The 134,188-nt window shown below is 41.5% G+C and overlaps 6 protein-coding genes across 16 annotated transcripts; 5 read left to right on the top strand and 1 right to left on the bottom strand.

The window, feature by feature from the left end:
- Positions 1–25,877: 25,877 nt before the first annotated feature.
- Positions 25,878–38,134, bottom strand: LOC124032140 (tyrosine-protein phosphatase non-receptor type 1-like). The gene is made up of 9 exons (XM_046344278.1): positions 37,879–38,134; positions 36,843–36,933; positions 33,866–33,966; positions 31,928–32,026; positions 31,571–31,708; positions 29,115–29,324; positions 28,766–28,927; positions 28,292–28,452; positions 25,878–28,191 (listed from the first exon to the last, which is right to left on the bottom strand). The coding sequence occupies exons 1-9, from the start codon at positions 37,933–37,935 to the stop codon at positions 27,870–27,872; spliced, it is 1,341 nt and encodes a 446-aa protein (XP_046200234.1). The 5' UTR covers positions 37,936–38,134; the 3' UTR covers positions 25,878–27,869.
- A 4,597-nt stretch (positions 38,135–42,731) lies between these two features.
- Positions 42,732–54,803, top strand: LOC124032137 (kelch-like protein 12). Of its 3 annotated transcripts, none has more exons than XM_046344274.1 (13): positions 42,732–43,211; positions 43,783–44,020; positions 44,546–44,563; positions 44,759–44,912; positions 45,252–45,469; positions 48,376–48,525; positions 50,864–50,978; positions 51,105–51,211; positions 51,287–51,482; positions 51,654–51,812; positions 52,675–52,773; positions 53,078–53,264; positions 53,730–54,803. In XM_046344274.1, exons 2-13 carry the CDS (start codon positions 43,838–43,840, stop codon positions 53,854–53,856), a joined length of 1,713 nt encoding a protein of 570 aa, XP_046200230.1. In that variant the 5' UTR covers positions 42,732–43,211; positions 43,783–43,837; the 3' UTR covers positions 53,857–54,803. The 3 variants fall into 3 exon arrangements, with proteins under 3 accessions (XP_046200230.1, XP_046200232.1, XP_046200231.1); XM_046344276.1 differs by lacking the exon at positions 53,730–54,803 and adding an exon at positions 53,373–53,716; XM_046344275.1 differs by lacking the exon at positions 44,546–44,563.
- Positions 54,804–56,323: 1,520 nt separating this feature from the next.
- On the top strand, positions 56,324–61,642 carry LOC124032139 (tubulin alpha-8 chain-like). The gene is made up of 5 exons (XM_046344277.1): positions 56,324–56,506; positions 58,005–58,230; positions 60,006–60,154; positions 60,302–60,982; positions 61,095–61,642. Exons 1-5 carry the CDS (start codon positions 56,504–56,506, stop codon positions 61,392–61,394), a joined length of 1,359 nt encoding a protein of 452 aa, XP_046200233.1. The 5' UTR covers positions 56,324–56,503; the 3' UTR covers positions 61,395–61,642.
- Positions 61,643–65,830: 4,188 nt separating this feature from the next.
- On the top strand, positions 65,831–100,309 carry LOC124032135 (lysine-specific demethylase 5B-B-like). Of its 5 annotated transcripts, none has more exons than XM_046344270.1 (28): positions 65,831–66,145; positions 68,286–68,363; positions 68,770–68,892; positions 69,019–69,189; positions 69,489–69,545; positions 69,858–69,998; positions 70,279–70,375; positions 70,641–70,762; positions 71,062–71,220; positions 71,408–71,527; positions 71,882–72,040; positions 72,224–72,405; positions 72,613–72,775; positions 72,884–73,003; positions 73,143–73,337; positions 75,151–75,332; positions 89,366–89,490; positions 89,678–89,828; positions 90,027–90,141; positions 90,298–90,653; positions 94,424–94,562; positions 94,681–94,860; positions 94,982–95,140; positions 95,323–95,772; positions 95,891–95,975; positions 96,187–96,392; positions 98,519–98,773; positions 99,041–100,309. In XM_046344270.1, exons 1-28 carry the CDS (start codon positions 65,993–65,995, stop codon positions 99,167–99,169), a joined length of 4,572 nt encoding a protein of 1,523 aa, XP_046200226.1. In that variant the 5' UTR covers positions 65,831–65,992; the 3' UTR covers positions 99,170–100,309. The 5 variants fall into 5 exon arrangements, with proteins under 5 accessions (XP_046200226.1, XP_046200224.1, XP_046200223.1 ...); XM_046344268.1 differs by having other exon boundaries at positions 69,858–70,058; positions 70,641–70,753; XM_046344267.1 differs by having other exon boundaries at positions 69,858–70,058.
- A 127-nt stretch (positions 100,310–100,436) lies between these two features.
- On the top strand, positions 100,437–108,482 carry LOC124032136 (leiomodin-1). 2 transcript variants are annotated; one of them, XM_046344273.1, is made up of 6 exons: positions 100,437–101,142; positions 103,579–105,480; positions 105,721–107,821; positions 107,919–108,022; positions 108,138–108,216; positions 108,362–108,481. In XM_046344273.1, the coding sequence occupies exons 1-3, from the start codon at positions 100,873–100,875 to the stop codon at positions 105,745–105,747; spliced, it is 2,199 nt and encodes a 732-aa protein (XP_046200229.1). In that variant the 5' UTR covers positions 100,437–100,872; the 3' UTR covers positions 105,748–107,821; positions 107,919–108,022; positions 108,138–108,216; positions 108,362–108,481. The 2 variants fall into 2 exon arrangements, with proteins under 2 accessions (XP_046200229.1, XP_046200228.1); XM_046344272.1 differs by having other exon boundaries at positions 105,721–108,022; positions 108,362–108,482.
- Positions 108,483–113,196: 4,714 nt separating this feature from the next.
- On the top strand, positions 113,197–130,999 carry LOC124032134 (ras-related protein Rap-1A-like). Of its 4 annotated transcripts, XM_046344266.1 has the most exons (10): positions 113,197–113,378; positions 119,025–119,183; positions 122,268–122,376; positions 124,039–124,127; positions 124,248–124,316; positions 124,401–124,457; positions 124,667–124,807; positions 128,843–128,986; positions 129,174–129,292; positions 130,275–130,412. In XM_046344266.1, exons 4-9 carry the CDS (start codon positions 124,071–124,073, stop codon positions 129,261–129,263), a joined length of 558 nt encoding a protein of 185 aa, XP_046200222.1. In that variant the 5' UTR covers positions 113,197–113,378; positions 119,025–119,183; positions 122,268–122,376; positions 124,039–124,070; the 3' UTR covers positions 129,264–129,292; positions 130,275–130,412. The 4 variants fall into 4 exon arrangements, with proteins under 4 accessions (XP_046200222.1, XP_046200219.1, XP_046200218.1 ...); XM_046344263.1 differs by lacking the exon at positions 129,174–129,292 and having other exon boundaries at positions 130,275–130,999; XM_046344262.1 differs by lacking the exons at positions 119,025–119,183; positions 129,174–129,292 and having other exon boundaries at positions 113,223–113,378; positions 130,275–130,999.
- The last annotated feature ends 3,189 nt before the right edge of the window (positions 131,000–134,188 follow it).

Below are 134,188 nucleotides of genomic sequence, written 5' to 3'. Positions count from 1 at the left end.
CTTACTGTGATTGTTTTCAATTAAAATGGTCAAAAAGAAACAAAAATAGCTTCATAGCAAATAGCAATTTCTCAAGCAATAAATTTGACTAGGACTGTCTGGGACTGGTCAGTGGGGAGGGTAAAAAATGGAAAACTAGCTGTTATTGGCAGAGGGTTTTGGAATTCTCTTCCTTATTATTATTATTCCTTATTATTATTACTTTGGCCTGCCTGGTGACATCACCAGGCAGGCCAAAACTCCTTCCCACCAAAACAGGCTGAAATTGCAGGCAGGCAGTCTTTTCAAACAACTCTTACACTAAAGGGGCAGTATCATCATTTTCACAGTATTATTTTAACCTCATAGTGTGGAAATATATATAAAACAGAGGAATATCATGTTTTTGACTACACTGGGCCTTTAAGGTAACATTTAGGCCTATCTCTTATTTTAGACCCATGAACAACTGATTTGGAATATGATGACTCATTTGCATCTAATGATAGTTATTAAAAATTCTAAGTTATGATATTGTGTGATTTGGAATATGATTTTAAATTTGATGATTGATTTGGAATGTGATGACACATTTTAATCTAATGATAGTTATTTAAAATACCAGAACCTAAAATACCAGTATTACTTCAGTGTGATTCAGTAAAACAATATTTCAACAGCAGTGTATTGGTGAAAGAAGACATACTAACTGAGCCTTTTTCACCCAACTAGCAAATGTCACCATTATCTTAAGCACACACCTCGGTCAATAGTCTGGTGGGTCCACTGACCCACAGAGGGGTTCAAGGCCTCACAGTCCAAGATTAATCAACAACTAACCTTTTACCCAAACACACCACCACCGTCCTGCAAATAGTTTTTTTAAAATGTGTATAACCTGCCAGCCTCAAATATCAAATGGTATACTTTAATATGTAGCCTATGAAATGTGCCAAAGAGAAGAGTGATTTTGGATGTGGAACAGATTCTCTTTGATAATCTATCATCCACCAAAGGTCCAGTTTGTTCAGTAAGATTATATACAGTAGGTTTAGTTTTAGTTTAATCGAATAACTGGTCTAAGTGGAACTGGTCAAATACACTACCATTTCTACACATGAATGCAAGGCAGTGTAAATGACTGAAAATACTATCAAACTTGCCCATCAAGAGTTACCCTGGTAATGGGACAGGAGATGATCCCTAGAGAACTACAGAAAACCCGTGACAATGCAGGGCAGAGGTTTGTAAAGGAGGGTGTTTCGAGAGAGAGAGCAAATTGTGTGTGTGTGCTAGTGCTTTATGTATTTCTTGCTACTAAACCCAATTACTCCAAGTACATTTTAACAATGTCATCCTTTCTTGTATCACATAAAAGAGAAAATACAATGTTTTGAACATCGTGAATTTCACAACACAACTTCCCATAATGGAAACAGAGTATATTGCTCAACAACATCTTCCTGTTCCATCCGTGAATTCAAATGTCACACCAAATTAAAACAATGCTCGACGCACTTACAAGACAAATCTAGCAATAGGTTGAAATAGGGATAGTTCACCCAAATTATATTGTACATTCACTTAATTTTATTGTTTCCTAAAAAGTAGTGTATACTGTACTAACTTGGTTGTGTTTGTTAGGCTGCTGCATAGTATTAGTATCATTGAGTCCAAAATAACGAGAGCAGTGCTGGAACTCTGTTAGCATGCTCTGTATAACAGACCAAAATCACAACCAAGCCATTTCAAATCAAGCTCTGTAGCAGCATGATACACTTCCCATCATACACTGCGGTGGTGTTTTTGTTGTTATTGATGTTTCTTATTATTTTTTTACATTGTTGCTGGAAATGGTGAGAGTTTTACCCTCCGCTCTTTAGGCTCCACATTCAACAGCTCAGTAAAAACCTTAAACTTCAGCTGATCTTTTTCTTTAGGAACAATACTTTTTCAATTTCAGGCTAGAAAAGACCTTGCTGAAGCCACTTTTTTTTGCCTTTATTGGACTATGGTGATTTTCTGTACATGGGCTCCCGTGTGGCACAGCGGTCTAAGACACTACATCTCAGTGCTAGAGGCGTCACTACAGACACCCTGGTTTGATTCCAGCCTGTATCCCAACTGGTCGTGATTGGGATTCCTATAGGGTGGCGCACAATTGGCCCAACGTTGTCCGGGTTTGGCCGTTGTAGGCCATCATTGTAAATAACAATTTGTTCTTAACCTACTTGCCTAGTTAAATAAAGGTTACATTTCATTCCCCGGGGTCTTACCTGCACACTAGACCAGTTGTCCCCAAACTGTGACATAATGTGTCGGCAGGTAGGGCGCGGAGAGGTAGGAGAACTCAGTTGGGCTTTCAACTTATTCTTGAAAGTTTTAATAGTAGAATGCACAAGGTGCAATTTCGAAATTGGTAGTCCATCAGCAGTTTTCCTCTTGTTATGTCAGTCATTGCAGACCTTGGAGAGCTATTTATGTCCAGTTGATCAACTAGCCATGTCAGCTAACGTTTCTAAGCCCAATGATTTTGTTTTAATGTTTGAGTCAGTCAGATATCACATGCACACATAAGAAATGGCAAAATGTGTAGAATTGTAGGAAATGAGCTTCCAAACGTCAAAATGTTCTCTCCACTCGTGGCAAGATGTGTAGAATCGCAGGAAATAAGCTTTAAACCTGCAAAAAACATTATCCTCCAACAAGAGGAGTGTGAACAGTTTGTTTTTGACATGGACAGTGCTTGTGCCCTTAGAGGAAATAGTGAAAATGTTTGGGAAGCACTGCACTAGACACAATTTACCATGCTGCTCTAAGATTTGTAACCAACACAAGACGTCACTGTAACTTCTATCAGTTAGCCATCCTTAACTATAAGGCAGACTCTCTGGTACATGTCTAAAATTGTCAATGACTCTAACCACACAAGTCATAGACTGTTCTCTCTGAGCCCCTTATGTTAATTCTTATTTACTATAATGTTTTGCACTGACTCTTTTGCACAGGCTCGATGTACACTCACTGGACTTTAACCACACACTCACACATACTACACTGGCACTCCAACACACACACACACACACACACACACACACACACACACACACACACACACACACACACACACACACACACACACACACACACACACACACACACACACACACACACACACACACACACACACACACACACACACACACACACACACACACACACACACACACACACACACACACACACATAGTGGTCAAGCTTTATACTTGGTGTGACCTTGTAGTTCCGCCCCTTGCAGCTCCTGGAGCCTCCCCTGGTCCATCCTAGTGTCTGGCTCTGACAGAGGAGAGGGAATTTCCCACACAGGATCACATTTTGTTCTCGAAAGCAGAGCCCAGCCCCCTTTATCCCATTTTACCGTCAATGAGCAGTAGCTGTCCGTAAACTCCACATTGCATCATACCTCCTGCAGGCCAATAGCCCTCCTAAAAACTCCTCTGGTAGAGCAATATAAATAATGCACTCCCATGTTTTGCTTGAGTTTAAACATGACATATGTCCACTGTGTTCAAAATGGTAAGATATCTCCTCAGATCTATGAATCACCTGTGCTGTTCATTTTGAGGGAGATCTACAGGTGTAGGATCTTAATTTTATCACTCTTTTGTAACTTAAAATTTCCCTGTGCAGTAGGAAATGCAGATGAGCTTGCTGATTTACATAAATTCACTAAAACCCTGCACTAACACACAGTTATTTTAACATTACGATACTTTTCATGTAGCCTTCATGTAGCCTTTTGTCCAGCTAATAATCTAACCACCGATCAAGCAACATTATGAATTAAACATTAAAATCCTGTTATTTTGCTACTGGACAAATGAAGATCTACACCTGTAATTTGAGAAATTATTGTCATTATTGTACTTTCTATTTGTGGTCAACATGAGACATCCCTCAAAATACTCTTCCCTGAAGACACTTGAAACAGTGATATTTGAACATATATGTGATTTCTTGTACACTGTAGCATTTCAACATAATATCAATATAGAACAAAGTCGTTTGGGGAGGAAATTGAACATTGACCAGGATATTTACCAAGCTCACATCGCTTGAATCATTTCAAAATTGTGTGTACCCGTGTGTACTTTTTGGGTCAGGGAAATTAAATTGCTCTGTCAACACAGTTGCATTATACAAATGTAATAACACATTTATATACATTTGGTGTTACTGTTCTTTAAATACATGCGTCCAGTATGTACAATAGAGTATGTGTTAAAAGGGTCGGGTCTTATTTAGCAGTTTTATCACTCCTAATCTATTAGTTAGTGGTACTTGCAATGATGTATATAAACCCTGGATTGCTGATGCTATGTATTGGCCAATTAGAGACTTTGAGGTCAACGGTCAGTCATATTGACTCTCCCCAGAAGAAAAAGTCCTCCATAGGAATTAATGTAATTCTACAGTAAGTATTTTTATTGTTGTAGTGGGGACAATAACATAGAACTTTAAAAAGAAATGTATACTTTAAGGAAAATGTTTTAATAAATGTTTTTATTTTTATGTTTAGCTCACATAATGTAATTTAAATGTCACGTCATGGCCATAGAGAGGTGTTTATTCTCTATTTTGGTTAGGTCAGGGTGTGACTAGGGTAGGGATTTTAGTTTCCTTATTTCTATGTTAGTGTGGTTCCCAATCAGAGGCAGCTGTCTATCGTTGTCTCTGATTGGGGATCATATATAAATTGTCATTTTCTGTTTGGGTTCGTTTTCACCTTTTGTCATTTTGTTTGAGTGTATTTAGAACATTAAATCATGAACACTTTCCATGCTGCGCTTTGGTCTCATTCCGACGACAGCCGTTGCAGAACATCCCACCACCACAGGACCAAGCAGCGTGGCCAAGAGGAGCAGGGATCCTGGGCCCGGGAGAAAAGGGAGGGGAGGACATCCTGGACCTGGGAGGAGGTAATGGCAGGGGACAAGACCCTGCCATGGAAGCAGGCGGAGGTAGCGAGAGAGGAACAGCGATGCTACGAGGAGTTGAGACAACAACGGAAGCCCGAGGGGCAGCTCCCAAAAAATGTTTGGGGGAGGGCACATGGGGATATTGGCAGAGTCAGGGTTTAGACCTCAGGCACATTGTTATGCGGTGATGCGCACAGTGTCTCCAGTGCGCATTCACAGCCCGGTGCGCTCTGTTCCAGCTTCTCGCAGTTGCCTTGCTAGAGTGGGCATTCAGCCAGGACCGATTGTGCCGGCTCAGCGCGCCAGCTCTACGCATGGTATCGCCAGTTCACCAGCACAACCTAGTGCGACCTGTTCCAGCTCCCCACACTTGCCGGGCTACAGGGGGTATTCAGCCAGGACGAGTTGTGCCAGCTCTACGCTCCAGACCTCCAGTGCGCATCCACGGCCCAGTATATCCTGCGCTGGCTCTACGCACTATGCCTCCAGTTTGCCTTCATAACCCAGTGCGTCCTGTGCCAGCTCTCCACACTCACCGAGCTAAAGTGGGTATCCAGCCAGGACGCGTTGTGGCAGCTCCACGTACCAGGCTTCCAGTACGTCTCCTCAGAGACCTGAGACCTGTTCCGGCTCCACGTACGAAGCCTCCAGTGATGATCCATGGCCCGAAGCCTCCAGTGATGATCCATGGCCCGACGCCTTCAGCGACGGTCCCCGGTCCGGAGCCTCCGGCAATGATCGGTGGTCTGGTTCCTCCGGCGATGATCTGCGACCCGGTTCCTCCAGTGAAGGTTCATGCACCAGGGCCGCCACCAAAGTGGAGGGATCTGCGGGCGGAGGGGGGGGGTCTGTCCGGCACTGGAGCCGTCTGTCACGCCTTGGTCATTGTATTTTGTGTTTTTTGTTATATGTTTGGGTAGGCCAGGGTGTGACATGGTCCTTCTGTAGCTCAGTTGGTAGAGCATGGCGCTTGTAACGCCAGGGTAGTGGGTTCGATCCCCGGGACCACCCATACGTAGAATGTATGCACACATGACTGTAAGTCGCTTTGGATAAAAGCGTCTGCTAAATGGCATATATTATTATTATTATTACATGGGTTTTTATGTTGTGTTTCGTATTGGGGTTTGTATTATTTGGGATCGCGGCTGATTAGGGGTGTGGTATAGGCTTGGCTGCCTGAGGCGATTCTCAATTAGAGTCAGGTGCTTATCGTTGTCTCTGAGTCAGGAGTCAGACCTGAGCCTACTCTCCCTGTTAATTATGAGGAGCAGCAATATAAGGACTTCTGGTCTTGGGAGATGATATTAGACGGAAAAGGACCCTGGGCGCAGCCGGGAGAATATCGCCGTCCCAAGGAAGAAATAGATGCGGCTAAAGCGGAGAGGCACTGGTATGAGGAGGCAGCACGGCGACGCGGTTGGAAGCCGGAAAAGCAGCCCAAAAAAATTATTGGGGGGGGGGGCTAGAAGGGAGAATAGTTATGCCAGGTAGGAGACCTGCGCAAACTCCCTGTGCTCACTGTTGGGCTAGAGAGACCGGGCAGGCACCGTGTTATGCTATGGAGCGCACAGTGTTTCCAGTGCGGGTGCAGAGCCAGGTGCGGCACATACCAACCCTTCCTATTGGCCGGGCTAGAGTGGGCATCGAGCCAGGTAAGCTTGGGCAGGCTCGGTGCTCAAGAGCTCCAGTGCGCCTGCACGGTCCGGTCTATCCAGAGCCACCTCTACACACCAGTCCTCCGGTAGCAGCTCCCCGCACCAGGCTTCCTGTGCGTGTCCTCGATCCAGTCCCACCAGTTCCAGCACCACGCACCAGGCCTCCAGTATGCCTCGCCTGTTCAGCGCAGCCAGCACTTTTCTCCTCTCCTGCGCTGTCGGAGTCTCCCGCCTGTTTAGCACAGCCAGAGCCTTTCTCCTCTCCTGCGCTGCCGGAGTCTCCAGTCTGCCCAGCGCCGTCAGTGCTCCCAGTCGGCCCAGCGCGGCCAGTGCTCCCAGTCTGCCCAGCGCGGCCAGTGCTCCCAGTCTGCCCAGCGCCGCCAGTGCTCCCAGTCTGCCCAGCGCCTCCAGTGGGTGGATTATCCCAGGACGCGAAGGGGAGGAAATAGGACATTTATGGAGTGGGGTCCACGTCCCGAGCCAGAACCGCCACCATGGACAGACGCCCACCCGGACCCTCCCATGCTCTTGAGGTGCATCCGGGAGTCCGCACCTTAGGGGGGGGACAAACGGAACGTGAAACCTATTTACAGCCTATCTGGTGAAACAACACAGAGACAGGAACAATCACCCACGAAATACAAAGCGAAACTCAGGCTACCTAAATACGGTTCCCAATCAGAGACAACGAGAATCACCTGACTCTGATTGAGAATCGCCTCAGGCAGCCAAGCCTATACAACACCCCTAATCAGCCGCGATCCCAAATACTACAAACCCCAATACGAAACACAACATATAAACCCATGTCACACCCTGGCCTAACCAAACATATAACAAAAACACAAAATACAATGACCAAGGCGTGACAGAACGGTTGTGCTCGTGGTTACTGAAGGGAACTACAACGAATGGATTCGGTTGAGTTAGTCATCCTGATGAGCCTTTCCCAGCTAGCTAATTTATGCTGGCTCTCTGTCTGGCAACAACAGCAGTCGTGTCTTTGGCTATGCTGGATTAAGTGATATGACATGCTATTCTATAAAATCATTTCTCCGTAATTAATATCACCTGATTGAGATAATCATGTAAATGTAATTCATTAGAGAGTCGGGCACCACAAAATAATATTTATAGAGCTTTTATCTTCCGAATAAACTCTTAAAGACCTAGTAATATTTTACATCAATAGCAGTCAATATTAATCATCATCGTAACTCAGTCTCATCTGAAAGTTGTAAATTCTTGGTTATCTGCACGACCCCTGGCTAACAATTTGAATCAGCAATACAAAATTGGGTTTATTTATTTATTAAATACCTAACTAATCACACATAATTACACATAATTAAATCATAACTTGATTACTAATTACATCATAAAGGAAAACGTCCCTAGCGGGCAGAACAGATATGACAGCTTGTTACACAAAAGAAAAGGGGCTGGGTTTGAGTGAAAGAGCGGGAAGACTGGGGAACAAAGGGAAGAAGCTGTGCTATCGTAAATACAGTATCTTATGCATTCTAAATTACCGGCCATTTGGAAAAGGAAAATGCAATAAATATTTACTCTGAGCTGCGCTTCGGTAGGTTGGTGGTAGATGGAAAGCCGTGTTGCCCAACTTAGTCCTTTGAAGAATGTCTCTGGTTGTCAATTGGATACGTTGTAGTAACGTCTTTGGGTGATAGACGGGATACTCTTGTCTGTTCCTTCCTAACCCTCGTTTGCATCTGCTGTTGCTAACTCAATGGCTAGGAGGTATCACTTCTGTAGTGAATAAGAGTTCAAAGTTCATACCATTTGCAACCAAAGCTCACGCTGATGTTGGCTTCGTTCTGTAGTTATTATCTGAACCATTCTGACATAGGACCGTCGTCCTCAAGTTCTCGGAACAGGAGTTTATATTGCAGTCAAGGGCTTAAATAGGAAGGGAGAGAATCTGTGTCTGCACCACATGCACATACTACTGGTGTCCCCCAGGGCTCGGTTTTAGGCCCTTTTCTCTTTTCTCTAAACACCAAGTCACTTTTCTCCATCACATCCAAACATGGTCTCTCCTATAATTGCTATGCGGATGACACTCATCTATCTTTATCATTCCGCTCTTCTGACACCCAGGTGGAAACATTTCTGTGTGCCTATCAGATATTTCAGGTTGGATGTCGGCCCACCATCTCAAGCTCTACCTTGACAAGAGGAAACTGCTTTTCCTCCCGGGGAAGGCCTGCTGGCTCCAAGACCTCGCCATCACGGTCGACAACTCCCCCTCCCAAAGTGCAAACATACCTTGGCGTGACCCTGGATAACACCCTGTCATTCTCTGCAAACATCAAAGCAGTGACTCACTCCTGCAGTTTCATGCTCTACAACGTCTGTAGAGTACGACCTTTCCTCACACAGGAAGCAGTGCAGGTCCTAATCCAGGCAATAGTCATATCCCGTCTAGATTACTGCAATTCTCTGTTGGCTAGCAGCTATTCCCTGCTTGTGCTATCAAACCGTTACAACTTATCCAGAATGCTGCAGCCCGTCTAGTGTTCAACCTTCCCAAGTTCTCCCATGTCACCCCACTCCTCTGTACACTCCACTGGATTCCAGTCGAAGCTCGCATCCACTACAAGACCATGGTGCTTGACTACGAAGCAGCAAGGGGAACTGCCCCTCGCTATCTTCAGACTATGCTCAAACCCTATATCCCAACCCGATGTTCTGCCACCTGTTCTGACCCCTACTGGAGGGCAGCTCCCGCTCAGCCCAGTCAAAGCTGTTCTCTGTCCTGGCACCTCAATGGTGGAATCAGCTTCCACCTGATGCTAGGACAACAGTGCATTTTCCCGAAAATGTCTGAAACCCTACGTCTTCAAAGAGTAACATAAATAAGATATCTTTCTTATCCAACCCCCAAAAAACTTGCACCTGACTTTTCCTACTAGCACTGACTTTGCTAACAAATTCTTTATTGAGGAAAAATGTACTTACTATGACTGTGATATGTGGTTGTCTCTCCTAGCTATTTTAAGATTAATGTACTAACTGTAAGTCTTCCGGGATAAGAGCGTCTGCTAAATGACTAAAATGTAAATGTAATTGTAGTTAACATGGCCAATTTGTAGGATAGCAGCCTACACAAGAAATAACTTGTAATACTGGTAGCAGTAACCATCTGGATGTTACCGTAACAGTGCTGTAAAGTACTTAAGTCGTTTTTTTGGAATTGTACTTTATTTTACTACTGATATTTTTTTTGAACTTTTACTCCTGTACATTCCTAAAGAAAATACGCACTTTTTACTCACATACATTTTCCCTGTCTGCAATAAGTGTATACAGTATACTTATAATGGTGTGTAAAGACTGTATGGGCAGTATATGAATAGAAAAGGTGTGTACAATCTTTCCATATCCCAGTCTGTTGTCAAGATGTCCACCATTGTTCTTGTACCCAATAAAGCTTTCTCTAGACTGTAGAGAAAAAAGAGGAAATTCAAGAAGGTGCTATGAAATTAATGTAAAAACATAATTTTCTTCGCCCTATGTCATTATAAATCACATATACTTTTTTTACATTGTCCATTGTGTATTTCCGTTTGCAGAATATTGAGGTCAAGCCTGGAATAAAATAAAAAGGGCTACCTATAATTAACTTGTACAAATATTTAGCTTCTATGTGGTAAATGGCACCTGTGTATATACAGTTGAAGTCGGAAGTTTACATACTGTACATCATAGCCAAATACATTTAAACTCAGTTTTTCATTTAACATGTAATCCTTTATTTTATTTAAGAATGTGAAATGTTAGGATAATAGTTGTTTGCGCTGTTCTGTAGTACACAGCAATGTACGAAATCTTCAGTTTCTTGGCAATTTCTCGCATGGAATAGCCTTCATTTCTCAGAACAAGTATAGACTGATGAGTTTCAGAAGAAAGTCTTCTGTTTCTGTCCGTTTTGAGCCTGTAATCGAACCAACAAATGCTAATGCTCCAGATACTCAACTAGTCTAAAGAAGGCCAGTTTTATTGCTTCTTTAATCAGAACAACAGTTTTCAGCTTTGCTAACATAATGGCAAAAGGGTTTTAAAATGATAAACTTGAATTAGCTAACATAACGTGCCATTGGAACACTGGAGTGATGGTTGCTGATAATGGGCCTCTGTACGCCTATGTACATAGATATTCCATAAAAAATCTGCCGTTTCCAGCTACAATAGTCATTTACAACATTAGCAATGTCTACTCTGTATTTCTGATCAATTTGATGTTATTTTAATAGCCACGACCCATCTTCAATGCTCTTCCTGAGGGAAGGAGGTTGTTGGCCAAGATCTCGCGATACATGGCCCCATCCATCCTCCCCTCAATACGGTGCAGTCGTCCTGTCCCCTTTGCAGAAAATCATCCCCAAAGAATGATGTTTCCACCTCCATGCTTCACGGTTGGGATGGCGTTCTTAGGGTTGTACTCATCCTTCTTCTTCCTCCAAACACGGCAAGTGGAGTTTAGGCCAAAAAGCTCTATTTTTGTCTCATCAGACCACATGACCTTCTCCCATTCTTCCTCTGGATCATCCAGATGGTCATTGGCAAACTTCAGACGGGCCTGGACATGCGCTGGCTTGAGCAGGGGGACCTTGCGTGCGCTGCAGGATATTAATCCATGATGGCGTAGTGTGTTACTAATGGATTTCTTTGAGACTGTGGTCCCAGCTCTCTTCAGGTCATTGACCAGGTCCTGCCATGTAGTTATGGGCTGACCCCTCACCTTCCTCATGATCATTGATGCCCCAAGAGGTGAGATCTTGCATGGAGCGCCAGACCGAGGGTGAATGACCGCCATCTTGACGGTCATCTTCTTCCATTTTTTAATAATTGCGCAGTTGTTGGCTTCTCACCAAGCTGCTTGCCTATTGTCCTGTAGCCCATCCCAGCCTTGTGCAGGTCTATAATTTTAACCCTGATGTCCTTACACAGCTCTCTGGGCTTGACCATTGTGGAGAGGTTGGAGTCTGTTTGATTGAGTGTGTGGACAGGTGTCTTTTGTACAGGTAACGAGTTCAAACAGGTGCAGTTAATACAGGAAATGAGTGGAGAACGGGAGGGCTTCTTAAAGAAGAACTAACAGGTCTGTAAGAGCCGGAATTCTTACTGGTTGGTAGGTGAACAAATACTTATGTCATGCAATAAAATGCAAATTAATTACTTAAAAATCATACAATGTGATTTTCTGGATTTTTGTTTTAGATTCCGTCTCTCACAATTGAAGTGTCCCTATGATAAAAATTACAGACCGCTACATGCTTTCTAAGTAGGAAAACCTGTATAATCGGCAGTGTATCAAATACTTGTTCTCCCCACTGTACACACGTAACATATAAAGATTTTAAAAATACATTAAAAAGAAACAGAAGGCATTTGAACCCAGTCTGACACAAAGAGAAGATTAATATGGGAGACAAGCCTATACACAATCACAGTTGAAATCGGAAGTTTACATCCACTTAGGTTGGCGTCATTAAAACTCATTTTTCAAACACCCCACAAATTTCTCGTTAAAAAAATGTAATTTTGGCAAGTCGGTTAGGACATCTACTTTGTGCATGACACAATACATTTTTCCAACAATTGTTTACAGACAGATTATTAAACTTATAATTCACTGTATGACAATTCCAGTGGGTCAGACGTTTACGTACACTAAGTTGACAATGCCTTTAAACAGCTTGGAAAATTCCAGAAAATTATGTCATGGCTTTAGAAGCTTCTGATAGGCTAATTGATATAATTTGAGTCAATCATTGGTTTATTTCCTTGTGGATGTATTTCAAGGCCCACCTTCAAACTCAGGTCCTCTTTGCTTGACATCATGGGAAAATCAAAAGAAATCAACCAAGACCTCAGGAAAATCAATAGCAGACCTCCACAAGTCTGGTTCATCCTTGGGAGAAATTCCCATACTCCTGAAGGTACCACGTTCATCTGTACAAACAATAGTACACAAGTATAAACACCATGGGACCACACAGCCGCCATACCACTCAGGAAGGAGACACGTTCTGTCTCCTAGAGATGAACGTACTTTGGTGCGAAAAATGCAAATCAATCCCAGAACAGCAGCAAAGGACCTTGTGAAGATGGAGGAAACAGGTACAAAAGTATCTATATCCACAGTAAAAGTAGTCCTATATCGACATAACCTGATAGGCCGCTCAGCAAGGAAGAAGCCACTGCTCCAAAACCGCTCCAAAACCATGAACATAGTTATGTTTGGAGGAAAAAAGGGGGGGATTGCAAGCCGAATAACACCATCCCAACCGTGAAGCACGGGGGTGGCAGCATCATGATGTGAGGGTGTTTCGCTGCAGGAGGGACTGGTGCACTTCATAAAAATAGATGGCATCATGAGGAAGCTAAATTATGTGGATATATTGAAGCAACATCTCAAGACAGTTTGGTTGCAAAGGGGTCTTCCAAATGGACAATGACCCCAAGCATACTTCAAAAGTTGTGGCAAAATGGCTTAAGGACAACAAAGTCAAGCTATTTGAGTGGCCATCACAAAGTCCTGACCTCAATCCTATAGAAAATGTGTGGGCAGAACTGAAAAAGTGTGTGCGTGCAAAGAGGCCTACAAACCTGACTCAGTTACACCAGCTCTGTCGGGAGGAATGGGCCAAAATTCACCCAACTTATTGTGGGAAGCTTGTGGAAGGCTACCCGAAACGTTTGACCCAAGTTTAACAATTTGAAGGCAATGCTACCAAATACTAATTGAGTGTATGTAAACTTCTGACCCACTGAGAATGTGATGGAAGAAATAGAAGCTGAAATAAATCATTCTTTCTACAATTATTCTGACATTTTAAATACTTAAAATAAAGTGGTGATCCTAACTGACAAAAGACAGGGAATTTTGACTAGGATTAAATGTCAGGAATTGTGAAAACCTGAGTTTAAATGTATTTGGCTAAGGTGTATGTAAACCTCTGACTTGAACTGTATGTATGTATGTGTAACGGTGTTCGTTTGTTGAAGGAGAGTCGGACCAAAATGCAGCGTGGTGGTTACTCATGATCTTTAATGAAGAAATAGACGATACATGAAATAACTAATATAAATACAAAAACAACAAACGGAACGTGAAAACCTATACAGCCTGTCTTGTGAACAACAACACAGAGACAGGAACAATCACCCACGAAATACACAGTGAAACCCTGGCTACCTAAATATGGTTCCCAATCAGAGACAACGAGAATCACCTGACTCTGATTGAGAACCGCCTCAGGCAGCCAAACCCATGCTACACCCCTACTCAGCCGCAATCCCAATGCCTACAAAACCCCAATACGAAACACAACATAATAAACCCATTTTCACACCCTGGCCTGACCAAATATATAACGAAAACACAAAATACTATGACCAAGGCGTGACAGTATGTATATTCTTTTACTGCTCTAGGAATATAATTATTGTTTGGATAACCTTATTTCCTATTATGTGTAGATTTTTACCTTAAATCTTTTTGACTCTTTATGCGATGCGCAATGCAGAGAACACTGGAAGAATAATTCTCATTTAATTACCACAGTGAATTATTGTGATGTTTGTTTATGTGCCAAGGGATGGGTTGCTAATTGGTGATTTGACACAATTTTAATGCATTCATTCATATAATGAATCATTAGATTGTTCTCTACAATATTAGAATCTTAATATACTTGTATTTGACAGTGTTGATAAAATAAGAATGTTAATTTGCTGTGACCATTGTACCTTTTTCCATATTTGACGTTGGGAGTTGGTATCATTTTGGGGTGTTTCCGTGGATTGGAACAATCACAATCAATGTGATACCCTAGTCATTTTCATCTCCAGATCCTTGGCTTTCATTGGCTATATTGCTGATCAATCTACATGAGAGGGGCTGTTAAAACATTGCAGAGGGAGGATATTGAACTTAGCTTTGTCAATAAATATATACTTAGTCCCTATTTTGTTTAGTTTTCATTTAGAAAAAGACTGTTTTCACTCACGAACCTGCAGCCACTAGCTTGTCAGTTGACGTTTGAAGTTATCACCATTCTGCCCCACAGAGTTCTATTGAGCAGTGACCACTTTTTGATCATGCCCATAATGACATTCCATTGACTTTAAACATGCTAAATTCTCAGAGTAAACCATTGGTAACTTTTGAAGCATATATGGTAGAGACATGGGGCTGAACTATTGTTTTTCTGACTCAATTCTCTACTGAATTTACATATTTGCAGAAACCATGAATATATTAATAATTTAATGGGTGAACAATTACTCTGATAAAAACTGAAAGATTCTGACCACTCCAAATCCCAACTCCCAACTTCAGTAGACAAGTTTTGATCCACGAGCATAAACTAGCTGGCTGTGAAAGGTTCATCAGGACAACTGACCGAACCAAATCCGTTCATCTCCTCTCGACTCTCAACTGCGCGACATACGTCATCAATTTGGGCTAGACTTGTCCGTATAGCGTCTCCCTAGTACATCACAGAGTTTCTTAACCCAGAGGCACAACATCGTAAAACTTCCGGGAACACTTAAGAAACAGACCAAACAGATCAGGCCAGAGTTTGGAGCTTGAGAAGTCTGTATCCACTGGCACCTATAGCTCTCTACTAGTGCCCATTATTTATGGTCCTCCTGGATCAGCCTTTAGTATTTTTCCTTCTCTGTGTGTGTGTGTTTTTGTGTGTGTGTGTGTGTGTGTGTGTGTGTGTGTGTGTGTGTGTGTGTGTGTGTGTGTGTGTGTGTGTGTGTGTGTGTGTGTGTGTGTGTGTGTGTGTGTGTGTGTGTGTGTGTGTGTGTGTGTGTGTGTGTGTGTGTGTGTGTGTGTGTGTGTGTGTGTGTGTGTGTGTGTGTGTGTGTGTGTGTGTGTGTGTGTGTGTGTGTGTGTGTGTTGGAGTGCCAGTGTAGTATGTGTGTGGTTAGAGTCCAGTGAGTGTACATCAAGGGTGTATGTAGAGTATGTCAATGTTTAACTACTAATTCAGGGGTGAAAGGTTCAAACATCTCTACACAGTGCAAAGTCATGCAGGATATTCAGTTAGATTGAGAGGCAGATTGTCACGGTATCAGATCATTTTTGATAACAAACTGTTGACAACTACAGACCAAATAACTCATTTGTATTTTACACATGCCAATCAGTTACAAACCTAGCTAGGCCTTAACCTAAATAAAAATGACAGTAATGTGAGAGACGTGATCCCTGGATATCCGGACCATGGGGCTTAGTAGGGGAATTCAGACCTGCTGAGATACCGTAAGAGGCCAGAGGATGATCTGGCTTGGAGTGAACCCAGATTTCAACATCTTTACTTCTCCTATTTTACTGTGGACGACTACAGAGGCACCACTGACGTGCAGTAGCAAGGATTTGTGGTCACTGCAGAGCAAATTTTAAGGGTGAAGTGTGAAGGTCTTGTGAAACAGTAGGCCATCCTGCTCTTGCACAAGGAAACACTGGTCGGTGACAAAGAAACCTAATGTAAGTGTCAATTAGTTGACTTATGATTAGTGTCCTACTGTAATTTGTATGTAGAGGTCAGAGATGCTTGGCAAGCCATGTCCCTATACCAACCAGAATACAATTTCAAGTACAATTAAATTAAATGTATCACTTTCTCAAACAGTGATGTTACACATACAGTATTACAGTTCATAGGTCTGTGTGCAAACAAATAGAAACAACTGAACAATGAGATTGGTGTTGCAAGTGAACCCGACATTGGCAATATGCAGGCAGGCAGGGGCAGAAAAAACTGCCACCACCTCACGTGATGGAAATTAACCACTATTGTGGCGTCAGACACACAATGAGCCCACATGCAACGAGATATGGCATCTTTTCCTTCCTGAACAGATAGAGAACACGTTAAAAAGACTGTGCCTCTTATCAGTACTTATATTGTTATAGGTGAATGAATGTGTGCCTTAAATATACAGACAATTATATTTGATCTGTGAATTGAGTTTCTATAACACAAATCACATTTTATCAGACAAAGAAAAGCTTAGGGTCTTGAACACCTGTCTGTAACTCATTAGTGAAAATATTGACCATATTTTTTTAACGTTAAATCCTTAATTATGTTGTTGAACTATAAAGTTTAAGCATTTATCAAGTCATTGCTCTGTTCCTCAATGTACTCCTTGAAAACTTCCTAGATTACCAGGTACTGAAAGGGAAGGTCCAGTTTCCTTTTGACAGGATCTTCAAGTTCTTTAAATCCAGTCTGAAATTGTTGATACCCTTTTGATCAAGATGAGCAATAATGACTGTATACAATAAATCATACACATACTGAGCTATATTGTATGTTCAAAATAATTGGGAAATGATATTTTTTATACTAGTACAATTAATACGATATTGTTTAGTAAATAATATTTTTGAGTCACTTTTATTGTAAATAAGAAAATATTTTGTTTCAATACACTTCTGCATTAATAATGTGGATGCTACCATGATTACAGATAATCCTGAATGAATCGTGAATAATGATGAGTGAGAAAGATCATACCCCTAAGACATGCTAACCTACCTTGTTATTTGTAATGGTGAGAGGTTAGCATGTCTTGGTGGTATGATCTTTGAACCTCTGTAAATTTCTCACTCATCAATATTCACGATTCATTTAGGATTATCTATAATCATGGTAGCATCCACATTAATGTAGAAGTGTTTAAAAACACATTATATTAATATTTATAATAAAAGTGTCTCCAAGATATCACAATACATTATTTACCATTAATTTCTATTGGGCACAAAATTTACATTTACATTTAAGTCATTTAGCAGACGCTCTTATCCAGAGCGACTTACAAATTGGTGCATTCACCTTATGACATCCAGTGGAACAGCCACTTTACAATAGTGCATCTAAAATCTTTTAAGGGGGGGGGGGGGGTGAGAAGGATTACTTTATCCTATCCTAGGTATTCCTTAAAGAGGTGGGGTTTCAGGTGTCTCCGGAAGGTGGTGATTGACTCCTCTGTCCTGGCGTCGTGAGGGAGTTTGTTCCACCATTGGGGGGGCCAGAGCAGCGAACAGTTTTGACTGGGCTGAGCGGGAACTGTACTTCCTCAGTGGTAGGGAGGCGAGCAGGCCAGAGGTGGATGAACGCAGTGCCCTTGTTTGGGTGTAGGGCCTGATCAGAGCCTGGAGGTACTGAGGTGCCGTTCCCCTCACAGCTCCGTAGGCAAGCACCAAAATAATCTGAAACACAACCAAAACGACCTACAAATGCATCCAACAAGTTTGACGTAGTCATTGCGAGCTAGGAATACGGCACCAAATACAAAACTTGAACGACTTTATATGTATGAATCTTTAGGGGTGTCAGTAATTTTGACCCCTATCTTTTTAAGAAAAAATGCATTTACTCGTAATACAAAATATCTTTCTCTGAGAAATTGTATTAGTATACAATAATATAATTTTGCCATTGTTTGAGCATAATATATAGCTTAGTATTTTAATTATTTATTTTATACACTCATTTTTGATTATCTTTATCAAGGGTGTCAATCATTTCAGGAACCCGCTGTATAACAGAAGCAAAATATCTAATAAATGTCTTATTGTCAGTCTTATCGTCACAGTCTTCTTGTCAGAGTCTTTTTGTCACTTTGCTTTGCATACAGGAAAAAAACAAGTGTTCAACATCAGGAGGTTTGTATTTTTAGCAATTGGCAATGATTAACAGGTTTCTAACTATTTTCCATCATTGTTGCCTACTGTTCCAGATGAGTTGTGGATAGTTACGCAATAAGAGCCTTTCATTGTCACCTACACAATGTCTGACGCTCATCCACGTACAGGTGAGCTGGCACAGACAGGCTACCCAACAGGAAATGGGGTGTGTTGACACATTGTTTGAATGGATGAACACTCCACCCACATCAACCAAAATGTGACAAACCTCACGTTTGCTTTAACCTTTCAAATGATTTCTATGATTAGGTGTAGCCACAACCATGTATTTACTTAAGTGATAATGCTAGAGGAGCCGGTGTTTAGAGAAGGTATTGGGACGGTGTTATTAGGCCCGAGACGAATTAGAGGGCCGGAAAACCGTGCCAATATATCCTCCAAACACCTGCTTCGAGGGCATTATCATTTTATACAAAATAATATTTTTTTCTTAACTGACTTGCCTATTTGAATAAAGGTGAAATTAATATGAAAATAAAATGTTAAATATTCAAATAATGATTGACATATTTTCAGTAAAAACACTAATTTGATGAATTTTTGATGAATTAATTCCACAAGATATAGTCCCGACACAAATCTAGGGTTGCTACCCAAGTCGACTGGTCGTTCGTTCTATTGGTTCGGTTGCTAGAGACGTGACCCAGTTGTTCAGTCTTTGTGTTCTGTATCTATAGACGCGACCCAGTCATTAATTCTAAATGTTCCATTGTCATACTGACCGGCAACATTCTTATCCCTTGCAGCCAGAATAACAGCAAAGTAGCTGCATTTGCGTTTATATAAGATGTTTTCTCTAGTGACATTTATTTGGATACATCTGTAAAAATGAGCTAATAGGCATAGAGAATGTGCTTACTCATCCGGACAATGTTGTTCAGAGGAGCTAGCCAACAACACAGCTAACACTATCACTTCAAACTGAAGCTGGAAAGACTGCAAACTAGCTGCACCTTTTTTCAATTGACATTTCTTTGTATATATCCATAAAAATGATGCTTCATGATATCTACTGGCTGAGAAACGCTGCCTGCCTGCCTGTCTGTCTCATCCCGACTCCCAACATGTTCACTACTATGGGACAGTTGGAGATCGAATTTGAATATTGAAACAATGTTGCAAATGTTGGAGAGACACAACAAGGTTAATACAAATCTCCACTGTTGAAAGCAAAATGTTAGTCTAAAAGAAATGTGAAATAATGTCTAGATGCTTTTTATAGTGGAGATCAAGTTTATAAAGTGCCTGGCTTGGCTGATGAGACAGTGGATTGCGCAGTCAGATGGAAGAGAGTAAATAAGCATTTTTAACATCATAGATTTAAGATTTAGCAGGTGGTAACTTGTGGAATAGACACCGGCTGGAATGCGGTTTTAACCAATCAGCATTAAGGATTAGACCCACCCATTGTATAATTAAGCAATAAGGCCCGAGGGGGTGTGGTATATGGCCAACATACCACGGCTAAGGGTTGTTCTTAAGCACAACGCAACGCGAAGTGCCTGGACACAGCCCTTAGCCGTGGTATATTGGCCATATATCACAAACCCCCGAGGTGTCTTATTGCTATTATAAACTGTTTACCAATGTAATTAGAGCAGTAAAAATAACTGTTTTGTCATACCCACGGTATATGATCTGATATTGCACAGCTGTCAGCCAATCAGCATTCAGGGCTAGAACAACCCAGTTTATACATTTCAACATTATATGGCAGCCATGTTAGCTCCCCATTAACATTACATGGGGATTTTTTTTTAAAATACTTTCAAACTGAATGTCTACAATTAGCATTATGATGCATTTACATGACACTACAACATTCTATGGCAGCCATATTAGCTCCCCATTAACATTATATGGGCAATATTTAAACTCCCGAGTGGCGCAGCGGTGTAAGGCACTACATCAATCAATCAATCAATCAAATGTATTTATAAAGCCTTTTTTTACATCAGCCGATGTCAAAGTGCTATACAGAAACCAAGCCTAAAAACTCAAACAGCAAGCAATGCATGCAGATGTAGAAGGACGGTGGATAGGCCGCTCAACCAGATCCGTGCTAGAGGCATCACTACAGACCCTGGTTCGATTCCAGGCTGTATCACAACCGGATGTGATTGGGAGTCCCGTAGGGCAGCGAAGAATTGGCCCAGTGTCATCCGGGTTATATTTTATTGATTTATCCGTTATTTTACCAGGTAAGTTGACTGAGAACACATTCTCTTTTGCAGCAACGACCTGGGGATTAATTACATGGGAAAGGAGGGGGATGAATGAGCCAATTGTAAACTGGGGTTTATTCAGTGACCGTGATGGTTTGAGGGCCAGATTGGGAATTTAGCCAGGACACCGGACTTAACACCCCTACTCTTACGATAAGTGCCATGGGATCTTTAATGACCTCCGAGAGTCAGGACATCCGTTTAACGTCCCATCCGAAAGACGGCACCCTACAAAGGGCAGTGTCCCTAATCACTGCCCTGGGGGCATTGGGATATTTTTTTAGACCAGAGGAAAGAGTGCCTCCTACTGTCGCTCCAACACCACTTCCAGCAGCATCAGGTCTCTCATCCAGGGACTGCCCAGGACCAACCCTGCTCATCTTCAGAAGCAAGCCAGAAGTGGTATGCAGGGTGGTATGCTGCTGGGTTAGGGTTTGGCTGGAGTAGGCAGTCATTGTAAATAAGAATCAGTTCTTAACTGACTTTAAAAAATATATATATCCGAAACATACAATATACTTGCAGTGAAGCCGCTCCACAACTACACCACACCAGTCATCCAACAGACTCCCATTCAGAGCGACACACAGAAGCATCCAGGGTTAACTGACTTGCATAGTTAAATAAAGTTGACATTAAATTAAACAATGCTATGTAACTGAATGTATAGAATTAGAACAATATTAAACATTCTCAAAGTTGGCTTAACTCTCTAAATAGACTGAGTTTAAAAAACATTAAGAACAGCTTCCTAATACTGAGTCCTCCTTTTGCCCTCAGAACAGCCTCAATTCGATGGGGCATGCACTCTACAAGGTGTTAAAAGCGTTCCACAGGGATGCTGGCCCATGTTAACATTTGTGTCAAGTTGGCTGGATGTCCTTTGGATGGTGGACCATTCTTGATACACAAAGGAATATGTTGAACGTGAAAAATCCAGCAGTGTTGCAGTTCTTGACACCAACCGGTGCGCCTATCACCTACTGTCTCAAGGCTCATGGAAAGAGCAGGTGTTCTTAATGTTTTTTACACACAGTGTATATGTCTCTGGGTGTAGCTAATGATGATATATGTAAAAATGTATCATAGCTAAAAAAAAAACAGTACATTTGTATCAGTAAATACAGTATGTCATGTATTGGGCAAATAACTGGGGATATCTTCAAAAAAACATTGCACAACCACTGACAAATTGACAATTTCTTCTGCCCCTACCAAAGTATGTACAACTTTGCATATAATGATTACATGTACCAATATGAAAAACAATACAGTAGTGTCTAATGTTGTGGTGGAGGATGCCCAGGGAAGTCAGCTCAGTGAGGTTTGTTTACATTATCACCCTGTTGTCAACGTCATCAGTTGTTGCCATGTTCGATGAGCGCTGGGCCACAGGAAGGAAGCGGGAGAGGCAGAGCGTGTTGGGGGAAACACAAGCTCCAACGACTCAGGAGGACGTGTGTTTATACGCAGAGCAAACTGCTGTGACCTACATGACTGAACTGAGCCTCTTTACACCAAGCCAGACCGCATGTGACATCTCAGCCTTAGCAGGACTGAGAGTGACGGTGTGTCCACGCCATCAACACCCAGGGACAGGAACTAGTACTAATGCTCATGGGTTAGTGTCATAACAACCGTCATCAAGGAGACCAAACTCAGAAATTATGTTGTGGTGGTCGGGATAGCAATAAGCCAATAACACTATTATAGTGAAACATCCACTTTCTGAAGATCAGTCACACTTCCACGTTTATTAATGAAAAATGACAAGGACATAATGTTCTCAGATGGATAGATAATGAAAGTGAACTGATAATTTATTCAGTGAAGAACATTTGATGGAGGTATTATGAGACATGCAGCTGCCTGACCTGCATGCATGACTACCAGATACTACTGTGTACGTACCTTGACTAGACAAATGTGTCTGTTCTGATGACTCAAGCTCTCACAAGTCATTAAACATTTCTCGGATGGATTTGGTTTCTGGAATTTTCAGAACCCCACTTGGCTTCGAGAAAGTAAGCCACAGTATAAGAAATATCCTCCTTTTTTAGTCTCTCAGGGCTGGCAGGCTATTGGGAAGTTCCAGGTTAATGACTAAACCCAGGACACACATTTGAAAAGCCTGTAGGGCAGGGTTGACTCCCTTTCCGATAAGTACTGATAATGGAGTCACAGGTTCAGCAGAAGAGGCTAAGCAAAGAACCAATAGCTAGGTTATCCCTTTCATCCCATTTTGTCACAGTAAGTATGTATTATGAAGATTATGCCTACATTGACAAATGAAGTGACCTAGTAAAAGGCAAATAAATACTAATCAACATTCAGCAACATTTGTTCACAGCAGACACAGACCATGAATATATGCAAAAACTATAAAACTGTATTCTGGGGCTTTATTTATGAACTATTAGGTGGTCAATCACAGGATCAGAACGATACACTATCGCATAAACTGTGCTTCTTTTATCATAATCATCATCATTCTGAACAGCATCATCAGTACCACCATAAACCCCACTCTCTGAGGGTGACTCAGGGGGGGGGTTGATATGCAAAAAAACAGGTCCAGTTCACATGCATGTAAACTTGTTTCAGAGTACAGTTTCTTCTAAATAGAGCAGCTATGCCTTTAAGACCACTTCCTGTCTCTGGCCACACCTTGGTAGTACTTTTCCCAATGCCGATCAGTGCAGCCTGTTCCATCCTGTTCCTTGACGTCAGCAGAGCCGTGTGGTTTGGGAGTGCTGCTATTACTCACTGCTTAGTTGTATTCCTGTGATATGGCATAAGGTAGTGGTACAGTGTGGCAATGTTACTGCTGTCATGATAATGCGTATAATGTTACTTTACATGCGTACGTAGTACCATTTGTTTTCTAAGTAAGGGTACTCTGGACCTAATACAATATTGAAGCAGGGATGACCATTATATTTATTTCTGTGAATACTTTAAAAGTATTCTCCTCAGGAGGCTGAAAATATTTGTCATGGGCCCTTAGATCCTCATTTTTGTTTTTACAGCTGCACCTTTGAGAGCATCTTGACTGGTTGCATCACCACTTGGTTTGGCAATTGCTTAGCATCCGACCGCAAGGCGCTACAGAGGGTAGTGTGTATGGCTCAGTACATCACTGGGGCCGAGCTCCCTGCCATTGAGGACCTCTATGCCAGGAGGTGTCAGAGGAAGGACCTAAACATGTTCTAAAACTCCAGCCACCCAAGTCATAGACTGTTTTCTCTGCTACCGCATGGCAAGCGGTACTGATGCACCAAGTCTGGAACCAACAGGACGCTAAACAGCTTCTACCCCGGAGCTATAAGACTGCTAAATAGTCAGTTAAATAGTTAACCAAATAGCTACCCAGAATATCTGCAGTGATTATTTTTTGCACAAACCTTTTTGTGAAATCACATACATAGCTGCTACTGTTTATCTATCCTGTTGCCTAGTCACTTTATTCCTAGTTATATGTACAGTACATATCTACCTCAATTACTTCGTACCCCAACACATCGACTCGGAACTGATACCCCATGTATATAGCCAAGTTATCGTTACTCACTGTGTAGTTATTATTACGTGCTATTACTTCTCTATTTTCTTTCTCTCTGCATTGTTGGGAAGGGCCCGCAAGTAAGCATTTCCCGGTTAGCCTGTTGTTTATGAAGCACGTGACAAATAACCTTTGATTTGAAAAGCCAATTTAATTAAATCTACTAATTGTAGATGTATCCTTGTACAAATAAAATTGCTTTGCCAATATGTACCCAATATGGAGAAAGGGAAAAATAAAATAAAAACTAATTGACACAATGTTATCTGTTCAGAGTTCAGCCTGAGAATAAGATTCTGAACATGAGTCAGATCCATAACAGTGGTTCAAAAAAGGATACATATATGGATACAGACAGATAATTATTGATGAGTAGGTACAGAAAACAGGAAAGTATGGGTTATACTGTACACTATGTGTCCAGGTATGTGAGTCATAAAGTTGTATGATGACACAAAGAAACCTCTTGACTTGTATGCTTATGTTGAAACCTGAGCTGTTTGTGTGTTCTGAAGAGCCCCCTTGTGGCAACTTAAAAACACTGGTCTTGCACAGTATGCAATACAGACACCGCCTACCAAGTTCATCACGGTGAAATAATAGAGATAAAATTAGAACATTTGTCAATGAAAATGGAATATATTTTGTCAGGTCAGCTTTACATGTCAATTGTCAAGTTCTTTAATTCTGCATTGCTAGAAAATGACCCACAAGTAAGCGTTTCACTTTTAAAGTCAATTTACGCTTGATCTGAAAATGTAATCAGAGGCTTGGTATCACGGATGTGACGCAATCGCGGAGTCTGCAGATGCCAACTCAAACCCCATACTGCATTGCCGTGCGCTTCTCAAATTTCGTAACAATGCCGAGATCCCCATATAGCTCCGCAATGACATGATTGGTTGACAGTAGGTGAGGGCGGGAGGTCATGTATAAAATACAAAAAAACTAAATTTCTTGACTGACTTCTGTGGAGGCCGCACCGGCACCTCAGTAAGTGATGTACGGCCACTGCAGACAGATTGACTATGTACCCTACTTTATATCTACATCAGTTCTTTACAAAGCATGAGACAAATACATGAGCAGTTTAAGTCAGAATTAGTTCACAAATGTCATGCAACAGGTCATAATAATAATAATAAGGTCATACCCTGGACACTTCATATGCTACGGATTCAGCTGCTTAATTAACGTCTAGGGTACAGGGGGGTATCGGGGCCTTCATGGGAGAAGCAGCAGCAGCAGCTTCTCCCATGAAGCAATCTGCTCCCTTTGTATGACTGGCATGGCTGAGCCTAGCTTCAACTACCATTTTGAGGTGGGACATTTGTCACGTTCAAAACAACTGGGAACTCGGGGAAAAAAATCATTTGTAACGGTCATCCAAACCTGAATTCCAGCTACGATTTAGTGACCTGAAGATCACTGACGTCATAATTTGACCTTTTTTTCCCGAGTTCAGTTGTCTTGAAACCAACTATTGTAATGCTCTTTTCATTAGTGACAAATGATCATTCAGTCTCATACAAAAGATTGATGTTGCGTTCAAGAAAACTGGAAACTCGGAAAAATATGAGGTCAAATCACGACGTCATGGATCTTCAGGTCAAAAACAAAATCTGACATGACTATTACCACAGCCTTTGTTTATAATTCTGTATGAAAATAAAATCTTAAAACATGACTCAGATCCAAAAAGCAGAACAAAAATCAGCAGATTTGTTTTTATTTAAAAAAAGGAATACAATGGATGTAAATAATAAAAAACAAAAAGGTTGGTGAGCATAAGTACAGAAAAACAGGAACATCTGGGCAAACACAAAGCTGCCCAGGTAGGTACTGTGAGTTCATCATTACTTGTAAATGCATTTTTTTAAAAGTCAGACTAAAATCTGATCTAAATAACTTTTTTAAAGTATCAAGAGAGCATGTCCATGGGTAGGACATCATACATTCCAGAGAAAAGGTACAGCCATTTGACTCAGGATATACATAGTTCTTTGAGTCACTAAGGTAAACTGAATGCTAGTAGCTGAACTAATCTCATGAAAAACGTGTTAATTCACAAGTGCAGGACATCTTTGTGGAAAAAAGTTAACTAAAACTGACAGCCCAGGCCATAACTGATCATCATTACAGTGTTTTAATCCCTGTGCTGGTGTTTGTAAATTGGTTTGAGATCGCAGGCTCCCTGTCCAGACAGGCAGAATGGGTTTTATGTTTCAGAGGCTGGGAAAATAAAGGCTGATGGTATTTGTATTGCTAACTAAGGGAGAGGAGGGTTAGCTGCTGCCTGTATCTCCATACAGTATACTGAGCTGGCATTTTAATGCAACCTCCTGTGTTCAGATGCAATGCTCACCTGATGCATTTCACCCATTTTGTTTCTTTAGTATGAAAAAGCCTCTGCATTGTTCATCCAAAGTGGGGACTGTTTGAAGTCACCATCCCTGAATAAAACTGTATATCTAATGGGTTAAACAAATGTTGCAAAATCATTGGAGACTCCTTTATAGCAGACTTTAGTCAAAATACATAAAAATATGACATTTGTACATTTTTTGAAAACGGGCTAAAATGTGAACGCAAAACCTCAAACTATGCAAAAAAAATAACTCAATACATGCGTGCAGCACTTCCATTCAAAGCACATCATCAACTAGACACTCCTGTTTAAATGTAAAGTTTGAAATTAATACGTGGTGGGGGTCAGGGTCAAGAACCAGGAAACAATCTAGAATATATTTAAAATATAACTTATTATTAGCTTGTGATGTTTCCCACTAAGACAGCAGATGGAATTCATGCATCAGTAGAAAGCCCAGATAACACTTAACACTTGCGCACACACACATACAGTGTGCCTCCTGTAGCTTTAGCCAAAAGACCCTAAACAGGGAAGTGGTAGGGAGCTCTCCTATGGCCTGTAAATAACCCACTGAATGCACCCCTCATCCAGTGGAAGGAGAGGAGTGCAGTGTCTCCCTCGAATGGTGGCCACCACTTAGCCTCAGCTTACTCCTGGGTATATTACTGCCCAATCATCTCAAGTTTGTCTTTTCTTTTCACTAACATCTCTGCAGCATTTCATTATGTTGGCACTGCAGGGTTGCCACAAACCAAGCACTGTAACTCCTCCAGAACAATTGTAAAGAACTGCAAAGGAAAGGACTATTTGGGAGAGAAAGGTGAATAGCCAACGGACATTTTTTTGCAAAGGCTGAAACAGAATAAGACATTTGCGTGTTATTTGGTAACTGAATAGAAGGTGCGTGTGTCCCGGTAGGGTAGACTACTAGTAGACTATTCAGCTCACAGAACACAGGAACAAACACCTGAATTTACTGACGGTTAGAAAGAAACATTTGTTTACTCATTTGTTTTGAAAATCAACACGTGTATTTGGGATGTGATACCTGAAAATTGAGACCCTGAGCGTCCAAACTGACAGTTCATATGAGAGCTATGGTGGGTGACGAGGAAAAAGAGGCAGTCCCTTCCCCCCCACACCCCTGCTCCGCATTTGTAAAGAAAACAAGTGAGTCTGAATCAAATCGATTCTCTGAAGTCCAAACAATCCACTTGCCCAGCCAGCAGAGTAAAACCATAGGCAGAGAGGGCCGGCTGGCCAGCCTAATTCACCCTGCAAAAAAAACAGACAAGAGAAAGGGAGGAGCAAGAGAGGGAGGAGGGTAGAGGAGATCAGTGGAAACAGGCCCGGTAACAGACATAAGCACCCAGGGCCAGGGCAGTGCAGAGGCAAACATTGGCCAGCAGGGGGTTCCAGGCCCCTAGAGCCTCAGGGCTATCGTCTCCTGCTGCCTGCTCAGCTGCCTGGTCCTGGTTCAGCCCCTGCTGTTTTTCTGGCTCATGCAGCCGGTGGGGTTTCGTAGGAGCTTTGGGAGCTGGTTCTTTGCTTCCCGCCTGGCCATCAGGTTGATCACTGGATACAGTGGAAGACTGCGACTGGGCGGTAGCACCTTCACCACTGCCCCTCCATCGCAGTTCAGTCTCTGGTGGGGCACTGCAATGGGAGAGATATTCCAGGGGTAGAAGGATGAAGAGTGACACTGAATATTGCATGTATAGACTGCTAAAAATCTAATTGAGCGGGTCTTATTTACCTGCGAGTGTGGGAATCATTCTGCGCAACAACAATCTCAGGAAAAAATGAGATGGGTTCAACCGTGCCGTTGACAGATAGACCTGAAGGACGGGGGCGGGGCAGGGGAGGTGTGAACTCTGGAGGAACATCCTCTTCGTTGGAGAGCTCTTTCCATGACTCCTTAAACATTTATGGATTGATGTGGGTATTATTTAAACATTAATAGGCTTTACAGAGAAGATATGACCTTTCTCCATACATGAGAGACATCTGTATCTAGTTCGAGCTTCCCAAATAAAAACACCCAATTGGCCTACTTCAAATGATTCATTAGAGGACAAGTATAAGAACTTTGTGGCTAACCAGTTCCTGAAAATATATACAAAAAGGCAAACACATTTTACAGACACCCGAGACCCAATTTGTATGTGCTTGCATGACCTACTATAGCACTTTGGTTCATGGCAGCAACTAAAAGATGGATTCAACTTACCTGCAATGATGCATCTCCCATGATGCACCTGGCACCTTCAATAACAGCGAGGTAGGAAAATCTGAGTTGGTCAGGTGTTTGAATCAGGCCCATCCTATATCGTCGCATCTCCAGCAGTACGTCACGAATGTGCACAGATGACGGGTCCTTGCGCATGGACATCTGCAAACAGATATTTCACAGCAAGTTTGATTGGGTAAACTGACAATTACTTGACATGAAGTCATGATTCTTCATAAAGCCATTGGAAAGGAGTGTCTGCACAACTCAATACCACATTTGCATAATTTCGGCTTGTGGGAGGAATAAAGTTTTACATTTCGAATGAGATTCCCAGTGCAGTACTGACCAGTAACAGGCAAGTGTCGACAAGACAGAAGGTTCCCGAGCGTCCGATGCCTGCGCTGCAGTGCACCACCACAGGCCCCTGGTCAGAGTTGAGGCACCCAGACTCCCGCACCTTGAACAGGAAGTTAAGGAAGGAGGCTGGAGATTCGGGCACACCAAAGTCAGGCCAGGTGGTGTAGTGAAAATGTAGGATCTCTCTAGTTTCCCGAGTCTGTAGAAGGGGGACAAATTAACCCACTAAGTATAAAATAGAGCAGAGATATCAATTACTGTATTGCCACCACCACCACTAGTATGAACATAAGAAAATCTTTATAGGAATCTCAGACAAGAGTCAAAGAATCATGTTATAAATTACTTTGGAACATGATAGTCCTGAGTTCAGTTGCTTGTAGAAGGATATCAAACACCCACCGAAGCTGCTTCAAAGCAGTGTGGAGGATTTCTAGGAATAGCCTGGATCTCTGCTGATAGTAATGATAATAAACAAGTACAGTCCTCTTACAATGAATGTGGGTATTTATACAACAGGTGGGTCTAATCCTGGATGCTTACTGGTTACCACCGGCAAAGCTTATGACATTGAAATGCCTATTCGCTGTTCAATCCACTGTCTCATCAACCCTGACAGGCAATTTATAAACTCGATCTACTGTAAAAAGCATCTAAAAATTAACTCCCATTTCTTTGTATATCCATAAAAATGCAGATTCACGCAATCTCAAACTGAAGCTGGAAAGACTGCAAACTAGCTGCATTTTGTTTGACTGGTTTTTCCATTGACATCCCGACACGTTCATTACTAAGGGACAGCTGGAGATTAAATTTCAATGTTTCAAATGTCAGAAACAGCCAAATTTATACAAATCTTTACTGTTGAAAACCAAATGCAAAGATTTGAAACCCAGCCTAAAACCCCAAACAGCAAGCAATGCAGGTGTAGAAGCACGGTGGCTAGGAACAACTCCCTAGAAAGGCCAAAACCTAGGAAGAAACCTAGAGAGGAACCAGGCTGAGGGGTGGCCAGTCCTCTTCTGGCTGTGCCGGGTGGAGATTATACAGAACATGGCCAAGAATAAGTACGCTGCTGCCGGCCAGCGGAACATTTAGAACGAACAAAAGATTAAACAGCTGCATCGCTCGCATCTCTGGCAACCTAAACGACTTGTTTCAGGACTGTATCTTGTGGAAGGATGAAATAGGATGAATAAATTCATCAAAAGCCTCCACTTCTGAGAAGGCTTTCCACTAGATGTTGGAACATTGCTGCAGGGACTTGCGTCCATTCAGCCACAAGAGCATTAATGAGGTGGGGCACTGATGTTGGGCGATTAAGCCTGGCTCACAGTTGGCATTCCAATTCATCCCAAAGGTGTTCGAGGGGGTTGAGGGCCGATCAACAAAACATTGCTGTATGGACCTCGCTTTGTGCATGTTCATGCTGAAACAGGAAAGGGCCTTCCCCCAAACTGTTGCCCCAAAGTTGGAAGCACAGAACCATCTAGAATGTCATTGTATGCTGTAGCTTTAAGATCTCCCTTCACTGGAACTAAGGGGCCTAGTTCAAACCATGTAAAAACAGCCCCAGACCATTATTCCTCTACCAAACTTCAGTTGGCACTGGGCAGGTAGCGTTCTCCTGGCATCCGCTAAACCCAGATTTGTCCAGCGGACTGCCAGATAGGGAGTTATTAATCACTACAGAGAATGTGTTTCCACTTCTCCAGAGTCCAATGGCAGCAAAATTTACGCCACTCCAGCTGACGCTTGGCATTGCGCATGGTTATCTTATGCTTGTGTGCGACTGCTCTGCCATGGAAATCAATTTCATGAAGCTCCAGACGAACAGTTCTTGCGCTGACGTTGCTTCTAGAGGCAGTTTGGAACTCGATAGTGAGCGTTTTAACTGAGGACAGACGATTTTACGGGCTTTAGCACTCGGCGGTCCCATTCTGTGAGCTTGTGTCCGACCACTTGTTGCTCCTAAACGTTTACACCTCAAAATAACAGCACTTACAGTTGACAGGGCAGCTCTAGCAGGGCAGAAATTTGACAAACTGACACACTATGACGGTACCATGTTGAAAGCCACAGCACTTCAGTAAAGCCACCCATACGTAGAATGTATGCACACATGACTGTAAGTCGCTTTGGATAAAAGCGTCTGCTAAATGGCATATATTATTATTATTATATTATTACTGCCAATGTTTATCTACGTAGATTGCATGGCTGTGTGCTAGATTTTAAACACCTGTCAGCAACGGGTGAGAATGAAATAGCTGAATCCACTAATTTGATAGTGTGTTCACATACTTCTGTATATATAGTGTAGATCAGTAAATCGGGCACTGTACCAGGAAGTGTACATTTTATGCCTTAGTACCTAATTTAAGATTATAATAGGATGGTAAGAGAAGACCAGAAGATTACACAATGAACGAAGAGGAATCTTACCGACAGATTTTCTAGCTCCAGCTGACGGACAGTGTAGTAGGATTTGATGTCTTCTGAAACAAGCGTTAGCTTGAAATGTGTGTCTTCAAAAACCGCCTCCCTCACCTCTCTAGGCGGCCAGTACTGGGCACACTTCACCTGAAAAATAGTCAGAAATGTCATAACTGCATACATTTTACTGGGATGTTTACATTGAATAAGTACAATATTGATATTTTGGGTGAACAAGCCCCCGTTATACCAAAAACAGAGCAGTACTTTGCAACTGGAGGTCCATAGTGGTTAAAGGGAGCTTGTATAATATTATATATATATATACAATTTTTTTTAAATAGTACTAATTATGGTAATACTCACAGATCCTTTCTCTATGACACGGTTCAGCATCACCACTCCCATGGTCCTCTGCTCCCACACCATCTCCCAGAAGTGACCACATGTGTTTGGAAGGGGCCCCTTTGGAGGAAGAGGTAATGTTTAGCATCTTATCCAATTTTTTTTTGAACATCTATCAGGCAGTTAAAAACACACCCACTGTAAATGCATGTGACAGGCAGGCTACACTAGTCCTAGGAACATGTCAGTTTAAAATAAAATTAAGTGTTAGAAACTTTTGATATACAGTGCAGTTGGAAAGTATTCAGACCCCTTGACTTGTTCCACATTTTGTTGAGTTACAGCCTCATTCTAAAATGTATATATTATTTATTCCCCTCAATCAACACACAATAACCCATAATGACAAAGCAAAAACTGTTTTTTATAAAATGTTAGCAAATTTATTAAAATCATTTAAATATATAAATATTCAGACTCTTTACTCAGTACTATGTTGAAGCACCTTTGGCAGCGACTACAGCCTCAAGTCTTCTTGGGTATGACGCTACAAGCTTGGCACACCTGTATTTGGGGAGTTTCTCCCATTCCTCCTTGCAGATCCACTCAAGCTCTGTCAGGTCAGCTGGGAACGCCGGAGCTCTTCAGAGTGAACATTGGGTTCTTGGTCACCTCCCTGACCAAGGCCCTTCTCCCACAATTGCTCAATTTGGCCAGGCTGCCAGCTCTAGGAAGAGTCTTGGTGGTTTCAAACTTCTTCCATTTAAGAATGATGGAGGCCACTGTGTTCTTGGGGACCTTCAATGATGCACATTTTTTGGTACCCTTCCCCAGATCTGTGCCTCGACACAATCTTGTCTCTGAGCTCTACAGAGAATTCCCTTCGACCCCATGGCTTGGTTTTTGCTCTGACATGCACTGTCAACTGTGGGACCTTATATAGACAGGTGTGTGGGTCTTCCCAATTCATGTCCAATCAATTGAATTTACCGCAGGTGGACTCCAATCAAGTTGTAGAAACGTTTCAAGGATGCTCAATGGAAATCGGATGCACCTGAGCTCAATTTCGAGTCTCATAGCAAAGGGTCTGAATACTTACGTAAATATGGCATCTGTTTATGTTTTATACATTTGCAAAAATGTCTAAAAACCTGTTTTCACTTTGTCATTATTGGGTATTGGGTGTAGACTGATGAGGGGAAAAAATATTTTAGCCATTATAGAATAGAGCTGTAACAAAACTTGGAAAAAGGTCAGGGTTCTGAAAACTTAAAATGAAACCTCAGTGAGTGTGCATTTTTAAACCGCTTTGAGCTAGGTGGGACGCTAGCGTACCACCTGGCCAACATCCGGTGAAATTGCAGAGCGCAAAATTCAAAATACAAAATTTGTAATATTAAACATTCATGAAAATACAAGTATCTTAGATCGTTTAAAAGCTTAACTTCTTGTTAATGCAGCCACTTCGTCAGATTAAAAAAAAAATCTTTATGGCGAATGCTCACCATGCATTTTCAAAGGTGTCACCTCCACACAAAAAAAAACCTTGACTGTTTATCCTTGGGTTTTCACCTGCTACATGAGTTCTGTTATACACAGACATTATTTTAACCGTTTTGGAAACTTTCGAGTGTTTTCTATCCAATACTACCAATTATATGCTTATCTTAGCTTCTGGGCCTGAGTAACAGGCAGTTTACTTCGGGCACCTCATTCATCCAAACTTCCAATTACTGTCCCCTATCCCTAAAAAGTTTTTAAAAAATAATCAATGTGATAATAATAATAAATGTAATAAAACATTTCCAGGATAGGATGATTTAAAACATTTTTATATTGGAGATGCCCTTGAGCAACTGAAATTCTGAACGTAGTAAAATTGCTGTAATTGCTTGACATCTAGACAATTTATTCCCAATACTCCCTTCTTAGCCAGAGTACAAAAACCAAAGTACAAACCTGAGTAAGAATGTAGCTTCTCCGTGCCTCTTCAACAGAAATTAGGCTTGCGTTAATGTAGTCGTTCGTACCCAGTTGCAGGCGGATTCTGCTGTGGTCAACTGCAGAGAATGAAAGAAGGCTGATGAAAAGAAAACACTTTCAACTTTGCAATATCCCAAGGGACTTAGGATTTCATCTCTAAACACAAGAACTTTGGTGCAGCTGTACAGTGCATCCAATAGGGTCAATCTGACAAACACAGCAGTGTTTATTTCTTCTCTTCTATTCTAATCCACTCAACTAAACAGGAAATACTATCTAGGCCATTTCTCCTCATCTAAATCAAGAGAGCTGGAATGGTACTAAAATAAATACTTCAAGTATTTTGAATGTCTGATGTTCACTTCACATCAAATCAGGAAACAAAAAATATTGACACTAGTTGACATGTGATCAATCTGTCCCATAGGGTTTAGGTGAACTTTTTGCATCTCTGTGTAAAGAGGAAACCACAACAGCTTTGCTGTGTCTAGTTAACATGACGGAAGACTAAAAAAAGACATGACAACTGTAAAAGCTTGAACTGTTTAACTACTTGTGAGGCATCGGACCTTGAAAGATCCATTCGTTTCCATACATGAGATGTTTTAGACTACAGCTTAACACTGGTTCAGTCACAGTATGTAGCACCCAAATACAAGAAAGGCTATCCTGCATAGAGCGTCAACTATAGCCAATGTTTGAGCCTGTTATTGTAAATTTATCATCTTATCTTATGCTTCTGTATACCTAGACCGAGGAATTGCAGCAGCTCAGTCTAACTAGAGCCCCTTTTGTAGGCCCACAGATTAATTTCCCTCCCCCCAAAAATTGGGGGAAATCAGTCGGGGTCTCAAATTATTGTTGTGAGTTAGAATAGTAGAAAAAAACTAAGGGATGTTTTGAAATTTGGTTGTGCATCAGAAGCTAGCATTATTTATATATTATTTTTATTGGTAAATTCGTCGAGCGGCCAGCTATCTAAACTTGTAGTAATCATGGCCGAATTACCAACCATGGGGTCCCTATAGATTTGTCACTCACAGACATCATATTCATACCTTTATTTTTCCCACATGTAGTTGTTACAAAGTGGGATTAAAACGTTTTTTTTGTGTGTCATCGATCCACACAAAATACTCTCTCAAAGTAGAAGAAAGATTCTAACATTTGTTTAAAATAAAACACTAGTATATTTTGATTACATAAGTTTTCACCCTGTGAGTCAACACACCTTTGGCAGCGATTACAGCTCAATCTTTCTGGGTAAGTCAGAGCTTTGCACACCTGGAGTGTACAATACTTTCTGAATTATTTAAAATTCTTCAGACTCTGCCAAGGTGGTTGTTGATTATTGCTAGACAGACATTTAAGTATTGTCATAGTTTTGACTTATATTGCCTTAAATCTAACTAGGCCACATTCAACATCATCTTGGTAAGCAACTAAGCAACTAATAGTGTACATCGAGTATACAATACATTAAGAACACCTGCTCGTTCCATGACAGACAGATCAAGTGAAAGCTATGATGTCATTTTTAAATACACTTCAAATCAGTGTGCATGATGGGGAGGATAAAGGTTAAAGGATTTTTAAGCCTTGAGACATGGATTATGGGGTATCAGAGGGTAAATGAGCAAGACAGAAAATGTAAGTACCTTCGAATGGGCTATGGTAGTAAGTGCCAGGCATACCAGTTTGTGTCAAGAACTGCACCCCTGTTTTGTATAACGCTCAACCATTTCCTGTGTGTATCAAAAATGGTCCACCAGGACATCCAGCCAACTTGCCAACTGTGGGAAGCTTTGAAGTCAACATCCCTGTGCTTGACACCTTGTAGAGTCCATGCCACGACAAATTAAGGCTGGAGTGGGGGTGCTACTTAATATTAGGAAGGTGTTCCTAATGTTTAGTATATTTGGCCTTGTTTTAGGTTATTGTCCTGCTAAAAAGGTGAATGTCTTTAAGTGGCTGTCAGAAAGCAGAACACCAGGTTTTTCTCTAGGATTTTGCCTCCCCAGTCCTTGCTGAAGACAAGCATACACAAATTGATGCAGCCACCCCCTTTCTTGAAGATATGAAGAGGTACTCAATGTTTTGTGTTAAGGATAAAGTAATTTTTTTCGCAGTATTACTTTAGTGCCTTATTGCAAACAGGATGCATGATTTTGAATATTTTTATTCTGTACCGTTTTCCTTTTCACTGTCAATGGGGTTAGTATTGTGGAGCAATTAATGTTGATCCATCCTCAGATTTCTCCTAGGACAGCCAATAAACTAAACTTTTTAAACTCACCATTGGCCTGGTAATGGAGTTAGGAAGGACGTCCATCTTTGTAGTGACTGGGTGTATTGATACATCATCCAAAGTGCAATTTATAACTTCACCATGCTCAAATGGATATTAAATTTCTTCTTTTTACCCATCTACCAAAAGACGTCCTTCTTTGCGAGGCATTGGAAAAGCTCCCTGGAATTTGTGGCTGAATCGGTTTTAGAAATTCACTGCTCAACTGAGGGACCTTACAGATAAGTATGTGTGGGATACAGAGATGAGGTAGCCATTCAAAAATCATGTTAAACACTTATTGCACACAGGGTGAGACCATGCAACTTATTAAGCACATTTGTACTCTACTTATTTAGGCTTGCCATAACAAAGGAATAAATACTTGTTGACATTTCAGCTACTCATTATGAACATAATTCCACTTTGCAATTGGGGTATTGTGTATGTAGGCCAGTGACAAAAAAAATGTATCAATTTAATTCAAGTAGTAAACCAAAAAGGGGTGTCAATACTTTCAGAAAGCATTTCTCTCCAGCCTATGGCAAAATGTATAGAATTGCAGGAAATAATCTGTAAAATTGCTAAATTGTCTCTTTTTGTGGACCTCACCACATCAAAGTTGCCCATCCCTGAACTAGATGGCATCAAAATCACAAAACTTACATGGGCTGACATCTCTGTAGCGATTCCGAGTTTTGTTTTCAGGTAATTTAGCAAGTTTGCAGGGCAGCTCACTTGATTGCTGACGGATTTCCTGTGAGCAAAACAATACATTTACTTACATTTCTTAACTTGAGTTTTATTTGTTTTGGGAGGCAAATGGTTGTTCCTATGGTTGTTTGCTCACTGGTATTCTCCCAATGGTGCTCAGTCTATTACAACCAGTTTCAACCCGAACAGAGTCTTAAGGAGAATGTACTATGGTGCAGACTTATGTTGTGCTTATCCATTGTTTCTGGAGGTGCACATACCATGTCCTAAAAGTAGAGTCTTTCTTTAAACACAGTAACAGGATACTTGGGGATATATACAGTAAATATGCAGTCAAGGATATTTTCCTGAACCACATTTGTCCGCAGTTTGACAAATTATGCTGACACTAAATAATTGTCCACCATCACCTCAAACGCAGATATGACACATCTGGTCACAGCCACCTTCAGGCCTTGTCTATAATCCAGAGTAGTCTAATAGTGTGTGTTAAATAGATCGTTAATCAAATGTGAATGCAATTGTGGTTTGCCCCTTTTTCTAGTAACATGCATGATTATGTCTGAATTGTGGCATGGAACAAGTAGGGTGGAATATGTCCGCATTTAGTTATCAATGACAGTGACAATGTGACAACACTAATCTGCTACAATGCATCTAACACGTGCAGGTGAACGTTACAAATGTAACAACCGTCGCTATAGCCTACTGATGTTACAAATGTATCATTCGAAACAGTGAGGTTTTCTAGAAGACTTCACACATCCGACAGCGCCGTGGAAGTTGGTACGTTAACTACAACAAAATCGGAACAGGGTAGCCTAGCTAGCTATATCAACATTGGTACCAAATAAACCAGAAATAATACTTTATAACCACGAGACACGTGTAATAAGTAGTTGTAGGCACAATGTTAAAATCTGGCCTACTCAAACAGAACTCGCAACTTCAAATCCACCTTGATTTCCCAAGACGAACCTAACATTACCTGGTAAATGGCGTTCCAACTCCCGGGTTCATCGATTCCCCCAAACTCAGTTTCCATTGCCGTGCTACAGCCGCCTCTTTTCCCGACGACCAGTCGATATCTATTTGTAAAGGTTTGGCCAATTTGAGACGTTGTCGAACAAAGTCGACAACTCTGTCTATACGGTTCTTTATTTTCAGTAGCTAGCTAGCTACATAGATTATTGTAGTCTCTCTCGGCCTGGTTTTACCGGAAACACGCTGTGACAACCCCAGTTACGCTCCTCCTCATCGAGACTGTCCTTGAGGGAATTCGATAATATAGACCGGGTTACCACGGAGGAGTTTGCCCCGGGTAAAAGGTGATTACATTCGGTTTAGAATCTGGGCGTGAACCAGGTGCCCCGTTCAAAGCCCAGGGTAAAATCGTCTCAAAACAAAAGTGGGGTAGCCTAGGCTAGATTAAGCACATGTAGTAATCAGTACGATTCTGTGTTTTCACATGCAAAAGTGATTGATTTTGATAACGTTATAGCTGCCTTCCCAATGAAAACTAGTTTGAAAATTATCCCATATACATACATACTCAAAAGTATGTGGACACCCCGTCAAATTAGTGGATTCGGCTATTTCAGGCACACTCATTGTTGACAGGTGTATTAAAATCGAGCACACAGCCATGCAATCTCCATTAACAAACATTGACAGTAGAATGGCCTTAATAGGATGCCACCATTCCAACAAGTCAGTTTGTCAAATGTTTGCACTGCTAGAGCTTCTTGGGTCAAATGTAAGTGTTGTTATTGCGAGGTGGAACCATCTAGGAACAACAATGGCTCAGCTGCAAAGTGGTAGGCCACACAAGCTCACAGAATGGGACTGCTGAGTCCTGAAGCTTGGAGTAGGTAGAAATCATCTGTCCTTGGTTGCAACACTCACTACTGAGTTCCACACTACCTCTCAAAGCAATGTCTATCGGGAATCACGGTAAGACCCAGATGTGTCAAATTGACAATGGTTTAATATTTATTTTTTTATTTTATTTTTTTACCTTTATTTAACCAGGCAAGTCAATTTCAACAGGGGCAGGCAATAGACAGGTCAAGGCAGGCAGGGGTCAGTAAACCAGAGGTGGGGCAACAGTACCAGACAGCGGGCAGGCAGAGGTCAATAATCCAGAGGTGGGACAAAGGCAGACAGACAGGTCAGGCTCAGAGTCAGGCAAGGCAAGGCAAGGCAAGGGTCAAAACCAGGAGGGCAAGAAAAAGAGAGACTGGGACAGAGCTGAGCTGAGACCAAAATCACTGATTGACTTGACAAACTGGCAACGGACAAACAGAGAACACAGGTATAAATACACAGGGAAAGATGGGCAACACCTGGAGCGGGGTGGAGACAATCACAAGGACAAGTAGAACAGATCAGGTTGTGACAATGTCAGCAGTTTGTTGGGTACTTCATGAAATGGGTTTCCATGGCGGAGAAGCCGCACACAAGCCTAAGATCACCATACGCAATGCCAAGCGTTGGCTGTAGTGGTTGAAAGCTTGCCGCCATTGCACAGTGCCAACTGTGAAGTTTGGTGGAGGAGGAATAATGGTCTGTGGCTGTTCTTCATGGTTCGGATAGGCCCCTTATTTCCAGTGAAGGAAATCCTAACGCTACAGCATAAAATTATACTCTAGAATCTAGATGATTCTGCACTTCCAACTTTGTGGCAACAGTTTGGAGATGGTCCTTTCCTGTTTCAGTATGACAGGTCCCCCGTGCACAAAGCGAGGTCTATACAGAAATGGTTTGTTGAGATCGGTCTGGAAGAACTTGACTGGCCTGCACCGAGCCGTGACCTCAACCCCATCGAACACCTTTGAATGAATTGGAACGGCAACTGTGAGCCAGTCCTAACCGCCCAACATCAGTGCCCAACCTCACTAATACTCTTATGGCTGAATAGAAGCAAGTCCCCGCAGCCAGTGGCATGGGGTGCCCGCACAAAAACAAATCAAAATGGTGACATTTGCGCGATCGGTTTTCCATCGCTCATTTGCACGTCACGTCAATGATATCATGTCACCATGTTGGACTGTGGGTCAATTAACCTGGTTGGAGTGGGCGTCCTGATTCTAGTTTGTGAGCTAGGCAGGCTGCTGCCTGGGAAGGTCTCCCACTCAGAGGTACGAGATGGGGAGGGGGCGGGGGTAGGTTGACCTCAGGTCTCCCCACTGGAAGCCCGAGAGACTCCCTCGCTCCCTCTATCAAATAGCGCACCTCTAACTTTGTACAGTACTAATGCAATTAGTTGCGCAATTTAGTTTGTGTTTCTTGTTTGAAGTGCAATAGTGTAATAATCAGGTTCTCTTCTTTATCAGTGTGTTATTCTATTTGTGTTATAGGATTTGTGCAATTTAGTTTTATTTGTGTTATTTGTTTTTTGTTAGCAATAGGGTAATTGTGTAATAATTCAATTCCCTTTTTATTTGTATTTATATACTACAATTTGTTTCCATTGGTCTTTGTTACTTCTTTTTGATGTATGAGTCTTATGTTTGTATATATTTATATAGTTTTAAATGTTCTGATTATTTATTTGTATTGTTCCAAATGTCTGAATAAAAATACAGTTAGTGTAAAATGGTGCTGTTTTTGTTGTTGGGGGCGCTGAAGGAGGGGTTCGCCCAGGGAGCTATACAAGCTAAAACCGCCACTGCCCGCAGTAATGTTCCAACATCTAGTGGAAAGCCTTCCCAGAAGAGTAGAGGCTGTTATAGCAGCAAAGGAGGGGACCGACTCCATATTAATGCCAATGATTTTGGAATGAGATGTTAGACGAGCTGGTGTCCACATACCTTTGGTCATGTAGTGTATTTTATGGAAAAGAGATGTATATTTCTGGACGATACAACATGACCGAAAGCGCAGATTACTGTTCGATTTGAGAGGGCGCTGCTCCTTCACCTCTTTTTCCTAGTCACGTCACGTTTTTATTGGGTACGTCACGGGCCATAGACTGGTGTACTGGGTTTCCACTAGATAGCGCAGCCACAAAATCAAAATAGGCTATATTGTAAAAATGCACGAAAACAAAAAATAGCTTTCTGGTCTTAATTTAGGGTTAGGCATAGGGTTAGCAGTGTGGTTGAGGTTCGTGGTAAGGTTAGGTTTAAAATAATATTTTAAGAAGATGCATCGTAGAAATAGTCGGGGATTATAATTTCGTGTTAGTGGGGAGCTGGTGTACCGCGACTCAGGTTAATAGAATTTCCTCTTTGGGGGGGCTCTAATCCCGGCCCTCATTTTGATTTATTTCACCTTTATTTAACCACGTAGGCTAGTTGAGAACAAGTTCTCATTTACAACTGCGACCTGGCCAAGATCAAGCATAGCAGTGTGAACAGACAACACAGAGTTACACATAGAGTAAACAATTAACAAGTCAATAACACAGTAGAAAATAAGAGAGTCTATATACATTGTGTGCAAAAGGCATGAGGAGGTAGGCGAATAATTACAATTTTGCAGATTAACACTGGAGTGATAAATGATCAGATGGTCATGTACAAGTAGAGATACTGGTTTGCAAAAGAGCAGAAAAGTAAATAAATATTAAACAGTATGGGGATGTGGTAGGTAAAATTGGGAGGGCTATTTACCGATAGACTATGTACAGCTGCAGCGATCAGTTAGCTGCTCAGATAGCAGATGTTCGAGTTGGTGAGGGAGATAAAAGTCTTCAACTTCAGCGATTTTTGCAATTCGTTCCAGTCACAGGCAGCAGAGAACTGGAACGAAAGGCGGCCAAATGAGGTGTTGGCTTTAGGGATGATCAGTGAGATACACCTGCTGGAGCGCGTGCTACGGGTGGGTGTTGCTATCGTGACCAGTGAACTGAGATAAGGCGGAGCTTTACCTAGCATGGACTTGTAGATGACCTGGAGCCAGTGAGTCTGGCGACGAATATGTAGCGAGGGCCAGCCGACTAGAGCATACAGGTCGCAGTGGTGGGTGGTATAAGGTGCTTTAGTAACAAAACGGATGGCACTGTGATAAACTGCATCCAGTTTGCTGAGTAGAGTATTGGAAGCTATTTTGTAGATGACATCGCCGAAGTCGAGGATCGGTAGGATAGTCAGTTTTACTAGGGTAAGTTTGGCGGAGTGAGTGAAGGAGGCTTTGTTGCGGAATAGAAAGCCGACTCTAGATTTGATTTCAGATTGGAGATGTTTGATATGAGTCTGGAAGGAGAGTTTACAGTCTAGCCGGACACCTAGGTACTTATAGATGTCCACATATTCTAGGTCGGAACCATCCAGGGTGGTGATGCTAGTCGAGCGTGCGGGTGCAGGCAGCGAACGGTTGAAAAGCATGCATTTGGTTTTACTAGTGTTTAAGAGCAGTTGGAGGCCACGGAAGGAGTGTTGTATGGCATTTCTTGACATTGGCCTACCTATCTAGTAAAATAGATTACTGAACTGTCAGGAATGAGGCTAACAAATCCAGTCCAATAACGGGGGTGGTGCCTAAAACGTCTATGCTATGGGCCTATCGGACCAAGATTGACAAACATACACCTTGGTTTCTGAATAAAATATATAACAGGATTCACAAACGTATATTATATTTTGTAAATGGTAGTTTACTGTGTCAAATGGATGAGCAAACGTGCATGGCTCAATCTTGCCAATATGTCAGAAATGTAGATCCACAAGTTCATTTACAAATATTTGTATCACAATCAAACTATCCCTGGGGCAAAATATTCTCTTGAAACGAAATAATAATAAAAAATTATAAATCAAATGAGGTGCACGATGTTGCACTTTTGGCACCATTCATAAAGGTCGAAGCCCTACATATCCTGAGTCGGTGCCCCCGGTAGTCTAAATCGAGCGCAACTATTTCAAGCAGGCTGTCGCAACAGTAAATCAAAAAACTCTTAGCTTAATTTGTGATTAAGGAAAAACGTTTTACTATTGTTTTAATTCTCAGTGTTTGAGTTTTTTTTGCAGTGGTTCAGAGTTTACTTTAAATAGTTAAAAATGCACATTCGAGGTGTGCGCACGTATGTGACGTATAGTGTTTTTGTCTAAAGCTACATTGACTGCGGATAGCTGGCTAGCTAGATACAGTTGTTGCAGCATTCTTGAAATTAATATTTTGTTTCCGCTAGCTTACGTTAGTAATTAGAAAAACGAATGAGCAATAGCCCACACTATTGCAGGAAGTCACACGCTACCATGGATCACATTTGGCATCCTCCAATGTGACTAGGACGTCTGGACTAGTCTTGTGCCATTGGAGTTAGCTAGCAAACAAGCTCGCTAGTTGGTCTGCTTGCTAATGCTATCTAGCTACGTGGTGGGTAGTGTTTTTATTGATTGATACTGGGTGTGCCATTCGTGTTGATTGTTTGATAGTTTACCTGTCACATTCGTTCAAACCTTTTACCCATAGTTTGTGAATATTTGAAATGTAGCTAGCCAGCTAGCATAACTCGTAGCTAGCTAGTTAATTAACTACGGTTAGCCGCGGCTATTTGGCCTTTTCATAACCAGCCAATGGTTACATAGAGTTATAATGTGACATCTTGTTTAAAGTCGTTGGCTAAAGTAAAGCCAATTCAACTCAAGTTGGATATATGCCAATTTAGCCAAAACAATGGAACGTTTACTAGCTGCGTGAATCCAGGTCAAGGCACCAATGCGACCACCTGGATTTGAACCCGGGTCACCTGTGTGGGACAGGGCAGTGATTTCTAATAGATCTAGTTATATTGATGTTGTTCACTGTAATAAATGTACATTAATGTATTTTGCCTGCACAGCGAGCAGCTGCGAACATCAGTGGTTGAGATCCCATATAATTTGTCATCACTTTGACATCTTTGCAACTTCGCCTCCAAACTATGCCGCTTTTGTCTTTTTGCCAGATATTGCAGCACGTTGAGATTCTTGAAACTTGAGGAACTCTTTAAGTACAGTACAATGGCTCCCAAAGACATCATGACCAACTCCCATGCCAAATCCATCCTCAATGCCATGAACGCACTTCGTAAGAGCAACACACTCTGCGATATCACTTTGAGAGTGGAGAATACCGACTTTCCTGTACACCGTATTGTCCTGGCAGCCTGCAGTGACTACTTCTGCGCCATGTTCACCAGCGAGGTAACTGTAAGCCTATTTAAATAATGGTTAAATAAATACAAATAAAGTAAGCACAAGACTGGAGTTAATTTAGGCCTAGATAGACACATATGAGACAGCACTTCCACAAAAGACCAATGATGACTGATCATCAGTGTCATCAGCGATAATAACTCTATAAATACGTTTGCTTGTGGTTCTCTTTGTATGCAGAAAGAGACAGGTAATAGTTGTTTGACTGGTTCAGAGGTTGACAATGCCCGAAAGAGTTCCTACGTATCCCTTGTGCTTAGAACCCAGCTAAGATTTTTGTAGGCTAAAATTAAACTGATATTCATTTCCTTGAGCAATATGTCTTTCAGTGTGACTGCCATCTGGTTATTTATAGCTTAATAAAAACGTGAGTGGATTATATAGGCCTACCTCAAATATTAGGCTATTCCCAAACACAAAACAGCAATGAAAGTGCATAGCAGAAATAGTCCAATGCTAATTATTTCTCTGTAGCTCGGTTGACCTAGTTTCTCTTTCCTTTAACATTTTTAGCTCTCTAAGAATCCCCAGGTGAGCATTGCTCTTTTACTAACAAAGCTGACTATAATCCACAGCTGCCTACACAAGTATGACAAATAGTAAACACAAGGAATCAGTAGGCCTATGTTTTTTGCAATGAGTGCATAGTGCCCTGTGTCTGGCAAGAGTGACTACTAATCTGTCATTTAAACTGATGTGTCTGTCTTTGCCGTTGTGCTTTTGCAGTTGTCAGAGAAAGGGAAATCCTTTGTAGACATCCAGGGGTTGACTGCGTCCACCATGGAGATCCTGCTGGACTTTGTTTACACAGAGACTGTTTTGGTCACAGTGGAGAATGTCCAGGAACTGCTTCCTGCTGCCTGTCTGCTGCAGCTCAAAGGTAAGTTGAGAAATGTAAAAATAATATGAGAACCATTGGACACCCCATTGCACTTTACTGTTCATCCACTGTATTTACTCTGTCGAATAAACTACCGGTATGTCAGTTAAATCTAAATCTGCTCTTTCGTAAAAGGAAATGCACACCCATCATCTTCCCTTATTAGGTTTGTGCAATATAACTGGCTATATTGTATTGCTAATATAGTGGAAACATTGTTAATTTGTCAAGAAGTTTTTACTTGAGACAAACTAGCAAATTAAATACTTCAACATTATTTTACAAAAATAACGTACTGCACTCACTTAATGTGTGTATATGTTTCTTTGTATTCCTCAGGAGTAAAAAGAGCTTGTTGTGACTTTCTGGATAGTCAGCTTGATCCCACAAACTGCCTGGGCATTCGTGACTTTGCGGAGACCCACAATTGCCTTGACCTGATGCAGGCAGCTGAACTCTTCTCCCAGAAGCACTTCCCTGAGGTGGTTCAACATGAGGAGTTTATGCTGCTCAGCCAGAACGAGGTTGAAAAACTAGTTAAATGTGATGAAATCCAGGTAAGTAAAGTGGATTTGGTGAGGTATTATTATACTTGTCGAAACGCTGTAATTACGATAGTAATAATCGTTGTTTCATTAGGTAGCCTTGTAATTGCATATTAATGGAGTTTTGTAATTACAACAATTTCTATGCAATTAAACTACAATTACTTAAGTACTAAGTAACAATATGTTAATACAATGTTACTAGTGTAATTATGGTGTTACTACAGATATAAGAGCATATTGATGTAAAGTGTTACCAAAGTCGAATAGTGTACTGAATTTATTTGTGAATTCAGAGAGCACACAGTCATGTTGCCTCAGATGCATATTTTATCTCTATTCGCAGTTATCTTTGAATGCTCAAGGGGATAGTTTTCACAAGTCTCAAATTGTCCTTCAAAAACCTGAAGTTGAAAGAAAAGGTGCAAGTGTAGACCTGCAGTAATCTCTATTAATGGGGCCCCATTTGCAGATTTACTTGGCTCTGAAATTATGGAGAAAACAATCTGATTTAAGTATACCTTTGTGCTCTGGAAATTCCCGTTTTTAACCGCACAGGGCATATATTGCTGTATAAAAACATAATTGTAACCATGGGACTTGATTTGTAGTTTACCAATTCATTCAAAGGACTTTTGCTTGTCACGGTTTTTGTGATCAAAATGTGTGTAATATACACTTAAAGTGGCATGCGAAAGTATTCATCCCCTGTGGCATTTTTCATATTTTGTTGCCTTATAACCTGGAATTAAAATTGATTTTCGGGGGGTTTGTATAATTTGATTTACACAACATGCCTTCCACTTTGAAGATGCAAATATGTTTTATTGTGAAACAAACAAGAAATAAGACAAAAAAAACTCAACTTGAGCGTGCATAACTATTCACCCCCCCAAAGTCAATACTTTGTAAAACCACCTTTGGCAGCAATTACATTTGCAAGTCTCTTGGGGTATGTCTCTATACGCTTGGCACATGTAGCCACTGGGATTTTTGCCCATTCTTCAAAGCAAAACTGCTCCAGCTCCTTCAGGTTGGATGGGTTCCGCTGGTGTACAGCAATCTTTAAGTCATACTACAGATTCCACAATTGGATTGAAGTCTGGGCTTTGACTAGGCCATTCCAAGACATTTAAATGTTTCCCCTTAAACCACTCGAGTGTTGCTTTAGCAGTTTGCTTAGGGTCAATGTCCTGCTGGAAGGTGAACCTCCGTCCCAGTCTCAAATCTCTGGAAGACTGAAACAGGTTTTGTGCCTTTGTGCAAGGAGGAGCACTGCCAGAGCCCTGCAAAATGACCTCCAGCAGGCCACAAATGTGCATGCGTCTGCTCAAACGGTCAGAAACAGACTCCATGAGGGTGGTATGAGGGCCCGACGTCCACAGGTGGGGGTTGTGCTTACAGCCCAACACCGTGCAGGACGTTTGGCATTTGCCAGAGAACACCAAGATTGGCAAATTTGCCACTGGCGCCCTGTGCTCGTCCCAGATGAAAGCAGGTTCACACTGAGCACATGTGACAGTCTGGAGATGCCTTGGAGAACATTCTGCTGCCTGCAACATCCTCCAGCATGACCGGTTTGGCGGTGGGTCAGTCGTGGTGTGGGGTGGCATTTCTTTGGGGGGGCCGCACAGCCCTCCATGTGCTCGGCAGAGGTAGCCTGACTGCCATTAGGTACCGAGATGAGATCCTCAGACCCCTTGTGAGACCATATGCTGGTGCGGTTGGCCCTAGGTTTCTCCTAATGCAAGACAATGCTAGACCTCATGTGACTGGAGTGTGTCAGCAGTTCCTGCAAGAGGAAGGCATTGATGCTTATGGACTGGCCCGCCCGTTACCGAGACCTGAATCCAATTGAGCACATCTGGGACATCATGTCTCGCTCCATTCACCAACGCGACGTTGCAACACAGACTGTCCAGGAGTTGGCGGATGCTTTAGTCCAGGTCTGGGAGGAGATCCCTCAGGAGACCATCCGCCACCTCATCAGGAGCATGCCCAGGCATTGTAGGGAGGTCATACAGGCACGTGGAGGCCACACACACTACTACTGAGCCTCATTGACTTGTTTTAAGGACATTACATCAAAGTTGGATCAGCCTGTAGTGTGGTTTTCCACTTTAATTTTGAGTGTGACTCCAAATCCAGACCTCCATGGATTGATAAATTTGATTTCCATTGATAATGTGTGTGTGATTTGTGTCAGCACATTCAACTATGTAAAGAAAAGTATTTAATAAGAATTTTTCATTCATTCAGATCAAGGATGTGTTATTTTAGTGTTCCATTTATTTTTTTGAGCTGTGTGTGTGTATATATATATATATATATATATATATATATATGAGATCATGTGACACTTAAATTGCACACAGGTGGACATTATTTAACTAATTATGTGACTTCTAAACGTAATTGTTTGCACGAGATCTTATTTAGGGGCTTCATAGCAAAGGGGGTGAAAACATGCGTGCACCATTTTTTAAAATTAAATTATTATTATTTTTTAGACAAGTTATTTTTTTCACTTCACCAATTTGGACTATTTTGTGTATGTCCATTACATGAAATCCAAATAAAAATCCATTTAAATTACAGGTTGTAAATGCAACAAAATAGGAAAACGCCAATGGGGGTGAATACTTTTGCAAGGCACTGTAGTTAAGTCAGAGGCACAATTTTATGTTATTTTTGTAACCATTTGTCTTAGTCAACTATCTACATCATCATTAATTAAAACTGTCACTTTGACTTGTTCTTCTTGAAGTGAAGTTGATCTCAGTCATTTGGAGAAATCAGTGATTGAGTGAATGCATTTTTGGCCTTGGTTAGTTATATACTTTGGGATTTCCGTTATTACAACAAGCATGTTGTTGTCAAGGTGTGTGGTTGTGAATACATGTTGTCTCTGTTTGCAGGTGGACTCAGAGGAGCCTGTATTCGAGGCAGTGTTGAATTGGGTTAAACACAATAGGAAAGAGAGGGAGATTTATTTATCGGAGATGCTGGAGCATGTGCGGATGCCTTTGCTCACTCCGCGCTATATCACAGACGTCATTGACTCAGAGGTGAGGCAGCTAGACCACACACGGTCACATGATGTAAACATAGGCCTAGACCACCTTTACTCCACACACAGACTGGTACAAAGCTCTCCCTTGCCCTCCATTTGGCAAATCTGACAATAACTCTATCCTCCTGATTCCTGCTTACAAGCAAAAATTTAAGCAGGAAGCACCAATGACATACCCCAACCAGAAGCCATGGATTACAGGCAACATTCGCACTGAGCTAAAGGGTAGAGCTGCCGCTTTCAAGGAGCGGGACTCTAACCCGGAAGCTTATGAGAAATCCCTCTATGCCCTCCGACGAACCCTGAAATAGGCAAAGCGTCAATACAGGATTATGATCGAATTATACTACACCTGCTCCTACACTAGTCGGATGTGGCAGGGCTTGCAAACTATTACAGACTACAAAGGGAATCACAGCCGAGAGCTGCCCAGTGACACGGGCCTACCAGACGAGCTAAATAACTTCTATGCTCGCGTCGAGGCAAGTAACCCTGAAACATGCACGAGAGCATCAGCTGTTCCGGATGACTGTGTGTTCACGCTCTCTGCAGCCGATGAAAGACCTTTAAACAGGTCAACATTCCCAAGGCCGCTGGGCCGGACGGATTACCAGGACGTGTACTCCGAGCATGCACTGACCAACTGGCAAGTGTCTTCACTGACATGTTCAACCTCTACTTGTCTGAGTCTGCAATACTAACATGTTTCAAGTAGACCACCATAGTCCCTGTGCCCAAGAACACTAAGGTAACCTGCCTAAATGACTACTGGCCCGTAACATTCGTGTCTGTAGCCATGAAATGCTTTGAAAGGCTGTTCATGGCTCGCATCAACACCATTATCCCAGAAACCCTAGACCGACTCCAATTTGCATACCGCACCAACAGATCCACAGATGATGTGATCTCTATTGCACTCCACACTGCCCTTTCCCACCTGGACAAAAGGAACACCTATGGGAGAATGCTATTCATTGACTACATATCAGCGTTCAACACCATAGTGCCCTTAAAGCTCATCACTAAGCTAAGGACCTTGGGACTAAACACCTCACTCTGCAACTGGATCCTGGACTTCCTGACGGTCCACCCTCAGGTGGTAAGGGTAAGGAACAGCACATCCGTCACGCTGATCCTCAACACAGGGGCCCCTCTGGGGTGGGTGCTCAGTTCCCCTCCTGTACTCCCTGTTCACTCATGACTGCATGGCTAGGCACAACTCCAACACCATCATTAAGTTTTCTGATGACACAACAGTGGTAGGCCTGATCACCGATAACGATGAGACAGCCTATAGGGAGGAGGTTAGAGACCTGACCGTGTGGTGCAATGTCAACAATCTCTCCCTCAACGTGATCAAGACAAAGGAGATGATTGTGGACTATAGGAAAAGGAGGACTGAGCACGCCCCCATTCTCATCAACGGGGCTGTAGTGGAGCAGGTTGAGAGCTTCAAGTTTCTGGCATCCACATCACCAACAAACTAACATGGTCCAAGCACACCAAGACAGTCGTGATGTGGGCACGACAAAATCTATTTCCCCTCAGGAGACTGAAAATATTTGGTATGGATCCTCAGATCCTCAAAAGGTTTTACAGCTTCACCATCGGGAGCATCCTTACGGGTTGCCTCACTGCCTGGTAGGGCAACTGCTCGGCCTCTAACCGCAAGGCACTACAGAGGTTAGTGCGTACGGCCCAGTACATCACCGGGGTCAAGCTTCCTGCCATCCAGGACCTCAATACCAGTCGGTGTCGGAGAAAGACCCTAAAAATTGTCAGACTCCAGCCACCCTAGTCATAGATTGACTGTTCTCTCAGATCCGCACGTCAAGTGGTACCAGAGCGCTAAGTCTAGGTCCAAGAGGCTTCTAAACAGCTTCTATCCCCAAGCCATAAGACTCCTCAACAGCTAGTCAAATGGCTACCCAGGTTATTTGCACCCCCTACCTGCATGTACATTATTACCTCGACACTGGTGACCCCACACATTGACACATTGACTCTGTACCGGTACCCCCTGTGTATAGCCCCGCTATTGTTATTTACTGCTGCTCTTTAATGATTTGTTTTTCTTATCTATTACTTTTTTTAAAGGTATTTTCTTAAAACTGCATTGTTGGTTAAGGGCTTTGTAAGTAAGCATTTCGCTGTAAGGTCTACCTGTTGTATTTGGCACGTGACAAATAACATTTGATTTGAAATCCACTTTCAATGGAAATTTTCCATTGAGAATGATTTATGGTGTGTGTCTGGGAAACAGGTCTCAAGTGTTGAGCAGAGGTGTTATTACTGTCTTGATAAAGTACTGTATATGTTGTGATGTGTTCCAGCCCCTTATTCGATGCAGTCTTCCCTGCCGAGACCTTGTGGATGAGGCCAAGAAATTCCACCTTAGACCAGAGCTGAGGAGTGAGATGCAGGGGCCACGCACCCAAGCCAGATTAGGTACAGTACTGACCTCCATTTTTTGGATTGTTTTTCTTGTCCTAATAATATATATACAAGACAAGCTTAGTGGAAGTTACTACCTTATTCATGTGGGAAAAGTGATTACCGTGTTGCTCTTTCAAGGTGCCAAGGAGGTCCTGTTGGTTATTGGAGGATTTGGCAGTCAACAATCCCCTATAGATATCGTTGAGAAGTATGATCCTAAAACTCAGGAGTGGAGCTTTTTACCTGTAAGTATCATTTTTTTAAATTAAATATTTTGGCCCTCTGACCATGGTTAACTTATCCCAAGCATGTTTTTACAGAATATTGCTCGGAAAAGGCGTTATGTAGCTACCGTGTCCCTCAATGACCGTGTGTATGTGATTGGCGGCTACGATGGTCGATCGCGGCTTAGCTCGGTGGAGTGCTTGGACTACACGGCAGACGAGGATGGTGTCTGGTACACCGTCGCCACTATGAATGTACGGCGTGGCCTTGCTGGGGCGACAACACTCGGAGGTAGAGGATCTTCTCTGATTGACAGCCCTCATTGTCATGGGGTTTACAAAAACAAATAGCACTGAAGTGAGTTTGACTGACCTCAGGTGTAACAAAACCCTGCAAGTGTTTTCTAATGCAGACTTTCAAAAAGTTGTTGGAACATTTATTTTCTCACTTTTCTGCCCACAGATATGATCTATGTTGCTGGAGGCTTTGACGGTAGCCGCCGTCACACCAGCATGGAAAGATATGACCCCAATATTGACCAGTGGAGCATGCTTGGGGACATGCAGACAGCCAGGGAAGGGGCTGGCCTGGTGGTTGCTAGTGGACTTATATACTGTCTTGGTGGGTATTAGAGGTTTGGTTTAAGTTTGTAATGGTGTTGGTGTATAAATATTTAAAATATCTCCCACTTCCCCCACTGACCTTAGTGCAGATCCTTACTATGTGGACACCCCATCAAATTGGTGGATTCAGCTATTTCTGCTCCACCCGTTGCTGACAGGTGTATAACATCAAGCACACAGTCATGTAATCTCCATTGACATTGGACAAGCTTAGTGGAAATGCGTTCTCTGAAGTGATGAATCACGCTTCAGGCAATCCGACGGACAATTCTGGGTTTTGCGGATGCCAGGAGAACGCTACCTGCTCAAATGCATAGTGCCAACTGTTAAAGTTTGATGTAGGAGGAGTAATGGTCTGGGGCTGTTTTTCATGGTTCGGGCTAGGTCCCTTACAGTGAAGTGAAATCTTAAAGCTACAGCATACAATGATATTCTAAACAATTCTGTGCTTCCAACTTTATGGCAACAGTTTGGGGAAGGCCCTTTCCTGTTTCAGCATGACAATGTCCCAAAGCGAGGTCCATACAGAAATGGTTTGTTGAGATCGGTGTGGAAGAAATTGACTGGGCTGACCTCAATTCCATCGAACACCTTTGGGATGAATTGGAACGCTGACTGTGAGCCAGGCCTAATCGCCCAAAATCAGTGTCTGACCTCACTAATGCTCTTGTGGCTGAATAGAAGCAAGTCTCCGCACCAATGTTCCAACGTCTAGTGGAAAGCCTTCCCAGAATAATGGAGGCTGTTAAAACAGCAAAGGGGGACCAACACCATATTAATGCCCATGATTTTTTAATTATATGTTTGACGAGCAGGTGTCCACACACTTTTGGTCATGTAGTGTATGTAATTTATTGCAGGTGGGTACGACGGATTGAATATCCTCAATTCAGTGGAGCGGTATGACCCTCACACAGGTCATTGGACGAATGTTACCCCCATGGCCACCAAACGCTCAGGTGAGTACTCCAAAGTATGAGGGCTGTATAGATTATATACAGTAATGCTCTTTACATATGGCTATGCCTGAAGGACCTATACTCTTTTTTTCCTTCTTTTATATATATATATATATTTTTTACCTTTATTTAAACTAGGCAAGTCAGTTAAGAACAAATTCTTATTTTCAATGACGACCTAGGAACAGTGGGTTAACTGCCTGTTCAGGGGCAGAACGACAGATTTGTACCTTGTCAGCTCGGGGGTTTGAACAACACTCTAACCACTAAGCTACCCTGCCGCCTCTGTATCCCTTTGTTACAGGGGCCGGTGTAGCCTTGCTCAATGACCACATCTATGTGGTGGGTGGCTTTGATGGAACAGCGCACCTCGACTCGGTGGAGGTTTACAACATTAGGACTGACTATTGGACCACGGTAGCCAGTATGACCACTCCCCGCTGCTACGTAGGAGCTACCGTCCTCCGGGGACGACTCTATGCCATAGCTGGGTAAGCCTAAACATCCCAACCCTGCTCAGAATTTAATCTTTTTTACATGTATTTTTAGGAAAGTGTAAATTCACTTTCCTTTCATATGTTTATTGCTTTCAATGACAGACAGATGAGAAACAATGAGGGAGACAGGTGAAGAGGAGATTCAGAGTGAAGGGAGGACACAGGGATTTAACCCCTGTCTCCGGCTAAGCGTTGTACATGTGCATAGACCCGGGAGTGTTATCACTCGACCACGGCTCTGCAACCGACTTCAGTATTAAGAGATACTGAAGGGATCATTAATATACATTATGTATGACTCTTAATTGATATATATTATTCTTGCTTAGATAAAATTGTAATGAATCATGAATGCAATCTCCTTATGGTCCAGTTCTCGATAAGCATGCGACTTATGTAATTGAACACAGCCATATGATATATTGTTTATACTCCCCTGTACTCTTTTGCCCTCTCTAGGTATGATGGAAACTCCCTTCTGAGCAGTATCGAGTGTTATGACCCTGTTATTGACAGCTGGGAGGTGGTCACCTCCATGGCCACACAGCGCTGTGATGCAGGAGTGTGTGTCCTCCGAGAGAAGTGAGATTTACCTCAGAACAACCTCAAAGGTTGGGTGAAGCAGAGGAGGGCAGTCATCTAGTCCTGAATCTGATATTTACGTGCCACTACTATGGAGCGACAGAGGGATTATTCACTTGGAGGCCAGTGTGCTATATGTCCTCCCGGAAGTCTCTTGATTCTATTCATCAGACTTTCTCATCTGAGCTTAGTTACTTCTGTGTGATAAGGGACAGGGGGTGTACAACAGTGATTAGAGTTGTTTCAGTCTCTTCATCAACAGTTGTTGCTTCCAAGAAGACATCCATCCCAACCCACTCGGTCGCATGACACACTTTGTGGTAGCTGTTGCCGTGGTTACCCGTGAGATTTTTGACTCATCTTTTAAAGTGCAATATATTTCTCTACTACTTATGTTATGAACCGTTGGAGCAGAAGAAACAAGAGACTCCAGTTTTCTGCTGCTATATGCCTTATGCCCTTGTGGCCCACATTGAACTGAACATCCATGATGCCTCATTAGGACTGTGATTGTTGTCATGCCATCAAGTATGATGATTATTTAGCATATGCCATGTTTTCAGTCAGACAGTAAACCCTTTGTAGATTTTGTAATTCTGTATAAAGCGCTTTTAGAAACAAATCACTTATTGAAGAATTGTCATTTACCTGACAGTCGTTATTTTCAATGTATCAAAGATATTCAAATGAATGACATTTTAGGGAAAGCACCATAATTGTATTGTGGACTGCAGATGGTTCCTTGCTCTTTTGCTGTTTCTGTCATCTTGTCAAAATCTCTGTCCCCTGCAATTGACTCTGCTGAAGATGTGCATATGGTGCATGCATTTGTCCATAGTGGATTTGTTTGGACAAGCAAAATGACTTGACTTCTATTATTCGGGGCAAGTACAAAATCCTGAGGAGTCTTTTGTTGTTACTTGAAAAAGTGAATAAACATTGTGATAATGACTTTATTTGTTTTCAGTTATTCCTGTAATGCAATGTGGAATTCGATGTTGAAGTGAACTGTTGTGACCTCTAGTAAAAGCCCAGTGAATTTGTCAAGGGTTTCGGACCTCTTGGTTTAATGGCTAAGTTGTTGGACTGACTGTCACACTCGCAGGGACCCGGGTTTGAGTCCTGGTTGGGCTAATCACCAAGCTAGCTGCATTGATGTCAGAAGTGGAATGACACTACTGTGGGACTATCGGTTGTGGGAGGATGTTCGGGGGGCAGGGATGTGTTTCCCAAAAGAGGGTGTAGTCTTGTGATCCTTGATTAGTGCTTAGTAACGGACACTCATTCAAAGGTTTTGCTTTATTTTGACTATTTTCTACATTGTAGAATAGTAGTGAAGAAAAACTATGAAATAACACATTTGGAATCCTGTAGTAACCATAAAAGTGTTAACTAGGCAAGTCAGTTAAGAACAAATTCTTATTTACAATGACATCCTACCCCGGCCAAACACTAACCCGGACAATGCTGGGCCAATTGAGCTCCAACCTATGGGACTACCAATCACATCCGGTTGTGATACAGCCTGGAATTGAACCAGGGTCTGTAGTGACTCCTCTAGCACTGAGATGTGCCTTAGACTGCTGCACCACTCGGAAGCCCAACAGTCTTGAAGGAGTTCCCACATATGCTGAGCACTTGTTGGCTGCTTTTCCTTCACTCATCCCAAACCATCTCAATTGGGTTGAGGGCAGGTGATTGTGGAGGCCAGGTCATCTGATGTAGCACTCCATCACTCTCCTTGGTCAAATAGCCCTTACACAGCCTGGAGGTGTGTTGGGTCATTGTCCAGTTGAAAAACAAATGATCGTCCCACTAAGCCCAAACCAGATGGGATGTCGTATCACTGTGATAGCCATGTTGGTTAAGTGTGCCTTGAATTCTAAATAAATCGCAGACCTTGTCACCACTTAAGCAGGTGTGGTTTCTTTGCAGCAATTTGACCATGACGGCCTGATTCACGCAGTCTCTTCTGAACAGTTGATTTTGAAATGTGTCTGTTATTTGAACTCTGTGAAGCATGTATTTGGGCTGCAATTTCTGAGGCTGGTAACTAATAAACATATCCTCTGCAGCCGAATTACCTCTGGCTCTTCTTTTCCATTGACGATCATCTTGAGAGCCAGTTTCATCATAGCGCTTGATGGTTTTTGCAAATGCACTTGAAGAAACATTAAAAGTTCTTGAAATGTTCCACATTGACTGACCTTCATGTCTTAAAGTAATGGAACTGTCATTTCTCTTTGCTTATTTGAGCTGTTCTTTAAAGAAAAACCATTGAATGAGTAGGTGTGTCCAAACTTTTGGTACTGTAGATGGAGTATGAACCAAATCACATATATTAAAATCATGTTGAGTTCAGTAACATCACTTTTTTTTTGATGTCACATCACCACTGGGATCCAATGACAATTCGACTAGAGTGCTCAGGTATTTCAGTAGTGTGTGGGCGGTGTGCATCGCAGACCCAGTCTATAAACTCACTCCTCGCATTCAACTGGTGCGTGACATTGCTGTGTTGGCGGAGACACGTAACTCGTCTTTGTCGACGGAGCTGGAGCAAAAGTTTTTGCGCCTTTACTGTGTGTTGAGAATAAAACATTTCAACCGTTTTTACGCGTCTTCAATCATCTGAATCTTGACAGGGGGAAATGGTATGTGCGCAATTTACATAACTTCTTAATTTGTTACTTTTTGCATTGAAATTCTAAATACGGGAAGTAAATTTTCCCCATTTCGGTGTTATTATTAATATTTGCCATCCTCATTGGTAAATGTAATGTTCACGCATTAATGTAATGTTCAACCTTTACTCGACGATTTGAGAGGTTTCCTTTGAAAAATGAAAAACATTAAGCTTTTTATTGCCTTATGTCCATAACCTCAACCTGGTCCTACCATCTATCCATTCCGTTTGAATGTATACGTTTATAAAGTTTATCGTTTGTTACTACGTTATTATAACAATGTAATGCAGTATGTGCGGGAATGCATACTGTGGCTGCAAGAGAGGAATCCTAGGAATCTGTTGAGCCTTGGTGAAGAAGCAGATAGGTGGGTGGTATGGGGCAGACGCAGTTGGTTGGGTCACATGCTTGATAAACTTTCATGAAGTTTTTAACCTTCAAATGGCAGATTATTTTGTTAAAACAGCCTACTTTACCTATATTTAGGCAAGAGTCTAGGAAAGCAATGTCGTGATACACTATCTTACTATACCAATTGTGTACATAAAGGAAAATGTAGGCTAGTGTACAGTCTATGGGCCAATGCATGATTACCAAAGAGAGGCCATTTGCTTTCTCAAGAATCAGCCATTCAAAGTATAACAGGCATGCGAAGCCCCTTTCGTGTCATCCTCATACAATAATTGACTTTCTATTCACGATTTAGGAGTTTTATTTTTCTTTGTGACAATGTGTTATTACACAGCATTTTAGTGTTACATTTTACAGACGCCACTTGCTTTTCAAATGTCAGTTGATTACCACCTTGTTGAGAACCTAGAATCCCCTCCCCCTGGGATCCAGAGCCAAGACAACAAATCTGGACATGCTGAGACATGTGTCTGTCAGATTTCTTATAAACACTTTGGTGCAGTTTTCCAGAGAAATTAAGCCTAGTCCTGGGCTAAAAAAAAACCCTGAGTATAGTCCAATGCTAGAGTCAATTTGTGTGTGGGAATCCAACAATCAAGGAATAAATCCATTGACCTTATTTGAGTTCAGGACCTTTAGGATCATTATTTAGAGTGCCACGTTACTTTAAATTTGGAGCCACTGTATTGCTCTCTACTTTTGGAATCACCTTTAATGACTTGAACCATGTGGTAATGGATACATGTAGATTTTTCCCTGGATAGATTTATTTCTGGTTTGCCCTTTTCGATCAACATTTAATTCAGCCCTCTTCAGTTATGACTGTGCTTACTGAGCTGTAAACAACCAGCAAATTGAGAAAAAAATAACATACAGGAATGTTGTTCATAATAAATCCTACATGTCAGCATACTTTAATTCCTTGTACTGTTGTGTGTTGATAGTCAGATTTACAGTACCTGGGTAAAATGGGCTTTGCTGTTTGTGTATTTTCCACTTCAGACAGACTGTTTGAAGAACAGAAAGTAGTCGTGCTGTTGTTTTTGGCCAACAGAGAGAGTGTATCTCCATCCACGTGGGCCAGGCAGGCGTTCAGACGGGCAATGCATGCTGGGAACTCTTCTGCTTGGAACACGGTGTGGGGCCTGATGGAGTGTTCAATGAAGAGGATCAGGGGCCTAATTCCCGGACAGACCCCTTCAACACTTTTTTCCACACCGGAAGTTCTGGCCGCCATGTTCCCAGGGCCATATTTGTGGACCTGGAGCCAACGGTGGTTGGTAAGCAAAGTCAATTGTAACCTTTTGTTTTATTCTCCTCTTTCTCGCCATCCATCATCCATGTTTCGTGTGTGTGTGATTACACATGTGTAGTGTACATTTACATTTAAGTCATTTAGCAGACGCTCTTATCCAGAGCGACTTACAAATTGGTGCATTCACCTTATGACATCCAGTGGAACAGTCACTTTACAATAGTGCATCTAAATCTTAAAGGGGGGGGGGGGGGGGGGTGAGAAGGATTACTTATCCTATGCATATCTATACTCATGGGCCAGTCAGGAGTGCTAATTGGGAATTAATTCATGTGGGCGGGGACCTGTGCTGGATGGAGCATGGTATTCAAACGACAAGACCATTGGTGGTGGCGGTGATGACCCCCCTTTTTACACTTTCTTCAGTGAGCGTGACGCAGGAAAGCTTGTAGAAACTGCTGTGTTTGTGGACCTAGCCAGCTGTAATTGGTAAGTGGTGGTGTATAATATTGATACAAAGATGAAAAGAAAGTTTAAGTTAAAGCTGAAATATGTAACTTTTTGGGCGACCCAACAAAATTAACATAGAAATATGAGTTATAGATCTGTCATTCTCATTGAACGCAAGTCTAAGAAGCGGTAGATCTGTTGCATGTGCGGCGTTTCTATGCTTCCCATTTTTAAGTTTAGTTTTTGCGTCATTTACTTTCGGTTTTGTACACCAGTTTCAAACAGCTAGAATACAATATTTTTTGTTATAGAAAATATATTTCACAGCGGTTTAGATGGTACACTATACTTGCTTGTTTTGTCACATAAACTGAAATTATGCCAACTATTAGAATTTTTGCAAACAGGAAATGGCGGAATGATTTCTGCATAGTACATCTTAAAATGTTGAATAAATTAAATGTTTGTTAATGATACACACCCCAAACTTTCACAACAATAAAAACTGGGCCAACAAATAAAATTAACTAATAAAGAAAGCCCACACGCAGCATATGCTGCTCCAAAGTACAGACAAGTTGCCTGCAGTAGCCCTTGCCAAGTAATAAATCATTTAATTAATGTTACATAATATGGTGGGGCTGCTGATAAGCTCCAGTATATGGTAAGTAGTGTGCATTAATCAAAACACTAACTCCACTGTAACACATCTACAAGTGTTCTATGGAACATTAATAAATACTAGAAATCCTGATTGTTAAAATTGTCAGTGGTGGAAAAAGTACACAATTGTCATTATTTTCTAAATAACGGACAGCCGGAGGCACACTCCAACACTCGGACGTAATTTACAAGCATATTATATTGATTTAGTGAGTCCTTTAGATCAGAGGCAGAAGGGATGAGAACATGCTATATTGATTGAGTGAGTCCGTTAGATCAGAGGCAGAAGGGATGACTACCTGTTATATTGATAGGTGCGTGAATTGGACTATATTGTTGCCTGGGCATTCAAAATGAAATTAGTACTTTTAGGTGTCAAGGAAAATGTATCAGGATGTAGAGTGAAAGTAAAAGTAGTCAAAAATAGAAATAGCAAGGTAAAGTACAGATACCCCAAAAAACGACTTAAGTAGTACTTCAAAGTATTTTTACTTGGTTACTTTTACGCCACTGAAAATTGTGCGTCTACATTACACTGCTGAAAGACGCAAAGTACAGCTTTACAGACTACAAAAGAATCTGAGCACAGGACTGGGAACCAAGAGCAAATCAACAATTGTGGTAATTCAGGTGACATTTCCTGTTGATGTCCTATATTTGCTGAAGAGTAATTGTTTTCCCCCCTAGATGAGGTCAGGACTGGGATGTACAGGCAGCTCTACCATCCTGAGCAGCTCATCTCTGGAAAGGAGGATGCAGCCAATAACTACGCCCGTGGACACTACACCGTGGGGAAGGAGATCATTGACGGGGTCCTGGAGCGTATCCGTAAAATGGTATCACATTAAGACCTGATCTTTGTCATACAGTCAAAGAAAGGATTTGAGTCATAATATATTAATAATATAGGCTAATATAAAATATATTGGCTAAGGCCAATATATTGTGCATCCCTAGTGTTGATCAATAGTTTTTCTCCCTAGACTGACCAGTGCACAGGCCTGCAAGGATTCCTCATCTTCCACAGCTTCGGTGGAGGCACTGGCTCTGGTTTCACCTCTCTGCTGATGGAGCGTCTGTCTGTTGACTATGGCAAGAAGTCCAAGCTGGAGTTTGCCATCTACCCAGCTCCCCAAGTGTCCACAGCTGTGGTGGAGCCATATAATTCCATTCTGACCACCCACACCACCCTGGATCACTCCGACTGTGCCTTCATGGTGGACAATGAGGCCATCTATGACATCTGTCGCCGCAACCTGGACGTTGAGCGTCCATCCTACACCAATCTCAACAGATTGATCGGTCAGATTGTTTCCTCCATCACTGCATCCCTACGATTTGATGGTGCGTTGAATGTTGACCTCACAGAGTTCCAGACCAATTTAGTCCCATTCCCCCGCATTCATTTCCCCCTGGTCACCTACGCGCCAATCATTTCCGCTGAGAAGGCTTACCATGAGCAGCTTACCGTCTCTGAGATCACCACTGCCTGTTTCGAGCCATCCAATCAGATGGTCAAGTGTGACCCTCGCCATGGCATGTACATGGCCTGCTGTATGCTGTACCGTGGAGATGTGGTGCCCAAAGATGTGAATGCTGCCATTCAAAATATCAAGACCAAACGTTCCATCCAGTTTGTGGAATGGTGCCCCACCGGTTTCAAGGTAAGGAACATAATTGCCTCCCGCATATGATTTATATTGCAATAGATAAGTACTAAATTTCATCCTCGGTCTAAGGAGTAATTGATTTATTTTTCTTATTCCATCTTATCAGGTTGGGATCAACTATCAGCCCCCAACTGCTGTACCTGGAGGTGATCTAGCTAAAGTCCAGAGGGCTGTGTGCATGCTGAGCAACACCACTGCCATTGCTGAAGCTTGGGCCCGTTTGGACCACAAGTTTGACCTCATGTATGCCAAACGTGCCTTTGTGCACTGGTATGTAGGTGAGGGCATGGAGGAGGGAGAGTTCTCTGAGGCCAGAGAAGACCTGGCTTGTCTGGAGAAGGATTATGAAGAGCTGGGCAGAACAAGCACAGAATCTGATGATGATGAAGCAGGCGAGGAATATTAAGAACCGAAGAACCATGATGTCCTACCTGTCTATTAAAAATGTATTATTCCGTCTTCTTTGTATTCTTTCTATTTGTAACAATTCATTGTTGTATCTCCCTGCCCTGAACCAAAACAAGTTGTAAAAAACATATGGACAGCCAAATACACTTGTTTAATAATGTTGTGTTAATGTGTCAATTCCAAAGTGCCATGTTTTGCAATCGCAATGGCTTTCAGCTTCTGAATAAAGTCCGTCTGTGTACAATATTGCGCAAGATGTTTTTTTCTCAGCATATTTCATTGAAATTCATGATGAAGAACATGTTACAGCTGGGCCAAGCTTTACCTGGAGTAGACTGTATAACCTCACCCACATTCTGGTGACATGTTCTGTTTCAGTAATAATTTATTAAGGGATTATATTTAGTTTACTAAAAGTATATTATGAGTTTATAATAAAACTAACCCATTGCTGGTTGCATTCAGTGAGCTGATGACTGTTGCTACTGGTCTATGGATCATTACCGTGGAGCGCATAGCCTACCGAAGATCGCTAACGTTATAATTTGTGTCTAGCCTCAAAACTGTTACAATGTATCATGCATGATTACAAACCCCTCAGAGCTCGCCCATTTAGTGGCCACATCCAATCAAAATACTCCATCGGGGCTATTTAAAGAGAAAGTTCCGGCAGTGGTGGAGTCACCTGAAAATATCCTTCCGCGGTAGTAAACAATGGGACGATCTCAATGCATATCCCTGCCGTCCTCCCTCGTCTCCTTCTCAAAACCCATTGGAGAAGAAGACGAGGAGAGAGGAAGCGAGGAGTATCATTTGAGAGAATACTATAGATGGGTTTGCTGACAACGTCACGAAAACCGTGTGCACGCTTTGATGTGGCAGAAGTCCAGAACGGCCATGTGGGAAATCGTAAGTGGCTCGTTTCAGATACACCGAACAAAAATCTAAACGCAACATGCAACAATTTCAAAGATGTTATTGTGTCACAGTTCATATAAGCAAATCAGTCAATTGAAATAAATTAATTAGGCCCTATCTATGGATTTCACATGACTGGGAATGCAGATAGGCATCTGTTGGTCACAGATACCTTTAAAAAAAAGATAGGGGCATGGATCAGAAAACCAGTCAGTATCTGGTGTGACCACAATTTGCCTCATGCAGCACGACACATCTCCTTCACATAGAGTTGACCAGGCTGTTTATTGTGGAATGTTGTCCCACTCCTTTTCAATGGCTTTGCGAAGTTGCTGGATATTGGCGGGAACTGGAACACACTGTTGTACACGTTGATCCAGAACATCCCAAACATGCTCAATGGGTTACATACTTTATCTGGTGAGTATGCAGGCCATGGAAGAACAGGGACATTTTCAGCTTCCAGGAATTGTGAACAGATCCTTGCGGCCGTGCATTATCATGCTGAAACATGAAGTGATGGCGGCAGAAAAACGGCACGACAATGGGCCTCAGGTTCTCATCACGGTATCTCAAATTGCCATCAATAAAATGCAAGTGTGTTCTTTGTCCGTAGCCTATGTCTGCCCATACCATAACCTCACCTCCACCAGGGGCTCTCTGTTCACAACGTTGACATCAGAAAACCGCTCTCCCACATGACACCATACACGCTGTCTGCCATCTGCCCCATACAGGATTCATCCATGAAGAGCAAACTTCTCCAGTGTACCAGTGGCCATCGAAGGTGAGAATTTACAAACTGAAGTCGGTTACGACGCCGAACTGCAATCAGGTCAAGTCCCTGGTGTGGACGACGAGCACACAGATGAACTTCCCTGAGACGGTTTCTGACAGCTTGTGCAGAAATTATTTGGTTGTGCAAACCCACAGATTCATCAAATGTCCAGGTGGCTGGTCTCAAACCATCCCGCAGGTGAAGAAACCAGATGTGGAGGTCCTGGCCTGGCATGGGTACACATGATCTGTGCTTGTGAGGCCAGTTGGACATACTGGCAAATTCTCTAAAACAAAGTGGAAGGCAGATTATGGTGGCGAAAGGAACATTACATTCTCTGGCAACAGTGGTGGACATTCCTGCAGTGACCTTTTATTTCAGCCTAAGAAACATGAGACCAACATGTACGTCCTTTGTGTGGGTGAGCGGTTTGCTGATGTAAACGTTGTGAACCGAGTGCCCCATGGTGATGTCAACGTTGATAACCAAGTGCCCCATGGGCAACTTTCACTTTACATTTCTAAAGAAAATAATGTGCTTTTTACTCCCTACATTTTCCATAACACCCAGAAGTACTCGTTACATTTTGAATGCTTAACAGGACAGGAAAATGGTCCAATTCTTGCACTTATCAAGAGAACATCCCTGGTCATCCCTACTACCTCTGATCTGGCGGACTTACTAAACACATTCATCTTTCATAAATTATGTCTGAGTGTTGGAGTGTGCCCCTGGCTATCCGTAAATTTAAAAAAATAAGAAAATGGTGACGTCTGCTTTGCTTAATATAAGGAATTTAAATTGATTCATACTCTTACTTTTGATATACCTGAGTATATTTAGACTTGCTACCATTCAGCCACAATAGCATTTGTGAGGTCGGGCACTGATGTTGGGTGATTAGACCTGGCTTGCAGTCGGGTTCCAATTCATCCCAAAGGTGTTCGATGGGGTTGAGCTCATGGCTCTGTGCAGGTCAGTCAAGTTCTTCCACACTGATCTCGACAAACCATTTCTGTATGGAAATTGCTTTGTGCACGGGGGCATTGTCATACTGAAATAGAAAAAGGCCTTACCCAAACTGACTTGCCTAGTTAAATAAAGGTTCAATTGAAAAATAAAAAACTTAAGATTAAGATTTCCCTAAGGGAACTAGCCCAAACCCTAAAAAACAACCCCAGACCATTATTCCTCCTCCACCAATCTTTAAAGTTGGCACTATGCATTGGGGAAGGTAGCGTTCTCCTTGGATCCACCAAACCCAGATTTGTCCGTCAGACTGCCAGATGGTGAAGTGTGATTCATCACACCAGAAAACGCGTTTCCACTGCTCCAGAGTCCAATGGCAGCAAGCTTAACACCGCTCCAGCTAACGCTTGGCATTTTGCATGGTGATGTTAGGCTTGTGTGCGGCTGCTTGGATTTGGAAACTAATTTCACGAAGCTCCCAACAAACAGTTATTGTGCTGACGTTGCTTCCAGAGGCAGTTTGGAACTCGGTAGTGAGTGTTTTATCTGAGGACAGATTATTTTTACGTGCTGCGTGCTTCAGCACTCGCCAGTCCAATTCTGTGAGCTTGTGTGGCTTACCACTTCACGGCTGAGCCGTTGTTGCTCCTTAATGTTTCCACTTCACAATAACAGCACTTACAGTTGATCGGGGAAGCTCTAGCAGGGCAGACATTTGACGAACTGACTTGTTGTAAAGGTGGCATACTATGACGGTGCTACATTGAAAGTCCCTGTCCCCAGTCCACCTGGTCGTGCTGCTGCTCCTCCTGTTTCAACTGTTCTGCCTGCGGCTATGGAACCCTGACTTGTTCACCGGATGTGCAACCTTGTCCTGGACCTGCTGTTTTCGACTCTCTCTCTACCGCACCTGCTGTCTCTAACTCTGAATGATCGGCTATGAAAAGCCAACTGACATTTACTCCTGAGGTGCTGCCCTGGTGCACCCTCTACAACCACTGTGATTATTATTATTTGACCCTGCTGGTCATCTATGAATGTTTCAACATCTTTGCCATGTACTGTTATAATCTCCACCCGGCACAGCCAGAAGAGGACTGGCCACCCCTCAGAGCCTGGTTCCTCTCTAGGTTTCTTCCTAGGTTCCTGCCTTTCTAGGGAGTTTTTCCAAGCCACCATGCTTCTACATCTGCATTGCTTGCTGTTTGGGGTTTTAGGCTGGGTTTCTGTAGACCGCTTTGTGACATCGGCTGATGTAAAAAGGGAGTTATAAATAAATTTGATTCACTGAGCTCTTCAGTAAGGCCATTCTACTGCCAATATTTGTCTATGGAGATTGCATGGCTCTACTTGATTTTATACACCTGTCAGCAACGGGTGTGGCTAAAATGGCCATATCCACTCATTTGAACGGATGTCCACATACTTTTGTATATATAATGTATGTCCTCCATCTTTTTCAACATTACATAATCATTTTAAAATTTATGCTAAATTCAACACAAAGGTGTGTCAAAACAAACGTGTATTTGCATATTTATATATTCATGTGTGCATGACAAATTTGAATAATTTTAGAACTATATCTTAGAGTAATCACAATCCATGTAATAAAATCCTGTAATTTATATTGATTTAAAATGTCTAACATGAAGTAGGGTTGATTTCTAAGGTCATAGAAATGAGTTGGCAAACATAAAGAGGTTTTAGAAAAACTAAATGGTATCTACTTTTTTAGGCGGACGTAGTCACTGCCTTAGAACATTCGTTTCGCTGTGTTTGACTGAACTGCCTCGTATGTTGATCCCGATTGCCTTCTGGATAACCTGACATTGGAAAATTAGAAGGATAGACCTCCCGACAGATCATAGCAAGGTGACATTGTTGTGATCAGCCTACCTGTGTTTGAGCTCTAAGATTGGACCACGAAGATGACCCAGCCTCGGCCGGACGAGTTCAAGCCACCTCCGGAGTGCCCAGTCTTCGAACCAACCTGGGAGGAATTTGCCGATCCTTTTGCTTTTATAAATAAGATCCGTCCAATTGCGGAAAAAACGGGCATTTGTAAGGTCCGCCCGCCTCCGGTAAGTGTGGTCGAGTTGCTGAATGGTTCAACTGAATCTTTAAAACCATTTTAACAACAAGAAGACTGACATCTACCATACACTGGGGGTTTAAAGGGACATTTTCAACATGGCGGATTAAGGTTTTTTTTTGCTGATTCTTTTGTGTATCATTCAAATGTTTATTTAGCTAGCTACATAATCTAGCTAGTTACCTGACCAGCGGAGTGTATTTGTGTAGCAACGGGAAACGTTGGTAAAAATGTATCTTGGTGCTTAACTGTGCTTAACTGAAAACGAAACGCTACAACACCGGCAAGCTAGCTAGCTGATTTTAACGAGTCGTGAGATGTATCTTTCGCTAACGACTGATCAAACTAGTAGTATCTGGCACATTGACCGTCAGCGAAATCAGGCAGTTTAGTGTAAAAACGACAAACGAGCCATCGTTAGTACTACATAAAACAGCGTTTCAATAAATAAAATGTACATTTACATAACATTAGCTAGCTACAGACTGACATGGTCCATTAACGTTACAGTAGCTAACTTGACTGGCAGGTGGGAATTAATGTCTAGCTAGCTTGCTAAATTGGCTAGTTGTGTCGTTAGGGGAGAAAACAATAGACATTGTTAATAACATGAAAACTTAAAACATTTCTTGACAATGTATCACTGGTAATGCCAAAGCCAAACAGTCGTACGGTTAGTGTTACGGAGACGAGTGATGTTTATTGTTGAATGTTGTTTTTGATGACGTCATTCAGACAAACTTCTATCTTACCCATAACTAAGGATCACCTGTATTCATTAGTCTTGTTTGGTTTAGCCTAAACTTAAATGATTTATCGGAAAATATTTTTTTTTACCCGTGTTGACCTTTTTTTAAACTGAAATAAAAACCATGAATAACCAAAGAAAGAAGTAATCCATATATGAATAATACTCACAATAATAATAATAATACTCACTCATAACGCATACATTATTGGTTATAACTATCAATCAATATCGAATGGCGTCAAAAATGAGTGTTAATAGCTAAGTAATTGGAAAGATGTCTGGAGATATCCTGGTGAAATAGGATGTTCACTCAGTAGGCCCGACAGTTTTTGGGTGTTGTCCTCCATGTTGGCTTTGTGGTAAACCGGAGCTGTTGAGTTCCATCTGGCCATTTTGTTGGTGATGTTAGTTAGGCTAGTGTGTTTTTAAGATAATAAATCAATAATGTTGTATGCTCTACAATGCTTATATTGTAACCCTTAATAACTAATTATATTGAAGGGGGAAAAGTACCGTGACCTATTTATATGTGAAATTATGTGAATAATTCTACATGTCTGCAATACCTCCTTTCAAAGAGACTCCATCTACCATACATAAATCCAAATGACTTAGGTCCTGCCAATGGAAAGCGTTTTATTTTTATTTTGATGTAACTCAGTGACAACAGTAGACCCATAGACAGACTCAGACTTGTAGGCTAAACATCTGTTACTGACAGGTGTTCCATATGGGACAATGACTGGTTTATTGTAAGATATCCCCATACTGCTGGGTAGATGTGGTACAGTTTGTATAATTTAGTGAACTATGTGTATTTCAGCTAGTAATTTAACTACATTTTGCAGTAGCTTCGTGGTAGTTGAACTAAATTTTTAAATCTTGGTACGGTTTTTGGTAGTAAACGTTTTGCAATGTAGTGATGTAGCCAACTACTGGAACTACACACTACTTTTTTTGCTAAAATAAAATATGGGTGAAGTAGGCAATAATTCACTTTTTCAGCTTCAGACCTGCCCAATTCTCACTTGAAGATATATTTTGTAATTTGATAAATTACACGTTCTGTTAACATCTGACCCCAGAGTGATCTGTCTTGCAATGTGTAGTCCATGAGATTTCAAATGTAGTTATGATAATTTATCACTAAGTAGTTAAGATGTAGTGAGCTACTTTTTCAAAGTAACTTCAGTTAAGTAAACTATTTTTCTTAAGAGTATATTTAGTGTAGCTTAATTTATTCCAGTGTGAAGTAATTGGAAGCTTGGTAAACTATATTTTCAGAGGAGCTTCCCCAGCACTGACAATAGGCCATTTTATGATATTATGTGTCCTATGGAATGCAAATTCTAATAATGTTGTTGTTGTATGCTCACAGGGCTGGCAGCCCCCATTTGCATGTAATGTTGATAGACTGCACTTCACTCCTCGGATACAGAGGCTCAATGAACTGGAGGTAAGGAGGTCACTTTGCATTATGTGTAACCTAGGTCTTAGTTTCCATATACAATACCCTTGATGATATGCAGTATGCGTCCCTTTGAAACCCAGGCCCATAGAGGGGAATAGGACTGATTGGTCAGGGTCTCGGTCAATGCAATTGTCTAGTTGACGAAGCACTGAAGGTTGCTGTTGTGCCTACCATTATTAATCACCCCTTTCAGAAGCTTTAGTGAAAGGAAGGTCAAAGGTTGCTTGTGCAGGAGTCGGTCAGCAGAAATCTTGTCTTTTCAGTTTGCAAATATTTGTTTGTTGCATCACATTGCTGAGTCAGGAGACTGATTATCACCTCTGTGATTTTCTACATTTCAATTCCTACAGTGGCTGTTAGATATCACCTAGTGTATGTTCCCCTTTCCTAGGCACAGACCAGAGTCAAGCTTAACTTCTTGGACAAGATTGCAAAGTTCTGGGAGTTGCAGGGGTGTTCTCTGAAGATTCCTCATGTAGAAAGGAAGATATTGGACCTTTATCAACTCAACAAGGTTGGGTGTTTTAGTATTGTTTCAAACTACTATGCATTTATTCAAACTACTATGCATTTATTCCATCTTAAATGGTATTTAACAGCATCCACTGACTATAATTAACTTTGACACATTTTATTTCAGAATGTTGCAGATGAGGGTGGATTTGATATTGTGTGTCGCGACAGACGATGGACGGCGATTGCACTTAAGATGGGCTTTGCTCCAGGCAAGGCTGTGGGCTCTCACCTACGGTCACACTATGAGAGAATCCTCTACCCCTACAACCTCTTCCAGAGTGGAGCTAACCTCCTGGTAAGTTGGACAAATGCCCTAACACTCATGGTTAATCTGTCTGCGTCTGTTCACATTGTACTCGGGGCTTTATGCACTAGCTAATGCTGTGTTAAGCGCCTGGCTGGCTCATCTGTAGGCAAGTTAAGCACTGTTCAACCATAGTTCTAGTGCTGTTATTGTGGAAGTACTGTATGTTTGTCTAATGTGAGGATCATTTTCAATATTGAATAAATGGATTGAAAACTGCAGAGAAAGTGTATTGAGTCAATATAGATTGGGTCTTTGTTGTTAACTTTGCAAGCTCTCTCTTGCTTTAGGCACCAGAGCTTGCTTCCAAGCTGATGCGTTTAGTGTCTGCCCCTGAACTTGACACGGTATGGCTGCCTCATGGTTATTATCTAAGAATTTTAAAAAATGGCACATGTGGTTATGGCATATGTGCCATAGGAGTTTTTGGTTACACAGAAATGTTACAGACCATTCTTTGCTTCAAATAGTCTCATTGTGCTTTGTCTGTGCACCACTGATATAGTCTGGGTGTCCTTGCTGCCATAGGCATGTGTTCCATGTCTGTTATTGTTTGTATGTTTTGTCTATATTTGTAATAGATTAACTGCATGTATTGTATAACATTACATTGTAATGATATCACTAATGTTCTTATTCTATGGTGCCTATGCCTGCAGTTTGTCCAGAAGCCAACCCTGCCACTTGACACAAGTGACAAGGAGTACAAACCCCATGACCTGGCCGAGAGGCAGCAGTTTGTCCAGCCAGCCGTGTCCTGCTGCAACAGCGCCCGCAGAGCAAAGCGGATGAGAGCTGAGGTGGATGCTCTTGTCGAACAGAGCCTCACACACTTGTCAGAAGAACTCCTCATAAACCCAGTAATTCAGATTGCAGAAACTACCCTGTAACCAACTACCTTACTCTATCTCCTTCAAATCCTTAAGTCACAAAATGGAGTGTAATTAGCTTAAAGCCTTGTGTGTTATCTTAATTATTAATGAAAGCATTGGCACATCACTGTTCTTTATTGCATATCAACTTTGTAACATCATTAGTGGTAGTTACAATAGTTAACTAGAACTCTATTTCCATTCACAGTCCAGTTGTGTGAAGACCGAACCAGGAGCTGAACCCTGTGAGAACAGACCAAATCTGAGGAGGAGGATGGGCTCCTTTGTTGCCAAGCCCGAGCCAGGTCAGTACCAACAAGGCTTTACTTTAACCACAAAAGAGTTAAAACAATATTTGTGATCGGTGCCAATATCCATATACTTGTATACCATTTAGAATCAAGCAATGTATACAATAGTTAATACAATAGTTAATATGTACGCTAGTGGGCATTTTGGAACGTGGTGTGTGATATTCAGGCTAGGGAGTAAGATGCGCCATGGGTAATTCATGAGTTAAATCATCTGGTGTTCCTCATTATGCTCATCATAAGTAATTTTTTTTGGCAGAAAAAGAAATTCCCATTCTAGTGAAACAAGAACCCATCGAGCCGGTGAGCGAGGCAGATGAAAACAAGTCTCGATATAAGAAAAAACCCAGTCTTGATGTCCCACCTCCTGCAGTGAGTGTAGTAAGTGTGGATTTATTTGATCCATTCTTTGGATGAGAGAGAATACTCTAAATGGATTATCAACATTATTGCATCTTTACACCAGAACATATTTTATACATTTTTGTGCAGCATATAGGTTTAAAAAAAAGTTGAATTGTAGATCCTTTGGTTATTCCACTTCAAGAATGTGTCATGTCTTTTATAGATGGTTCTGTTGTTATTATATAGTTCATTAGTTATGTATTAACCGGAGTGATGAGAATGCTTCTCTCAGGAATGACTGGAACAAAGCCCTTCTTCCCTCCTCTGCTCTGTAGGTGGACCTGTATATTTGTCTGGTGTGTGGCAGCGGGAGTGACGAGGATCGTCTTCTGCTGTGTGATGGCTGTGACGACAGTTACCACACCTTCTGTCTCATACCCCCTCTAAACGACATCCCCAAAGGAGACTGGAGGTGCCCCAAGTGCCTGGCTCAAGTGAGTAGTGATGTCTATTCACCTCATCACACCAATAACCACATTTACAGTCAATCTGTACTGGCTTCTGTGAATGTATGATATGAATGTGTTCAGCTCTTATGTATACAGAATACCTTTGTTTATCTGTGAAAAGAAAACTGTTATTAAGGTGTGCTTTCTACCCCTTGTTGTTTATTTTGAATAGGAGTGCAGCAAACCTCAGGAGGCATTTGGTTTTGAGCAGGCATACAGGGACTACTCTTTGCGGGCTTTTGGTGAAATGGCAGACTCCTTCAAATCTGATTACTTCAACATGCCAGTTCATGTAAGTAGAAAATGTCTAATCAAGGAAGTTCTAAGATTTTTGACCTGTTGTAATTTATTTACAACTGTCATAAATGGAATATGAAATAGCATTTTTAACATTTCATCAGAGGTGGATTGACCATCTGGCATTTTGGGCAAATGCCAGGTGGGCTGGTCCATTTGTTAGCCCAGTGGGCCTGTCTAGCTTCAGTTTTTTTCTTTCTTTACAAAATGAACATTACTTGGCTAATAATGCCCCCCCCCCCCCAAAAAAAAAAAAATCCAGCGTGGGGGAGATGTGCCTGTCTTAGAAATGGCAGGGCCGATTTCTAGTCCTAGTCCGCCCCTGCATTTAATTCTGGATTTGTTTCAGATGGTTCCCACAGAGTTGGTGGAAAAAGAGTTCTGGCGCTTGGTGAGCACCATCGAAGAGGACGTCACAGTGGAGTATGGAGCAGATATAGCCTCCAAGGAGTTTGGGAGCGGATTCCCCATCAGGAATGGAAGATTTAAGGTTTCAGAAAAGGATGAGGTAGGCACCTGTATTCAAATGAAGGACTAACCCAACCAATATAGTATATCACACAGTAGACTCAGGATAAAATGGCTAAACCTTTCGTTCAATCTCATGGCTTGTCAATGTACCATTGTATCAGAATATATATATATATTTTCGAAATGCTGAAAATGCTTTCTTTCCCATGATGTCTTGTAGATGTACCTGAAGTGTGGCTGGAACCTGAACAACATGGCGATGATGGACCCGTCAGTGTTGACTCATGTCACAGCAGACATCTGTGGGATGACTCTACCTTGGCTCTATGTAGGCATGTGCTTTTCCTCCTTCTGCTGGCACATCGAGGACCACTGGAGCTACTCCATCAACTACCTGCACTGGTACTGATTTTTGTTTAGGGATGTTGAAATTAAAAAATAAAGTAGTTACATACAATCATAAAGTGCCATTTTGCTTATGATCATTGCTATTTTATTTTCCACATTTCCTGTAGGGAGTCAAGACAATATTTTCAAGTTTAGAATTAGACTTTAAATGCTTTGTTTGCATGATATTCCTAAATCAAGCTCTGTATTTGTTTTTGAAAGGGGGGAGCCGAAGACGTGGTATGGAGCACCTGGCTTTGCTGCAGAACAGCTTGAGGCTGTGATGAAGAAACTGGCTCCAGAGCTGTTTCAGATTCAGCCTGACCTCCTCCACCAGCTGGTCACCATCATGAACCCCAACACCCTGATGTCTCACGGGGTCCCTGTAAGTTTCTGTGTAACTAGACTTACAACCATGTATTTCCATAGAATAGTATATAATTCCACTAACAGATAAAAAAAATTCTGAAATCAATATTTTCTGTGCCCTCAGATTTACAGAACAAACCAGTGTGCTGGTGAGTTTGTCATCACCTTCCCCAGAGCTTATCACAGTGGTTTCAACCAGGGTTTCAACTTCGCTGAGGCTGTAAACTTCTGCACTGTGGACTGGGTAAGATACTCATTGGCTTCAAGAGGATAGACCTGAGAATTTTATCTTCCTTTACCTGAGCTTCTCATTGCCATTATTTTGGAAGGGGTAGTTTATGTGAAGTGGACTGTTTTCTAATAGTCTCTTTGGTTAATCTCAGATGGCATTAGGCCGCCAGTGCGTTGAACACTACAGACTACTGCATCGGTACTGTGTTTTCTCGCACGACGAGATGATCTGCCAGATGGCCTCCAAGGCCAACAGTCTGGATGTGGTCCTGGCGTCGGCTGTCCAGAAAGATATGAAGGATATGATCAGAGAGGAGCAGGACCTACGAGATAATGTCCGCAAGATGGTAAGGCGCCCGCACAACAGAATTATACAGTAAAGTTTACATACACTTAGGTTGGAGTCATTAAAACTCGTTTTTCAACCACTCCAAAAGTTTCTTGTTAACAAACTTTAGTTTTGGCAAGTCGGTTAGGACATCTACTTTGTGCATGACAAGTCATTTTGCCAACAATTGTTTAGACAGATGATTTCACTTATAATTCACTGTATCACAATTCAGAAGTTTACATACAGTAAGTTGACTGTACCTTTAAACAGCTCTGAAAATTATGTCATGGCTGATAGGCTAATTTACATAATTTGAGTCAATTGGAGGTGTACCTGTGGATGTATTTCAAGGCCTACCTTCAAACTCAGTGCCTCTTTGCTTGACATAATGGGAAAATCAAAAGAAATCAGCCAAGACCTCAGAGAAAAAAAATGTAGACCTCCACAAGTCTGGTTCATCCTTGGGAGCAATTTCTAAACGTCTGAAGGTACCACGTTCATCTGTACAAACAATAGTACGCAAGTATAAACCCCATGGGACCACGCAGCCGTCATATACCGCTCAGGAAGGAGACTCGTTCTGTCTCCTAGAGATGAACGTACTTTGGTGCGAAAAGTGCAAATCAATCCCAGAACAACAGCAAAGGAACTTGTGAAGATGTTGAAGGAACCGGTACAAAAGTATCTATATCCACAGTAAAATGAGTCCTATATTGACATAACCTGAAAGGCTGCTCAGCAAGGAAGAAGCCACTGCTCCAAAATCGCCATAAAAAAGCCTGACTACGGTTTACAACTGCACATGGGGACAAAGATCGTACTTTTTGGAGAAATGTTCTCTGGTCTGATGAAACAAAAATAGAACTGTGGCAACATGTTCTGGGGATGCTTTGCTGTAGGAGGGACTGGTGCACTTCACAAAATATATAGCACCATGAGGGAGGAAAATGATGTGGAAATACTGAAGCAACATCAAGACATCAGTCAGGAAGTTAAAAGCTTGGTCGCAAATGGTTCTTCCAAATGGACAATTACCCCAAAGCATACTTTCAAAGTTGTTGCAAAATGGCTTAAGGACAACAAAGTCAAGGTATTGGAGTGGCCATCACAAAGCCGTGACCTCAATCCAATAGAGAATTTGTGGGCAGATCTGAAAAAGCGTGTGCGTGCAAGGAGGCCTACAAACCCGACTGTTACACCAGCTCTGTCAGGAGGAATGGGGCAAAATTCACCCAATTTATTGTGGGAGGCTTGTGGAAGGCTACCTGGAGTGTTTGACCCAAGTTAAACAATTTAAAGGCAATGCTACCAAATACTAATTGAGTGTATGTAAACTTCTGACCCACTGGGAATGTGATGAAATAAATAATTCTCTCCACTATTATTCTGACATTTCACATTCTTAAAATAAAGTGGTGATCCTAACTGACCTAAAACAGGTTATTTTGACTAGGATTAAATGTCAGGATTTGTGAAACTGAGTTTAAATGTATTTGGCTAAAGTGTGTAAACTTCCGACTTCAAATGTATATCAAAACACATTTTGACTTTTCTCTTTTTAAGTCAGTCTCAAAAAGACATTCTTAGAGGAAAATGTCATTGCTTTATATTTGTATTTTCCAGAACACAATATATCGATATTAATAGGCAGAGGAAACAGACCTAAACAGTAGAACACTGTTTTGATGTATGAATTTACAGGAATATCAAACACTAATGGAAAATTGTTCACTCCAATTAAGGAGAACTGTCTGTAAATGCATACATCAATACGGTCTCTCTGGGGTCTCCATTTATAACATGGTTGTGTTTTTGTATTGTTCCCCAAGGGGGTGAAGCATTGCGAGCAGGCGGAATACAATCTCCTGCAGGATGACGAGCGGCAGTGTGCCAAGTGCAGGACCACGTGTTACCTGTCTGCCATCACCTGCCCCTGCAGCCCTGGCCGACTGGTCTGTCTCCACCACATCCAGGACCTCTGCTCCTGCTCCCTCACCAACTACACACTGAAGTGAGTCATGTCCACCGATATACTGTCTATGCCATCTACAGATGTCAGACCTTTACTTGATCACTCTTTTGTTGCTGATTATTTTCCTGCTGCATTGGGAAATTCAAATGAGCCTCGTGTTTGGCAAAAAAGTAGCAGTTCTTGTTCTCTCCATGCGGGGGCAGTCAAGTCGTTGGGATCAGGGCAGGCCGTCTTAAAATGTCCTTTCTTGCTCCCTTAAATGCAACATTGAAATCTGCAAACATTTATCTGAAATTCAGCCATACACATCAACAACTGTCATTTTATATAGCTTAATAACATAAGATAGATATTGGTCTCCACTATTACTATTATACACTAGACACTTGTATTTTAAGATTACGAAGGAAATTGAGTTAAATTCCAGCCCATTCATACAAAGTATCAGATAAATTGCCACAAATTAGCAATGATAAACAGGGAAATATTTTATTTCTATTGTCAAATAGATCACCCATAGTCTGTTCTAAAGCATGTTGCCTGCCTTCCAGCCTTTGGGACGACGAGCATTTTGTCATTATTTACAGATCTGACTAAGGTAACACTGGCATCTTCGGGAGAGGTAATGATGTGCTCAATAATGGTTGCAATTGAGATCAGCTGTGTGGGTGAATTTAGCACAGATGTCTTGTTATACCATCAGTTGGCGATAATGTAGTGACATCAGTTGGTTGCACTAGGCCCCTTGTTATTTGATATTTCAATAGGTTACATTTTGTAGGCAACATTTAGCCACATAATGAAAGGTGAGAGAACCGATCATCTGTTTGTTTCCCTGGCTAAATTGATGCGCTGATTTGGGCCGTCAGTTGACAGACGTAGGCCTACTGTAGAATGATAGACCTTCCTCCAGTGTTGATGCTCGCCCATGTTTTATAGTTAGGCTATGTATAATTTTCAGAGGTGGGTGGAGTACTGAAAATCTGTGCTTAAGTACTGTTACTTAGATTGTAATTTACTCAAGTAAATTTAGCCACCTTAAACTACTCAAGTAAGAGTAAAAAAAAGTATCCGGTCAGAGCTACTTTAGTACTAGTTACAAATTGAGTTTGGTAAAAATAAATGTACAGCTTATGGTAAATTGTGACTACAAAAAAAAAAAAAAGTACAACTTGGTGCGACATTAATTTATTATTAAAGCCTGCCAGCACAGGTATGTCAATGAAGACTGACAAACAAAGTCCGTAGGCTATGAAGTTTCAATTACAGTCATTCAATGTTGACTTTATCTATCAATGTGTACAATTTCTTAAAGGTATATGGTACGAGACATTGGAATACTTTTACATTTTCAATTGCATTAATGAAAATGTACAGAATTTCATTATCATGTCAATTATATGTGATGGTGAATGCATACTAAAAAGATTTACAACCAGTGGGATGTTAAATTTTTCACTCAGAATGAACAGGTAAGTCAAACAACAATCAATATTGCAATGTCATTATCAATCATATTACTAGTATGAATCAAATGTATTTATATAGCCCTTCGTACATCAGATGATATCTCAAAGTGCTGTACAGAAACCCATCCTAAAACCCCAAACAGCAAGCAATGCAGGTGTAGAAGCACGGTGGCTAGGAAAAACTCCCTAGAAAGGCAGAAACCTAGGAAGAAACCTAGAGGAACCAGGCTATGTGGGGTGGCCAGTCCTCTTCTGGCTGTGCCGGGTGGAGATTATAACAGAACATGGCAAAGATGTTCAAATGTTCATAAATGACCAGCATGGTCAAATAATAATAATCATCACAGGCAGAACAGTTGAAACTGTAGCAGCAGCACGGCCAGGTGGACTGGAGACAGCAAGGAGTCATCATGCCAGGTAGTCCTGAGGCATGGTCCTAGGGCTTAGGTCCTCAGAGAGAAAGAAATAATTAGAGAGAGCATAATTAAATTCACACGGGACACCGGACAGGAGAAGTACTCCAGACATAACAAACTGACCCTAGCCCCCCCCCCGACACAAACTACTGCAGCATAAATACTGGAGGCTGAGATAGGAGTCAGGAGTCACTGTGGCCCCATCCGATGATACCCCCGGACAGGGCCAAACAGGAAGGATATAACCCCCACCCACTTTGCCAAAGCACAGCCCCCACACCACTAGAGGGATGTCTTCAACCACCAACTTACCATTCTGAGACGAGGCAGAGTATAGCCCACAAAGATCTCCGACACGGCACAACCCAAGGGGGGGTGGGGGGGGGTGCCAACCCAGATGCAAATCAGACATATTTCACCATGGAATTAAATTGATGTTAAAAGTAAATTTTTGGGCATTTTAGCCAACCCTTTTCCAAACCTTAATCTACTCCTTTTAACCTGCTACATTCATTCTCCTAACCTGCTACAAAAAGTCAATTTTGGACAAGCCTTGTCCCTTCCAGACAACCGGAGTTACACTCCACCCTCTTCAGAACCTCTCCTTTCCACATTGAAGGGGACTTTATTTTCTTGGCTTGCCCATTCTCCGCCCCCTCAGTTGGGCTGCTACAAGCTGTAAATAGAAATGCATTTTGCTAGTAAATGGCACATAGCTTACAGAGATGATAAACTGAGGTGCTTATAGACCTTGCTTATAGACCTTGTCATAAAAACAATGACATTTATAGACACACACAGTGGGAGAGCAAAATATGTGGGAGGATGTTGCTGTGGACTGACCTGTTGATATAGGTAACGTTAGTTCGCTACATGGTTGACACAGCAGCTAGCTACACCAGTTTATCTAGTGGTAACCGAATGTGAAAGTTAGTAAACTATTGCTACACACATCTGATTCATCTGTTCACTCTTTATGCCAATGACAAGGTGGCTAGTTAGCCACCAAGACATCATAAATGTACCATATTACGTATTGGATCACCATGTAGTTTACCAATTAAATGGTCTGACTGAGATGTGGACATACTCTGTATACAAATCCCAAAAGAAAAATGATCTCACTCCAATAAATTTTTATAGAAAGTTAGCAAAAATAGATAAGATCTTGCTACCATGGAAAGGAAAGTACCTGTCTATTTGTGGGTAAAAAATCACCCTGATTAACTCCTTAGTTATATCAGTTGTGACCTACTTTTTAAATTATATGAACAAAAATATTCAATTTGATTTGGAATGGCAAACCAGAAAATTAAAAGGGCCTATTTATATAACGAATATGAATTCGGTGGGCAGAAATGATTAAATATTAAATCATTAGACCTCACTAAAGGCATCAGTCATACAAAAGTTACACTGCTCAAAAAAATAAAGGGAACACTAAAATAACACATCCTAGATCTGAATGAAATATTCTTATTAAATACTTTTTTCTTTACATTGTTGTCCGCACATTCAACTATCACAAATTATCAATGGAAATCAAATTGATCAACCCATGGAGGTCTGGATTTGGAGTCACACTCAAAATTAAAGTGGAAAACCACACTACAGGCTGATCCAACTTTGATGTAATGTCCTTAAAACAAGTCAAAATGAGGCTCAGTAGTGTGTGTGGCCTACACATGCCTGGATGACCTCCCTACAACACCTGGGCATGCTCCTGATGAGGTGGCGAATGGTCTCCTGAGGGATCTCCTCCCAGACCTGGACTAAAGCATCCGCCAACTCCTGGACAGTCAGTGGTGCAACGTGGTGTTGGTGGATGGAGCGAGACATGATATCCCAGATGTGCTCAATTGGATTCAGGTCTGGGGAACGGGCGGGCCAGTCCATAGCATCCATACCTTCCTCTTGCAGGAACTGCTGACACACTCCAGTCACATGAGGTCTAGCATTGTCTTGCATTAGGAGGAACCTAGGGCCAACCGCACCAGCATATGGTCTCACAAGGGGTCTGAGGATCTCATCTCGGTACCTAATGGCAGTCAGGCTACCTCTGACGAGCACATGGAGGGCTGTGCGGCCCCCCCAAAGAAATGCCACCCCACACCATGACTGACCCACCTCCAAACCGGTCATGCTGGAGGATGTAGAACGTTCTCCACGGCGTCTCCAGACTACGTCACGTCTGTCACATGTGCTCAGTATAAACCTGCTTTCATCTGTGAAGAGCACAGGGCGCCAGTGGCAAATTTGCCAATCTTGGTGTTCTCTGGCAAATGCCAAACGTCCTGCACGGTGTTGGGCTGTATGCACAACCCCCACCTGTGGACGTCGGCCCCTCATACCACCCTCATGGAGTCTGTTTCTGACCGTTTGAGCAGACACATGCACATTTGTGGCCTGCTGGAGGTCATTTTGCAGGGCTCTGGCAGTGCTCCTCCTGCTCCTCCTTGCACAAAGGCGGAGGTAGCGGTCCTGCTGCTGGGTTGTTGCCCTCCTACGGCCTCCTCCACGTCTCCTGATGTACTGGCCTGTCTCCTGGTAGCGCCTCCATGCTCTGGACACTATGCTGACAGACACAGCAAACCTTCTTGCCACAGCTCTCATTGATGTGCCATCCTGGATGAGCTGCACTACCTGAGACACTTGTATGGGTTGTAGACTCCGTCTCATTCTACCACTAGAGTGAAAGCACCGCCAGTATTCAAAAGTGACAAACATCAGTCAGGAAGCATAGGAACTGAGAAGTGGTCTGTGGTCACCACCTGCAGAACCACTCCTTTATTGGGGGTGTCTTGCTAATTGCCTAGAATTTCCACCTGTTGTCTATTCCATTTGCACAACCGCATGTGAAATTTATTGTCAATCAGTGTTGCTTTCTAAGTGGACAGTTTGATTTCACAGAAGTGTGATTGACTTGGAGTTACATTGTGTTTGAGTGTTCCCTTTATTTTTTTGAGCAGTGTACTTAAATCCAAACTGGTTCTCTAGTCAATTGGTACGAATGTCTCATCCTATATTCAGGAAGGGTCTTTTCCCCTTTTCAGATTACACCTGCTCACTTTCGGTTGTTTGAAAAGGAAATAATCTCCAAAATAGCTTTATTTTTTAAACAAGCCTTAAAGTTGGTTGCGATTTCAGTTTAATCCACCTGAAAGGACAGAACAAATAGTACAATAAATATTGGTTAAATTCAAATATACTAATTGATTTTAAACTATTTCTCAAAGGTATAATTTTAGTGAATGACATCACAAATAGGACGAGTGGAGTTATGTCACACATGCAGCTAACACAGACATATGGAAATGTCTGCTCTACCCAAAATTACAACCAATTAATTGCAGCATTACCACAAATGGAAGAGGCAAAAAGTATGTCGGCCCTGTATTAAAGAACAAATGGTTAAAGAAGTGTGAAATAAAAACATATACCAATTTCATTTAAGGACCTAAACTGACAGCTGTGCCATATGAATTGCTAAATAGTTGGGAAGAGATTTGCGATGTACCCATTCCATGGCACATGGTTTATGAATTGATACGCAAAACAATGCCGGATTCAACACTTTGAATTTTTCAATATAAATTACTATACAAAATTCTTGCAACAAATAGAATGATTGTGTCCCACTTGTTGATTCTTCACAAAAAAATAGTTTTATATCTTTATGTTTGAAGCCTGAAATGTGGCAAAAGGTCGCAAAGTTCAAGGGGGCCGAATACTTTCGCAAGGCACTACAGATAGCAATACTGGGCCATAATCAATAATATAATAATTATTTTAGCATAAATGTTTATTTTTAATTTACAATCTGTAGAAGCTATGAGAATAGGAAGGTTCAATTATTTTGTGAAGCATCACAGCACAGTTGAAAAATATGGCAAGTAGAAATCCGAAATGGATGATGTTGAGAGACAGATGGGAGGGGTTGAATGGAGTTGAAGGGTGGGACTAATAACAAGATGAAGCATAAGGGATCTGTAAAATGTATATAGGTTCGGGAACTTTTGTGAAATAGCATAGTTACAAATATAAATCAAACTGGATGGACATCAGAAATAGAGGAAGGACTAAGAACAAACAAGAGAACAATTGTAAAGTAGACTGTCTGTAGAATGTGTAAGATGTATGGACTGAAGGTAGAAGAAGAAGTGTTTATTAGTTTACTTCGATTGGGGGATCGGCGGTAGGGTTTGCGGGGAATAATAATAAAGGTATATTCTAGAAAAGTGTCTATAGGTATGTGTATGTATATATGTATGCGTGTATGGAGATATGTATATTTACCCAAAAAAATATGGTGGATTGGAAATGATGCAGACAATTACATTGGAAGCAACATTCTTTCCGCAGTATTAAGCCGATCTACCCTCTATTTTATTTATTTAAAAAAAAATACAAATGGGGAACTAAAAAGATTGTCAGATTCTGGGTTAGCCAAAACTACCTAACTAGTTAGCTACCTAGTTATTTGATTTGCACTTGTCCTCAACACAATTTCAACAGCAGAATTATATCTTAGAAATATCTTCTTACTCCAGAAATATACAGTGTACAAAACATTAAGAACACCATCCTAATATCTACAAAGCGGCCCATGTTGACTCTAATGCTTCCCACAGTTGTGTCAAGTTGGCTGAATATCTTTTGGGTGGTGGACCATTCTACACACGGGAAACTGTTGTGAATTAAAAACCCAGCAGCGTTAGTTCTTGACACAAAACGGAGTGCCTGGCATCTACCATAATCCGTTCAAAGGCACTTAAATGTTGTCCTTTTTTAACCCTTTAGACCAATAGAATTCTAGAATTCTGCTGTAGATTACTGAAAATTTATGATGGAAGCTAATTTTCTCACATTTCAAACAGACATAGCAAAAAACGAATGACAATTTTAACTTAGTTTTAAAGAGCACGACCTCTTCATTAATATGTCACATTAATTTTAACAAAGCACAAGGCTACCTAAATTCTATTGGCATATTGATTGCACTATTTGCGAAGGTAATGCACTCGACCACTGCTACTCCATCTTCCGCAATGCATACAAAGCCCTCCCTTCGGCAAATCCGACCACAACGCAATCTTGCTCCTACCGTCTTATAGGCAGAAACTAAAACAGGATGTACCAGTGATGAGAACCATTCAACGCTGGTCTGACCAATTGGAATCCACGCTTCAAGTTTGTTTTGATCACGCGGACTGGGATGTGTTCCGGTCAGCCTCAGAGAATAACATTGACCTACAGTGGGGCAAAAGACTTACAGAAAACATTTGACCTCTGTCATTGCCAACAAAGGGTTGAGAAACTTTTATTGACCAAATACTTATTTTCCACCATAATTTGCAAATGAATTCATTAAAAAAATCCTACAATGTGATTTTTCTGGATTTTTTTCTTATTTTGTCTGTCATAGTTGAAGTGTACCTATTATGACAATTACAGTTCTCATCTTTTTAAGTGGGAGAACTTGCACAATTGGTGGCTGACTAAATACTTTTGTCCCACTGTATATGTGGGTAAGTTCCTCTCAGTTCCGATACAACCAAACCTCAGAGACTTACTAGCCAAAGAGAATGACTGGTCATGGGGTCACATGCAACAGGTAGCATTTGACCATATCAAAGGAGATCTGGCCTCGCAGAGAGTGCTGCCCCAGTACAGTCCCCACTCTAAGACAAAATTATCAGCAGATGCATCGTCCTTTGAGCTAGGGGCGGTCCTTACACAGATGCAGGACAACATGGAGTGGCGTCCAATAGCATACATCTCCCGAAGCTTATCCGACACAGAGCAAAGATATGCTCAAGTGGAGGAGGAGGCGTTGGCTATCACATGGGCATGTGAAAGGCTCAGCCAATACCTTATTGGCCTGCAGTTTACAGCAGAGACTGATCACAAACCACTGTTGGCTCTGTTAGGGACAAAAGCACTGGACGACTTGCCTCCCAGAGTTCTGTGCTTCCGCCTCAGATTACTGAGGTTCACCTACAAGATGGTGTATGTGCCAGGGAAGGCACTGATCACAGCAGATGCATTCTCCAGGGCCCCAATTAAACGTCCATTATCAGAGGAGGAGCACTGTCTAGAGGGTGAGGTACAGGTGTCCATTAATGCAATAAGGGACAGTCTACCTGCATCTCAGACCAAACTGCAGCAGATTGCAGAGGAGCAACAACGAGACCACATCTGCCAACAGATAGTGCAGCAGTGCAAAAAGGGATGGCCCAGGCAGGAGGAACTGCCTCAACTGCTGAAGCCCTATTGGGTGCACCAAAGTGACTTCCACTGTAATGGAGACCTTCTCATGAAAGGACAACAGATAGTTATCCCAGAGACTCTACAACCAGAAATGCTAGACAGAGTGCATGATGGACACATGGGGATAACCAAATGCAGACTGAGGGCTCAACAGTCAGTGTGGTGGCTTGGTCTGAGTACTCAGATTGCCAAGCTAGTGGCCCAGTGTGAGGTCAGTACAAAATGTCAACCTTGTCATCCGGAGCCAATGATGGCAACGGAGCTGCCAAAACGGCCAAGGCAAAAGGTAGGGGCGGATATGTTCTATTGGAAAAATGACACTGATCTGCTAGTGGCAGATTACTACTCAAGATACATTGAAATAGCAGAGACACCCATAACCACATCAGCTGGTGTTATCAATGGATTAGTCTTTTTTCCAGGCAAGGGGTCGCTGAGGTCCTGGTTACAGATAAAGCGCCCCAGTTCTCTGCGAGCTCCTTTTCTGCTTTTGCCGCAGAATATGACTTCATACATGTGACCAGTAGCCCCTACCATGCACAGAGTAATGGTGAGGCAGAGAGCTGTGAAAACAGTCAAGGGACTGCTGAAAAAGAACAAGGATCCATACAGGGCTCTGTTAGCTTAGAGTTACACCACTGCATCATGGGCCGTCGCCTGCCGAGCTCCTGATGGGCAGGAGGCTGCGTTCCCCATTGCCGTCTCGCCAGCTCAGCTTAAACCCCGATGGCCTAACAGGAAGGCCATCGCTGAGAGGAACAAACATCTGAAACAAACACAAACTGGAGACTTTAATCGGAGCCACCATGCTAAGAAGAGGCCAGAGCTGACCGAAGGTCAACGTGTGTGGATTACAAACTCAAAGACACCAGCAATAGTGCTGAGGAAAGTGGATGCCCCACGCTCCATGTGGTGGACACAGACTCAGAGGTACGAAGGACCTAAACACACCTCAGAGCTCTTCCAGATCTACCAGCCACAGACATAGGCCACAGAAAATGCACAAAAAGAGGGTGAAGGAGAGAATGCTCAGAGCCACAAGCACGCCCAAAAAGGGATGTGAAGCCACCAGAGTGGCAGAAAGACTGTTACGTGAAGAGAGAACATACTTTTGGGGACCATACCCAGCAAAAAGAGACTGTACCTAAGTTAATGTTCATACTGTGTGATTTAATGCTTTCATACTGTTTCAGGATGGGGAGTAGCATGCTAGAGAATAATACTGGTTTCCAAATTGCATTTCAGTTATACTTCAGTGGTTATGCATGTTGAGTTCTTGTTCAAGGGAGAGGGGAAGATGTAGTAGGATGTCCCTTGCGGGTATGGTACCTATGTAGGACATGCGAGGGTTAGGTTAATAAACAGGCTGGAGCTAGAACCTCGTGGCGCGTCCTTATTTGCAATGATGACGAAAAAATGACTCCGTATCCCCCCCTTACCCCGTCACTCTCCATTTCTTGTTTTTAAAGGATGATAGAAGAGCTGCACCTGGTGGAGAGATATTGTAAGACAGAAAGTTGCTTTATGCATTCTGTACGTTACGACATGACACGTCAAGATGTAACGGAGGGTCCGTTTTTTAAAAACTTTTCTCCAATACTATAGAGCCATTACCATGTCGATCAACGCTTGAATAGAAACCTAGTTCACACCCCCGATTTTGACGTCAACACAGTCGCTCCAGTTCCATTAGGTTTCTTTGTAGCCTCGTTTGAATTTTGCGGTTGCGCACATTTGTACGGAATGGGGTGAGTTTACGTTACTATCCTAACGACAGATAAGAGGCAATGTATAGCCTATGAATATCTGCACCTAGCAAAACATGACAAACCATAACTTAAGTCCAACCGATAAACAAAAATGACTTTAGCCTTCATTTCGGTGGCTAGTTAGCTGGTTGTCTGTGACTAGCTAGGTTTAAGTGACAGCTGAGGTTGACGCTTCCTGAGCGCAGCCCAAATTTACCGCTACAAACACACATTTACATTACATTTAAGTCATTTAGCAGACGCTCTTATCCAGAGCGACTTACAAATTGGTGCATTCACCTTATGACATCCAGTGGGACAGTCACACATCCAGTGGGACAGTCACACATCCAGTGGGACAGTCCAGTGGGACAGTCACACATCCAGTGGGACAGTCACACATCCAGTGGGACAGTCACACATCCAGTGGGACAGTCACACATCCAGTGGGACAGTCACACATCCAGTGGGACAGTCACACATCCAGTGGGACAGTCACACATCCAGTGGGACAGTCACACCTTTTCTTGCCTGACAAACTAACTAGCTAGCTAGAGCAAGCAGCTTGGGCAGTTTCCATATGAATTACATTGGTAGAAATAAGACAAAACAACCAACTAGTTAGCTGACAATAACAGCTAAACACGGCAACTATTTCCATGAGACGAAGAGCAATCATTCGAGCTCCACCGCTGATGTGCTAGCCTGTACCAACCAAGTTATCGCTAATTTGTGAGCTATTTACATAGGACCCAGCTCGCTAATGGCATGGTAGGGCTTCATTGTCCCTCTAACCACTCTGACATCATCAATGAAAATGCACTCACATCAAAACAGTATCTTGCTTTTAAAACTCAACTCACTTTGATCAGTTTGAAAAAGTAGAAACAACCGTTTGAATCCGAGTGCAAAACATTGTAGTTGCGGATGTTTCAAATCCTAACAACTAAATGGACAGCACTTTCTAGGGTGACGATTAATTCAAAACACCATATGCAGGGTTCGCACAAGATGTTTGAGGTGCTTATAGTACTTGAATTTGGCACTCTGAAATTCAAGTACTGGAATACCTTTAATCAAACATTTTCTCGTTGGTACTTGACAAGTATTTATATTAAAATGAGATAACAGAAAATGATAAAATATGTTAGAAAAATGTATTGATCTTACTTATTAATTTCCAGGCAGACTGCTGAGTTTAATTTCCTCACGTTTCGGGCTATGGTTTCCAGGCGAGCGAGCTCATTCCACCCACACTGCCACTCAGCCAGGCAGGTACAGAACTGACTGAATAGGCGTCGCCAAACGTCACATCGATAGCTAAAATGCAGAGCAAATGTAGATTCAAGCCTGCCTTTTGTGCGTATGGAGCATTTATGGGATATTTTATTTGAGCTCATGAAACATGGGACCAACACTTTACATGTGGCTTTTTATATTTTTGTTCAGTATAGTTTACCCCAAACATTTTTTTACCACTACATCACTGGACCAAACCACACTGTAAGGTGCAAAAAATGTGCCAGACTTTAAAATCAGCCCTGAAGGGGGAAAGAGACAACGCTGCACTGACGCCAGTTGTACATTTACTTTTTCTCTCCAGAGCTTGTTTCTCATTCAATGGGCGCCTGCGATATTCCACTTGATCAAGCGGCAGCCGTGCTCCTGCCATTCTGGTGGCCGTTCACGTTCCGTTATCACACAGCCCACTCGCCCTTCTCCCAACCGGCGACTTTAAAGCTACCAGTCGGAAGCAATGCGCTTTTTTTGTAGCTGTTAAGTAGTATATTCCCGATTTCCCAATAAAAATACAATACAGTCAGTCATTCAGTGGGAATTGTGTACTAATGTGAATAGAAAATGTGTGTGTAGTACTGATGATGCTGTAATAACTTACCAATCTTGTTTGCAGACCTGCCAACATGCACGCATTTTGCGTACCATCTACGCAATTCTCTGTCCATGTACGCAGGTACAAGTTCCGAGTTAAATAGGGTCCGATGTTTTTTTAAATATTTACATTTTAATAAAAAAATTAATCCACTGAGTAAATCTAACATCCCGATTCTCGAGTTGCAACACACAGACATGTACGGAGTGTGTGTCAACGGACATGGAGATTAAATACGCCATTATTCGCCGTAGCTACCCGGTGTCTACCGTGTTTCTTGTGATGCTGAGTTTGCCGACTGTCAGCTGTACGTAAACACATGGACAAATCCCTTTTCGACTCCGTGTGTTGTGGAAAGGTAAATACTAATTATGTCAAGCTAATTTTAGCGAACATAATATGGACATACAGTGGGCTCTAAAGTGGCAGTTGTTGAAATGCATATACGAAAAATAACTGGTCGCATTTGTGCGAGTGTGATATACATTTAATTTAGCATCCCATTAGTTGTATTTTCCATGTAACTTTACGAGGATCACGCAACCTGATAGACTGTAACTGTCTTATGATCCACGTCACAAAAAGCATTTACAAAAGTAAAATCCAAAATAAATAAATCATCTTGGCATTAAATGGAGACGGGAGTTTAGAGGAATGCGCGATGAAGAATGTAAGATTGCGCCATTCGTTATACAATACATAGCCTACCCCATATTACAGACGGAAGAAACAATATTACAAAAAAATGATTTCATGTCTTTGGTACATAATTGGTCTAGCCTATACTCAAAAATGCCACTCCATGAGTCTGGGAGAGTACCTATAAGCCTAGGCGATGCTGTTGGTTCATTGATTGTGCACGATGGCTTAGTGATAGTGTTTTCTTTCATAATTAATAGGCTGACGTTACCTTTAGCTGAATAATTTTTCTTACTATAAAATCATATAAAATAAGGGCATGGGGACTAATAAGCATATCTTGTCAGCTAAATGAACAAGCCTACAGCCTGGCTGTAGATATACAGTAGGCCAACTCGTATTCTGTTCTTCTGAAATACATTTCTTCATATCATGTTTCTTTAGACCTTCCTAAACTGTATTAATGGATATATTGTGACTGTGTGGGCTGTATTACATGGATTTATTGTGATGGTGTGGGCTATATTACATGGGTTTATTAGACTTTTAAAAATGTATATGTTCCAAAGGCTGGCATTAGCGGCTTGAATGCAGCTTAGCTTGTATGCTTGGAGGCCTGGAGAATCTAAATGTGTGTGTTAATTAACGGTCAATTACCATGAGACCGGCATTGTTTTGCATGACAATAACTGTCTGACAAAATTTCATGACCGCCACAGTCCTATATCAAGGGGTTGTGAAACATTCATACAGACGTAAAGGGGAACCAATAGTATTGATTCATGTGAACGAGGGTAATAAAAATACAATTTTGGTTAGGTTGCTCACCCGACACCGACAATATAATAATATAAATCTATGTAACTTTAGTGATTTGGTCAAATGTAAAGGAGTAAAAAGCAAGTTACTTTCTTCAGAAATTACTTGAGTAAGAGTACAGGTACTGCCCACAGAGAGTAACTAGAGAAGTACTCGTTTCTCAAAAAACTCAAAAAGGTCCGTAGTGGGCCAGATTCAAACTCATGCCTACTCTGACGTGTGCTTTTGTCAGCAGCTGTACCCACTGGATCACACAGGTGCTAAAATAAACATTAAGCTATTTTGTCTAATTCTTGCCATGAACATATAAAAAACGTTTTTTTTAAATACATCAATCCCCCCCAAAAATATTGTCTATTTATTATATTCCAAATACGAATTCACACGAGAAGCACAGTAGCCTGCTTAGAAAGCTTATTGAGCTGATGCACAGTGGACCTGCAGTATAAATTATTGTATAGCCTACAAACACTGCTTCCAGCTGCCCCCTGGCGGTGATTCTAAATATTAAATATCCTTTCAAATCTTCTTGCTGCATGATTATTTTCGTCCTGTGACGAAATGGCTCATATTAAGATCTGACATCTGTGTCCTGTTCAGTGTGCAGTTGGTGTGAACAACATAAGTCCAGGGGGAACATTATATGAATGCATACATGATATATTATGTAAACATGTAGAATAAGGAATCATGTCCACTCTATGCAGGACATTTATGTGGTTCTGGTTTTGTCAGATGCCTCAAATATGCAGTGTTCTCTTGTCCACACTGATATGGCTTCAATCTCCACAGATATTTATTTTAGTTTCTCTGCTTGCAGTTATAGATTTACACTGGATGATCTGTACCCCATGATGAACGCGGTGAAGCAGCGAGCTGAGTTCTATGACGAGTGGGCCTCCCACGTGACAGAGACTCTGGAGGCTAAACTGGACAAGAAAAAAAGTGAGAGATGAATTCACCTTGCCTATGTACATGTCTCCATTAGTAGTGCTTTTTAGTGACGTATTAGGCTTAATATGGGTCCTGGAAACTGGCCCAGAGACTGCAATTATTAGTGAATTAGGCCTCACCCTTCTCGTTGTAAAGCACTGTGGCTGTGTAATTAATTATTGTAACCGTCTCTCCTCAGGCTTGTCAGTCTTCCGCTCCCTCATCAATAAATCAGAGTTGAAGATGTTCCCTGACAACGACCTCCTGCGTCAGCTCCGTTTAGTCACACAGGATGCAGAGAAATGCTCCTCAGTTGCTCAGCAGCTACTCAACGGCAAAAGGCAGACCAGGTAACTTACACAGTCCAGTGAAAGAGTACCACTGGTTAATTTTTCTCCCTCGCCACAAACATGATCCACTATGCCTGTGTCTTTATTGTATTCCTCAATCAACAGTTATTCTAATTTTCTCACCAGCGATGTATAAACATGTGCATATTGGAGTAGGAATCCGTATGATTCAAGGTTTGTCATAATTGCTCCTCACAGGTATCGCTGTGGTGGAGGGAAGACACAGAGCCAGCTGACTGTGGAGGAGCTGAGGTCATTTGTCAGGCAACTGTACAACCTCCCCTGCAGCCTTCCCCAAGCCCCCAAATTAAAGGTATTGTAAGCCAGTGTCTCAATGCCATCATGATATTGAAGCCATTAGAAAACAGGCCTCTGTTTAAATCAATTGATCAGAGGATATTGGAATAAAACACATCTCAATAATTTTTTTGATCATAACTGAATCTGAATTATGTTATATTTTTCTTAGGAGCTCTTGAATTGCATCGAAGACTTCCAGCAACACAGTGAGAAGCTCCTGGCAGATGAGACCACCGGCACAGAAGAGATCCAGAGTCTTTTAGACGTTAGCTTTGACTTTGACGTGGAGCTGCCTGAACTTCCATTACTACGGGAGAGGCTGGCACAAGCCCGCTGGCTAGAGGGGGTGCAGCAGGCCAGCACCCAGCGCTCCACCCTGACCCTGGAGACCATGCGGAGGCTGATAGACCAGGGCGTGGGTCTGACCCCTCACCCCTCTGTGGAGAAGGCCATGGCTCGCCTGCAGGAGCTGCTAACTGTGTCTGAACACTGGGAGGACAAGACCAGCAGCCTCCTCAAGGCCAGGTGAGGGCCGTACACTGAGGGTTTCTCTTTTACATCTGTAATCTGTAAACCAGGGATTCCAGGTTTTTTTGGTGGGTTGTGTATCTGATTTGAAAGAAGAGACCTAAATGTAGTTAAAGGTACTACACAGGATTTATTTTTAAATATTTGCATTGTAATTTCAGAAAATCTCCATAATATATCTTGCGCTAATAGTGTAATGGTAGTGTTTCACAGTATTATGGTAGTGTTGTGATAGGCTGTGATATTCGCCTATTGATTTCTCCAGCCGGTGTGCCATCTGTTGTCAAACTGGGAAAGCTGTTCTTAGTTCTTGGTTGTGTTATTTAGTGGAAATAGCTATTTTCCTGGTTGCTAAAATTCTATACTGTTCCCTCAATTTAAGTACATGTGAGAAAACAAGTACTGAATGGTGTAGGGATTTATTCTGATCACTGTGAAATATCTTTTCAATAACAAAAATGATTGTTTTTCAAGCTGGTGGTCCAGCTTTAAACATCTGTAAAACTATATTTTTTTGTTATTGAAAATAAATGTCACAGTGATCACAATAATTCCCTATACCATTCAGTGCTTGTTTTCTCACATGTACTTAAATTGAGTGAACAGTGTAGAATTTTAGCAACCAGGAAATTACAGCGTTTTCCACTAGATAACTCAACCACATAGTCAGAATAACTTTCCCAGTTTGATAACAGATGCCGCTCCGGTGGGAGAAATACATTGGTGAATATCACAGCCAATCAAAACACTGGCGGATAAGTAATACTGTGAAACACTATGATTCCACTAATAGCGCCAGATATGCTATAGACATTTTCTGAAATTACAATGCAAAAATTCTACAGAAATCCTATGTGTAGCACCTTTATAAGGTAAACAAATATAAATGGGTTAAGGTCATCTTCTGGTTTTTGTTATTCTGGATCATTTAGACCGTGAATTTACAAAAATGATCCTCACACAGTGATTCAACTCTGGGTCTTGAATTTTACTGAACTTTCTCTACAAAATGAGCCATGTGGTTATATCACTTGTATTAAAGCTAGTGAGGTTTTGCTTTAACTAATGTACAAACATTAGCATTGGTGACTAGATTACTGATTTGTACATTAGCAGAACTATGTCAGTGTCCCTGATTTTGCTTCATTTTAATTCCAGCTAGTGCAAAATGCTGCTGCTAGAATATTCAACAAGATCTACAAAAAGTGAGCATGCATATCTAGTTCTGCTTCATCCCATTGGTATCCAGTGCATTTTAATAACCACTGTCACCAGCGTTTTCAAACAGCTTTTTTAATGGCATGGCTCTCCAAGGAATGTGCATCTATTCTGTACGCTCCACATATCCACGGTTTACCTTTGAGTCTTTTTCAGTCCAGTTTTAAAGGGATAGTTCACCCAAATGACAAAAATACATTGGTTTCCTTACTCTGTAAGCAGTCTATGGACAAGGTATGACAGCAATCCATGCTTTGGTTCAGTTTTCAGCGTTATCCCCAGGGATTTTAACAAGATAGTGCTGCTCCGTATGGCCGGGGGGGTTTTAGTCTAAGTCACATTTTAGTAATTTCATTCTTCGTTAGTTTTTTATGTTGTTTAAAACTCTGGACAATGTTAGTCTAGTTTTAGTCAGCCATTTTTGTCACACAGTGTGTTCTTAAAAATATTAATGATGAATATTTAGGCTACCTCTAACTTCCATCATGTGCACATTCAGATAGTAGGCCTAGTTGGACAAGGTTTTCTCCTCGTATACCTTGGCCGGCAACGTTGATATTGTGTCAGATTATAACCAATGCCAGCCATAATCAACCATATAGGCTATAAAACCTTAGCCACGGTTAACAATTTACGGCTCAGATTTTTAACCCCATAACTTTCAAGGGGGGTAAATAACAGTGTTTCCTTGAAAATGGGAGAATTCAAGCTTTTCAAAAAATGACAGGACTATTACTGTACTCCTAATATTCAACAAATAGCATGAGTTTTTCCCATAGGAAATAAGCAACCGCAACTTGCATTAGCAGACCGCGGCACAAGATCGGCAACGCGGATGAATAACAGTGCACATGGGGAAAATATAGCTTCTGATATGATCAAAATAATAGCCTACATGAATGTAAGAGAGAGTAAACATTGATTCCAGTTGAGGTTAGTTACAAGTGAAGTGTCCTGCCTTCGCATCAGTTCAAAAGATTGACGAGTGACTGAAGTGACCTGGGAGCTGTGTGGGAGAGCCGGGCAGATCGGCTCAGACTGCACAACTGAAGGATGTCAATTCTGGCAATGAGAGGATTGCGTGAAATATACTCCATGCATGTTTAGGATTGGACAGAATGGATGAAGAGGAGCTTTGTCAAATTAAATGTCCATTAGTCTTATGTGGAATTCTTTTCTCGTCGTCACATTTTCATAAACTAAAATTAAAAGGAATTTGTAATTGTTTTTTTCCCATGACATCTCATCAAGTAATTGTCAGGAAAAATTGGTGATTGTCAAGTATATTTCGTGATTTGTTGATTAAATTATAACTGTTGTTGTCATACCTTATCCATAGACTGCTTACAGGTTAAGGAAATTAGTGTAATTTTGTAATTTGGGTGAGCTATCCCTTTAATTGTCTGCATCTTTCTAAAGCTAGAGTTCATAAAAAAATGTATTTGTCATTTTAGAGCTTAATATGGTGAGAAGTACTGTTCTCTCTATCTCATCAAGGATGGCTGGATAGTTTTGTTTCTTTATGATTTTATTATCACTATGTTCAACATTACCTTTATTATAGAATTGTGCAAAGCCCATATCACGGTAACTGTATATGTAGCCTATGCAATGGTTTCAAAGTGTACCATGGTTGCAAGGGGACAGTATAGATAGCCTACCTGTAGTTAACTGCCAAAATAAAGGAAACACCAACAGAAACTGTCTTAATAGGGCGTTGGGCCACCACGAGCCGCCAGAACAGCTTCAATGCTCCTTGCCAAAGATTCTACAAGTGTCTGGAACTCTAATGGAGGGATGCAACGCTTTTCTTCCATGAGAAATTCCATCATTTGGTGTTTTGTTGTTGATGGTGGTGGAAAACGTTGTCTCAAACACCGCTTCAGAATCTCCCATAAGTGTTAAATTGGGTGACTGAGAGACACACACACACACACTTTAAACCCCCTATGCTTCTTTGAGACCCCTCTTTCAAAGTCACTGATGTATCTTATAGCCATGGTAGCCAAAATAATGGACAACTGGGCATTTTTGTACAAGACCCTAAGCATGCTGGGATGTTAATTGCTTAATTAACTCCGGAACCACTTCTGTGTAGAAGCACCTACTTTCAATATACTTTGTCTCTCATTTACTCAAATGTTTCCTTTATTTTGACAGTTGCCTGTATGTGGAGCTACTTAGACTAAATGATCCATCAGTAGTCAGAGGAAAACGTTGCATGGTTCACAACCATCACCGCAGTTATGTCTGCTTACATCAGAATTATCAAGGGTTAAAGCTTTAATTTACCTTTTGTAAAATATGGAGTGAGTAGAAACATATTGTCCAACAAGTGAAGTGATGTGTCTTAGGAATTGCCCCCAAAAATGAACATGATAGTACATGCATATATTTATCATTAATACACACCTGAGAAAATGTCTCCATAGTCCATAAAAATTGATGAATATGATTTTTAGGCTTCCTGGCAGCTGGATAACTGGGCCCCCTTATGCTGGTGACTGACCAGTCTTCTGACCTAACTGTTGTGTTTTCTACTCCACCAGGCCCCCCCTCTCTATAGAAACCCTCTCTGAAACAGCTGAGAAAGTGGCTGGGATCCCTGCTTACCTCCCCAATTGTCTGATGCTGAAGGACTCCATCATTAGGGCCAGAGAGTGGCTTCAGGAAGCTGAGGCACTTCAGGTACAGAATAATACAACAGGTTTTCACACAGATGTCATAGAAACAATGCTTCCAGGTTGACATGTTATAATGTGTCAACTTTATGTATAGAAAACTTTAATTCTGTGGACTCTTTCAGGATGAAGATTCCATTCCATTGTTTTACAACCTCTCTGATATGGTTATTCGAGGACAAGACATCCCAGTCCAGCTTGACCCTCTAAAGCAGCTAGAGTCTCTGATGGCAGAGGTGCAGGCCTGGAAAGAGTCTGCAGCTAAAACTTTCCTCGTGAAAAACTCTCACTTCACTCTGCTTGAGGTAATGGCCTAATGGCTGTAATGCACCACTCTCTGAAAGTTCCATGAGTGATGTACAGTATATAGCAGTTTATTTCCCAGAAATGCAGTCATTAGAATTCATAATTTGTTCTTGTCCACAGGTTCTGTGTCCAAGATGTGAAGTTGAAGCAGGTTCTCCGAAAAGTAAGTCCAAAAAAGCTAAAGACATCACTCAGCACAGCAAGAAGAAGATGGTGAAGCTTGACTGTCTCAGTGATGTGGAAAAAGCCCTCTCAGAGACCAAGGACTCTGCTTCTGCTGTAAGTACACCTACACTGGCCATTTCTCAACTTAATATATATATATATTTTTACTCAATTTAAAGATTGCGGACCTTCTCTTTCTCTACTTTTTGTACACTAGTACTAGATATGTGCTCTACCTCAATTCATGTTGGACATGAAATTATATTAATTAAAATGTTTTTACATTTCTTTACCAGCTGGCAACTCTCGGGGAGGTGCGGTTACAGGAGATGGGGGCCCTCTCCTCCCTCCGGGCAGCTAATGAGTCCAAGCTCCTTCCCACGGCAGACTGCATGGACCTGAAGGTGTGTGTGTGTCAGAATCCCCCCATGGGAGCCATGTTACAGTGTGAGCTCTGCCGGGACGCCTTCCACAGCGTGTGTGTGAGGGCTTCCTCAGACTCTCGTTCAGCCCAGGCCTGGCTGTGCCCGCACTGCCGACGCTCTGAGAAGCCCTCCCTGGACAAGGTCCTGCCCTTGCTGGCATCGCTGCAGCGTATCCAGGTGCGTCTGCCGGAAGGGGATGCACTCCACTATTTGGTTGAGAGAACAGTCAGCTGGCAACAGCGTGCACGACAGGTCTCTTCCTCCTGTGGACTACCCGACCTGGAGGAGAGCTTTGCAACTCCACCATCTACGGATGGAAAGGTCAGTCAGTCATACCCCTCTTCTGAATTGTAGAGTTATCTATCCATTTTAAAGTGATAATTCTGAACAAGACCATTATAATGCTAAATGACCAGATTTTTTATATTTTTTTATACAGCCAACATGTTTAACTCCAGAGTGGAACAGGACAACTCATGATCAGATGGTCTTCTACACCGAGCAAAGATGCATTCCTCTGCAAGGTCAGTTCTGTGGTATAAAGCAGTGTTGTATAATCATTTTTAAATCATATCACAAACTGGACTTCTTGATAACATTATTTTATTGATTAGTTAATTAATTTAGTATTTGAAATGCACTCTACTGATGACTACTGATTTATTTAAGCATCTACAGTAGGTTGTAGACATGACCTTTTACATGAACAACCTGGCGTGTGCTGTGTTGCTGCAGATCTTAGTGTGGAGCTGGAGGAGTTGATGGTGGAAGGGCTCCTGCTGCAGGTGTCTCTTCCAGAGATCACACAGCTCTACCATGTGTTACTGAACGGGCTAAAAACACATCATACCAACGAACGCACGTCACTGCAAGATGACAACCCCTCAGACTGTGACAAACTCAAGCAGTGCAACTCTCAGGGAAAAAGCTTTCCACAAAAGGTTTCAAATACATTTAATTCAATTATACTGTTGAAGTAGGAAGTTTACATACACTTAGGTTGGAGTCATTAAAACTCGTTTTTCAACCACTCCACAAATTTCTTGTTAACAAACTAGTTTTGGCAAGTCGGTTAGGACATCTACTTTGTGCATGAAACAAGTAATTTTTCCAACAATTGTTTACAGACAGATTATTTCACTTATAATTCACTGTATCACAATTCCAGTGGGTCAGAAGTTTACATACGCTAAGTTGACTACCTTTTTAAACAGAACGGAAAATTGCAGAAAGTGAGGTCATGGCTTTAGAAGCTTCTGATAGGCTAATTTACATAATTTGAGTCAATTGGAGGTGTACCTGTGGATGTATTTCAAGGCATACCTTCAAACTCAGTACCTCTTTGCTTGACATCATGGGAAAATCAAAAGAAATCAGCCAAGACCTCAGAAAGAAAATTGTAGACCTCCACAAGTCTGGTTCAACGCCTGAAGGTACCACGTTCATCTGTACAAACAATAGTACGCAAGTAGAAACACCATAGGACCACGCAGCCGTCATATACCACTCAGGAAGGAGACGTGTTCTGTCTTCTAGAGAGGAACTTACTTTGGTGACAAAAGTGCAAATCAATCCCAGAACAACAGCAAAGGATCTTGTGAAGATGCTGGAGGAAACCGTTAAAAAAGTATCTGTATCCACAGTAAAACGAGTCCTATGTCGACATAACCTGAAAGGCCGCTCAGCAAGGAAGAAGCCACTGCTCCAAAACTGCTATAAAAAAAGCCAGACTACGGTTTGCAACTGCACGTGGGGACAAAGATCGTACTTTTTGGAGAAATGTCCTCTGGTCTGATGAAACAAAAATAGAACTGTTTGGCCATAATGACCATTTTTTAATAAATAGAAATATTTCATCTTTATTTAACCAGGTAGGCTAGTTGAGAACAAGTTCTAAAGCAAAGCAGTGTGACACAGACAACAACACAGAGTTGCACATGCAATAACATGGAATAAACAATAAACATGCCAATAACACAATAAACAAGTCAATGACCATCGTTATGCTTGGAGGAAAAAGAGGAGGCTTGCCAGCCGAAGAACACCATCCCATCCGTGAAGCACGGAGGTGGTAGCATCATGTTGTGGGGTGCTTTGCTGCAGGGGGGACAATCACCACCTTCCGGAGACACCTGAAACCCCACCTCTTTAAGGAATACCTAGGATAGGATAAAGTAATCCTTCTCACCCCCCCCCCCTTAAAAGATTTAGTTGCACTATTGTAAAGTGGCTGTTCCACTGGGTGTCATAAGGTGAATGCACCAATTTGTAAGTCGCTCTGGATAAGAGCGTCTGCTAAATGACTTAAATGTAAATGGGGGACTGGTGCCCTTCACAAAATAGATGGCATCATGAGGGAGAAATTGTGTGGATATATTGAAGCAACATCTCAAGATGTCAGTCAGGAAGTTAAAGCTTAGTTGCAAATGGACAATGACCCCAAAGCATACTTTCAAAGTTGTGGCAAAATGGCTTAAGGACAACAAAGTCAAGGTATTGGAGTGGCCATCACAAAGCCGTGACCTCAATTCTATAGAAAATTTGTGGGCAGAACTGAAAAAGCGTGTGCGTGCAAGGAGGCCAACAAACTTGACTCAGTTACAGCAGCTCTGTCAGGAGGAATGGGGCAAAATTCACCCAACTTATTGTGGGAAGCTTGTGGAAGGATACCCAAAACATTTGACACAAGTTAAACAATTTAAAGGCAATACTACCAAATACTAATTGAGTGTATGTAAACTTCTGACCCACTGGGAATGTGACGAAATAAATAAAAGCGGAAATAAATCATTCTCTCTACTATTATGCTGACATTTCACATTCTTAAAATAAAGTGGTGATCCTAACTGACCTAAGACGGAAGTTTGACTAGGATGATTAAATGTCAGGAATTGTGAAAAACTGAGTATAAATGTATTTGACTAAGGTATTATTACACTTCAGACTTCAACTGTATGTATTTGTATGATTGAAAAGTATTGGTTTATTACTGTTACGACGGTATCACGACTGTTGAAAAGAAGAAATACATTTTTCTTAGTTTAAGAGGTGTTTTTAATCACTTCAGGATGGGTTGATAAAGGAAGGAGTGAACGGAGCAGAGAAGAAGGCTAAGCGACGCCTGGAGAGGGAGGCTGTAGAGCCAGAGCGCAGGGACAAGGCCAAGAAGCTCCAGAACAAGAGACAGAAAATGAACAAAGACAAGAACCTGGAACGCAGGGCGGCGTCGACCTCCTCGTCTCACTCCGACTTCTCCCAGTCAGATGACTCTGAAGAGGAGATGTGTCCAGCAGAGGGATGCCAGCAACCTGAAGGAGATGAGGTCAGTTGAACTTTTTTGATAAATCATTCACTGACAAGATAAGAATAAAAGATAAGCAATACTTTAACTGACAACCTTATTGACTGACTAGTAGAGTGTTGGTGTTTAAATAAAGGAGAGAGGGACAGAATGCCTAGCAGTTTGTTTGTAGAAGAGATTGTAAAATGTACTGAATGTTCAGTTCCTTGTCTGACTTATGTCACTTGGGTTAGACTTTATTTGAGATGTATTTGGCCTTTATTCATTTGGCCTTTTGATTTATTTCAGGTGGACTGGGTCCAGTGTGATGGCAGCTGTAACCAGTGGTTCCACCAGGTCTGTGTGGGTGTGACAGCCGAGCTGGCTGAGAAAGAAGACTATGTGTGTGACAACTGCACAATAAGCGATGGTCGCTGAGGAAATGAGGAGGGACTGGATGGGGAGTTTACTACGTTAGCAACTCAGTCACACAAGTCAGGATGTGTCAGACTCTGCCCTCATACCCCCCAAACCCAGCCCTTCTTTTATCCCCATCCCCTTTGTAACAACGGTGCTATCTGCTCTTTATTGGGTTTTTGTCGAGAACTATACTGCTTGGTTACTTTTTTTGTATTTTACCTATTTTTCTTTCCTCCTCTGATCTGTTGGTTGTTGTGACAGAATGTGGATCAGTGTGCTGCATGGGTTTCCATTGCATTGGGTGGCGCAAAGGAGTCAAACAATAAGTTACCCTGTAAAGATCAAAGGGGGTGTGGTATATCGCCAATATACAATGGCTAAGGGCTGTTCTTATGCATGACACAATGTGGAGTGCCTGTATACAGCTCTTAGCTGTGGTATATTGGGCATATACCATAAACCCCTGAGGTGTCTTATTGGTATTATAAACTGGTTACCAATGTAATTAGCTAGAACAGTAAACAAGTAATTTTGTGTCATACCAGTGGTATATTGTATGATATATCACGGCTTTCAGCCAATCAGCAATTCAGGGCTTGAACCACCCAGTTTTATGTCTGATATACCACTGCTATCAGCCAATCAGCATTCAGGACCCAAACTACCCAGTTTATAATACAGTATATTGTACATGGAACTTCCTTGCATACAAAACCAGAGACTCAGAGGATGTGGGTTAAGGTCCCCTTCTTCCCCCTCCCCCTTAAAAAAATATATAAATAATGTAATAGAAAGAACTGTATTTTTCAGGAAACCCAGTGCTTATTAGTACATGCATCTGAATAATATAATTATTCAGACAATTTTGGTAGACTGTTTTATTTATCTGAGGAATCATGTTTGTCTGAATTGATTTCAATGGGTTGGTCTCCTCTGAACTATGTGTTGGTGCTTTTAGCAATGGTTTGATGTACAGAAACAAAGTGTATATGCTGTAGGGTAAGTTACAGTTGTGGACTAGCAATGTAGCAGACAGAAGGAACCCTATCAACTGCCACATATGTGCTTGGGTGGGTTACTTTGGGAAGGAAAGGAGAGCGGTAGTTTGACATTGCAGTTTATATTGTGGAATAAAAACATTTTTGTTCTAATAGCAAAGGGAAGGTTTTCATATTTTCATTTGGTCCACTGGATGACCTCATATCAATACTATAGCATGTAGTAAAAACTCATAAAAGCAGGCTTATTACATGATGAATGCATGAGGGTACTTAGTGTTTGGTCAAACTCTGATTTAAAGAATCTGAAATACATTTGCATCGACATAATAGGCTACAAAAGTATAATTCTCTTTTGATGACATGTACAATCATTCTTATAATGGGGCCATACAGCATAGAGACGATTAATAACTGTCATTTTGCATTTTTCGCTTGTGTTGTCATATGGCTTCAGTCCAGCTCCAGTGCTCTGATCTCAAATTGGGCATTGAGCTAAACAGTTCTTCTGAGAGGCGGTCCAGGCAGTCTCATAGGCCAGTACCCTCTCTTTGTCCAAACTATTTCAATCGCATTGAAATCTCATTTCAAATAGATACTGGTGAGGTCAATGAACCTGAACTTAGTGTACCAATATAATACAACTATTGTCAAAGGTATTTTTGAGACCAGCAGTGCAAATTGCTCATCCAGTTGCGCAACAGGACATTTTTGTGGGAAATAATGTCGAGGAGGAAAGTCCGGAATCAACGCCCCGCCGAGAGCGAGGAGGACTCCGATATTGACAACCTGTTAGCCGCTCTGACACTCGCCGAGGTGGAAGAGCTGCAGAGCGAACTGACCGTTATTGACCCGGATCCAACTGTGCCAGTCGGACTCCGGCAGAAGAACCAGACAGACAAGCAGCCGTCAATAAAATACAATAGGGGGGCAATGCTTGACTACTGTGAGCGCGAAACCAAGAAACTCATTCAAAGGGAGCTGTCCTTTGAGGTATGATGACACTGTTTCCGCCAATGTCATTGTTAACTGTGCGTAAAGGGCTGTTTCTAACCAAGAAAACAAATGCAATTGTTGGAGTTTCTTGCTGTTTGAACCCTGAAGAGGTGTTATTACAGTAGGAATAGTGTAGCCTAGATGTAGCTGTCAATCGAATACTTCAAGTACCAATTTGACAGTTTCTTAGAGTGCCCAAGTATATCAGGACCCTGGCTTCCAGACATGGTGCAGTGATTTCACGATTCAACATCAGGGATGGTGGGGGTTATCAGGCAGATGAAGATACTATTGTGGGCAATGTTTCACAAACTTAAAATATAACTTCTGTCTCTTCTGGAAATAAATAATAATTGTATGGAGTTCAACAGAAAGTGGGGATACAGACAGATGTATGATCATGTAGTACATGCTGTAATGATCAGGGTGTAATCCTATATAGGTTGTTTTGTCATGAAAGTATATATGAGATACCACACAGGTCTCAGATCTTGACTATGACAATACCACTATCTCATAGAGTTAATTTGTTTTAAAATGCCACAGTGATATCCTAATAATAATAAAGAAGCTTAGACACTGAGCTTATCTGTTAATGCATGTTGGCACCCAGCTGTTGGATAGAGGCTCCAACAGCTGGCCGGTAAGGAAACATAAGCCCTGTTGAAACAGTCATGTGTGTAGAGACTAATGAGATGTCTTGTTGTTTGAAAACGATCCAGAGCAGGGGTACAGAGGACCCAGTTTGAACAGGCAAAATCATCCCTCTGAACAGTTGCTAGGCAGTGCAATTTTTATTATAAACAAATGAGCCCCTGGAGCCCTGAAGAAAAAAAGACACTGCATAATCTTGAGATTTTCTTTTCAGCATACAAACAAGACTCGGAGAAGTGTTTTCATTACTTTGCAACAAGTAATGTGATGAAGGTGTGATGTGATTACTGGGATTTTGAGTCCGAGTGTGTATTTGAGGGAATACAATTCTGTTGAGTGTATGTAATTGATTTTACATGTGCTATCTCAGGATCTAAATGTATTTCATTGACAAGTATACCATGCCATGTATAAATAGCAGGATATGTGATTCTAGCTATTCAAATGTTAACTAGACTGCTACATAATTAGTTATGAATACTAAATGATCCATCCTAAAAAGCTGTACATGGGCCTCTGTGGTGTTGACCTTCTGTATGGTGTTTTCATAAAGCCCCTTGAAATCTGGTTTTGGTGAAAAGGGTAAGAGACAGGCTCATAGAATAATGAGTCTTGTTAATGCTGGCATGCTGGTTCCAGTTCTAAGACAAATTAAATTCCAGAGCGAACGCTCCTCTCGCTCTGACCCATACTGCCTTTTAAGGAAACATCTGCCAGAGTTACTTACACAGTGGCTTACATATCCCTACAGACGTTTCAGCCTGTAAGGGATGCAAAAACCCTGATTCCTATATGCAAGATATACAATTTTACAAAACAAACAGATGGTGCTCATAGAGGCAATGTTCCATCGGTTTTTACGTAGGCTGTTAAGGACATAAACATTCCAGATGCATTCTGAAAATATTTCCGAACTGACAAAACATACATAGATGTTACATTCTTTATTAAATAATGAATACTAGACTACATACTATCAATTCAGAGGGGCTGGGTTAAATGCGGAAGACACATTGTATGCATTCAGTTGTACAACTGACTAGGTTTACCCCTTTCCCTTTCCTTCCCTACATCGTGAATTGCTTACTAGAAAATGTGTAGTATACTGTAGAATACTATATTACACACTCTAGTATCCCTTGATCATGTGTAGTGCTTATTAGAATGTTGTAAATACTACAGTATTATCCACACAAAACACTATAGTCAATACTACAGTAATGTCCACAAAAACACTTCAGTCTGTAAAAACACTTTTTTAACTAGTAAATACTTCATTATTTAATTGGCGTATATCTATTCCCCTCCACCATACTGCAATTTGTTACACCCTTAAGTGGAAAATCTACATGCCAAGAATAGACCATAAATTGTATCCCTACAGGTTATAGAAAAGAGCAGAAGCTCTAACTATTTCTCCAGTAGATCTCCTGAAGGACAAAGATTCAATTTCTATGTCGAAGATAATAAAACTAAAACACTACAGCAAAGTCCACAAAAACACTACAGTAAATACTACGGTATAGTACAGTCTGCAAAACACTACAGTAAATACTACATTCATTACTATATTATATACTACATATACTACAGTTATTTTACAACAGTATTTACACTAAAGCGAACTGTAAATACTACAGTATTTACAATAGTGTTTTTGCAGACTTAAAAAAACACTACAGTGAATACTATACTATATATACCATAGTATACTAGTATTTTTTCATGTGGGCTTGTATGATAAATGCAACTATCTTTCTTATGTTCCTGATACTGAAGGAGCCAACAACTGACAGAGTGAAACGGGAACGCCTGAAGAAGATGGGGAAGAGCTGTGATAGTTTCTTCTACTTCAAGTCAGATGACCAGGATGACCAGGATGTCATGGACCTAAACTTCTCTGCTGTGGAGACCCCTAAGGAGGACATATCCAAGGACGAAGAGGAAAAACCTCAGAGCAAGAACTTGAAGGGTGAGGGAGGGAGTGGAGAGGGAAATGAGGAAAGGCCACATAGTAGGTTAGGGGGAGATGAGGACAAAGACCATGAAAAAAAGGAAGATAAGATTGTTGACAAAAGCAATGAAGTACAGGTTGAAGAAAATGAGAAAAAGGAGGAGTGCATAAACAAGGAGAAGGGTAGTAACAAAACACTTGATCTTATCTCAAAATTACAAACAAAAAAAGAAGATACAAAAGAAAACGAGCAAAAATATATCAGAAAAAAGACCGTCTCTAAAACCAAGGATCTGATTTCAAAGCTTCAAGGGCATGCTGATAAAGACGATACTAAGGAGAAAGAGAAGAAAGAAAACCCCAAAAAAATGAAGGATAGCAAGATCGCAAGAGGAATTTTCTCTAAAGTAGAGGAAAAGCAGAAAGAACTCAGGGGTACTGAGGTGAAGGAAAAGAGGAATATTGAGAAGGACAAAGATAGCGAAAACACGAAATCACACAGGAAACCAAGTAGAGTCCAGGATGAGACACAGATAGACAGTGAAAAGAAGACAGAAAGGACTCCTAATAAAAACAGTAAAGCCAGCAATGTAAACCTAGAGAACAGTAGTAGGGAAGAACGCTCAGCTGGTGAAGTCATGGAGGGAGGCGAGGAGGACGAGGAGGCCAGCATGTTTGATGAGCTCCTGGAGCATGTCAGAAAAGATGACCCTTTAATGACTGAGCTCAATGTCAACAACTCAGACGTCATCAAGACCCACACCCTCATCCAGTTTGCAGAGGCACTACAACACAACACACATGTCAAGACGTTTGCTTTAGCCAACACCCGAGCTGACGACCATGTGGCTTATGCCATTGCTGGCACTCTGCGGAACAACACGTCTCTGACCAATGTCATCCTTGACTCCAACCACCTCACTGGCAAGGGAATTTTGGCCGTGGTACACGCCTTAGAGAAAAATGTAACCATCACTGAACTGCGCTTCCACAACCAGCGACACATCTGTGGAGGCAAGACAGAGATGGAGATGGCCAATGTCTTGAGAAACAACACCAGGTTGCTGAAGCTGGGCTACGGCTTTGAACTGGCCGGCCCAAGGATGACCATGACCAACATCCTGAGTCGGAACATGGACCTGCAGAGGCAATGTCGACTGGAGGAGAAGAAACAAGCACAAGCCCAAGCATCCCAGCAGCCTCAGCCATACCAGCCAACACGTCAGACACCACAACCACAGACCAACACAAAAAAGAACACATTGCCTTTGGGGAAGTTTTCTTGCGAACCTTCAACACAACCCCAATCCAAGTCTGTTGGTGAGACTAAGAGGACAGGAAACCTCCTGAAAACATCTCCCTTTTTGTCTCCCCCTAACCCTTCACCTGAACCCTTCCACAAGGGGAGCTCCAAAGCTGTGGGTAAGCTAAACCCTAAGGCTTGGGGTAGTAGGTCTGGACCAGGGTCTACAACACCTCCACCTCAGGCTGGGGATGGTGTATCTGGTCCTGGATCTACACCACCTCCACCTCAGGCTCTTAAGGCTGGCCGATCTGGACCAGCTCCACCTCCTCCCCCTGCCCCAGTGTTGGAGGGCCTAAGGAAAGCCCTCATGCCTGCCTCACAGAGAAAACTCAACGGGCAGACTTCACGCCACGGAGAGAGGAACACTAGGGACCAGTTGCTGGACTCCATTCGCAACAGCACAATGAAAGCTCTAAAAAAGGTTGGAACAGGAGAGGAGTGGAAGTTGTTTGTGAAAGCAGCATGCTAATAATATCAATACAATGTTATTAATGTGGTGAGCAGCCAACAGTATGAGGAATGACAGGAATTTTGATTACATCTGTAGACTGTAAATTACTGTAACATCTATATGAATCCAGCATTTCCCTTGAAATTACAGTCAGGAAGAATGTAGTGTATTGGTAAATAAATTACATCTAAATCTTTTACTCTCTGGCAGGTTGATGTTCCAAAGCTGCTTCAATAAAGGTGGGGATGACAGCAAGAAGAGGTTGGACTTGATACAAAAACAGAACAGCATTTGTTTTACAGTAGTAGACCGGGGTGAAGCCCTGCCTCTGTTGTTGCTGCTGAGATATGGAGAGATATCTGATCCAGTTGGTACTTCGAGCCAGAAGGTGGTTATGGTGGTTTGTAATCATACAAAGTGAAAGCATCTTAGGCTACATTGCCTGCTGACTTCAGTCTCCCTCAGTTGAATCTCTCCCTCCTGTTCTCCCGAGATGCCCATATTTGGTGATTGCATTGAAGATACAGTATGACGTAAGAATAACTCCTCTGTTCTTTTTAATTACTGGATGATGGCCAGTTGGATGTCCTGCTCTTTCATGTGAGGCTTTGTCTGGCGAAGAGGTGGGGAGAATGGGGGGGGTGCACGGTGGAATGGGAATAGTTAAAAGGGGACGAGCAACTGGAAGGAAATGCTTACACATTGCAAGTCACCGTATTTTCTTATTTTCAACAGTTATGTGGCCATAAGCGCAATGAATGAGGGCATTTGTTTGATGTTTATTTAAAAACCATGTTCCACTGTCACTGTCAAAAGATGTAATTAAACATTTAACCAAACACATACTGTAGCTAGTATTGAACACACAACTTGTATATGAAGTGCGTGTGGGTTCATAATTTGGTCAATGTGTAATATAACAGCAGCCAATCTCTCTGTTAGTTGTCCATAGGGATACCAACTGCTTACAACATGCATGCATGAGGCACTTCCCTAGAGCTGGCAGGAGACCTCTTGAACTTTGCAAGCATTTAACTATGATGGATTGTGTCCTGAGAGGGAAGGGAAGATATTTTGGGAATAGTTAGTGCTATCTGGGATCCTTGGGACATCCAGTCCCTACCCTAAATCCTAACCTCAACCTTAACTCTTACCTTAAGTATTTTACATTTCATCTTCCATGGGGTAGTTGAAATAGCAAAACTCCCGGATAGCAAGGACCTTTTGAGAAGGTTTTGAGAATGTTGTGTTTTGAATTCACTCATGGGGTGTACCATACAGATGTTTTAAGTCATGACAATATACCAAGACCATTCTGAAATGTATTTACAGAACCAAACAAAACATATTAATATGTCTGGTTTCGAGAATGTATCCGATAGCTAATAGCCAGGTCATTAAATTCCTCCAGATGAACAATTGTGGAATATTCCGTCTGTTTTAGATGTCTACATCCGCCTTATAGAGGCTTTTGATTCAACAAAAGTAGCTCCTGTCTGTAGCACTTCCTTCCTGAAATGTTGCAATCCGTTTATATTTTTCACTTCCTTAGGTAAGATAAAAACAGCCCTCAGCCACTGCAAATGATGCTGGTCAATGGAGACTGATACGGTGACAGTAGGGGCATTCGGGAGAAAAGTGGCTCTGTCCTCACATGTATCTGTGGTGAAATTATTTTACAACTGAAAACATGAAAATCTATCTGAAGTTTCTCCTTTACTTGCCAGGTGAGATTTTAACACTCAGATACAATTGCAGACACCTTTTGATATTGTAGATTTGCTGTTGTTGTTGATTACAATTGCAGAAATCTTTTGTTGTTGTTGATTATTTTATTTGTGAAAGAGACCACTGCATACTGCAAATTTTATAGAATAAAACTCTACCAAACAAATGTATGTTTTTATTATTTATTTCCTGTTTCAACTATTTGTTTTTATACCGATAAAAAATAACATTGTTTTTCTATTTTTCCAAGTTCTATGCTGTGATGCAAAATTGAGCAAATTTGGAGCGCACGGATATGAAGGTGGAGCTTTAGACATTGAGTGTTCATATCCAGATGGATATCAATATAAACCCAAATACTTGTGTCGTCATCCCTGTTCCAACAGTGACATTCTCATCAGAAGTGTGAAGGGTGAAGCATTTGTCCCAGTAGGAAGATTTTCAGTGTATGACAATGTCCATGGATGTAATTTCATTGTCAGCATCCAAAACCTGGAATTACAGGACTCTGGACATTATTATTGTGGACTTGATAAGTGGGGAAGAGATATTTTAACAAATGTAGAGATCTCTGTGAGTAAAGGTATGCATATTATTTTGCTTTGATCTCCCTTTTGATTATCTTTGAATGCACAAACATTTTACCTGGTCTACCCTCTAGTTACTATGTGTACCCACAGCTCCATTGGTCACTTCACTGTCTACACCTGCCCCTGTGATTGACAGGAAGGACACCACTGAAACTAACAAATATGTTTCCTCAGAGGTCCCCACCTTTACACAGGTTGATATAACTTTGAATAGCTTTAAAAAAAGAAGCTCCTATTGTACATTTTTGTTATATTCTAACATATCTTCTATATATTTTCTGTATACTTTTGTTTTTGCTCATTTTAAAGGTGCCATACAAAAAGTTACCTGTTGCAGATTGGGATGTCACACCTCCAACAACCTCAACTATTCGGATTGGTAGCCCAGGTAATTGAACATTCGGAGTGTCTGCGGATCCGACTTCTCTGGACCCCTCTTCCTGAACTTTAGGCTACTCTGTTTTGTTCCAAACACACAATGGAAAACATGGGTTTGATTGAGATTTTGTTGAATTATTCTCACTGTAATTTAGGCTTTGTACGTGTCCACATTGTTGTGGGAGCTGTCCTTGGACTATTGATGTGTTGCACTGTGGTTGCACTTGGTCTACTCCTCAGAAAACAATCAATGGCACGTTCACTGAGTAAGACCAAGTATTCTCTCTTTGATAGCCTACCTACATATCATATTGTACTTATGAAAATACTATTATTTTGTTTATGATATGTTGAAGCCTATAATTTGTGTCCCTTAGCATTTCCATCATCTGAATCAGATCCTGTAGATATTGCACAGGTGAACTTGATATTTGTATTAAGTTGAAGCTTTATCATATTTTAAATAACATTTTGCATGCCCTCATCACCAACTCACTCAACAAATAAACTCCCAATGCCCCCCCCCCTCCCTCTCTCTCTCAGGATGAAGAGGACACTTGTCATGTGTATGATGAGATAATTATGTACAGCTCCAACAGTGACTTGTACTGCACCATTAGGTTTTGTGAAACCCCACCGGAAATAGAAGACAATGCTCTCTACTCCCTCCTGACACTAAATGAACAAAGACCTCAGTGAGGGTCACAAGTCTCTAATCAACAGAGGGCATTCGCACAACACTGCCAACACATTGATGGTGGATATGCAGTATCATTATTGCTATTATGTGTGTGTGTGTGTGTGTGTGTGTGTGTGTGTGTGTGTGTGTGTGTGTGTGCGTGCGTGCGTGCGTGCGTGCGTGCGTGCGTGCGTGCGTGTGTGTGTGTGGGGTGGGGTGGGTGGGGGGGGGTTTACAGATGAAGATTGTCAGATGTTTGTACTGTTACCCTGCATCTGTTTCCTCTGATACAGTGCCTAGTGAAAATAAAAAATATGGAATATTTTCCAAAATATTGTATTATATTTTTTAAACGAAGATGTCTTGATTGCATATGTCTTCACACCATTACAGCTGTGAAACATTTTGAATGGGATTCTACCAACTTTGCACAACTCTTAAAGCAACATTCAGTACAGTGCATTCGGAAAGTATTCAGACCCCTTGACTTTTTCCACATTTTGTTACGTTACAGCCTTATTCTAAAATTGATGAAATAAAAAAATGTCCTAATCAATCTATATACAATACCCCAATATTGACTAATTGAAAACAGGTTTTTAGAAATGTTAGCTAATTTGTTAAATATAAAAAACAGAAATACCTTATTTACTTAAGTATTCAGACCCTTTGTTATGACACTCGAAATTGAACTCAGATGCATCCTGTTTCCATTGACCATCCTTGAGATGTTTCCACAACTTAATTGGAGTCCACCTGTGGTAAATTCAAATGATTGGACATGATTTGGAAAGGCAAACACCTGTCTATATAAGGTCCCACAGTTGATAGTGCATGTCAGAGCAAAAACCAAGCCATGAGGTCGAAAGAATTGTCCGTTGAGTTCCGAGACAAGATTGTGTCGAGGCACAGATCTGGGGAAGGGTAGCAAAACATTTCTGCAGCATTGAAGGTCCCAAAGAACACCGTGGACTCCATCATTCTTAAATGGAAGAAGTTTGTAACCACCAAGACTTTCTTTGGCTGCCCAGCCAAACTGAGCAATCGTGGAGAAGGGCCTTGGTCAGAGAGGTGACCAAGAACCCAATGGTCACTTTGATAGAGCTCCAGAGTTCCTCTGTAGAAATGTGAGAACCTTCTAGAAGGAGAACCATCTCTGCAGCACTCCACCAATCATGCCTTTATGGTAGAAGGGCCAGAAGGAAGCAACTCCTCAGTAAAAGGAACATGACAGCCCACTTGGAGTTTGCCAAAAGGCACCTAAATGTCTCTTAGAACATGAGAAACAAGATGATCTGTTCTGATGAAACCAAGATTGAAGTCTTTGGCCTGAATGCCAAGCATCACGTCTGGAGGAAACCTGGCACCATCCCTACGGTGATGCATGTTTTTCAGCTGCAGGGACTGGGAGACTAGTCAGGATCGAGGGAAAGATGAACGGAGCAAAGTACAGAGAGATCTTTGCTGAAAACCTGCTCCAGAGCGCTCAGGACCTCAGACTGGTGTGAAGGTTCACCTTCCAACAGGACCCTAAGCACACAGCAAAGGCAACGCAAGAGTGGCTTCGTCTCTGAAAGTCTCTGAATGTCCTTGAGGGGCCCAGCCAGAGCCCGGACTTGAACCCAATCGAACATCTCTGAAAGGACCTGAAAATAGCGGTGCAGCGACGCTCCCCATCCAACCTGACAGAGCTTGAGAGGATCTGCAGAGAGAAAATAAATAAAATATAAATTAGCAAACATTTCTACATTTTCTATAATTTCTACTTTTTTTGCGTTGTCATTATGGGGCATTGTGTGTAGATTGATGAGGGGGGAAACGATTTAATACATTTTAGAATAAGGCTGTAACGTAACAAATTCTGTAAAAAGTCAAGGGGTCTGAATACTTTCCTTTGTTTTTGTCAAAATTGCTCAAGCTCGGTAAATTTGTTTGGGAGTCATTGATGGACAGCAATATTCAAACCTTGTCTCTGATTTTCAAGCTGATTTAAGTCAGGACTAAGGCTGGACCACTCAGGAACATTCAACCTCTTGGAAAGCCATTCGGTGTGTCTTTGTTGTTGAAAATCAGAAACAAGGTTTGAATATTGCTCTCCATCAATGACTCCCAACGTAATCTACTGAGCTTGAGCAATTTTATATAGCGCAATAAAGACATCTGAATATTTTCTATAATTTTTCTTTAACTTTTAAAATGTGGAGTAGTTTGTGAAGATACAGTTGAAGTCGGAAGTTTACATGCACTTAGGTTGGAGTCATTAAAACTCATTTTTCAACCACTCCACAAATTTCTTGCTAACAAACTATAGTTTTGGAATGTCGGTTAGGACATCTACTTTGTGCGTGACACAAGTAATTATTCCAAGAATTGTTTACAGACAGATTATTTCACTTATAATTCACTGTATCATAATTCCAGTGGGTCAGAGGTTTACATACACTAAGTTGACTGTGCCTTTAAATAGCTTGGAAAAGTCCAGAAAATGATGTCATGGATGCTTCTGATAGGCTTATTGACATCATTTGAGTCAATTGGAGGTGTATCTGTGGATGTATTTCAAGGCCTACCTTCAAACGCAGTGCCTCTTTGCTTGACATCATGGGAAAATCAAAAGAAATATGAAATCAGCCAAGACCTCAGAAAAAAATGTGTAGACCTCCACCAGTCTGGTTCATCCTTGGGAGCAATTTCCAAATGCCTGAAGGTACCATGTTCATCTGTACAAACAATAGTACGCAAGTATAAACACCATGGGATCACGCAGCCGTCATACCACTCAGGAAGGAGACACGTTCTGTCTCCTAGAGATGAATGTACTTTGGTGTGAAAAGTGCAAATCAATCCCAGAACAACAGCAAAGGACCTTGTGAAGATGCTGGAGGAAACATGTACAAAAGTATCTATATCCACAGTAAAACGAGTCCTATATCAGCAAGGAAGAAGCCACTGCTCCAAAACCGCCATAAAAAAGCCAGATTATGGTTTGCAACTGCACATGGGGACAAAGATTGTACTTTTTGGATAAATGTCCTCTGGTCTGATGAAACAAAAATAGAATTGCTTTGCCATAATGACTATCGTTATGTTAGGAGGAAAAAGGGGGAGGCTTGCAAGCTGAAGAACACCATCCCATCCGTGAAGCACAGGGGTGGCAGCATCATGTTGTGGGGTTCTTGTGGGGTGCACTTTACAAAATAGATGACATCATGAGGAAGCTAAATTATGTGGATATATTGAAGCAACATCTCAAGACATCAGTCAGGAAGTTAAAGCTTGGTCGCAAATGGGTTTTCCATTTGCTTTGGGACAATGACCCCAAAGCATACTTCCAAAGTTGTGGCAAAATGGCTTAAGGACAAAAAAGTCAAGGTATTGGAGGGGCCATCACAAAGCCCTGACCTCAATCCTTTAGAAAATTTGTGGGCAGAACTGAAAAAGTGTGTGCGAGCAAGGAGGCCTACAAACCTGACTCAGTTACACCAGCTCTGTCAGGAGGAATGAGAACAAAATTCACCCAGCTTATTGTGGGAAGCTTGTGGAAGGCTACCTAAAATGTTTGGCCCAAGTTGAACCATTTAAAGGCAATGCTACCAAATGCTAATTGAGTGTATGTAAACTTCTGACCCACTGGGATGTGATGAAAGTTGAAATAAATATTTCTCTCTACGATTATTCGGACATTTCACATTCTTAAAATGAAGTGGTGATCCTAACTGTCCTAAGGCAATGAATTTTGACTAGGAATAAATGTCAGGAATTGTAAAATACTGAGTTTAAATGTAATTTGCTAAGGTGTATGTAAACTTCCGACTTCAACTGTAAGTAGGAAAAGAATACAATGTATTCCCTTTTGAGATTTAATTTTAAGGTAGAAAAATGTGAAGACCGTGAGAGTTCAGGTGGGCCTTTGCGCTTCAGCAAACAAAGGAAAGGAGGGGTGCTGTGAAAGGGCTTGTACTAGGTACTGAATGTCTGTTTGAACAAGTAGAGATGGTTTATTTCTGAGAACTCCAGTGGGAAAGTATGCTATCTAATTGCACGCTACAGCATTCTGCTTGACGACATTATCCAAACACAATTCGTATGGCAGTAGACCTACTTGATAACTATAGGCTATTTATTACTTTGTTGTATAGTTTTTGTCACAGTCCTCAGTTTATAATGTGGAGACCATGGCAACAAACTTGTAATCTCTTATTTAATAGTATTTGCACTCAGTGTGTGCATGGTCGCCAAAATACTCAGATGATCCATATGGTTTTATGCCTGGACTACAACATTGTGAATACCCAGGTCGCCTTGAAACTACAGTAGTGTGCACCGTCCGTTGCCATTTATGGTTTGAGAGGTTAGCTAGGGAGTGACGTTTGTTAGGGAGTGACGTTTGCAGTGCCGAACGAGGTTCATTGAAGTCTTGGTTGAAGTATATTTTCGACCTAGATTCATTGAAGTCAGCAACTCCAGTGAGGCAGCGGGGAGACCAAAACACGGTGAGTAACGATTATATCAGGTCATAACAACCGTTTTGGGCTAATCAATACGCCAATATAGATCGGTGAAAATTTTAGAAATGTGTCAGATGGCAAAGTAGGACAGCTAACTATGGTAGTTGCTCGCTAGTTACAGTAAAAGTCTAGGCCGGATGGAAGGGAGGCTAACGTTAGCGAGCTAAAGCAGCTAGTTACAACAGCTAGCATAACAAGCCGAAGGGAGTTGGCTGTAGCTAATTCGTTTTAGTTTACTAGCTATTTGGCAATTGATGGACATACCATTTAACAAATTAGCCACTACGTGGTTGGCTCACCCAGATCGTGGACTGTTAGCTAGCTGTAACTTTAAATCGGTCCAGGGTCGTAAACGTAGGGGTTAGCTTAGCTAAATAGCTAGGAAGGCAACTTCGACAGCTAACTAAATAGTAACTTGGCTGGCTAAATTGGATACAGATTGTTACACCAGATAATGCGATTTAACCAACGATTTTTGGTATCCAATACTGGGAGTTACAGGTTAGGTACTCTGGTGTGATACATAGAATTTCCTACCAAGTAAAGGAATAATCCACTCCAGAAATACAATCAATTTGATGAAAGCCTATGTTCAGTGGGTAAAAACATTATCTCCATGATTTAACTTGTAAGTGGTCGGTTTGAAATCTTGTAGGAACTTGTCATATATTCTTAACAAAAATATAAACACATGTAAAGTGTTTGATCCATGTTTTTTGAGCTGAAATAAAGTATCCCAGAAATGTTTCATATGCACAAAAAGCTTTCTCTCAAATGTTGTGCCCAAATTGGTTAGTGAGCATTTCTCCTTTTCCAAGATAATCCATCTGACAGGTGTGGCATATCAAACAGCATGATCATTACACAGTTGCAGCTTATGCTGGGGACAATAAAAGGCCACTCTAAAATGTGCAGTTTTGTCACAACACAATTCCAATGATGTCTCAAGTTGAGGGAGCGTGCAATTGGAATGCTGATTGCAGGAATGTCCACCAGAGCTCTTGCCAGAAGCCACCTCCAACTTCGTTTTAGATAATTTGGCAGTGCGACCAACCGGCCTCACAACTGCAGACCCAGTGTAAGCCAGCCCAGGACCTCCACATCCGGCTTCTTCACCTGCGGGATCATCTTGAGGCCAGCCGGACAGCTGATTAAACTGAGGAGTATTTCTGCCTGTAATAAAGCCCTTTTTGTAGGGAAAACTAATTCTGATTGGCAGGGCCTGGCTCTCCAGTGGGTGGGCCCCTGCCCTCCCAGGCCCACCCATGGCTGCGCCCCTGCCCAATCAGGTGAAATCCATAGAATAGGACATAATGAATTATTTCAATTAACTGATTTCCTTCTATAAACTGTAACTCAGTAAAATTGTTGTTTTATATTTTATTCAAAATACATGGTTCTCAATTTCCTCCTTAACTGTAGTTAATGGTGCGACGGTGAACAAAAAACCGGAACAATTTGTGCTCTTTATGAAACACCATTTTCCACCACCATGCAAAAGTGGCTAATGCCTAGGAATGCTAGTCCTGGATATTGCGTTCAGCCAATCAGGTTGCAGCAGTCTGTTTACCCCTGGCTGAATGCAAGGCGCAACATCAGTAACATTAGCCACTAGCATGGCAGTGGAAAATTGTTTCAAAAAGAAAGTATGCATATTTTCCTATTTCCTCTCATTCTTGCCATTAAATATACTTAAGGACGAAATTGACGCCTTAGCAGCCTGAATGGAGAATTTTTGTTAGGTACGAACCATCAATATTACCATCTGTCGACCTTTAGGCTAGTTCTCGTCACTGGAGATAGGGGATAACACACTATCACATTTTAATAACGCTTTTTAAACAATTACCTGCTTTTCAGATCAACAAATCAGCTAATAAATGGTATTGACATATTTGTCTAGAACACATCCATCCACCTATATCGTCAGGACAATGTATATATTTCGCTTAGATGTGCTCAATCTAAACAGTGTGTATCTGTGGGAACGGACCGTTGTTGCCATAACAACGTACTCTTGCACTCTGGGTGAGAGAGACTCCTAAATTGAATGTGCAGTTTGTTTAGGCGATTCTACAGCTAGCCAGCTACTTCATATGCGGATATTAACTGGTATTATTGTGTGTAGTTAAGTTGGCTACTTAGCCAGCCAGCCCAGAGAGCATTGCATTGTGGATTTAATACTTGACTTGAGCTGCAACAGATTTCCACAATTTTCACATGCTGCTACTAAACTTAACATTTGTTCACAAAAAATACGTGCAACACAGCATTCCTAAATTAGCTCAGTGTCCGCTGTGTGGATCGAGCCGTCAAACAGTCATTTGAAAGAGTAACTCAATTTCACCGAGACAACTCAAATGCGAAATCCATTAAACCCAAGATAATGGAATTTATTGCCCTTGGCAATCAACCGTTCTCTGTCGTGGGTGATGTTGGCTTTCGCCGACAATTCGAGCACCGGTTAACACTACCAAGTGCGCAATTTTTCCGATGTTGCCCTAACGGAGTTACACAGTAATAGCGTCACTGCTATGAGCTTCACGACACACATACTTTGGAACTCCGTTTGGGTCTTTGCGTGTCTCAAATTATTCAGTAGCCATGTCAAAGCTGAACAAAAAAGTTAGCAAACACCAGCCACGAATTATGTTTACAATACCGCGTTGGTAATAACGCATCATTTGTTCGACCGTAACTTCTGGGTTATCTAGTTTTAGCTTGGTACCTAGTACCAATACAACAGCCTGAAAACAATTGTCAATAAAAAAATGCAGTCATTTTCATTATTCTTAGCAATTATTTAGGAATCCTTGTGAGAAAGTATTAGCTTGTTTGCCACGTGTTGTTCGCCTATTGAACTTGAACTTCAGTTCATAAAAAATAAATAGCTAGCCAGCTAACCCTGTTGGCCAAAGCTAACGTTATAAGCAGCCAGCTAGCTTCATCTGGCTAGTGAGGCTCGACCGGACCGGGTTATGTGTTGTGAAGCTAGCCACAATAAGGATTAGGCACAATAGTGGAATTTGCGGTTTGCCTTCAAAATAAAATAATGTCATTGACAGTGATGCAAATGAATACGAATAGAATTATGCCAGACTTTTATTTTGAAGACTAACCACAAGTCCACTATTGTGGCTAATCCTTATTGTAAACTAGCTTCACATAGATGGTCCAACCACCATTAATCAAATAAGAATAGTCTTTTATAAATTAGCGTTATTTTAGATGACACCTAGCTATATAGTTAGCTAGCTAACTATATAGCTACTGAAACAGATTGTTCTTCCCCAAAAACATAGCAAAACGACATTGTTTAAATCCATGAGCTAGCTAGCTTTTTTTTTAATGACCAGCACTGTAGCACTTTACGAACATCATAGCATACGTATTGGCGAATCGTTGTGACCTATGAAATACGAGTGATAGCGTAATCAATGTGTAATAACTACGTAAAGAAATGTATGAACGCGTTAAATTATTATGTAACGTGCAAGTCATATTCAGGTCCTGATTGGTCAACAAGCTTATTTGACACGCTAAATAGTATATTTGTTGACACGCAAAGACCCAGGCGGTGTTCCATAGAAATCCTGGTTGAGAATGAGACCACTGAACAAATGAACAACAAAACAGCACAGCAAGTAAGTGAAAGAAATAGGTTTTGATGATGTTTTACTGGTAATGGGTACATACGTAAATGCGAACAAAATAACTTTATGGTCTGTGTGTGTGTATAACCATTTATTTTAATGACGGCCTACCCCGGCCAAACAAGGACAACGCTGGGCGTATTGTGCGCCGCCCTATGGGACTCCCCATCACTGCCGGATATGATACAGCCTGGATTTGAACCATTGACTGTAGTGACTTAGACCGCTGCGCCCGTGTAACTATTTAACTGTACTAGAATGCTTAAGGCGTAGGCGACAGCAGTAACCGGAAGGTTGCAAGTTCAAACCCCCGAGCTGACAAGGTACAAATTTGTCGTTCTGCCCCTAAACAGGCACTGTTCCTAGGCCGTCATTGAAAATAAGAATTTGTTCTTAACTGACTTGCCTAGTTAAATAAAGGTTAAAAAAAAAACATTTTTAAAAAGGCTGCAACATTTTTTTTTATCGGTTATCGGTATCATGGTTTTTTGCAAGGAAAATATTGGATATCAGTATCGGCCAAAAATGTCATATCTGTGCATCACTAGTAAATCAGTCAATTGAAATGAATTCATTAGGCTCTAATCTATGGCTTTCACATGGCTGGGAATACAGATATGCATCTGTTAGTCACAGAGACCTTTAGAAAAAAAGATAGGGGTGTGGATCAGAAAACCAGTCAGTATCTGGTGTGACCACCATATTCCTCATGCAGCACGACACATCTCCTTCGCATAGAGTTGATCAGGCTGATTTTGGCCTGTGGAATGTTGTCCCACTCCTCTTCAATGGCTGTGCGAAGTTGCTGGATATTGGCGGGAACTGGAACACACAGTCGTACATGACGATCCAGAGCATCCCAAACCTGCTCAATGGTTGACCTGTCTGGTTAGAACTGGTACATTTTCAGCTCCCAGGAATTGTTCAGATCATGGGGTTGTGCATTGTCGTGCTGAAACATGAGGTCATTGTGGCGGATGAATGTGTATGATAATGAGCCTCAGGATCTAGTCACGGTATCTCTGTGCATTCAAACTGACACTGATAAAAATGCAATTGTGTTCATCGCCCATAGTTTATGCCCGTCCATACCATAACCCCAATGCCACCATGTGGTACTCTGTTCACAACATTGACATCAGCAAACCGCTCGCCAACACATACTGTCTTCTGCCCACTACAGTTGACACTGGGATTAATCTGTGACGAGCACACTTCTCCAGCATGCCAGTGGCCAGCGACGGTTAGCATGTGCCCACTGAAGTCTGTTATGATGCTGAACTGCAGTCAGGTCAAGACCCTGGTGAGGATGACAAGCACGCAGATGAGATTCCCTGAGACGTTTGGCAGTTTGTGCAGAAATTCTTTGGTTGTGCAAATCCACCGTTTTATCAGCTGTCTGGGTGGCTGGTGCCAGACCATTCCGCAGGTGAAGAAGCCGGATGTTTAGGTCCTGGGCTGGCATGGTTAAATGTGGTCTGCGGTTGTGAGGCCGGTTCAACGTACTGCCAGATTCTCTAAAATGACAGAGGTGGGTTATGGTAGAGAAATTAACATTCAATTATTTTGCAACCGCTCTGGTGGACATTCCTGCAGTCAGCATGCCAATTGTGCACAACCCTCAACTTGAGAAGTGTCACATTTTTTTTTATGACAACTGCACATTTGAGTGGCGTTTTATTGTCCCCAGCACAATGTGCAGCTGTACAATGATTATGTTGTTTAATCAGCTTCTTGATAAGGCACATCTGTCAGGTGGATGGATTATCTTGGCAAAGGAGAAATACTCGCTAACAGGGATGTGAAAAAATTGAGAAATACATTTTTTACATATGGAACATTTGTGATATTTTATTTCAACTCATGAAATGTGACTTGTTTATATTTTTGTTCAGTATACAATAATTGTTTTGCAACATGAAAGTAATCCAACAATGTGTATGCCGCTATCTTGTCTATTTCAAATCTTCTCTCATAGGTTATGATCAAACGTAGCAGGCATAGAAGGATCCCTGAGTGGAGTCCCTACTTCTGTTTTTTTATGGGAAACTGAAGTTGGGTTGAAAATACTGTATCCCTGAAAACCAGAAACATCCGCTTTCTTCCGATTCCGTGGAGAGTGCATTGATCGAGACAGGTGAGTGTCATCATGACATGCTGCACTTTGGGGTGGAACCACCTGTCTCAATCAATGAGGGGGGGAAAAAATCAATGGAGAAGATGGCGACGTACACATTGTTTGATTACTTAATGGAGCAAAACATTTCTTTGTTTTAGTAACAAAGCCTTTTTAAAATTCAAATGCACCACCTGCAACTGGACACTGACATTTTAGAAGATGCATCTTTGGCAAAATTGAGAACAACGCTAGTATCGCCAAGTAAAGGTTGGTAAAAATGTTGGGCTACACCAAACAGTACCTAACCTGTAACTCCCACTAATGGATAGGGCTGTGACCGTATTACCGCCACACCGGTGGTCATGGGTAATGATGGCAATCAAATTCCACGTGTCCATTTAGTCAAGGTAATTAGGCTTCTCCAAATCTGATGCTGCTGATGGTCATTAGTAGCCTACCAAACTTGCTAACTGCCTGGTACTCAGCACTCTATTGTCCCTGTTTAGACAATTGCATGATAATGGTCCATTCTAAATCCAAACAAATTTCACACATATTATTACTATTTGTAAAGATGAGATTAAGTCAAGAATAGTCTGATGGGTGACAATATTAGCCTTTCACTTGTGAATGATGGCTAGTTTCAGGCAAGAAATAGCACATGCCTTTTTTTGGTGTTTTTTGTGACTGACTTTAAAAAGAATCATAGTCGCACACCTCATGTAGCCTAGCCCATAGGCTTATATGTTTTGTTAAGATTTGTATCACAACTAAAGTTGCCAAATAACTTCTTAAAATGTAGCACATAATCTGCTTTACAACGGGTGTAGAACCTAACTGGCATACATGTGCAGTGCCTGAGTTTCAAGTTTGCAGAAGATAATTTTCACCATATAAATGTACCTTTATAATGAAAGCACTACATGCATAATTGCATTTGCGGTCACTTTTGCTAATGGTGTGTTCATGCTAATGGAACATTTGCACTTATAGCCTACTGCTCTGTGCGCATTGCTGCCCTCTTAATGTGAAGAAATAGCCTAATAGTTTATCACCGTTTTAAGCTAGACGTTCTGATTAGTTGCGTCAGGCTCATTGCATTAAAACAGTTTTTTTGATGCTATAGTGGTCTGTTTGGAATATTTCTTTCTCCAATAGAATAGGTCAACTTTTGAACTATGGGGGATAGTAGATTGACTTAGGCTTTTGTATTTTAGGCCTACTCATATGGTTGGCTGACCAAGTAAATGTGGACCGTTATTACATCGACTAACCTGTACCCCCGCACATTGACTCGGTACCAGTTCCCCCTGTATATAGCCTCGTTATTGTTATTTCATCATTTTTTACTTTAGTTTATTTGGTAAATATTTTCTTAACTCTTTCTTGGACTGCACTGTTGGTTAAAGGCTTACTCTAAATGAAGCATATAGGAATACCTGTTTCTTTGTTAACCGCTCAACACAGTATAGCCGCATGTGCGCACTCCCTCAAATCGTTTGAAGAAAATATCCTTTTTATTTTATTCAATTGTTCTATTCTATTCTTCATACTATAAAATAATGCCATGGAATTTGAAGCAAATCTTGTCTGCTAAATTAACTAGTGTAGACCACAGCCCTATTGTATAGCCAGATCATAGCCTAACATAAGGACAACTTAAGCTCAGTGACTTTCAACGTGGCACCGTCATAGGATGCCACCTTTCCAACAAGTCTGTTCGTCAAATTTCTGCCTGCTAGAGCTGCCCTTGTTAACTGTATGTGCTGTTATTGTCAAGTGGAAAGATCACCATGCCCAACCGTCGGCTGGAATGGTGTGAACCTCGCCGCCATTTGACTCTGGATCAGTGGAAACGTGTTCTCTGGAGTGATGATTCACCCTCTGGTAGTCCAACGGACAAATCTGGGAGAACGCTCGCTGCCACAATGCCTAGTGCCAACTGTAAAGTTCGGTGGAGGAGGAATAATGGCCTGGGGCTGTTTTTCGTGGTTTAGGCTAGGCCTCTTAGTTCCAGTGAAGGGGAATCTCAATGCTACAGCATTCAATGGTATTATAGATGATTCTGTGCTTCCAACTTTATGGCAACAGTTTGTGGAAGGCCCTTTCCTGTTTCAGCATGACTGCCCCTGTGCACAAAGCGAGGTCCATACAGAAATGGTTTGAAGAGATTGTTCTGGAAGAACTTGACTGGCCTGCACCGAGCGCTGACCTCAACCCCATTGAACACCTTTGGGGTGAATTGAAATGCTGACTGGCCCAACATCAGTGCCCGACCTCCCTAATGCTCTTGGCTGAATGGAAGAAAGTCCCTGCAGCAATGTTCCAACATCTTGTGGAAAGCCTTCCCAGAAGAGTGGAAGCTGTTAGAGCAGCAAAGGGAGGGATAAACACCATATTAATGCCTATGATTTTGGAATGAGATGTTCGACGAGCATGTGTCCACAAACTTTCTGGCAAAGTAGTGTATGTAAATAGCAAGGGTGGCTAGTGTTGTCTTTTGAGAATTATGATTTGATGCATGACATGCCATTCAGGAGAACACCCATGCGCAATAAAAGCAAATAATTAACCACATTCCCATCAGGTGCCCCTTTGTATGCAGTTAAGATTGTTGAAAAGATGTTATCCATAGATAAAATAATTGTCTCTCAATTTAGAGAACTCTAACATGTTTAAAGTGGAAAATGTTTTATAATCTGCCAGAAACTCTCTCACTCAGAAGTCTGAAAGAAGACAGGAATGATTTGGCTGTCTGACTGATAAGCAAAGTCAGCTTTTATGCCGTAAATTGCAGCTCAATTTTGAACAGAAATCTGAGTAAACACAGATAACCTTATGTTGCCCTTTCATTGGCACATTCTGCATGGGTTTCTTTTGTAGTCTTAACAATGGTCTGGTTTTCTTATCATTTAGGCCTTTTTCAAGTTAAGTGAGTATTTTGAGACCATATTGATGGTGATTAGTAATGTACGCCTACCGTTTGACAAAATGTTTCCCACTCCCTCAAAGTGCAGGCCTAAGATTACTTTCAAAAAGTGAACTGCAACTTATATATTTCTTCTGTCTTTTTCCTATCTTTGTGGGGATTCTCTGGCATAGCCTAAATCCTTTGGCTCCCACCACAGCCTCCACACCTGTGTGTCCTGGGAACTGCAAGCCTTCCCTCACCAGATGTAGTGGGGAGTTGTCGTTTCCAGCCTTGTACACGGTAGGTTATGTCCTTAAAAGTGGGTGTTTTTGCTGGAAAATGAGTTTGTGCAGATACTATGCTATATGCTGCTTGGGAATGATCAACTCGCATAGCGTTAGTAAAAAGAACAACAAAAAGTTGTCTAGCTACAGGTTTTCAGTCCAGTTAACCGCTGTCTACTGTGTTAACTGGATCTGAACCCTCAATGACTTGCAAGATTTCAAGAGGCTAGTGTTCTCACTGCCAGTGGACATGGTAGATGTGCCAACATCCTGTCAACATGGAAACACTCTCCATATCAACTGTGCTTTGCAGGAATTCTAAGATTGGGATTGACCATGTGAAGTTCTACAAGCATTTATTTGCTTAAGTGCTACTCCAGATGTGTTATCTCTAATCTGAAAGAGGCTACTAAAGGCTGTGGCCACGTCAGATATAAATGAAATGCCATTTTGAAGCGTTTTTGGCTGGCACTTTGTTTAGCATTCTTACTGTGTCTGTGGGTTCTAAGTATGCTTCGAGATTGGAGCTGATATCGGAATCAAACACACACTGCCTTTCTTGGTCTGGTCATTATTTTACATCAGTGGTCATTCTCTTACTCTAATCTCTGTTCTGTTTTCTATATGCACAACATTTTCACAGAGGGGGTGTATTGCAATGGCCTGAGGATTGAATGGACCTTTGTAACATCCCTCATACTGCCCATTGTAGGCTTGTGGTGCTGCTGTCCTTTGCAATTTGTTAGATTTGCGTAGTGGGTTAGGATTGTTTCTCTGCACATAAAACCAACATTTTCTCATGGAGTAGCTTTTGCCATGGCTTGGTGGTTATCCCTATTTGACATAAGACATGTTGATTTATTGGTGGAAAAGATGCACGTTAAACACGTTGTTTCCAATATGGTCCCCAATGGAATAAGCACAATGCAGACAAAACCAAAATAGGTTTCGTGGGGATAATATTCTGGGGGGGGGGGGGGGGGGGTGTGTCTCTCTTGGCAGGTGACTCACATTTACATGGCTGGCTCCAAGAATATCAAGTCATAAATGCCTGACTGTTTTAAGAGTTTTATAATGTTGTGCTAATTTTACAAGCGCTACTTATCACTGTGCCAAGCTGATGGTTGGCGACTCCTCGCCCCACACAGCCTGCTCCTAAGCATGCTAATGAGATTAAGCTATTTGTGGTACTGCGGCTATTACCCACCAACTCCATAGAGACTGAGCTGTGTGACAATTAGCATCAGCTCACTGTCACTTACTCAAGTGTTAAAGATGTAGTGCATAATCCCGAGGGTGGAACAAATCTCTGGGTTATTTTTGCTCTTGTCTATTTGTTTCCTTCTTTTGAAAAGGGAACATGGCCTCGTCATGTCAGCTGATGTCCTTGGGTAGGATGGAGGGATTCTTTTTTTGCCAGAGGGAGAGGAGTTTCAGTTCCTGAATATGTGTTGTCAAAGGGATACCACAAGCAGACCTTTATGTTCCGGCTGAGCTATGTATGAGTAGTTAGATAATGGGCAAGCTGAGGGGAATGAACAACTGCCAAATGTTACTTCTAGATCTGATGAAAGACATTATTGGGTTCTCATCTGTGGCTGGCAATATGTTTAATTTATATAAATAGTGACGTAAGTAGGCCTAACCAATGCTCTCTCTCGTGTCTCTCCTCTTGCAGACCTTTCTGCTGTCTAGTAAAGTAACCCCACCATGCGTGAATACAAGCTAGTGGTGTTAGGGTCCGGAGGTGTCGGCAAATCTGCACTGGTGAGTAGTGCCTTGCCTCGGTTTCTATTAAGGCATTCTGGGCGTAAGTGATTTGAGTGGGCATTTGCTTTTGAGAATTGATATCACTATGTTCTTCTTTCCTTGCTTATTCTCTTCCAGACAGTCCAATTTGTACAAGGTATTTTTGTGGAAAAATATGACCCCACAATAGAAGACTCCTACAGAAAGGTATGCTGCCCTAAAGTTACTAAGAGCTCCACTGCCACCACTCAAGTGTCAAAATGGTACTAAACTTTACTCCCTCTCCCACAGCAAGTTGAAGTGGACGGGCAGCAATGCATGCTTGAAATCCTTGACACAGCTGGAACAGTAAGTAGAACATGTCCACGTTAGCCGTGGTAACAGATTGTATGACGGCAGTAAACGTTAGCCGTGGTAACAGATTGTATGACGGCAGTAAACGTTAGCCGTGGTAACAGATTGTATGACTGCAGTAAACGTTAGCCGTGGTAACAGATTGTATGACGGCAGTAAATATGACCAGTATGTCATGGAGTCTTTCGTCTGCTGTTTTACAGGAGCAGTTCACAGCAATGAGGGACCTGTACATGAAGAACGGTCAAGGCTTCGCTCTTGTATACTCCATCACTGCACAGTCCACGTTTAACGACCTACAGGACCTGAGGGAACAGATCCTGAGAGTAAAGGACACTGAGGATGTGAGTATTGTAGTTATTCAGGACTCAGCCACTGTCGTTGACACTGAGGATGTGAGTATTGTAACTATTCAGGGCTCAGTCACTGTCGTTGACACTGACACGTGACCCAAACCGGCTGCACTCGTGCTCCATTTTGCATAAATGTATATTGTCCCCCCTTAGCAAACGCGATCACGACACGCAGGTTAAAATATCAAAACAAGCTCTGAACCAATTACATTAATTTGGCGACAGGTCAAAAAGCATTAAACATTTATGGCAATTTAGCTAGCTAGCTTGCATTTGCTAGCTTATTTGTCCTATTTAGCGAGCTTGCTGTTGCTAGCTAATTTGTCCTGGGATATAAACATTGAGTTGTTATTTTACCTGAAATGCACAAGGTCCTCTACTCCGACAATTAATCCACCCATAAAACAGTCAACTGAATTGTTTCTAATCATCTCTCCTCCTTCCAGCCTTTTTCTTCTCTTGACTTTATATTGTGATTGGCAACTTTCATAAATTAGCTGCATTACCGCCACTAACCTCGTTCGTCTTTCAGTCACCCACGTGGGTATAACCAATGAGGAGATGGCATGTGGGTACCTGCTTCTATAAACCAATGAGGAGATGGGAGATGCAGGACTCGCAGCGCGATCTGTGTCACAAATAGAACTGATTTCGTTTTTAGCCCGTGGCAACGCAGACGCTCATTGGCGCGCTCGAGCAGTGTGGGTGCAATAATTTAATAATAAAGACTTCTACATTTATTTTGCAACGTGGGTATAACCATGTAATAGAAGTCAGTTCTATTTGTGACGCAGAAAGCTCTGCAAGTCCTGCCTCTCCCTTCTCCTCCTCGGTGTAGTCAGTCTGGGAGGATGTGAGAATTGTAGCTATTCAGGGCTCTGTCACTGTCGTTGATGTGCTTCCAACACTTAGGCCTTGTTGTCAATGCATTTATTACAGCTGTTACGATCACTATGATTTGTATGCAGTTATGTTCTAAAGTGCCTTCATAAATTATTCACACATTTACTTTTTCCACACATTTTGTTGTTACAGCCTGAATTTAAAATTAATTAAATTGAGATTGTGTCACTGGCCTACACACAATACCCCATAATGTCAAAGTGGAATTATGTTTTTAGAAATGTTTACAAATTAATGTAAAATCTGAAATGTCTTAAGTCAATAAGCAAGCACTTTGTTATGGCAAGCCTAAACATTAAAATACATTTGGGGGAAAAAATTAATTTACTTAAAAAGTCACAAGTTGCATGGATCATGTGTGCAATAAGTGTTTAACGTGATTTTTGAATGACTATCTCATCTCTGTATCCCACACATAATTATGTGTAATGTCCCTCATTCGAGCAGTGCATTTCAAATGACAGATTCAACCACAAAGACATGGGATGTTTTCCAATGCCTCACAAAGAAAGGCGCCTATTGGCAGATGGGTACAAGTAAAGAAAGCAGACATTGAATATCCCTTTGAGCGTGTTGACGTTATTAATTACACTTTGGATGGTGTATCAATTCACCAAGTCACTATAAAGTTACAGGCGTCCTTCCTCACTCAGTTGCCGGAGAGGAAGGAAACTGCTTAGGGATTTCACTGAGGTCAATGGGGACTTTAAAACAGTTACAGATTTTAATTGTTGAGATAGGAGAGAACTGAGGATGGATCAACATTGTAGTTACCCCACAATCAAATCAAAGTTTATTTGTCACGTGCGCCGAATACAATAGGTGTAGATCTTACAGTGAAATGCTTACTTACAGGCTCTAACCAATAGTGCAAAAAAGGTATTAGGTGAACAATGGGTAAGTAAAGAAATAAAAACAACTGTAAAAAGACAGTGAAAAATAACAGTAGCGAGGCTATAAAAGTAGCGAGGCTACATACAGACACCGGTTAGTCAGGCTGATTTTGAGGTAGTATTTACATGTAGATATGGTTAAAGTGACTATGCATATATGATGAACAGAGAGTAGCAGTAGTGTAAAAGAGGGGGTGGCGGGACACAATTCAACCCGGTTAGCCAGTGTGCGGGAGCACTGGTTGGTCGGCACAATTGAGGTAGTATGTACATGAATGTATAGTTAAAGGGACTATGCATATATGATAAACAGAGAGTAGCAGCAACATAAAAGATGGGTTCGGGGGGGGCACACAGTGCAAATAGTCCAGGTAGCCATTTGATTACCTGTTCAGGAGTCTTATGGCTTGGGGGTAAAAACTGTTGAGAAGCCTTTTTATCCTAGACTTGGCACTCTGGTACCACTTGTCATGCGGTAGTAGAGAGAACAATCTATGACTGGGGCCTTCCTCTGACACCTCTACTGCAAATCTACCATTTCAGTGTTTTACTTGCTATATTGTATTTACTTTGCCACCATGGCATTTTTTTGCCTTTACCTCCCTTATCTCACCTCATTTGCTCACATCGTATGTAGACTTGTTTATACTGTATTATTGATGGTATGTTTGTTTTAATCCATGTGTAACTCTGCTTGTTGTATGTGTCGAACTGCTTTGCTTTATCTTGGCCAGGTCGCAATTGTAAATGAGAACTTGTTCTCGACTTGTCTACCTGGTTAAATAAAGGTGAAATAAATAAATAAAACCTACCCTCTGTAGTGCCTTGCGGTCGGAGGCCGAGCAATTGCCATACCAGGCAGTGATGCAACCAGTCAAGATTCTCTCGATGTTGCAGCTGTAGAACCTTTTGAGGATCTCAGGACCCATGCCAAATCTTTTTAGTTTCCTGAGGGGGAATAGGCTTTGTCGTGTCCTCTTCACGACTGTCTTTGTGTGCTTGGACCATTCTAGTTTGCTGTTTGAGTGGACACCAAGGACCTTGAAGCTTTCAACCTGCTCCACTACAGCCCCGTCGATGAGAATGGGGGCGTGCTCGGTTCTCCTTTTCCTGTAGTCCACAATCATCTCCTTAGTCTTGCTTATGTTGAGGGATAGGTTGTTATTTTGGCACCACCCGGCCAGGTCTCTGACCTCCCTATAGGCTGTCTCATCGCTGTCGGTGATCAGGCCTACTGCTGTTGTGTCATCTGCAAACTTAATGATGGTGTTGGAGTCGTGCCTGGCCATGCAGTCGTGGGTGAACAAGGAGTATAGGAGGGGACTGAGCACGCACCACTGGGAGGCTCCAGTGTTGAGGATCAGCGTGGCAGATGTGTTGCTACCTACCCTTGCAGAGGGAGGTGTTTAGTCCCAGGATCCTTAGCTTAGTGATGAGCTTTGAGGGCACTATGGTGTTGAACGCTGAGCTGTAGTCAATGAATAGCATTCTCACATAGGTGTTCCTTTTGTCCAGGTGGGAAAGGGCAGTGTGGAGTGCAACAGAGATTGCATCATCTTTGGATCTGTTCGGGCGGTATATGCAAATTGGAGTGGGTCTAGTGTTTCTGGGATAATGGTGTTGATGTGAGCCATTACCATCCTTTCAAAGCACTGCATGGCTACGGACATGAGTGCTACGGGTCTGTAGTCATTTAGGCAGGTTGCCTTTGTGTTCTTGGGCACAGGGACTATGGTGGTCTGCTTGAAACAACATGTTGGTATTAGACTCAATCAGGGATATGTTAAAAATGTCAGTAAAGACACCTACCAGTTGGTCAGCACATGCCTGGAGCACACGTCCTGGTAAACCATCTGGCCCCGACGTCTTGTGTATGTTGACCTGTTTAAAGGTCTTACTCACGTCGGCTACGGAGAGCGTGATCACACAGTCGTCCGGAACAGCTAATGCTCTCATGTATGTTTGTGTTGCTATCCTAAATGACAGTGAGAAGCAATCCTGTACAGACATTGGAGGAGCATGTCAGAGAAGATGGTGGCTTTGAGATAGAAATGTCATAGCTGATGTTTTCCAGTTTCAGCCATGCTCTTATTTCTGTCTCATGCAGAGTTTGTATATGATTGATTCATTGTCACATTATGGAGACTGATATGGCTTATATTTTTGTTTTGAAAAGAATGAGTAAAGAACTGTCAACATCTTCCCTCTATTTCTCACTATTTTGTATCAGGTCCCCATGATCCTGGTAGGCAACAAGTGTGACCTGGAGGATGAGCGTGTGGTGGGCAAAGAGCAGGGACAGAACCTGGCCAGACAGTGGAACAACTGTGCCTTTCTAGAGTCCTCCGCTAAATCAAAGATCAACGTTAATGAGGTAAGTCCCACTGCTTTCACTTCCAGTCACCTGGACTGAATTAAAGTGTTTTATATCTCTTAGTTGAAAGGAATTGCAACAACAACAAAAAAGTAATTATTGTCAAGTTAACAAGTGTGATTATCTGGAGCCTATGACAGAGTTAGTTAATGCATCTCTAACTACCAGCTCCTTTGCTCCTATTTAGATTTTCTATGACCTGGTCAGACAGATCAATAGGAAAACGCCGATAGAAAAGAAGAAAGCAAAGAAGAAGTCAAATTGCACACTGCTCTAAAGTTCTTACTTGCAGCAGCTCTGAGCCAGGTGTGATCCTGAACCTATATGTATTATGTTTTTTTACTGAGTCTAATTTGATCATAATCCCATGAGTATGTGCTTGCATTGATATTTTTGCTTTCTATCAGAATAACCCACGTTCTTCACAGTCACGCATTCCATGTGCAATTGCTCTCACATGGAATGTACTCTCCCCTACGTATTCATTTGGACAGTGAAGCTAAAACCTTTTAATATGGCTCTATACTCCAGAATTTCGGATTTGAGTTCAAATGTTTTATTAGGCGATATTAAAGAATGTCACCTGTTTATTTGAGGGTATTTTCATCTGTTTTGCAGCTATGAAATTAATGCACTTTGTTTCTAGTCCCCCCGCCCATTTGAAAGTGTCATAAGTATTTGGACAAAGTCACTTGGTGTATTACATTTAGTCAAAAGTTTAGTATTTGGGCCCATATTTCTAGCACGCAATGACTACATCAAGCTTGTGACTCATTTTTTGGGGGGGTATGATATTTGTCTCTAATTTTCTCACTCATCATTCATGATGATATGTAATCACATTTGCAATGCAGCCATATTACTGTAGAGGTGTTCAGAAACATTCTAATTTACATTGACTCAAGATGACAATACATTATTTACCATTCATTTCTATTGGGCACAACATAATCTGAAACACAACCAAAACAAACTGCAAATGCATCTGACAAGTTTGTAAAGTCACAAGCTTGATTTAGTCATTGCGTGTTAGCAATATGGGACCAAATACTAAACTTTTGACTATATTTTATACACTATAAGTGAATTTCATGACACAAAATGCTAACCTGCAAATTAAAGGTGACATTCTGTATTGTTGCCACATAAAACATTTTCTCAAATTCAAAATACTGGCGTATGGAGCAGAAATTCAACGTTTTAGCTTCACTGTCCAAATAAATACGTATAGGTGTGTAAATCAAAGCACCTCTGGACTACCATTCCTCTGTGTCTCTATTACCTGTAGGAAACTGAATTACACAACTGTTGCCCATTTGGAAGGTGCCAGCATTCCAAGTCCTTTCAGCAAAATTTGGAGAAGTTTGACAAAGGCAGACAAGTAATTATCTTCCTCACCACTCTAATAATGGAGGATTATTCTTCTTGGATACTCTTCTCTGCTTCTTAATGGTTACAGACCTTTTCCTCTTTTTTATTCTTTTTTTTGTCAATGAGTCAGCCTTGTGATGAAGAGCTTTGCCTTTCCCCTGTTTAAAAGAAGAGACCACCATGTGGATTTGGGGAATTAGGATGTTTTGAATGCAAATATTGTCAGATCTTCGGCACATTTCAAATGATAAAACTTTTGCAAAATACATCATGGGAAATGTTGGCCTTTTTCATTACCATACCCTTCTGCACTAATTGTGTCTACAGTAATGCATCAATGTCCATATGTTTTCTTTCTCGTACTTTTATTCATCAAATAACATATTTCCTAAGTGACTTTGTTTTATGGGAAGCTGTAAGGCTTTCATATTTCCCATAATATATTCTGATTACTTTTTTGCATAATGAAGCTGTGGAAAATGTATATTTTATAGAATGGGGGAAATGAAGAGACTTGATTTGTTTGTCTTGAGGCTGAAAATATATTGTACTAAAAACCAACTCTAATATTGCTTCTTGTTACCCTGTCACAAAAGATTTTCCAGCTTTTATGAATGATTAAATTTTAGTACATTTTCATTATATTTTGTCAATGTCTTTTTTATTCCTCTACATAATAGTAATTAAGTCAAAAGGTCAATCTGAAATGAACATGCTCTCTCTCAATAAAAAAATACAAGTACAAGTGTGTTACCCAAACTCAGTCCTGGGGACCCCAAGGTGTGCATGTTTTGTTTTTTGCCCTAGCACTATACAGCTGATTCAAATAATCAACTCATTATTAAGCTTTGATTATTTGAATCAGCCAGCTATGGCAAAAAAACAGAACGTGCACATGTTTGGGTCCCCAGGACTGAGTTTGGGAAACACTGGTTTAAACAGGTGTGTGGTGTGAAATGGATTGTTTTTCAGTGTTTGTAGAGTCTGGTCTCGGGACTACAGTGTCTTGGTCTCGGATCCATTTATACACGGTCTTGGACAATGAGGACATGTCATTTCATTTGAGAGCAGACGAGACCAGGGACCTCATTTATAAGTTATAAATGTATGCATGAGTCATTTCTGGAAGACTGCGCACGCACAAATATTGAGATTCATAAACTTGGCGTAAGATCAGACCTGTTATAAAACTATGAATGAGCATTATAACCACCTGAAGAACACCCATCATTCACCTTTTTATGGTGATTATGGAGCCCCACAATGCAGGTGTCATAATACCCATAACCTAGCAGTCAAACCGAAATGGTTGCAATCGTTTTTCCACCATAGATTTTTCCCATAGGGGATTTTAGAAACGCTTGAAATAAGGGCTGTGTTATGTGATATCTTACTCTGGTGTGATGTTTTGATAACCATGTAAATCTCTCTCAAACAAGGTGACTTTTATCCATATATTCTGCTCTATTTACTCTGATTAGAAAATGCTAATTAGCTTCAACATAGACATGCAAAACTACAAGCTCCTGCACCTCATCTCTAGCTGACACCTTTGCTAACAGCTATTGTCAATTTGAAACGTGCACAAAACAGTCCACAGAATTGTCAATTGAAAGAAATGTTGCCAATGTATTAATTAATAAATTTAGCTAACAGTTAACACAGAGATTCTTACCTTTGTCTGGCAGTCTCTTCCAGATATCCATGGCGTTTGTGGTTCTTTATGATGGCCACATACGCAGCTAATTAGCATTTCATTTTGGGTGGGGGTAAATCCAGGCCATTATATATTGATAAAAAGGCACCTTGTCCTAGAGATATTTACACCGCTATCAAAACTACATGAAACACAGCCCTTATTTTAAGTGTTTCTGAAATCCCCTATGGGAAAAATGAATTGTGGAAAAACGATTGGAACCATTTCCCTGTTTGACCGCTAGGTTTTACAGGTATTTTGACTCCTACTGTGGTACTCTATAAGGCCCTTCTTTGCTGTATACTTTGGAAGTATTGGAATTAGGCTGAGACATCCTAAAGGAAATAGTAATGGCAAACTTGATCAAATGTCTTTGGAGGTTGCAGAATATTTGCGTTGCAGATACATTTTCTGTATCTATCTCTGAAAAAAACACACAATTACAAATAGTTTTGGACCTGTAAACAGCATTCAATCATGTTTTGCATTTACTTTTTCCCAAACCTAAATATACTGCACTTCCTGTGAATTCTAAAACATTTTCTACTGGGAAACATGTAAACTACTACTTGCAGTGGCAGCCTACACACTTCGTTGTGAAAGATCAACTGTCTGTTCACCTGTCAAATTATACTATAGGCCTGTGTTATAAACCGCTCTCCCTGTCGGCTGCATAGAGCAAAAACAAATTATAATAGTTTATATAATAGGTCCAATTAAATGAGATGCGGATAGTAATTTGTTGTATGCTACTTCGTGAATGTGAACTCATCATAGCCAGAAAATGTGAGGAATTTATTCTGCAATGGTTATGTATATGTATTATGTATTATGTTTATAAATTAAATACGGTGTACTCGAGAAATGTGACATGACAGTATTCAGACAGCCTACAAAGAACAGACGGTTCACTTTTTTCAATCGTTAAACTGCACATCGGATCGCATTGAGCAAAATACTTGAAATAGCTTATCTATTAAATGAGAGATGGGAGGAATGGTCGCCTATACTAACTGGTTTCATAGGCATTGAAACTATTTTGCGAGTATGAAACCATCACATTCAGAAATGAGGAGGAATGTATTATGCAATGAAGATGGAAATAATAGGAAATAGATGCCTATTTCTAATTATTTTAGAATCCAAAGATAAAATAAATAGGCCTAGAAGTTTGCTCTTCTCATCAACAGGAAATGATTGCATATTATTATATTTAGCTACCTGTTTTTTTGTTATGAATAACAGTAAATCTTGGTGGGGCAAAAAAAAAAATGTTATCCAAGCCAGCAATGCCACAACACAGCACTAAACAATACAATAATTGCACTATAACGGTGACAAACGGTGCCCACAAAATGTCATGTGCCTACAGTATTGGCCAAAAGTTTTGAGAATGAGACAAATATTAATTTCCACAAAGTTTGCTGCTTCAGTGTCTTTAGTTATTTTTGTCAGATGTTACTATGGAATACTGAAGTATAAATACAGGCATTTCATAAGTGTCAAAGGCTTTTATTGACAATTACATGAAGTTGATGCAAAGAGTCAATATTTGCAATGTTGTCCCTTCTGATTCAAGACCTCTGCAATCCACCCTGGCATGCTGTCAATTAACTTCTGGTTCACATCCTGACTGATGGCAGCCCATTCTTGCATAATCAATGCTTGGAGTTTGTCAGAATTTGTTGGTTTTTGTTTGTCCACCCGCCTCTTGAGGATTGACCACAAGTTCTCAATGGGATTAAGGTCTGGGGAGTTTCTTGGCCATGGACTCAAAATATCGATGTTTTGTTCCCCGAGCCACTTAATTATCACTTTTGCCTTATGGCAAGGTGCTCCATCATGCTGGAAAAGGCATTGTTCATCATCAAACTCTTCCTGGATGGTTGGGATAAATTGCTCTCGGCAGATGTGTTGGTACCATTCTTTATTCATGGCTGTGTTCTTAGGCAAAATTGTGAGTGAGCCCACTCCCTTAGCTGAGAAACAACTCTACACATGAATTGCCTCAGGATGCTTTACTGTTGGCATGACACAGGACTGATGGTAGCACTCACCTTGTCTTCTCCAGACAAGATTTTTTCTGGATGCCCCAAACAATCGTAAAGGGGATTCATCAGAGAAAATGACTTTAC

The sequence above is a fragment of the Oncorhynchus gorbuscha genome, linkage group LG03 (genome assembly GCF_021184085.1).
Source record: "Oncorhynchus gorbuscha isolate QuinsamMale2020 ecotype Even-year linkage group LG03, OgorEven_v1.0, whole genome shotgun sequence".
In the NCBI taxonomy this organism is placed as follows: Eukaryota; Metazoa; Chordata; class Actinopteri; order Salmoniformes; family Salmonidae; genus Oncorhynchus; species Oncorhynchus gorbuscha.
The sequence above is the reverse complement of the archived record's forward strand: the minus strand, read 5'-3'. Positions and strand labels throughout refer to the sequence as shown.

Bases quoted from the DNA above. Each gene is read 5' to 3' on its own strand.
- LOC124032134 (XM_046344263.1), top strand. From the start codon at position 124,071: ATGCGTGAATACAAGCTAGTGGTGTTAGGGTCCGGAGGTGTCGGCAAA. The intron at 124,128-124,247 runs GTGAGTAGTGCC...ATTCTCTTCCAG, and splicing joins GTGTCGGCAAATCTGCACTG to ACAGTCCAATTTGTACAAGG. The intron at 124,808-128,842 runs GTGAGTATTGTA...ATTTTGTATCAG, and splicing joins GAGTAAAGGACACTGAGGAT to GTCCCCATGATCCTGGTAGG.
- LOC124032140 (XM_046344278.1), bottom strand. From the start codon at position 37,935: ATGGAAACTGAGTTTGGGGGAATCGATGAACCCGGGAGTTGGAACGCC. The intron at 36,934-37,878 runs GTAATGTTAGGT...TTTTGCTCACAG, and splicing joins GTTGGAACGCCATTTACCAG to GAAATCCGTCAGCAATCAAG. The intron at 28,192-28,291 runs GTAAATAAGACC...CTCCCATTGCAG, and splicing joins AATGATTCCCACACTCGCAG to TGCCCCACCAGAGACTGAAC.
- LOC124032137 (XM_046344274.1), top strand. From the start codon at position 43,838: ATGGCTCCCAAAGACATCATGACCAACTCCCATGCCAAATCCATCCTC. The intron at 48,526-50,863 runs GTGAGGCAGCTA...GATGTGTTCCAG, and splicing joins CAGACGTCATTGACTCAGAG to CCCCTTATTCGATGCAGTCT. The intron at 51,483-51,653 runs GTAGAGGATCTT...TTCTGCCCACAG, and splicing joins TGGGGCGACAACACTCGGAG to ATATGATCTATGTTGCTGGA.
- LOC124032139 (XM_046344277.1), top strand. The intron at 60,155-60,301 runs GTATCACATTAA...TTTTCTCCCTAG, and splicing joins TGGAGCGTATCCGTAAAATG to ACTGACCAGTGCACAGGCCT. The intron at 60,983-61,094 runs GTAAGGAACATA...CCATCTTATCAG, and splicing joins GGTGCCCCACCGGTTTCAAG to GTTGGGATCAACTATCAGCC.
- LOC124032136 (XM_046344272.1), top strand. From the start codon at position 100,873: ATGTCGAGGAGGAAAGTCCGGAATCAACGCCCCGCCGAGAGCGAGGAG. The intron at 101,143-103,578 runs GTATGATGACAC...CTGATACTGAAG, and splicing joins AAAGGGAGCTGTCCTTTGAG to GAGCCAACAACTGACAGAGT. The intron at 105,481-105,720 runs GTTGGAACAGGA...ACTCTCTGGCAG, and splicing joins CAATGAAAGCTCTAAAAAAG to GTTGATGTTCCAAAGCTGCT.
- LOC124032135 (XM_046344267.1), top strand. From the start codon at position 65,993: ATGACCCAGCCTCGGCCGGACGAGTTCAAGCCACCTCCGGAGTGCCCA. The intron at 70,059-70,278 runs GTAATTCAGATT...TTCCATTCACAG, and splicing joins AAGAACTCCTCATAAACCCA to TCCAGTTGTGTGAAGACCGA. The intron at 89,491-89,677 runs GTGAGAGATGAA...GTCTCTCCTCAG, and splicing joins TAAACTGGACAAGAAAAAAA to GCTTGTCAGTCTTCCGCTCC.